This window comes from Girardinichthys multiradiatus, chromosome 15, assembly GCF_021462225.1.
Source record: "Girardinichthys multiradiatus isolate DD_20200921_A chromosome 15, DD_fGirMul_XY1, whole genome shotgun sequence".
NCBI classification, from domain to species: domain Eukaryota; kingdom Metazoa; phylum Chordata; class Actinopteri; order Cyprinodontiformes; family Goodeidae; genus Girardinichthys; species Girardinichthys multiradiatus.
The window spans coordinates 30,823,960-30,968,138 of NC_061808.1; the positions used below are offsets into that span (position 1 = coordinate 30,823,960).

At 40.8% G+C, this 144,179-nt stretch overlaps 3 protein-coding genes and 1 long non-coding RNA gene across 7 annotated transcripts; 3 read left to right on the forward strand and 1 right to left on the reverse strand.

Annotated features, from left to right (window-relative positions):
• Positions 1–18,482: 18,482 nt before the first annotated feature.
• On the forward strand, positions 18,483–20,408 carry LOC124881896 (splicing factor 3B subunit 6-like). 2 transcript variants are annotated; one of them, XM_047387801.1, is made up of 4 exons: positions 18,483–18,630; positions 19,273–19,391; positions 19,716–19,854; positions 19,993–20,408. In XM_047387801.1, the coding sequence occupies exons 1-4, from the start codon at positions 18,601–18,603 to the stop codon at positions 20,080–20,082; spliced, it is 378 nt and encodes a 125-aa protein (XP_047243757.1). In that variant the 5' UTR covers positions 18,483–18,600; the 3' UTR covers positions 20,083–20,408. The 2 variants fall into 2 exon arrangements, with proteins under 2 accessions (XP_047243757.1, XP_047243758.1); XM_047387802.1 differs by having other exon boundaries at positions 19,719–19,854.
• A 6,076-nt stretch (positions 20,409–26,484) lies between these two features.
• On the reverse strand, positions 26,485–79,093 carry vsnl1a (visinin-like 1a). 2 transcript variants are annotated; one of them, XM_047387799.1, is made up of 4 exons: positions 78,861–79,093; positions 65,919–66,085; positions 31,599–31,814; positions 26,485–28,520 (listed from the first exon to the last, which is right to left on the reverse strand). In XM_047387799.1, exons 2-4 carry the CDS (start codon positions 66,078–66,080, stop codon positions 28,323–28,325), a joined length of 576 nt encoding a protein of 191 aa, XP_047243755.1. In that variant the 5' UTR covers positions 66,081–66,085; positions 78,861–79,093; the 3' UTR covers positions 26,485–28,322. The 2 variants fall into 2 exon arrangements, with proteins under 2 accessions (XP_047243755.1, XP_047243756.1); XM_047387800.1 differs by lacking the exons at positions 65,919–66,085; positions 78,861–79,093 and adding an exon at positions 57,105–57,228.
• Positions 79,094–79,260: 167 nt separating this feature from the next.
• Positions 79,261–91,879, forward strand: LOC124881894. 2 transcript variants are annotated; one of them, XM_047387796.1, is made up of 5 exons: positions 79,261–79,552; positions 82,405–84,983; positions 86,777–86,926; positions 89,272–89,352; positions 90,520–91,879. In XM_047387796.1, exons 2-5 carry the CDS (start codon positions 82,424–82,426, stop codon positions 90,636–90,638), a joined length of 2,910 nt encoding a protein of 969 aa, XP_047243752.1. In that variant the 5' UTR covers positions 79,261–79,552; positions 82,405–82,423; the 3' UTR covers positions 90,639–91,879. The 2 variants fall into 2 exon arrangements, with proteins under 2 accessions (XP_047243752.1, XP_047243754.1); XM_047387798.1 differs by lacking the exons at positions 89,272–89,352; positions 90,520–91,879 and adding an exon at positions 87,022–87,217.
• A 13,203-nt stretch (positions 91,880–105,082) lies between these two features.
• Positions 105,083–106,312, forward strand: LOC124882527. The gene is made up of 3 exons (XR_007041922.1): positions 105,083–105,735; positions 105,815–106,161; positions 106,241–106,312. It is a non-coding gene; the product is annotated as an uncharacterized LOC124882527 (long non-coding RNA).
• The last annotated feature ends 37,867 nt before the right edge of the window (positions 106,313–144,179 follow it).

The following is a 144,179-nucleotide window of genomic DNA, read 5'->3' on the forward strand; positions in this document are numbered from 1 at the left end:
AGTACAGAGATCGCTCTTGTCAAGGTGTTCAATGAAATCCGTATAAATGCAGACTGTGGAAGAACCACAGTGCTGGTATTATTGGACCTTAGTGCAGCATTCGACACTGTTGATCACTCCATTTTATTAGAGCGCCTGGAAAACTGGGTCGGCCTTTCTGGTACAGCACTCAACTGGTTTAAATCCTACTTGAAGGAAAGGGACTTTTTTGTGTCAGTAGGTAACTTTACATTGGAGCGCACAAAAATCACATGTGGCGTTCCCCAAGGGTCCATATTAGGGCCCCTCCTATTCAATATCTACATGCTCCCCCTAACTCAGATTTTAATAAACAACAACGTAAGTTATCATAACTATGCAGACGACACACGTTATGATGTCACCAGATGACCATGAACCCATTCATCCCAAAGGGATTAATAAAGTATTTTTAAAGTTCTGTATATACAGGTCCTTCTCAAAATATTAGCATATTGTGATAAAGTTAATTATTTTCCATAATGTAATGATGAAAATTTAACATTCATATATTTTAGATTCATTGCACACTAACTGAAATATTTCAGGTCTTTTATTGTCTTAATACGGATGATTTTGGCATACAGCTCATGAAAACCCAAAATTCCTATCTCACAAAATTAGCATATTTCATCCGACCAATAAAAGAAAAGTGTTTTTAATACAAAAAACGTCAACCTTCAAATAATCATGTACAGTTATGCACTCAATACTTGGTCGGGAATCCTTTTGCAGAAATGACTGCTTCAATGCGGCGTGGCATGGAGGCAATCGGCCTGTGGCACTGCTGAGGTCTTATGGAGGCCCAGGATGCTTCGATAGCAGCCTTTAGCTCATCCAGAGTGTTGGGTCTTGAGTCTCTCAACGTTCTCTTCACAATATCCCACAGATTCTCTATGGGGTTCAGGTCAGGAGAGTTGGCAGGCCAATTGAGCACAGTGATACCATGGTCAGTAAACCATTTACCAGTGGTTTTGGCACTTTGAGCAGGTGCCAGGTCGTGCTGAAAAATGAAATCTTCATCTCCATAAAGCTTTTCAGCAGATGGAAGCAGGAAGTGCTCCAAAATCTCCTGATAGCTAGCTGCATTGACCCTGCCCTTGATAAAACACAGTGGACCAACACCAGCAGCTGACACGGCACCCCAGACCATCACTGACTGTGGGTACTTGACACTGGACTTCTGGCATTTTGGCATTTCCTTCTCCCCAGTCTTCCTCCAGACTCTGGCACCTTGATTTCCGAATGACATGCAGAATTTGCTTTCATCCGAAAAAAGTACTTTGGACCACTGAGCAACAGTCCAGTGCTGCTTCTCTGTAGCCCAGGTCTGGGGAATGCGGCACCTGTAGCCCATTTCCTGCACACCCCTGTGCACGGTGGCTCTGGATGTTTCTACTCCAGACTCAGTCCACTGCTTCCGCAGGTCCCCCAAGGTCTGGAATCGGCCCTTCTCCACAATCTTCCTCAGGGTCCGGTCACCTCTTCTCGTTGTGCAGCATTTTCTGCCACACTTTTTCCTTCCCACAGACTTCCCACTGAGGTGCCTTGATACAGCACTCTGGGAACAGCCTATCCGTTCAGAAATGTCTTTCTGTGTCTTACCCTCTTGCTTGAGGGTGTCAACAGTGGCCTTCTGGACAGCAGTCAGGTCGGCTGTCTTACCCATGATTGGGGTTTTGAGTGATGAACCAGGCTGGGAGTTTTAAAGGCCTCAGGAATCTTTTGCAGGTGTTTAGAGTTAACTCGTTGATTCAGATGATTAGGTTCATAGCTCGTTTAGAGACCCTTTTAATGATATGCTAATTTTGTGAGATAGGAATTTTGGGTTTTCATGAGCTGTATGCCAAAATCATCCGTATTAAGACAATAAAAGACCTGAAATATTTCAGTTAGTGTGCAATGAATCTAAAATATATGAATGTTAAATTTTCATCATTACATTATGGAAAATAATTAACTTTATCACAATATGCTAATATTTTGAGAAGGACCTGTAAATAAAGTTCTGTGAACAACAGATGGTGTAATCCAGGACATGTAACTGTGAAGTGTCAGCTCTGCAGTCCAGATATTTAACTGTTGGAAGTAAGTTTTCGTCCATATTATTTACCCAGAGAGTTCACCAGTGTTATTTTGGCAACAGTTTACGTTCCGCCTTCCGCTGTTGCTGACACTGCATGTGATGCCATCATCTCAGTTGTTGCTAAGCTACAGACACAAAACTCCAATGCGTTTGTGGAAATATCTGGTGATTTTAACCATGCTTCACTCTCTGCTACACTTCCAACACTTCAGTTTATCAGCTGCTCTACCAGAAAAAAACAAAATGTTGGATTTCTTTTGTGAAGATGTCAAGGACTCATACATCTCTACAGCAAGACCTCCTCTAGGCAAATCACAATCTTGTTTTTCTCTGCTCGAAATATAAGCCCCTTGTTCAGAGGCAACCTGTAATAAAACGATCTTTGATTTCTCCAGTGCATGGATCAAAGACTACCTGACAAAAAGACCACAGTTTGTGAGACTGAAGGGTTGTGTGTCTAACCAGGTAGTCAGGAGCACCACAGGGGACTGTACTCTTACCATTCCTCTTCACTCTGTACACCTCAGACTTCCAGTACAAGACAGACTCCTGTCATCTGCAGAAATACTCGGATGATTCTGCGGTCGTGGGGTGGATCAGAGATGGACAAGAAGATGAGTACAGGGAGCTGGTGGACCGCTTTGTGGCATGGTGTGGAAACAATCATCTCATTTTGAACGTGACTAAAACAAAGGAGATGATTGTAGATTTTAAGAGAAACAGGAATAAGTCAAAAACTATTTCCATCATTGGAGAAGAAGTGAAGGTGGTGGAGGAGTATAAATACCTCGGTGTTCACCTGGACAACAGACTAGAGTGGAGATGCAACTGTGAAGCTGTCTACAAGAAGGGACAGAGCATACTGTACTTCTTGAGGAAGCTTAGGTCCTTTGGTGTTTGCAGCAAGATGATGCATACCTTCTATAAGTCTGTTGTGGAAAGTGTGATCTCTTCTACCATCATCTGCTGGGGAAGCAGCATCAGAGCCAGGGACTTAAAAAAGCTCAACAAGCTGATAAAAAAGGCTGGCTCTGTTCTGGGGACTCCTGGAGATCATTGTATAAAGAAGGATTCTTCATAAATATTCTTCATGAGACTGTTGTACCACAACAAAGTGTCTTCAGTCAGAGGCTTCTCCAGATCTACTGTAAGACAGACCACTACAGGAGATCCTTCCAGCCCACAGCCATCAGGATCTACAACGACTCTTTGAAGAAACCTGCATAATATGAGCTACAATATTTAAATTCCCTTTGGGATTAAGAAATTATTTTTGAATTTGAATTGAATTTTAGACCCAGTTTAAGAACCACAGGTACAGTTCAGCCTAAATTGAAAGCTGTCTAGAAATAAAACAGGTAGTAAAATTAACCTTTTTTAAATTTCTGACTGAGTGTTCATTCAGGAAAGGTCAATACATTCTCCTCAAGACAGGAGAGAATATGTTCTTTAACCTGAGATTGTCAGGACATTTCAAATTTCACAAGACCTGGTTGCAGAATTCTCAGGAAGACCTCATAAGTCCCTCCAACTGCACTATTTGCATGTTATAGTTGTTGGACACCACACAAGAACGAACTTTTACCCAGATGATGTCTCAAGAAGTGAATGAGGTCATTTTGTTCCTGCAGCCCTGGGACAGTGAACACATTTCTCTGTTCTTGTGGATTATGCATAGGCCTAAAATCAAAAAACCAAATACTGACGGGTCAAATGTTCAAATAAATATGTGATTTGGCAAATCAAAGATAACTTATACCAAATCAATAAATCAAAGTGGAAACTGTAATAATTGAGAAAATGGTGGAGAGAAAAACTGATTTTTTAAGACTGCATCAGAACCCTGAATATTGACTGAAATGATGGGTGGTTGAGTTATCAGACCAGACAACTGCCCATAGAGTTTATTTTATTAGATTAAATCACAACACAGGGAGTAGTGCAGCCATGTCGTCAGGGACACAAAACATGCTACAAAAGAATCTTTTTACATGGTTGCCATTTCTCCGATTTGGTATCCTCACAGCAGTAACAAGGTTTGTGGTTAGAAACATCATCAGGCCTAAGATGTTCATGTAAAGAAGTTCAGATTGGACACTTTACGGGAGACAATCCACACTGCTGAAGGGACGTAGATGGACTAGCATGATAAATCTTTGTTGCAGGACTGTATGTCAAATCTGCTTCATTCTTCTGTGTTCCCACAAAACAAATATATAAATTCTTAAATATATACCGGGGCCAGGCAAAGTTATTCATGTCACCGTTAGGAGGCACTACTTCACTGAACTTCTATGTGTGCAATGTGTGAAACAAAGGGAGTAAAAAACATACAAAAATCTGACTGATTGGTAAAACTTTCAGGGACTGAAAAGGGCAAATTGTATAAACCTACTAAACACAAGGCTTTACGTATTGGGCTGTCCTCCTGCGGTAACAGTATGTGATGGGACGCCACCTACTGCTAACGTCATTGCTTTAACGCTCATTACAAACATGCAACAGCACAAAAGCCTCATCTCAGGGCGACTTTAATGCTCAAACACTCTAAATTCCTTGTAGCGATATGCAACCTATGAGCCAAAATGAAAAAATGGAATCAATAAGAAAATAAATGTGTTTAGGATTTTCCTATTTTAACTCCAGCCCGTTCATTCGTATTGGAATCCTAATTCAAAACTCGCTCACCTTCATTGGGTTTGGATCAAATATCTGCGAATTTTGCTCTTTTTATGGTGCTTCCAAAACGACCAAGTCCTCGTCACTCAGCATTGGCTACCTTGTAATGAGACAGTGTGTTTAAATGCACATCGGGCAGGTATTTAGGTCTTAGCAACATATAGCACAGCTAATCCACAAGGAAACATGCTCCCACAGTTAAAGCAATCCAAAGAAAAGGTCTCATCTGATCACCGAGCTTCCAACCCATATAAGAAAACTCGTAGGAGGCGGATTTATTTTATCTCTCCACTGAGAGAAAAACTGTTTTCCCTCAAGAGTCACCACGTTGCGTTGATAAGGCTTTCTGTTCTCAAACACCGGATGAAAATTAGACTTTTAAGGCAGAACCTAAAGGCATGCAAATGAACAACATTGACTGTAGTTACGGACAGTACAGGTTCATTTCAGGGGGAAAACTTTGACGAAAGCTAAACCATCTCTTCTCGAGCTAATATTTGACAAGATGGATGAAGTTTTTTACTGGAAGAAGGTACATTGTTGTAGGAATTTGGTTCGCTTGACAGTATCGTGAAACACACACAGCTAGTATCGGTAAACTTGGAACAATAAATAGAGTAGCGGCAAATTCAACGTAGCACATCACTGATGCGCAAGCTCCGGTAGAATGAAACTGAATGGAAAATACTTTGCACTTCACATTTTGGCAGTTGATCTATAAATAATTTTGATATATATTCATATTTATATTTCTTTATATATATACTTACAGGTCCTTCTCAAAAAATTAGCATATTGTGATAAAGTTCATTATTTTCCATAATGTCATGATGAAAATTTAACATTCATATATTTTAGATTCATTGCACACTAACTGAAATATTTCAGGTCTTTTATTGTCTTAATACGGATGATTTTGGCATACAGCTCATGAAAACCCAAAATTCCTATCTCACAAAATTAGCATATCATTAAAAGGGTCTCTAAACGAGCTATGAACCTAATCATCTGAATCAACGAGTTAACTCTAAACACCTGCAAAAGATTCCTGAGGCCTTTAAAACTCCCAGCCTGGTTCATCACTCAAAACCCCAATCATGGGTAAGACTGCCGACCTGACTGCTGTCCAGAAGGCCACTATTGACACCCTCAAGCAAGAGGGTAAGACACAGAAAGAAATTTCTGAACGAATAGGCTGTTCCCAGAGTGCTGTATCAAGGCACCTCAGTGGGAAGTCTGTGGGAAGGAAAAAGTGTGGCAGAAAACGCTGCACAACGAGAAGAGGTGACCGGACCCTGAGGAAGATTGTGGAGAAGGGCCGATTCCAGACCTTGGGGGACCTGCGGAAGCAGTGGACTGAGTCTGGAGTAGAAACATCCAGAGCCACCGTGCACAGGCGTGTGCAGGAAATGGGCTACAGGTGCCGCATTCCCCAGACCTGGGCTACAGAGAAGCAGCACTGGACTGTTGCTCAGTGGTCCAAAGTACTTTTTTCGGATGAAAGCAAATTCTGCATGTCATTTGGAAATCAAGGTGCCAGAGTCTGGAGGAAGACTGGGGAGAAGGAAATGCCAAAATGCCAGAAGTCCAGTGTCAAGTACCCACAGTCAGTGATGGTCTGGGGTGCCGTGTCAGCTGCTGGTGTTGGTCCACTGTGTTTTATCAAGGGCAGGGTCAATGCAGCTAGCTATCAGGAGATTTTGGAGCACTTCATGCTTCCATCTGCTGAAAAGCTTTATGGAGACGAAGATTTCATTTTTCAGCATGACCTGGCACCTGCTCACAGTGCCAAAACCACTGGTAAATGGTTTACTGACCATGGTATCACTGTGCTCAATTGGCCTGCCAACTCTCCTGACCTGAACCCCATAGAGAATCTGTGGGATATTGTGAAGAGAACGTCGAGAGACTCAAAACCCAACACTCTGGATGAGCTAAAGGCTGCTATCGAAGCATCCTGGGCCTCCATAAGACCTCAGCAGTGCCACAGGCTGATTGCCTCCATGCCACGCCGCATTGAAGCAGTCATTTCTGCAAAAGGATTCCCGACCAAGTATTGAGTGCATAACTGTACATGATTATTTGAAGGTTGACGTTTTTTGTATTAAAAACACTTTTCTTTTTGTTTATTGTTTAGGATTTCGTAAATATATTAGTGAGTACATATTCTGCAGAATTCCTGTGTTGAATTGCACACCTGTTTACACTGCAGAGGTGTACAGCCTCTGTCCCTTTTAATGTTTTATAACAACTTCCAGATTGTTCATGGAACAAAGTGTAAATCCAAGCTCCAGCACAGTCTCGTTCCAGTTAAATTACATTAAGGTCTGCATTGATCTCTGAGGGTAAATTTGTCTTTCCTTTCCCATAAGCCTTTATTTATGGAGGCCAGACAAGCAGCAGCAAGAGTCTGGCGGAACTATTTAGTCACAGGCCAAATGATCCTGACACATCCCACTTCATCCATCCAGGTTTTTTGTTTTCTCTTTTTATTCAGGCTATCTGAGCTGACTGATGCTGCTCTCGGACGGCTTGTGCAAACAAATCCGGTTCGGGTGTTTCAGCCTTCATCAAGAAAACCGAACAAGAGGGGGACAATCTTTTTTTATCTGTTTTGTTGGTACTTCCAGAAAAAGATATTATTAGGTAATACACTGCCTGGCCAAAAAGAAAGTCGCCACCTGGATTTAACTAAGCAAATAGGTACGTGCCTCCCATTGGATATTTACTGCTTGGGCGAAAATGTTTCAGCTGGCAACAAGTTATTTAACCCCAACTGGTGCAATGAGTTGCTTCTCATTTATTAAACAACCATGTCGAAAGACACATCCTGTGGTTGTGGAAAAGATGTAAGTTTGTTTCAGAAGGGTCAAATCATTGGCATCAAGGAGAGAAAACATCTAAGGAGATTGCAGAAACTACTAAAACTGTCCAATGCATTATTAACTGGAAGGATAGTGGGGACCCATCGTCTTCGAGGAAGAAATGTGGTTAGAAAAAAAATCCTGAATGATCATGATCAGCGATCACTTAAACGTTTCGTGAAATCAAATCAAAGAAAAACAACAGTAAAACCCCGGCTCATGTTTAATAGTGAAAGTAAGAGCATTTTCTACACGCACAATGCGAAGAGAAATCAAGGGACTGGGACTGAACAGCTGTGTAGCTTTAAGAAAACCACTAATCAGTGAGGCTAACTGGAAAAAAAGGCTTCAATTTGCTAGGGAGCATAAAGATTGGACTCTGGAGCAATGGAAGAAGGTCATATGGTCTGATGAGTCCAGATTTACCTGTTCCAGAGTGATGGGCGCATCAGGGTAAGAAGAGAGGCAGGTGAAGCGATGCACCCATCATGCCTAGTGCCTACTGTACCAGCCTGTGGGGACAGTGCTATGATCTGGGGATGCTGCAGGTGGTCAGTTCTGGGTTCAGCAACAGTATGTGTTCAAAGAAGGAGGTCAGCTGACTACCTGAATATACTGAATGACCAGGTTATTACATCAATGGATATTTTCTTCCCTGATGGTACAGGCATATTCCAAGATGACAATGCCAGGATTAATCGGGCTTGAATTGTGAAAGAGTGGTTCAGGGAGCATGAGACATCATTCTCACACATGGATTGACCACCACAGAGTCCAGACTTTAACCCTATCGAGAATCTTTGGGATATGCTGGAGAAGGCCTTGTGCAGTGGTCAGACTCTACCATCATCAATGCAAGATCTTGGTGAAAAGTTAATGCAACACTGGGTGGAAATAAATCTTGTGACATTGCAGAAGCTTAATGAAACAATGCCACAGTGAATGCATGCTGTAATTAAAGCTAAAAGAGGTCCAACAAAATATGTGTGATGAGTGTGTGACCTTTATTTTTTGGTGGCGACTTTTTTTTTTTTGGCCAGGCAGTGTATATACTGTATTTAGTATCAGGTTATACAAAATATAGGTGAAGGAATCACTGAGAAAAAGCTTGATACTAGATTTTTATTTTATCCTTCTCCAAATGTCAAGCTGCCCTGCTTGTTCTGACATTTGCCAGAATAAATAGTGAGCTAATGACCTGAATTTCAAATCCTTGAATTCGATTTAGAAAAAAACAACTTTTTGCCATTTCCACAACCTAAATGGATCTTTTACCTTAAAATATTTTAGTTCTGATGAAGGAAGTCCAAATTGTTTTTGTCCTATCTAAAACCATGAGAGGTTACAGTTTTTTTTTTTTGCTGTAGCCTACATAACACTTGGGAGAGGTCTGTCCCCCTCCAGATTTCTTCTTCAAATTATTATTTCATTTTTTAATTGACCAAAGCTATCCAAACCAACCTGGCCCTATTAAGCACCCCCCTAAACCTATCAACTGGTTGTGCTACTCTTGGTGGCACAACCAACTGACATCCAGTCTGCGATAACTGGAAATGAATCTTTTAAATCACTGTGAAGAATTTTTTACCCACTCTGTGCAGAATTCAACCACACTGGAGGGTTTTCTAGAATAAACAGCATGTTCAAGGACATGCCGAAGGTTCTCAATAGGATCTAAGTCCAGACTTTCACTAGACCATCTTCGAAACCTTCCTTTTGTTTTTGCTTCAGCTATTCAGAGGCAAACTTGCTGGTGTTCTTTGGATTACTGTCCTGCTACAAAATGTGTTTGAGCTTAAGGTCATGAACTCATGGCTGGACATTCTCCTTCAGATCCTTCTGCTCGAGAGCAGAATGCTCCAGGTTCCAAGTAGCACAAGACCATCATTCTACCACCACAATGTTTGACTTGCAGTGTAATATTCTTCAGTCTAGGTTCAGTCTAAGCTGTCGAAGTTTTATATCAAGCAACACAATGCACACCTTCCAAAATGTTCCCATTTTGTCTTATCAGTTGGTTGATGATCTGAAATGGAATATTGGAAAATATTGTTTTGCATTTTCGTTTATAGTTGTGAGACCTGCTAAACAAAGAATGAAGAACTGAGTTTATGCTTAAACAACCTTGTTAAGGGCACCATGCTGTCCCTGCCACAGAATGACTAAGATCTGTTTGATTAACACAATCCCCCCACCTCACATCCTCCAGTGAGCCCAGCATTGGTATTCATAACCAAGAGTTTAGGACACACTGTCTTTGTTTCGGTTGCTGGGCAGATAAACTTGCTGCTTTTTGACTAAATTGTAAATGGATCCTAGGGACTGCCCCTTGGAGAAGAAGAGGTATTCCTGCATTTTGCATACACTCTGGTGTTTGGTTTTTCTCTTAAGGGCAACGATCTAGGACTGCAGGCAGCAGATTTAGGATCGGTAATTTGGTCAGAGACTGTATAACACAAAACAGTTAAGAGTGACAAAACAGCAAAATCAGAGGAAATAAATCTTCCACTGGGGCAAATGTTTTTTCATTGCACAAAAAAGGCAGGTGAGGTAAATGTCGAAGTGATGCTTGTTAAAGGTTACAACTAACATTTCAGTAACCTTTAGCAAAAGCTTCCTAAACATTGCCTAACAGTCCCTGCAAAATTAGCTGTAACCCCTACACGTGTAGCAGACATAGAGAATGAGGAACGTCCAGGCACTCTGGCTTGAATGTTTTATGTCACCTAAGAAGAAAATTTAGAATATGTAAGAAAACTTTATGACAGTCAAAGAACATCTGCTTCCCAATGTTTAACTAATCTTCAGTGAACATTTATAGAACAATCTATGAATGTTCAATTCGTAGCTTGGTACCCAGTTTACATTTTTTCATTTAATAAGCTGTATAATTTGTTTTGCAGCATACCTTTCTTAGTGGTTTAATGGCCTTTTAATTGGTAATGACAGTTTTCTTCAGGTGTAGTTTCTCTGCCAAATCTGCATCTGAAAGTTGAGTTAAACACTTGAGCTGGCTTAGTGCAGCTTAACGGCTTCCAGGGATGAGTGTGTGGGTTGTGATCTGAGTGAGGAGGGCATATTTCCCGCTCTGTTTCAGTTTGGGAACTGGGTTTAACTGGATTACTGTTATCTAAGAACCAGAAGAGTTATTTGTGACTCTGAAAGCAATGAGTTATGTTCACCCTCGCTGTGGCTCTTGACTCTCATTTATACATATTTGTAGGGAACTTGCCACCCACTGGCAAATATAAGGTACTTTTCTGATTGTATTATGTTGTTAAGTATCAGATCAATCAGTTATGTAATGGTACACTTAGCATTTCCTGGACATTGTAAGGTCATTGTGTTGACAACTTGATGACAACTGGTTTACCAAGAATGGAAGTCAGCTCCTCTGAGTCTGAGCCCAAAGTTCTCAACTGGAACAAAGGCTAAACACATGCTCTAGGTTGGGGTTAAGTCTTTCCCTTCAGCAGAGGGATTTTCGGTGTCTTGGGGTCTAGTTGCAATGTGAGGATAGGATGGAATGGAATCGGTGCCTTATCTGCAGAAAGGTGTTTCTTGAACTGGCATGTTGTGGTGAATAAGGAGCTGAGCTGAAGAGGAAAGCTCTTGATTTGTGGTCCATCTAATGGCCATGAGACATACAGTAGATCATGACCAAAAGATCAAGATCCCGTACACAAGCAGATGGATGGATGGATGGATGGATGGATGGATGGATGGATGGATGGATGGATGGATGGATGGATATAGTTTTGCTCAGTGACTAGGCTGACTACGATTAGCTAGACACACCGATATTAATGTGTTTCCCAGCATCTAGGATTTTCACGCACCATAGCAGATGTTCCATAACATGAGCTCTACATAATTGTGTACCTGATCTAATGATGCAACACATCAGAAGTAAACAGTTTGTTGCAATCACTACCTTTAATTAGCATGGCAGCCATGTTTGATTTTCAAATCAGAGCTGATAACAAGCCTCCAACTTTCCAAGTCAGAACGTCGACACCAGAGGGTGTTCTAGTTAATTTTGCACAAGGAACAAATGGAACGCCCACTATATTCATCTAGACTAACCTCTTAAGCTCACAATTCATGGCTACTTAACATGAATTGCTAGATAAAATGAATTCTTGAGTTTAAAATGTTTGCATTCAAGCCCCTTTCACCACATATTGGGCCTTTTTTATATGCAGGAGGAGTATGATCGACTTTTTAAAGAGTTGAGTGTTAAGAACTTGAGGACTGTGCTTGAATTTCAGAATGTCTTGATCATGTGGCTAAAGCATTTATTGTTTATTTGTAAGCAAATGTGATGTTAATTTATAGACAGGAAACACTTTGCACTGAAAAAACACAGATTTTTATAGGCAAAAGACATTAAAAACAATATATCATTTTCCCTCCACTTCATATTTCTACCGTGGAGGCGACGTGCTGCAGCCTTTTGCTAATATTGTCAGATGAAATGCAGTCCATTAGCAGAAATACATTGCTATACATGACAGGGCGAGCTGTCTGTGCCATGATTGTTTACACTGTTTCCTCAAAAGCACTCCATAGTTGCTGCTTTATTGAGCAGAATGCAGGGTTATAATCCATCGCAGGGACACATTTACAGTGTCTGTCTGCATCAACTCTTACATATACTCGCAATGACAAGCCAAAAAGCGACAGAAACTGAGCCAGCACAAATCTGTAGCCACGACTGCTTCCAAGCCTGTAGGGTCTGCACAAATAGAACACACACACACACACACACACACACACACACACACACACACACACACACACACACACACACACACAGCTGAAGGCTGCACAGGATTGCTGCTGAAAGGCAAGAATCTGAACACTCTGTATTGATTATAGAAGAACACAATATTTGTAAGGTGCAAAGTTAATGTAGAATCAAGACTGTCCCTACTGCTGTTTCAATACTTCAGAGAGACAAACTGAATACACTTTGGACTACATAGCTCTCTACTTATGGTGTGAGGGAGGAATTTGCTATGTTTACAGCGTACACAGGGAAGAGGTCTCTCAGACTGGAAAATATGTGTTAATTACTGAGCACTTCAGTGTTAGAGGTTGTAGATGAGATGGCTACAAAATGGGCTACATAGGTGAATAAGAACACACAAATGCAGTCACAGACAGAGAAACAGGGAGAATTATACCGAAAAAAAGGGTAAAAACAAAGAAGGACCCTAGAGACCAGAAGGCTGGATTTATCACATTGAATAGCTTTGAACCCTCTGTGCTCTGTGACCTCTGTAAAAGGCCTCCCTGTAGGGCTGAGAAGGTGTGATTCAACTATTCAGCAAAGTTCATGGCCTCACTTCTGCCGTGTGAGTGCATTCAGATGGACAAGGTTTAGGGTCCATTCTGAGGGGAAGTCATATTCTGAGCGACCATATAGAACCATTACCACAATTGATTCTCTATCATGACTAAACAGAGAAGTAAGCCGTCAGTCTCACAGAGCAGGCTTGGAATCCCAGGGTGCCGTGGGGGTGGCAGCAAGAATGATTTTTAGGTGGTTAAAAGTTTAGGCCAAGTTGTCAGCCATCATCCATCCATGAGGGGCACCGACTCCTTGTCTGTCTGACCTCTCCGCTTAGGTCCGTGGAGGCTACCAACAGTAAGAATAAACTATAAAATTACAACAAAAGGTTATGGCTAACAATATCTAGAAATCAATCAACAAATGCCACACTACTAAAAACAAAATAGCCCCCCTTACAGTTTTTGTTCCATTTTGCTTTTTTGTCACACTTAAATGTGTCAGATATTCAAACTAACTTTAATATAAGGTGAGTAAATACAAAAAGCTGTTTCCTGAATGATGATTTCATATATTAAGGTAAGAACATTTCTGGTTCAGTTTCTCTAGCCACACCCAGGCCTGATTACCACCAGACCTGTAGGGTCAAGAAATCACTTAAGTATAACTTGTTTGACAACATGAAGTAGGCTAAAAGATCTCAAAAAGCAAAAAACCATGCCCTGATCTAAAGAAATTCATGAACAGATGTAAAGCAAAGCCAGTGAAGGGGTTACAAAAGCATTTGGGACAGCAATTATCCACAAATGGAGAAAGCATGGAGCAGTGGTGACTTTCCCAGGAGTGGCCGGCCCTCCAAAATTGCTCCAGGAGCACATGGGTGAGTCATCCTGGAGGTCACAAAAGAACCCAAAACTTCTATAGCACCGCAGGCCTCACTCACATCAGTTAAGGTTAGAGCTCATGCCTTTTTGAGAGATATGCACTATGTTACACCTGGTGTAAAACTAATTTCATACCAGCATTTAAACATGAGGGTGGTAGAGGTATTGCCTGGTGTTGTGTTAATGGTTCCGGACCTGGACGACTTGCAGTAATGGATGGAACCAGGACTTCAGGACTTCTGCTCTCTTGAAGAACGTCCTTAAAGAAAAGACGGCCACACCGCTGACATCGCTTCTCTGCTTCAGTTAAACACTTCACAATCCTGTGGTGTATCACTATCACTGTCACATGACCAAACAAATACCACATGGCCAACCCCCTCCACTCCTCCTCCCAAAACACATAGACAAACAGCTAAAAGATGGAAGTAAACATCATCTGTTAATACCAGCCCAGTTTTATTTATGGGGCCGATAGCGATATGCATGCGCATCGTTAGAGGTTTTGTCATTAGCCGCAGATTTAATTGAGACTATTAAAAGTCAGAGGCAAAATGAATTTAACTTCGGTTGATAATTGTGCTCATAGTCTGTGGTTGAATAAGCTAGTTTGCGCTTTTCTTCCAGTTCCGCAGATCCTGAAGCTCCAGGATAGGTTCGGGTGGAACAGCTGTCATTAATTCTCAAAGCCTCCAAGCGCACAGGCACACCGTGGTTCCCGAACATGCAGCAGTTGGTATCGGGCTGCCCATTGCAGCAGCTGTGGAGGGTGGATGTGTGAGGGGCAATCAGGAGTTACCCAGAGACAGGTCAGTGTCTCTGGGACTGGCTGCTGAACGGGAGCTCTTAGGGAGGCTCTGTTGTAATTAGTTTCTTCTAACCGCCTCATAACTCTGAGGAGGAAGCAGTGTCTCATCTCCTCTGTTCTGTGCGCACTCTGTCATGTCAGTGGCCGGTCAGTGTGAGAACATTTGTTTTTCAGCCCCAGTTCGTGACCCCTTTGTTACTACTTTTGAGTATAATCAAGCCTTCCTGTGGTCAGAGGTTACTCCCCTCTGCTGTGGTGCTTAGGGCGTGCAGGGGTTGTCACGCTGTGTCATTACACATGATCCAGCTGCTGAGTTGTTTCATTTTATATCTATGATCCAACTGAGAATTTGAGGACCAGCTCTGGTCATTGTTAGACCGTTACAGTTTGTAACCTTCATCGTCACTGTTCACAGCAGCAGGTCTGTCATCTCAACCTCTCCCTGACCAGAGATTATTTCTCCTCTGTTCAGTTGCGCAGGGTGCCTCTGAGTTCGGTGGCTGAGTTTGAAATTGTTCTGTGCAAGCTTTTTGTTTGTGGTCTGGACGGACTCAGTGAGGCATAGTCTACATCCTGCTTCACCTTTAATCCACTAGCGATATCCATAAAGGGCAAAACAAACGTTTAGCTGCTCCCAGAGGAACTTATTTTAGCTATCACAGCTTTAGTCCACACAGCCGTTACCTAACGATCGCTAGCCAAAACCACATCAGGCGCGTGCCCAACGGTTTTCTCTCTCTTTTTTTCCCCCTCCTGGGTGACCCGGAAATACCATTAAAAGTTAATTAAACGTCCTTCTTTTTTAGGTTAGGTAAATGATTGAATTCAGTAACGTAAGATAATACTTTTACCAAAATAAATTCGTTTGGCAATAAGTATACATTAATTCATAAAACCCATATTTAAGAAATATCTTCTTAAAGTCTTCAATCTGTTGCAATTAATGTGAACTAATTTTTTTAAGACAATGTGGTCTTACTTTTTATTAATTAATAAATAAAAACCAATACTATAGGGTATAATCACGCTCAATCATTTAAAAAAATACTATTTGTTGTCAAAAGTGAAATGATTCTTCCAGATCTGGCAAATATAAGTGAGAGTACTTAAAACTTTATAAACAACTGACTCAATAAAATAAAAAATAAAAAAATAGGGCTTAATATTAAGCTTTGTCAATCTCCATTTGTCAGTTTATAATGTTTAGATGCCGGATAGATGCTAATAGAAAATAGAAAAATAATTCTATCTCTGACAGATACACTGTGAGCCGCCTAAGAATAGTTACTAATTGACCTGTGACGTTTTTAACGTAACATAAATTGATTCAGAGGTCAGAGGTGCTAGACAGCCTTTCAAGGCCAGGGGTAGGGCTAGTGAATATGATTAGTATTGTGTGTGGCCTCCACGTGTCTGTATGACCTCCCTACAACGCCTGGGCATGCTCCTGATGAGACGGCGGATGGTCTCCTGAGGGATCTCCTCCCAAACCTGGACTAAAGCATCCACCAACTCCTGGACAGTCTGTGGTGCAACGTGACGTTGGTGGATGGAGCGAGACATGATGTTCCAGATGTGCTCAATCGGATTCAGGTCTGGAGAACGGGCGGGCCAGTCCATAGCTTCAATGTCTTCATCTTGCAGGAACTGCTGACACACTCCAGCCACATGAGGTCTAGCATTGTCCTGCATTAGGAGGAACCCAGGGCCAACCGCACCAGCATATGGTCTCACAAGGGGTCTGAGGATCTCATCTCGGTACCTAATGGCAGTCAGGCTACCTCTGGCGAGCACATGGAGGACCATGTGGCCCACCAAAGAAATACCACCCCACACCATTACTGACCCACTGCCAAACCGGTCATGCTGAAGGATGTTTCAGGCAGCAGATCGCTCTCCACGGTGTCTCCAGACTCTGTCACGTCTGTCACATGTGCTCAGTGTGAACCTGCTTTCATCTGTGAAGAGCACAGGGCGCCAGTGGCGAATTTGCCAATCCTGGTGTTCTCTGGCAAATACCAAGCGTCCTGCACGGTGTTGGGCTGTGAGCACAACCCCCATTTGTGGACGTCGGTCCCTCATACCATCCTCATGGAGTCGGTTTCTAACCATTTCTGCAGACACATGCACATTTGTGGCCTGCTGGAGGTCATTTTGCAGGGCTCTGGCAGTGCTCCTCCTGTTCCTCCTTGCACAAAGGCGGAGGTAGTGGTCCTGCTGCTGGGTTGTTGCCCTCCTACGACCTCCTCCACGTCTCCTGGTGTACTGGCCTGTCTCCTGGTAGCGCCTCCAGGCTCTGGACACTACGCTGACAGACACAGCAAACCTTCTTGCCACAGCTCGCATTGATGTGCCATCCTGGATGAGCTGCACTACCTGAGCAACTTGTGTGGGTTGTAGAGTCCGTCTCATGCTACCACGAGTGTGAAAGCACCACCAACATTCAAAAGTGACCAAAACATCAGCCAGAAAGCATAGGTACTGAGAAGTGGTCTGTGGTCCCCACCTGCAGAACCACTCCTTTATTGAGTGTCTTGCTAATCACCAAAGATTTCCTCCTGTTGTCTATTCCATTTGTACAACATCATGTGAAATTGATTGTCAATCAGTGTTGCTTCCTATGTAGGATATATATATGTGTGTGTGTGTGTGTGTGTGTCTCAATTATGTACTAATTACATAATAGAACAAGTAATTAATTACACCATCAACCATTAAATGTTTACATAGTGTTTCATATGCCCAGAAAGCACCATGAACTAATATAAACTGGCTTATTGATTAGAATCTAACGTCTGAGGGGTTATCATCTATAGATTAAAAAACAAAATATTAAATGACATACTAAACATACTAAAAATAAATTAAATAGTTCCATGGTGCACTGCAACACAGGTACTATCAAATAATGCAAAAGTGTAATTAGCTAAAAAAGAAGGCTGGCTCTGCTCTGAGGACTCCTCTGGAACCTCTGGAGATCATTGCGCAAAGAAGGATTTTTCATTAAATGAGGAACATTATGGAGAACCCTGACTATCCTCTTCATCAGACTGTTGTTCAACAACAGAGTTTCTTCGGTCAGAAGCTTCTTCAGATCTGCTGTAGGACAGACCGCTACAGGAGATCTTCCTGCCCACAGCCATCAGCTCTTTGAAGAAACCTGCATAATATGAGCAACATTTAATTACCCATTGGGTGAATAAAGTATTTTTGAATTAAATTGAGTTGAATTGAATGATTATATATTATATTATATATATTATAGATTATATTATAGATTATTTTATAGATTATCATATATATTTAACATGTGCTGCCAACGTTTTTCTAAATATGAATCCCATTTATTTAAACTGTGATATTTATACATAATTATTTACCTACTTTATTCATTTTTAGGTTGTGACACTTTTGGCCCTCCTGAGGTGTGGTTGAGATCTAAAATTTCAGTAGTAAGAACGAAATAACTTAAAAAATAAACTAAATTTAATAATAGTTTGAGACTGGTAAAATAATATCACGCACAGATTCCGTGTGCTGCCAAGTATGGAAGTAAATCGTTACCATATTTCAAATGAAAAAGCATTTCTGAAAATGCTTTTTCATTTGAAATATGCCAAAACGTTGGCAGCACATGTTAAATATATATGATAATCTATAAAATAATATATATAATATAATATATTATTTCTGAAAATGCTTTTTCATTTGAAATATGGTAACGATTTGCTTCATAGCCAAGAGATGTGCGGTGGTTTTGTTCATTCATTCATGCACCGCAGGGAGGCAGCACTGCGTTGCTTGCCTGTAAGTTTGGAACCGGAAGTTTGACACCGGACGTTTGTCACAAGCTAGCGACTATTGCCATTTCGACAAGGATAGGAGACCCCGACAAGGATAGGAGACCCCAGGAGACTCCGTGCTTGTTGTTTATCAACGTTTTTTATCCCAATTAAACCGTCACTATGGCTATGCAAGCAGCGAAACGCGCCAATGTAAGTTAAAAGTTATGGACTAGTGTAAATATTAGCCGGAATTGTTTCAAGTTTAACATCCGCTTTACGCTAGCTTAGCAGTTAGCACGCTAACTAGTGCGACAGAGAAGGGCCACAAAGTCTGTATTTGAAGTTCCCTCAGTGTTTTTATTCTTGTCGCATTGACGGTAAAGTCTGTTATGCTGTTTTAGTGTCTGAGATGATGTATTTCTCCACTATATGAGGCGAAGCTTGGTCTCAGACATGGACGCTAAGTATTAGCATATGGGGTCTATCTGCTTATCTACATACAAAGAAAAAAAGTTCTAGCATGAAGCCCAAATTACACGTGGTTCGCAGTGATTAGCATTGAATTGGCATTTTTGTGCTTTTATAAGCGGATTAAATGCTTTACAATACTAAGACCACGTTGAACAGTTTGGTCTGCCATTTCTAAATATTTAAGGATTTGCAAAATATCTGCTCAAAATTGATGCAAAGTCATTAAACAGTGAAATATCCATTTACTCAAGTGCTAAATCAGGGGCATCAACTACGGTGCTATGTCGAAATTATGGATTTCCATGAATACATGGTAGCTAGATATTCTTTGTTGTGTTGTATCCTCTGTGATTGGTCATGATTTGGTTTTTCTCACTGCAGATCCGATTACCGCCTGAGGTGAACAGAATCCTGTACATCAGAAATCTTCCTTATAAGATTACAGCTGAGGAGATGTATGATATCTTTGGGAAATATGGACCAATACGACAAATCCAAACGTAAGTTCAGTTTGAGACACTTTTCGTATGTTATGTTGTTTGAGGAAAGGAGCAGCTAAGTTCTAATCAAACTGGCATGTTTGTAAGGCACATAGAAGCTAAACATGCCCACTTGCTTTACTTGTAAGACGTTTACTTCTGCAAATACAAGTCTATCGGTTTTCTTATGAGACAAAGTCACTGGTTTAAACCAAGGCATTCTCAGCTTCTGATTAATAAGAACTCAAACCATTTATATGTTACACTTTGCTTGAAACAGTTATGAAACTGCTCGGTTTGTTCAGGTGCTCACTATTCGCATTTTATGGGGTTTTTTCTTCTCAGAAGGAATACACCTGAAACAAGAGGAACAGCTTATGTTGTGTATGAAGACATCTTCGATGCCAAGAATGCCTGTGACCACCTGTCAGGCTTCAATGTCTGCAACCGTTACCTCGTGGTTCGCTACTACAATGCAAACAGAGTACGTATCAGCAGCACTGGACACATGCTATCACAATCTGGTTCCCAAGCAAAGCCAAATATGTAACTTGTTCTAGAAAAATATCATCTGCTGCATTGATTCCAATGAAATGTGGTTTTCTGCGTTGTTGTTTTGCAGGCATTCCAGAAAATGGACACAAAGAAGAAAGAGGAGCAACTGAAGCTTTTAAAAGAGAAATATGGGATCAACACAGACCCTCCAAAGTAGTGTCTCTGCGGCTCTCAACTTTTATTTTCATTCTTTGTATAAAAAAAACCTGTTGATTTGTTTATGCTTATGATGAGTTATTGATACCATTGTTGAAAATGTCATTTTACACATTTTTTATTTTGTGAGTCAGCCTGGACTCCCAATCTTTGAATTGAAGCTGGAGAGAGGGAGAGTGATGTTCTATGTGGTCAAACCTTTCAAAGACTTTTCAGGTGTAAACTGTTTTGTTTTGACCCATCCTATTCAGCTGTAAACTGGACTGAACATAACCCCCTCATGGAAATTAAAACCCTCTTGTAAAATAAATGCTCCTATTTCTAAAAGCTTGCTTCCATGTTTTCTACTCTTTTCATATAGTGATGTAAAAGTGTTGCCCTCTGTGTACACCTGGGAGGTCAATGGGTTCTGCATTTATGTGTGTGTGTGTTCCTGTCTTGGCATCACAGTGAGAACCATTTTCCTGATTTCACCATCAAATTGAGGACCGTTTGTACCGAAGTGAGGACATTTTGCTGGTTCTCAGGACCTATTTTGCTAACAGTTAGGTTTAGGACTAAGGTGTGAATTGAGTTTAGGTTAAGGTTAGGGTTAAGCATGCACTGCTAATGGTGAGGTTTAGGGTTATTGTCAGGGTTAGGGCATAGAAAGGGTTGAAAATTACTGAAAATCAATGGGAGGCAACACATGGTCCTCACTACATATAGCAAAACAAGAGTGTGTGTGTGTAAGAACACACACTACAATGTGGAACCAGAGGGACTCTGCTATCAAGTCATGGGTAAACATTTTCTCCGAAATGTTTCTCTATGTAGAGTTGCTTCATTTCTGTCACATCTGTGAGTTTAAATCATAAAATGAATCATAAAAATCATAAAATGAAAACTATATTTTAATGGGGGTTTCTTTTACATGTGCACTAAGAAATCAGTTCATTTTGAAAGTGTCAAAATACACAAGGATGCCTGTGAAAAATAGGCGTTTTCTCAGACTAGATGTCATTTTTAATATGTCTGATAATTATAAAAATGATTGTAGAGCAGACATCATACATGGATTATTAAATGTTTTTAATCCCATGTTGCCTCTTAGCCTCAACTGTGAAGATTTATTGAACATCCTGTTAATGATGGTAATTATGTATAACAGTACAATGTCCTGGTCTGCTGTCGACAACACGAAGAGTTTGAGACTAAAGTCAAGAACTGATGAGCAGACGTTCTCCATGATTTTCTACTAGAGCAGAAGTTGTGGTTCCATGAATTCTGGCACGTCTAGGTTTTGAAGCAGCAAAGCAGTCCCAGAACATCAAGGTACCGTCACCGTGTTTGACATACTGAGTTCTTCTTAATTTTACTGCAGGATGCATACCTTGCAAAGAGATCCACTTTTATAGCATCAGTTCGAAATATTTTTCCAAATATCTGGGGGATCATTAAGTTCCCTTTTTCAGCAAATGTGAGATGAACCTTTGTGTTCTTTTTGTTGGTTTTGGCCTTGGAACTCCGGGTGCTATTATTTAGTCTTTCTTGATGTTGATTCATGAACGTTGGCCATAACAGGAAAATTAGACCAGCAGTACTTTGGATATTGTTCTGGATTCTTTCGTGACCTCCTGGATGACAGAAGCACTCTTGGAGTAATTTTGGTAGGTGGGACACTGCTGGGAAGGTTAACTTTTTCTCATTGATTTTTGAATTTCTGTAGTCTGGCAATGATGCGTTGCCATTTAGGGTCTTTTAGTCTACTTCCTGTTGTTGGGTGGCTTGTTTTCAAATGAATATATTTTTTTTCTCCTTGTGTCTTGCGGTAATCACACTGGGAGTGGATAGGGAAGTCGAACTCAGCTGTCCAGAACATGTGGTTAATCAAGGTTATTTGGTGATTTCACAAAGGGGTAGTTGCTTTGTCCAAATCAGGATAGGTTGTTGTGAGAATTTATTTTCCTTGAATAAATGGAATAATTATTCCAACAGTTTTATGTTTACTCAGGTGTCACAAATTAGTTAGTGGGTTCAAATGCTTTTTTCATACTACTGTAGACAATATTAGCACCTCAGATTTGCAGGTAAAACCTTCCTTTAAAATTTTTATATTAAGTTCACAATTGAATTGAGACCCGGTTTTGCTGGTTGCTGTTTAGGTGATCTGCCTCTTGGGTTTACTTGATGGCAAGATGCATCATCATCCTAAAAAAAAGATCTCATCTTCACCAAACCTACTTTGGATTGATGGAATGAGTAAAGTCTCAAAAATGTCCATGTCCCATTGTGCGTTTTCTATAAAGGTAATGACATCCTCCATTCTCCTTTACCTGACACGTGTCTGGCATCATAAATGGACTTCGACAAACTTTTACAGAAATTGGCAGTTTTGGAGATGAAAATCCATTGACTAGAAGTGAATGTGGAGGTGAATAAGGGGTACAACAATGATTCAACTCTGCCTGTGATCCCAAACAGTGACAGCCAGCTCAACAACTCAGCAGGCAATCAGAACACTGAGAATAAACCTACCGGCAGACCCCTCTGGCATATTTTAGGGGCATGCCCAAAGAATCAAGGTGGACGACTCACTGGAAGATCTCAGCAATTAAATAAATTAGAATGGCCATACCAATCCTATAAGCATAGCATGAATATTTTCCAACACCTCCTAAGTCCAAAACAAACTTTTTCAGTGATTTTAATAAGCTTTTATCTGTGATTTGTGTTGATTATGACTGTTTAATTATTGTGGGAGACTTGAACATTCACATGGACAATCCTGAAGACAGAAGTGCAATAGATCTATGTGACACTCTTAGAAAGTTTGGTTTGGCTCAACATGTTAAACAGCAAACGCACAAACAGGGACATATTTTGGACTTGATCATCACTAAAGGTCTAAACATTTCCAAGGTGTCTGTAACTGATGTTGCTCTATCTGACCACTTTTCTGTTATTTTTGAAAGCATCATCTGCAATGACTCAGTTTGCCAAAGAGACATAAGAAAACGCATCTTTAAGGACGGTGCTACTGAAACCTTTAACCAGATTTACTCTTCTACCTCTACTTTGCCCTGTAACACTGTAGATGAGCTGGTAGATAACTTTCATTCTAAAATCTCAGACATCATTGATTCAATTGCTCCAATTAAAGTGAAAGTCGTTTCTGGGAAGAAAATGTCTCCGTGGAGAAGTGCTCCACCAGTCAGAAGTGAACAAAAGGAGTGTCGAAAAGCTGAACGCAGGTGGCGAAAGGCTGGACTCCAGGTTCACTATATGAACTATAAAGAAAGACTATACAGATATAACCTACAACTGAAAAATGCAAGGGAGTACTTCTTTTGATCATCAGGAAAAACATTAACAATGCTCGTACATTATTTGCCACGGTCGACAGGTTAACAAACCCTCCAGTAACTGTAGCATCTAAACTCCACTCTACCAGGGCCTGCAATGAATTTGCTAAATTCTTTACTGAAAAAACCCAAAAGATCAGAGAGGCAGTCAGCACATCCACATCATGGCGCCGACGATGGCAGCCTGGGAGCTTCGCTCTCTGATTCTGATCAACTCCAGTACCAATGTTGTCTCCAACTAGAACTGATTTTGACAAAATTTCCCAATTTCACCAAATAAACTGCAAAATCTTAGAAGAAATTGTACAGCAACTAAGCTCTTCTTCCTGCTGTCTCGATGTTTTATCCACAGCTTTCCTTAAGAAAGCTTTGCCTGTAATAACATCTGATTTAACTCAAATAATAAACACGTCCCTTTTGTCAGGTGTTTTCCCCCAGGCCCTAAAAACAATTATCAAACCTCTATTGAAAAAGAGCAACTTGGACAAGCTGCTACTACAGAACTACAGGCCTATATCAAACCTCCCCTTCATCAGTAAGATTATTGAAAAAGCTGTGTTTCAACAGTTAAACAACTTCCTAACAACGACCAACCACTTGGATGTCTTCTATTCAGGCTTTCTGCTCACCACAGTACAGAGACTGCTCTTGTCAAGGTGTTCAATGACATCCGTATAAATGCAGACTGTGGAAGAACCACAGTGCTGGTATTATTGGACCTTAGTGCAGCATTCGACACTGTTGATCACTCCATTTTATTAGAGCGCCTGGAAAACTGGGTCGGCCTTTCTGGTACAGCACTCAACTGGTTTAAATCCTACTTGAAGGAAAGGGACTTTTTTGTGTCAGTAGGTAACTTTACATCAGAGCGCACAAAAATCACATGTGGCGTTCCCCAAGGGTCCATATTAGGGCCCCTCCTATTCAATATCTACATGCTCCCCCTAACTCAGATTTTAATAAACAACAACGTAAGTTATCATAACTATGCAGACGACACACGTTATGATGTCACCAGATGACCATGAACCCATTCATCCCAAAGGGATTAATAAAGTATTTTTAAAGTTCTGTATATAAATAAAGTTCTGTGAACAACAGATGGTGTAATCCAGGACATGTAACTGTGAAGTGTCAGCTCTGCAGTCCAGATATTTAACTGTTGGAAGTAAGTTTTCGTCCATATTATTTACCCAGAGAGTTCACCAGTGTTATTTTGGCAACAGTTTACGTTCCGCCTTCCGCTGTTGCTGACACTGCATGTGATGCCATCATCTCAGTTGTTGCTAAGCTACAGACACAAAACTCCAATGCGTTTGTGGAAATATCTGGTGATTTTAACCATGCTTCACTCTCTGCTACACTTCCAACACTTCAGTTTGTCAGCTGCTCTACCAGAAAAAACAAAATGTTGGATTTCTTTTGTGAAGATGTCAAGGACTCATACATCTCTACAGCAAGACCTCCTCTAGGCAAATCACAATCTTGTTTTTCTCTGCTCGAAATATAAGCCCCTTGTTCAGAGGCAACCTGTAATAAAACGATCTTTGATTTCTCCAGTGCATGGATCAAAGACTACCTGACAAAAAGACCACAGTTTGTGAGACTGAAGGGTTGTGTGTCTAACCAGGTAGTCAGGAGCACCACAGGGTTCTGTACTCTTACCATTCCTCTTCAGTCTGTACACCTCAGACTTCCAGTACAAGACAGACTCCTGTCATCTGCAGAAATACTCGGATGATTCTGCGGTCGTGGGGTAGATCAGAGATGGACAAGAAGATGAGTACAGGGAGCTGGTGGACCGCTTTGTGGCATGGTGTGGAAACAATCATCTCATTTTGAACGTGACTAAAACAAAGGAGATGATTGTAGATTTTAAGAGAAACAGGAATAAGTCAAAAACTATTTCCATCATTGGAGAAGAAGTGAAGGTGGTGGAGGAGTATAAATACCTCGGTGTTTACCTGGACAACAGACTAGAGTGGAGATGTAACTGTGAAGCTGTCTACAAGAAGGGACAGAGCAGACTGTACTTCTTGAGGAAGCTTAGGTCCTTTGGTGTTTGCAGCAAGATGCTGCATATCTTCTATAAGTCTGTTGTGGAAAGTGTGATCTGTTCTACCATCATCTGCTGGGGAAGCAGCATCAGAGCCAGGGACTTAAAAAAGCTCAACAAGCTGATAAAAAAGGCTGGCTCTGTTCTGGGGACTCCTCTGGAGATCATTGTATAAAGAAGGATTCTTCATAAATATTCTTCATGAGACTGTTGTACCACAACAAAGTGTCTTCAGTCAGAGGCTTCTCCAGATCTACTGTAAGACAGACCACTACAGGAGATCCTTCCTGCCCACAGCCATCAGGATCTACAACAGCTCTTTGAAGAAACCTGCATAATATGAGCTACAATATTTAAATTCCCTTTGGGATTAAGAAATTATTTTTGAATTTGAATTGAATTTTAGACCCAGTTTAAGAACCACAGGTACAGTTCAGCCTAAATTGAAAGCTGTCTAGAAATAAAACAGGTAGTAAAATTAACCTTTTTTAAATTTCTGACTGAGTGTTCATTCAGGAAAGGTCAATACATTCTCCTCAAGACAGGAGAGAATATGTTCTTTAACCTGAGATTGTCAGGACATTTCAAATTTCACAAGACCTGGTTGCAGGATTCTCAGGAAGACCTCATAAGTCCCTCCAACTGCACTATTTGCATGTTATAGTTGTTGGACACCACACAAGAACGAACTTTTACCCAGATGATGTCTCAAGAAGAGAATGAGGTCATTTTGTTCCTGCAGCCCTGGGACAGTGAACACATTTCTCTGTTCTTGTGGATTATGCATAGGCCTAAAATCAAAAAACCAAATACTGACGGGTCAAATGTTCAAATAAATATGTGATTTGGCAAATCAAAGATAACTTATACCAAATCAATAAATCAAAGTGGAAATTGTAATAATTGAGAAAATGGTGGAGAGAAAAACTGATTTTTTAAGACTGCATCAGAACCCTGAATATTGACTGAAATGATGGGTGGTTGAGTTATCAGACCAGACAACTGCCCATAGAGTTTATTTTATTAGATTAAATCACAACACAGGGAGTAGTGCAGCCATGTCGTCAGGGACACAAAACATGCTACAAAAGAATCTTTTTACATGGTTGCCATTTCTCCGATTTGGTATCCTCACAGCAGTAACAAGGTTTGTGGTTAGAAACATCATCAGGCCTAAGATGTTCATGTAAAGAAGTTCAGATTGGACACTTTACGGGAGACAATCCACACTGCTGAAGGGACGTAGATGGACTAGCATGATAAATCTTTGTTGCAGGACTGTATGTCAAATCTGCTTCATTCTTCTGTGTTCCCACAAAACAAATATATAAATTCTTAAATATATACCGGGGCCAGGCAAAGTTATTCATGTCACCGTTAGGAGGCACTACTTCACTGAACTTCTATGTGTGCAATGTGTGAAACAAAGGGAGTAAAAAACATACAAAAATCTGACTGATTGGTAAAACTTTCAGGGACTGAAAAGGGCAAATTGTATAAACCTACTAAACACAAGGCTTTACGTATTGGGCTGTCCTCCTGCGGTAACAGTATGTGATGGGACGCCACCTACTGCTAACATCATTGCTTTAACGCTCATTACAAACATGCAACAGCACAAAAGCCTCATCTCAGGGCGACTTTAATGCTCAAACACTCTAAATTCCTTGTAGCGATATGCAACCTATGAGCCAAAATGAAAAAATGGAATCAATAAGAAAATAAATGTGTTTAGGATTTTCCTATTTTAACTCCAGCCCGTTCATTCGTATTGGAATCCTAATTCAAAACTCGCTCACCTTCATTGGGTTTGGATCAAATATCTGCGAATTTTGCTCTTTTTATGGTGCTTCCAAAACGACCAAGTCCTCGTCACTCAGCATTGGCTACCTTGTAATGAGACAGTGTGTTTAAATGCACATCGGGCAGGTATTTAGGTCTTAGCAACATATAGCACAGCTAATCCACAAGGAAACATGCTCCCACAGTTAAAGCAATCCAAAGAAAAGGTCTCATCTGATCACCGAGCTTCCAACCCATATAAGAAAACTCGTAGGAGGCGGATTTATTTTATCTCTCCACTGAGAGAAAAACTGTTTTCCCTCAAGAGTCACCACGTTGCGTTGATAAGGCTTTCTGTTCTCAAACACCGGATGAAAATTAGACTTTTAAGGCAGAACCTAAAGGCATGCAAATGAACAACATTGACTGTAGTTACGGACAGTACAGGTTCATTTCAGGGGGAAAACTTTGACGAAAGCTAAACCATCTCTTCTCGAGCTAATATTTGACAAGATGGATGAAGTTTTTTACTGGAAGAAGGTACATTGTTGTAGGAATTTGGTTTGCTTGACAGTATCGTGAAACACACACAGCTAGTATCGGTAAACTTGGAACAATAAATAGAGTAGCGGCAAATTCAACGTAGCACATCACTGATGCGCAAGCTCCGGTAGAATGAAACTGAATGGAAAATACTTTGCACTTCACATTTTGGCAGTTGATCTATAAATAATTTTGATATATATTCATATTTATATTTCTTTATATATATACTTATTATTTGTGCAAGTTGTTTGTGTGTAGAGTTGTGTGGATGTGTGTGTTTGCGGTGTGAGTTTGCCCCCGCACACCACTGTATGCTGCGTGTAGATGTTTTTATAGCAAATAACATTCTCATGCACACGAGTGTTTCAAACACAAGAAGCAGATCCATTGAAAGGTAGTCCAAGCATATTTTTTTTTTTTTTTCAGTGGAAATAGCTGCAAACTGAATGGAACATGAAATTCTTTCTGTGCAGTCCGTGGCGGCTGGTGGAGCGCTCTCTGCCGCGTTCACGCCTATTTCTGGAGGTCACACTGCAGCAGTAATACGATGGACGGGTCGCTCTTGGCCGCCTCTTTGAACTCCTCCAGCGTGATCTGGTCGTCGTTGTTCTTATCCATCTTGGAGAAGATCTTGTCCACCCTCTGCTCGGGCGTCAGCCCGTCCTCGTTCATTTTCATCATGATCACAGTGCCAACCATCTTGTAGATTGCCTGCCAGGAGAAAAACAAGAAGGTAGGAGCACTGTGTGGAAAATCCAAACATGCAACACTAGGGCAATTTACAGTAAAGCCAAAATTTATGCCTGCCTGACTTACCATCATGTACCAACATACATATTTATAATTTATTTTTATAAATTGTTGGTTGTCAAAGTAGCTATGAATTGATGCATAGTTGGCATGAAACATTCCATGATTCATGGCCCCATTTTGTACCATTCTGTATCAGGTATCTGCTTGTAACTTAAGTTATCCTGGTCCCCTTGCACAACAATGATCAGATCCCAAAGGTTTCTGGATTTGGAGCTGGAACATGGTTAAGTTGGGTGTCCAGATCCAAGTTCTGACCCCAAGACATAGAGGCACAGAGGCATGTAACAAGGGGAAATCCAGTCAAAAGGTAAGAGCGTATGATTATGACATGGCACAACATGACATGCTTGAGCATCAGTGCCTAGGAATGAATATTGGAAAGAATGTACAAGTCTAACACATTTTTCATCCAAAGACTTGTTTAGTTTCATTACCAAGGAATCCTTCAAGCTCAGAAATAGAGCGCAATCATGTGGTGGATTAAAGGCTCTGACTTTATTTCAGAGATGACTGTGGGCTTGCCTGCAGTGTATACAGGTCCTTCTCAAAATATTAGCATATTGTGATAAAGTTCATTATTTTCCATAATGTCATGATGAAAATTTAACATTAATATATTTTAGATTCATTGCACACTAACTGAAATATTTCAGGTCTTTTATTGTCTTAATACGGATGATTTTGGCATACAGCTCATGAAAACCCAAAATTCCTATCTCACAAAATTAGCATATTTCATCCGACCAATAAAAGAAAAGTGTTTTTAATACAAAAAACGTCAACCTTCAAATAATCATGTACAGTTATGCACTCAATACTTGGTCGGGAATCCTTTTGCAGAAATGACTGCTTCAATGCGGCGTGGCATGGAGGCAATCAGCCTGTGGCACTGCTGAGGTCTTATGGAGGCCCAGGATGCTTCGATAGCGGCCTTTAGCTCATCCAGAGTGTTGGGTCTTGAGTCTCTCAACGTTCTCTTCACAATATCCCACAGATTCTCTATAGGGTTCAAGTCAGGAGAGTTGGCAGGCCAATTGAGCACAGTGATACCATGGTCAGTAAACCATTTACCAGTGGTTTTGGCACTGTGAGCAGGTGCCAGGTCGTGCTGAAAAATGAAATCTTCATCTCCATAAAGCTTTTCAGCAGATGGAAGCATGAAGTGCTCCAAAATCTCCTGATAGCTAGCTGCATTGACCCTGCCCTTGATAAAACACAGTGGACCAACACCAGCAGCTGACACGGCACCCCAGACCATCACTGACTGTGGGTACTTGACACTGGACTTCTGGCATTTTAGCATTTCCTTCTCCCCAGTCTTCCTCCAGACTCTGGCACCTTGATTTCCGAATGACATGCGGAATTTGCTTTCATCCGAAAAAAGTACTTTGGACCACTGAGCAACAGTCCAGTGCTGCTTCTCTGTAGCCCAGGTCAGGCGCTTCTGCTGCTGTTTCTGGTTCAAAAGTGGCTTGACCTGGGGAATGCGGCACCTGTAGCCCATTTCCTGCACACGCCTGTGCACGGTGGCTCTGGATGTTTCTACTCCAGACTCAGTCCACTGCTTCCGCAGGTCCTCCAAGGTCTGGAATCGGCCCTTCTCCACAATCTTCCTCAGGGTCCGGTCACCTCTTCTCGTTGTGCAGCGTTTTCTGCCACACTTTTTCCTTCCCACAGACTTCCCACTGAGGTGCCTTGATACAGCACTCTGGGAACAGCCTATTCATTCAGAAATTTCTTTCTGTGTCTTACCCTCTTGCTTGAGGGTGTCAATAGTGGCCTTCTGGACAGCAGTCAGGTCGGCAGTCTTACCCATGATTGGGGTTTTGAGTGATGAACCAGGCTGGGAGTTTTAAAGGTCTCAGGAATCTTTTGCAGGTGTTTAGAGTTAACTCGTTGATACAGATGATTAGGTTCATAGCTCGTTTAGAGACCCTTTTAATGATATGCTAATTTTGTGAGATAGGAATTTTGGGTTTTCATGAGCTGTATGCCAAAATCATCCGTATTAAGACAATAAAAGACCTGAAATATTTCAGTTAGTGTGCAATGAATCTAAAATATATGAATGTTAAATTTTCATCATGACATTATGGAAAATAATGAACTTTATCACAATATGCTAATATTTTGAGAAGGACCTGTAGTGTTATGCTGCATTCCATTAACCTCAGAATATGGAACTGGGATGTCGGAGTTTATGTCATTTCCGAGTTGTAGTGTCCCAGTTATCCTGCTTGTTTTTGTTCGTATTGCTAGCAACTGTGACAGCAGTCTTACCACAATATCAATGACAATAAATACTGTTCTATGTGGTGTTTCGTGCATATAAACAGTATTGAAACATCTGGTCTTATAAACACTGAAAAGTCGTACGTTACGACTGACTAAATGTTGCGTAAATAATAAAGAACTGCTAAAAATAGTCACAGTAAGAACGTTTTACTACAATTGATGCGAGTAGCAACCATTTTAAATGTGAAAGTCGGGTATGGTCATGTTGCCCCAACCTTCCAACTTGTAATTCCAATTTTGGTGGGCGTTCCAGATGAAACTTCCTACACGGAGGTCGGGAATTCCGACTTTCGAGTACAAATGGGGTGCAGCATCGGGAAATGTACATAAACGGTGTTCGGTTTCATGTGTGTTAATTTATTTCTGTCTTCCTTCATAACAAAGCTACTAATGACAACGTTTTGTTAGTATGTTGTGAAAAAGAACAACTTTCTTTGTTGTTATTTTCTTTTTTCGGGCCAAATTTCATTTGACAAAGTTGCTAAATCTGTCAGTCACCACAAGGGGGAGACTGCAACTCCTCCATTCCAATGATAATTCTGTCTGTGTTGACAGCCTGACAACATAATCGTTTTCGACAGTGACTTTTGCTGCATGATGTGTTACCTTGTTTTCTTTTCAAACTAAACAGAAAACAATTGAACTCTGTTTTAGATGTAGCTGTAGTTTTTGTAGGGATACCTCAATGATCTCCAGCATCTCCACCCGTGTGATTTTGCCGTCTCCGTCCAGGTCGTACATGTTGAAGGCCCAGTTGAGTTTCTGCTCGAAGCTGCCCCGTGATGTGATGGACAGTGCACAAATGAACTCTCTGAAGTCGATGGTGCCGTCACTGTTCTTGTCAAAGGTCCTGAAGGCGTGTTGGGCAAACTTGGATGCATCGCCATAAGGGAAGAACTGGTAGAAAACAGACACAGTTATTTTACAATCGTGTAGAAGGATCTTAGATGTTCTGAACACATTTTGTTTATTGTTTAGGATTTCGTAAATATATTAGTGAGTACATATTCTGCAGAATTCGTGTGTTGAATTGCACATCTGTTTACACTGTAGAGGTTTACAGCCTCTGTCCCTTTTAATGTTTTATAACAACTTCCAGATTGTTCATGGAACAAAGTGTAAATCAAAGCTCCAGCACAGTCTCGTTCCAGTTAAATTACATTAAGGTCTGCATTGATCTCTGAGGGTAAATTTGTCTTTCCTTTCCCATAAGCCTTTATTTATGGAGGCCAGACAAGCAGCAGCAAGAGTCTGGCGGAACTATTTAGTCACAGGCCAAATGATCCTGACACATCCCACTTCATCCATCCAGGTTTTTTGTTTTCTCTTTTTATTCAGGCTATCTGAGCTGACTGATGCTGCTCTCGGACGGCTTGTGCAAACAAATCCGGGTCGGGTGTTTCAGCCTTCATCAAGAAAACCGAACAAGAGGGGGACAATCTTTTTTTATCTGTTTTGTTGGTACTTCCAGAAAAAGATATTATTAGGTAATACACTGCCTGGCCAAAAAGAAAGTCACCACCTGGATTTAACTAAGCAAATAGGTACGTGCCTCCCATTGGATATTTACTGCTTGGGCGAAAATGTTTCAGCTGGCAACAAGTTATTTAACCCCAACTGGTGCAATGAGTTGCTTCTCATTTATTAAACAACCATGTCGAAAGACACATCCTGTGGTTGTGGAAAAGATGTAAGTTTGTTTCAGAAGGGTCAAATCATTGGCATCAAGGAGAGAAAACATCTAAGGAGATTGCAGAAACTACTAAAACTGTCCAATGCATTATTAACTGGAAGGATAGCGGGGACCCATCGTCTTCGAGGAAGAAATGTGGTTAGAAAAAAATCCTGAATGATCATGATCAGCGATCACTTAAACGTTTCGTGAAATCAAATCAAAGAAAAACAACAGTAAAACCCCGGCTCATGTTTAATAGTGAAAGTAAGAGCATTTTCTACACGCACAATGCGAAGAGAAATCAAGGGACTGGGACTGAACAGCTGTGTAGCTTTAAGAAAACCACTAATCAGTGAGGCTAACTGGAAAAAAAGGCTTCAATTTGCTAGGGAGCATAAAGATTGGACTCTGGAGCAATGGAAGAAGGTCACATGGTCTGATGAGTCCAGATTTACCTGTTCCAGAGTGATGGGCGCATCAGGGTAAGAAGAGAGGCAGGTGAAGCGATGCTCCCATCATGCCTAGTGCCTACTGTACCAGCCTGTGGGGACAGTGCTATGATCTGGGGTTGCTGCAGGTGGTCAGTTCTGGGTTCAGCAACAGTATGTGTTCAAAGAAGGAGGTCAGCTGACTACCTGAATATACTGAATGACCAGGTTATTCATTCAATAGATATTTTCTTCCCTGATGGTACAGGCATATTCCAAGATGACAATGCCAGGATTAATCGGGCTTGAATTGTGAAAGAGTGGTTCAGGGAGCATGAGACATCATTCTCACACATGGATTGACCACTACAGAGTCCAGACTTTAACCCTATCGAGAATCTTTGGGATGTGCTGGAGAAGGCCTTGTGCAGTGGTCAGACTCTACCATCATCAATGCAAGATCTTGGTGAAAAGTTAATGCAACACTGAGTGGAAATAAATCTTGTGACATTGCAGAAGCTTAATGAAACAATGCCACAGTGAATGCATGCTGTAATTAAAGCTAAAAGAGGTCCAACAAAATATGTGTGACGAGTGTGTGACCTTTATTTTTTGGTGGCGACTTTTTTTTTTTTGGCCAAGCAGTGTATATACTGTATGTAGTATCAGGTTATACAAAATATAGGTGAAGGAATCACTGAGAAAAAGCTTGATACTAGATTTTTATTTTATCCTTCTCCAAATGTCAAGCTGCCCTGCTTGTTCTGACATTTGCCAGAATAAATAGTGAGCTAATGACCTGAATTTCAAATCCTTGAATTCGATTTAGAAAAAAACAACTTTTTGCCATTTCCACAACCTAAATGGATCTTTTACCTTAAAATATTTTAGTTCTGATGAAGGAAGTCCAAATTGTTTTTGTCCTATCTAAAACCATGAGAGGTTACAGTTTTTTTTTTTTTGCTGTAGCCTACATAACACTTGGGAGAGGTCTGTCCCCCTCCAGATTTCTTCTTCAAATTATTATTTCATTTTTTAATTGACCAAAGCTATCCAAACCAACCTGGCCCTATTAAGCACCCCCCTAAACCTATCAACTGGTTGTGCTACTCTTGGTGGCACAACCAACTGACATCCAGTCTGCGATAACTGGAAATGAATCTTTTAAATCACTGTGAAGAATTTTTTACCCACTCTGTGCAGAATTCAACCACACTGGAGGGTTTTCTAGAATAAACAGCATGTTCAAGGACATGCCGAAGGTTCTCAATAGGATCTAAGTCCAGACATTCACTAGACCATCTTCGAAACCTTCCTTTTGTTTTTGCTTCAGCTATTCAGAGGCAAACTTGCTGGTGTTCTTTGGATTACTGTCCTGCTACAAAATGTGTTTGAGCTTAAGGTCATGAACTCATGGCTGGACATTCTCCTTCAGATCCTTCTGCTCGAGAGCAGAATGCTCCAGGTTCCAAGTAGCACAAGACCATCATTCTACCACCACAATGTTTGACTTGCAGTGTAATATTCTTCAGTCTAGGTTCAGTCTAAGCTGTCGAAGTTTTATATCAAGCAACACAATGCACACCTTCCAAAATGTTCCCATTTTGTCTTATCAGTTGGTTGATGATCTGAAATGGAATATTGGAAAATATTGTTTTGCATTTTCGTTTATAGTTGTGAGACCTGCTAAACAAAGAATGAAGAACTGAGTTTATGCTTAAACAACCTTGTTAAGGGCACCATGCTGTCCCTGCCACAGAATGACTAAGATCTGTTTGATTAACACAATCCCCCCACCTCACATCCTCCAGTGAGCCCAGCATTGGTATTCATAACCAAGAGTTTAGGACACACTGTCTTTGTTTCGGTTGCTGGGCAGATAAACTTGCTGCTTTTTGACTAAATTGTAAATGGATCCTAGGGACTGCCCCTTGGAGAAGAAGAGGTATTCCTGCATTTTGCATACACTCTGGTGTTTGGTTTTTCTCTTAAGGGCAACGATCTAGGACTGCAGGCAGCAGATTTAGGATCGGTAATTTGGTCAGAGACTGTATAACACAAAACAGTTAAGAGTGACAAAACAGCAAAATCAGAGGAAATAAATCTTCCACTGGGGCAAATGTTTTTTCATTGCACAAAAAAGGCAGGTGAGGTAAATGTCGAAGTGATGCTTGTTAAAGGTTACAACTAACATTTCAGTAACCTTTAGCAAAAGCTTTCTAAACATTGCCTAACAGTCCCTGCAAAATTAGCTGTAACCCCTACACGTGTAGCAGACATAGAGAATGAGGAACGTCCAGGCACTCTGGCCTGAATGTTTTATGTCACCTAAGAAGAAAATTTAGAATATGTAAGAAAACTTTATGACAGTCAAAGAACATCTGCTTCCCAATGTTTAACTAATCTTCAGTGAACATTTATAGAACAATCTATGAATGTTCAATTCGTAGCTTGGTACCCAGTTTACATTTTTTCATTTAATAAGCTGTATAATTTGTTTTGCAGCATACCTTTCTTAGTGGTTTAATGGCCTTTTAATTGGTAATGAGAGTTTTCTTCAGTTGTATGGAGCAGGAAGTAACAAAGGGCTGAAGCTCCCAGTGCTGCACATTGCTAATCAGCTCCCTGGAAAAAGCCCTTGAATTTTCCCTTGGTTACAAGAAAAACTAAATTGTCTGTTCAATATGTCTGGTCGATGGTGTAGAAACTAAAGGTGTGCAGCCTTCACTCTTATTAAGGTAAAGCTAATATTCACAAGTTAAAGCAGCATGTCTGTTCAGCGGGCTCTACCCAAGCTAATAATCAATCTAATCAGCTAATCAGCTTTTTATACTTAGGTTATTCTATGAAGAGGTGCAAAAAGATCATATTTTGCACAACATGCATGTTTACCTAATGGTAAACATCATAGGAATCTCACACCAGCCTAAGCTTCTAAATGCAGCAACAGAGACTAGCCATATAAACACCCTTGATTTTACTAGTATATAATGCTGCAATATAAATCGTCTATAAAATTTAGGCCATAGGATATGGATACAGGTTGTTCCATTTTATTGTTTTATATGTTTTATTTGCACATAGTAGATGTTTTGGAAGTGCAGAAATACAGAACGTTTGAGGTAATTTACTGTGATTACAATTCTTCTAAATTAAGACTTTGATCATTTTGAGCCACTATCACTTTTTAACATGATCTCGGTGACATGTAGTCAAACACTGAAATTACTTAGTCATTAAGTTGTTCTGAACCTGTTGTATGAAAGTGTTTTGTTCGCATAAGCAATAGTAAATGGAAGTAGAGTTTATGGGAATTTTCAGCACCGCTGTATAATGTATAATCTAAGAGGGATAAGGACAAACGACATGTAGCAAAAGACTACGCCACACTATGTCCTTCCCTATGCTTGTAGCTGTCTGATCACATAGAGACAAGAAAAGGCAAGGATGACACATCCATCGCTTCTCCCTAAACTAACAACAACCGCATGGACAGATTGTCTGGTGTCCCAACAGGTGGGGTGGGGGCAGAGACGGCATCCTAGCAGACATGTATAAAGGATTGGGGATAAATAACTGGAAACAGTCAGAAGAAAGAACCACAGAGAAAATAGGAGGACAAAGATGAATGGCTTCGACAGTTTAAATCAGCTGCAAAACCACTCATCTGCAATGAGATCCCACCGATTGGAGATGTAACTTGCTACCACCGCAGCAAACCGATCAGACTGCAGCAAGAAGTAAAGTGATGTGAAGAAGGGAAAGACGTGTGGGAGGTCAAAGTGATGAGGAGAGACAGAGGAGCGAGGGCACTAAAGAAATGATGGAGGAGCGGACTAAAAAGAGCATTATGGAGAAAGAATTAGAAGGAACACCGCGGGTCTCTGATCCAAGTAACCCGTTTGCTCTAAAAAGACCAAACTACTTTAAGCAAGAAAGCCCCTTTGGGACTGAGCGGGCCTGCGAGAAGCCGCCAGAATACACAAGACACTTTCCGAATAAATGCAATGTGGCATCCTTCCCACAGCCGCAGTCTTCTGTATGCCCCTACCTCAGTTCATTAAGCCCGCCCGACAAGATGACTGTGGAAAAACAGTGGTAAAGGGAAAAAGGGGGATAAGTGAAAGGGAGAAAGGAAGATGTAAAGGAGCTGAGGCAGGAGAGATGTAGAAGGGATCGGAGGGGGACAAACACTAGATGGCACTCAATTTCCCTTTACCAACTATAACGATGCAGCTGGAGCTGGACTTAACAGCCAGGGATATTAGGTTGTTAACATTTCCAGAAAGTCTCTGCCCTCCACTCATCTGGCCCTTATTTGCTTTCATGGCTGTTTAATATGGTTGTTTGGATCAGGACATCAAAGGACAGACTAAATGCCAGACCGCTTTGTCCACTCTGGGAGAGAACAAGACTGCCAGACGTGTGTGTCATTGAGAGGGTAGCAACCTCCGCACACCTACGACCAGCCCCCCCCCCCCCCCCCCCCCCCCCAAAAAAAAACATACAGCAGTTAATTGGAACATTAAAGCCTTTATAATCAGCCCGCAAGCCGGCACTGGTGCTGATCCAAAAGCCAGAGGGGATCGAGGAAGAAGGGTAAAGACAGAGACACGAACACGGATCACACCTCTTTCAATATACGACGGCAGGTTCATGGATGGGATTACTATTACGGCCTAAAACCTCTTCTCCATCATGACAACAAATGGCTTTGGGCTGATTAAAACATTTCGGCGTAAGGGCTATTCTTTCAGACCATCTCAATAGTTTCTCTGCCAAATCTGCATCTGAAAGTTGAGTTAAACACTTGAGCTGGCTTAGTGCAGCTTAACGGCTTCCAGGGATGAGTGTGTGGGTTGTGATCTGAGTGAGGAGGGCATATTTCCCGCTCTGTTTCAGTTTGGGAACTGGGTTTAACTGGATTACTGTTATCTAAGAACCAGAAGAGTTATTTGTGACTCTGAAAGCAATGAGTTATGTTCACCCTCGCTGTGGCTCTTGACTCTCATTTATACATATTTGTAGGGAACTTGCCACCCACTGGCAAATATAAGGTACTTTTCTGATTGTATTATGTTGTTAAGTATCAGATCAATCAGTTATGTAATGGTACACTTAGCATTTCCTGGACATTGTAAGGTCATTGTGTTGACAACTTGATGACAACTGGTTTACCAAGAATGGAAGTCAGCTCCTCTGAGTCTGAGCCCAAAGTTCTCAACTGGAACAAAGGCTAAACACATGCTCTAGGTTGGGGTTAAGTCTTTCCCTTCAGCAGAGGGATTTCCGGTGTCTTGGGGTCTAGTTGCAATGTGAGGATAGGATGGAATGGAATCGGTGCCTTATCTGCAGAAAGGTGTTTCTTGAACTGGCATGTTGTGGTGAATAAGGAGCTGAGCTGAAGAGGAAAGCTCTTGATTTGTGGTCCATCTAATGGCCATGAGACATACAGTAGATCATGACCAAAAGATCAAGATCCCGTACACAAGCAGATGGATGGATGGATGGATGGATGGATGGATGGATGGATGGATGGATGGATGGATGGATGGATAAGCACCTTAACAATGGAGTAAGTGCAGCAGCTCTCCCCATTTTTCTGACATTTTGTCTGACAAATTTACAAAGTCAGACAAAGTTAATTCTTACTTTCTCAACTAGCAAGCAAAACAAAATAACCAAAAAAAACAAATAGTTGCTCCTTTTTAGTCCCAGTCCTTCAACTCTGCAGTGGTTCGTTCCAACTCAATGTATAAAAGCTGCCTTATTATGTTTTAAAATATCAGAGCAAACTTTGGGTAAATACAGATTTATTTTATTTTTTGCTCTGTTGGTTATTTTCTGAATAATAACCCCATTAATAGAGTTTACAGCTAGGTTTAAGGGGATTTAAAATCATCGATGCAGCAAAGGAAGTGAACCTCTGCCCAGGCCTCTGTTGCAATGAGCAACACTCTTTCAAAGCCAAACTTTTTAGGCCAAAAAGGAACCTAACGAAAGGAGCTGCAGACCGATGCAACCTTTAGCAGCACAACTGGCACACTCTTGCAGGTGGGTAACTATGCACCTGATATGGCAACATTCACTGATTTGCTATACTCTATGAGTAAGCCTCTCCAACATCAAAATGTTTGCATTCTGAGTAATCTTACGGGGTGTTCCATCTACCTACAAAGTTGGAAGTCAAAGCTTTACAGTGTTCCAGTTTCATTTCACAGAACAAGTGTGATCTGCTTATAGTTTTGCTCAGTGACTAGGCTGACTACGATTAGCTAGACACACCGATATTAATGTGTTTCCCAGCATCTAGGATTTTCACGCACCATAGCAGATGTTCCATAACATGAGCTCTACATAATTGTGTACCTGATCTAATGATGCAACACATCAGAAGTAAACAGTTTGTTGCAATCACTACCTTTAATTAGCATGGCAGCCATGTTTGATTTTCAGATCAGAGCTGATAACAAGCCTCCAACTTTCCAAGTCAGAACGTCGACACCAGAGGGTGTTCTAGTTAATTTTGCACAAGGAACAAATGGAACGCCCACTATATTCATCTAGACTAACCTCTTAAGCTCACAATTCATGGCTACTTAACATGAATTGCTAGATAAAATGAATTCTTGAGTTTAAAATGTTTGCATTCAAGCCCCTTTCACCACATATTGCGCCTTTTTTATATGCAGGAGGAGTATGATCGACTTTTTAAAGAGTTGAGTGTTAAGAACTTGAGGACTGTGCTTGAATTTCAGAATGTCTTGATCGTGTGGCTAAAGCATTTATTGTTTATTTGTAAGCAAATGTGATGTTAATTTATAGACAGGAAAATACAAAAAAAGAATAATTTTTAATCCATTAAAATGCTTTTTCTTTATCTTACTTGACAAAGTCAGCAGCTTAACAAGCTGCACGACCACCTGCACACACACTCAAACAGGATGACCTTATATGTGATCATCCATGCAGTCAGTGTCCTTTAATGTCTTTTCTGGACCGCTGCCATGTCAATTCCATGCTTGTTTGGGATCTCCTGATTTAGGCTCACAGACTCTGTCCCTGTCCATGCCGTTCCACCTGCTGGTTTTATGTGCGTGCTGACACACAATCACATAAGAATCACACGCTGTAAGCGCTCTCTCTTCTGTCTTTCTAAACAAAATGGATGGATCAATATCATTTGCCCTGATGGATAAATGGTTCCAGAAGTAGTGGCAAACAGAAAGCGGGTAGTCTACTATTAACTGTTTAGTGACCAGAAAAATATAAATGTTACGCAACAGAAGAACAATGCTCATTTACTATTTAGGCATATCCATAACCAAATACAATATTACGTATTAATATCCTAGACGCTTTTCACATCTTGTCACATTGCAACCACAGACTTTAATGTATTTAATTGGGACTGTATGTGGTAAGTAGCACATGAGGTGGAAGTGGAAGGAAAAGCAATGTATGGTTTCCTATTTCCAATTATGCGCCATTCTAACGCATAATTATTAGTTTGGTGTAAAACAACCTATTTTTGCTCTGGCCGGCTTTTTGCAGCCTCTACAAGGTCCTCTAACAGCACCGTCCATCTTTCCAGCTTCCCTTCTCCTGTGGAAGACGAATTTCCCCACAGCACAATTCTGCCACCACCACGTTTCATTATGGGGATGGTGTGGTCAGGCAGAATTATGTGCAGAGTTAGTTTTCCTCCACACCTTTAATTGAACAATGACTGTCTCCTTGCCGCTTTTCCAGAAAGCCAGATTTGTGGAGTGCACGAGTAATAATCTCCTCCAAAGTAGCTAGTGGGCTTTTGGCTGCTTATCTGGTAAATGCTCTCTTTGCAGTTAAGGTCTTGGTAGGTTTTTTATGTGCCATATTCTTCCCATTTTCAGATTGATGTTCAAATCTCTCCCACTGAAGCTCTTCTTCCTGACCTGTCTGCTGTGTTCCTTGGTCTTCAAGATGCTGTTTGTTCTCTATTGTTCTCTAACAAACCTCTGAGGCCTTCACAGAAAAACTGGATTTATACTGAGATTAAATCATCCACAGATGGACTCTGTTTACCAAGTATTCTTGGGAATTCTGAATGTAATTGCTTTACCTGAACTTTATTCATGAATATCAAAGTGAAAGGGGCTTAACAAAAAACAATGGAAACACTTTGCACTGAAAAAACACAGATTTTTATAGGCAAAAGACATTAAAAACGATATATAATTTTCCCTCCACTTCATATTTCTACCGTGGAGGCGACGTGCTGCAGCCTTTTGCTAATATTGTCAGATGAAATGCAGTCCATTAGCAGAAATACATTGCTATACATGACAGGGCGAGCTGTCTGTGCCATGATTGTTTACACTGTTTCCTCAAAAGCACTCCATAGTTGCTGCTTTATTGAGCAGAATGCAGGGTTATAATCCATCGCAGGGACACATTTACAGTGTCTGTCTGCATCAACTCTTACATATACCCGCAATGACAAGCCAAAAAGCGACAGAAACTGAGCCAGCACAAATCTGTAGCCACAACTGCTTCCAAGCCTGTAGGGTCTGCACAAATAGAACACACACACACACACACACACACACACACACACACACACACACACAGCTGAAGGCTGCACAGGATTGCTGCTGAAAGGCAAGAATCTGAACACTCTGTATTGATTATAGAAGAAAACAATATTTGTAAGGTGCAAAGTTAATGTAGAATCAAGACTGTCCCTACTGCTGTTTCAATACTTCAGAGAGACAAACTGAATACACTTTGGACTACATAGCTCTCTACTTATGGTGTGAGGGAGGAATTTGCTATGTTTACAGCGTACACAGGGAAGAGGTCTCTCAGACTGGAAAATATGTGTTAATTACTGAGCACTTCAGTGTTAGAGGTTGTAGATGAGATGGCTACAAAATGGGCTACATAGGTGAATAAGAACACACAAATGCAGTCACAGACAGAGAAACAGGGAGAATTATACCGAAAAAAAGGGTAAAAACAAAGAAGGACCCTAGAGACCAGAAGGCTGGATTTATCACATTGAATAGCTTTGAACCCTCTGTGCTCTGTGACCTCTGTAAAAGGCCTCCCTGTAGGGCTGAGAAGGTGTGATTCAACTATTCAGCAAAGTTCATGGCCTCACTTCTGCCGTGTGAGTGCATTCAGATGGACAAGGTTTAGGGTCCATTCTGAGGGGAAGTCATATTCTGAGCGACCATATAGAACCATTACCACAATTGATTCTCTATCATGACTAAACAGAGAAGTAAGCCGTCAGTCTCACAGAGCAGGCTTGGAATCCCAGGGTGCCGTGGGGGTGGCAGCAAGAATGATTTTTAGGTGGTTAAAAGTTTAGGCCAAGTTGTCAGCCATCATCCATCCATGAGGGGCACCGACTCCTTGTCTGTCTGACCTCTCCGCTTAGGTCCGTGGAGGCTACCAACAGTAAGAATAAACTATAAAATTACAACAAAAGGTTATGGCTAACAATATCTAGAAATCAATCAACAAATGCCACACTGCTAAAAACAAAATAGCCCCCTTACAGTTTTTGTTCCATTTTGCTTTTTTGTCACACTTAAATGTGTCAGATATTCAAACTAACTTTAATATAAGGTGAGTAAATACAAAAAGCTGTTTCCTGAATGATGATTTCATATACAGGTCCTTCTCAAAATATTAGCATATTGTGATAAAGTTCATTATTTTCCATAATGTCATGATGAAAATTTAACATTCATATATTTTAGATTCATTGCACACTAACTGAAATATTTCAGGTCTTTTATTGTCTTAATACGGATGATTTTGGCATACAGCTCATGAAAACCCAAAATTCCTATCTCACAAAATTAGCATATTTCATCCGACCAATAAAAGAAAAGTGTTTTTAATACAAAAAACGTCAACCTTCAAATAATCATGTACAGTTATGCACTCAATACTTGGTCAGGAATCCTTTTGCAGAAATGACTGCTTCAATGCGGCGTGGCATGGAGGCAATCAGCCTGTGGCACTGCTGAGGTCTTATGGAGGCCCAGGATGCTTCGATAGCGGCCTTTAGCTCATCCAGAGTGTTGGGTCTTGAGTCTCTCAACGTTCTCTTCACAATATCCCACAGATTCTCTATGGGGTTCAGGTCAGGAGAGTTGGCAGGCCAATTGAGCACAGTGATACCATGGTCAGTAAACCATTTACCAGTGGTTTTGGCACTGTGAGCAGGTGCCAGGTCGTGCTGAAAAATGAAATCTTCATCTCCATAAAGCTTTTCAGCAGATGGAAGCATAAAGTGCTCCAAAATCTCCTGATAGCTAGCTGCATTGACCCTGTCCTTGATAAAACACAGTGGACCAACACCAGCAGCTGACACGGCACCCCAGACCATCACTGACTGTGGGTTCTTGACACTGGACTTCTGGCATTTTGGCATTTCCTTCTCCCCAGTCTTCCTCCGGTCTCTGGCACCTTGATTTCCGAATGACATGCAGAATTTGCTTTCATCCGAAAAAAGTACTTTGGACCACTGAGCAACAGTCCAGTGCTGCTTCTCTGTAGCCCAGGTCAGGCGCTTCTGCCGCTGTTTCTGATTCAAAAGTGGCTTGACCTGGGGAATGCGGCACCTGTAGCCCATTTCCTGCACACGCCTGTGCACGGTGGCTCTGGATGTTTCTACTCCAGACTCAGTCCACTGCTTCCACAGGTCCCCCAAGATCTGGAATCGGCCCTTCTCCACAATCTTTCTCAGGGTCCGGTCACCTCTTCTCGTTGTGCAGCGTTTTCTGCCACACTTTTTCCTTCCTACAGACTTCCCACTGAGGTGCCTTAATACAGCACTCTGGGAACAGCCTATTCGTTCAGAAATTTCTTTCTGTGTCTTACCCTCTTGCTTGAGGGTGTCAATAGTGGCCTTCTGGACAGCAGTCAGGTCGGCAGTCTTACCCATGATTGGGGTTTTGAGTGATGAACCAGGCTGGGAGTTTTAAAGGCCTCAGGAATCTTTTGCAGGTGTTTAGAGTTAACTCGTTGATTCAGATGATTAGGTTCATAGCTCGTTTAGAGACCCTTTTAATGATATGCTAATTTTGTGAGATAGGAATTTTGGGTTTTCATGAGCTGTATGCCAAAATCATCCGTATTAAGACAATAAAAGACCTGAAATATTTCAGTTAGTGTGCAATGAATCTAAAATATATGAATGTTAAATTTTCATCAAGACATTATGGAAAATAATGAACTTTATCACAATATGCTAATATTTTGAGAAGGACCTGTATTAAGGTAAGAACATTTCTGGTTCAGTTTCTCTAGCCACACCCAGGCCTGATTACCACCAGACCTGTAGGGTCAAGAAATCACTTAAGTATAACTTGTTTGACAACATGAAGTAGGCTAAAATATCTCAAAAAGCAAAAAACCATGCCCTGATCTAAAGAAATTCATGAACAGATGTAAAGCAAAGCCAGTGAAGGGGTTACAAAAGCATTTGGGACAGCAATTATCCACAAATGGAGAAAGCATGGAGCAGTGGTGACTTTCCCAGGAGTGGCCGGCCCTCCAAAATTGCTCCAGGAGCACATGGGTGAGTCATCCTGGAGGTCACAAAAGAACCCAAAACTTCTATAGCACCGCAGGCCTCACTCACATCAGTTAAGGTTAGAGCTCATGCCTTTTTGAGAGATATGCACTATGTTACACCTGGTGTAAAACTAATTTCATACCAGCATTTAAACATGAGGGTGGTAGAGGTATTGCCTGGTGTTGTGTTAATGGTTCCGGACCTGGACGACTTGCAGTAATGGATGGAACCAGGACTTCAGGACTTCTGCTCTCTTGAAGAACGTCCTTAAAGAAAAGACGGCCACACCGCTGACATCGCTTCTCTGCTTCAGTTAAACACTTCACAATCCTGTGGTGTATCACTATCACTGTCACATGACCAAACAAATACCACATGGCCAACCCCCTCCACTCCTCCTCCCAAAACACATAGACAAACAGCTAAAAGATGGAAGTAAACATCATCTGTTAATACCAGCCCAGTTTTATTTATGGGGCCGATAGCGATATGCATGCGCATCGTTAGAGGTTTTGTCATTAGCCGCAGATTTAATTGAGACTATTAAAAGTGGCGACCTATCTAGGGTGTACCGCGCCTCTTGCCCATAGACTGCTGGAGATAGGCACCAGCTCCCCCGCGACCCACTATGGAATAAGCGGTAGAAAATGACTGACTGACTATTAAAAGTCAGATGCAAAATGAATTTAACTTCGGTTGATAATTGTGTTAAGAAATATGCATCACAAGTGCACATATTACCAATCCCTGTCTATTTATATTATTTTTGTGTGCTTATTTATATATATATATTATATTATTCGGTTATTTTTATATTATATTTTTTGTATTTATTTTGCTGTGCTGGGCGCCCACAAATCTGCTGCGGTCCTCCACACACACACTGGAGCCTCCGTCCCAACCTAATCTCTCAGACCTGGAGCAGATTCCGCACAGCAGCGGTGGATCTGTTCGCCACATGGTGCCAGCTGTGGTTCTCACTAAAACCACGGGAGCATCCATCTTCAGGAGTGGACGCTTTCTGCTCATAGTCTGTGGTTGAATAAGCTAGTTTGCGCTTTTCTTCCAGTTCCGCAGATCCTGAAGCTCCAGGATAGGTTCGGGTGGAACAGCTGTCATTAATTCTCAAAGCCTCCAAGCGCACAGGCACACCGTGGTTCCCGAACATGCAGCAGTTGGTATCGGGCTGCCCATTGCAGCAGCTGTGGAGGGTGGATGTGTGAGGGGCAATCAGGAGTTACCCAGAGACAGGTCAGTGTCTCTGGGACTGGCTGCTGAACGGGAGCTCTTAGGGAGGCTCTGTTGTAATTAGTTTCTTCTAACCGCCTCATAACTCTGAGGAGGAAGCAGTGTCTCATCTCCTCTGTTCTGTGCGCACTCTGTCATGTCAGTGGCCGGTTAGTGTGAGAACATTTGTTTTTCAGCCCCAGTTCGTGACCCCTTTGTTACTACTTTTGAGTATAATCAAGCCTTCCTGTGGTCAGAGGTTACTCCCCTCTGCTGTGGTGCTTAGGGCGTGCAGGGGTTGTCACGCTGTGTCATTACACATGATCCAGCTGCTGAGTTGTTTCATTTTATATCTATGATCCAACTGAGAATTTGAGGACCAGCTCTGGTCATTGTTAGACCGTTACAGTTTGTAACCTTCATCGTCACTGTTCACAGCAGCAGGTCTGTCATCTCAACCTCTCCCTGACCAGAGATTATTTCTCCTCTGTTCAGTTGCGCAGGGTGCCTCTGAGTTCGGTGGCTGAGTTTGAAATTGTTCTGTGCAAGCTTTTTGTTTGTGGTCTGGACGGACTCAGTGAGGCATAGTCTACATCCTGCTTCACCTTTAATCCACTAGCGATATCCATAAAGGGCAAAGCCTATACGAAATAGAACGTTGGTTCTGTACTGGAGCTCCAGATTGTATGAGTATAGGCGCATTCCTTTAACCTCCGGGTCTCACTGGTTCCCAGAAAAAAGCCCTATTTGGGTGGCGACTGTCCATACTCAATAGAATTTATACTCAGTGAGACCAGGGTAGGGTCCACTCAGCAGGTGGATGTGGACGAAACGTTTTTCAGTGCTGCACTCAAGAGATAAACATAATAGGGAAAATGCATAAATACAAACTGTAATGGGTATTTCTTAAAGAGGGAAAAGGAGGAAGGAGGTGTCTGGGATAAAGCTCCCAATGATTCAAGCCCCTAAAAACACCCCTGCAAACATAGAAAAAATGACCAACATCGGCCAATACTAATGTTAATGCTGAAATATCGTGCATCCCTATTAAAAACTCTCCTATGTTGCAGAATTAAGTTATTCTAAAAGAAGAGAGCCCAAATTCCTCCATAGCTATGAAGTGTGATTCATTGCTGGCCATACCCCAGCAATGAATCTTGATGACAGTTGTTGCTGCTAAGGGTGCCACAAGCAGTTATTAGCTATAGGGAGGAATTATGTTTTCACACAGGGGCAGGTTGATTTGGATAGCTTTTTCATGACTTGAAAACTGCATTTTTTTATTTTTATATGACATTAAGATCTGTTTGATAACCTGAAACAAGAAGAGCGAGAACAGAAATAAATCTGTAAGGGGGCAAATACTTTTTTTCAGCACAGTATGTGTGTTTTTTACAGTGTTGTATTTTGCCCTGTAAACCACATGGGCTTTATGTGCTTCTGTCTTCATGACATGATATTTTGTTTTTCAGCTCAGTAGAACCATTTGTTCTGCATCCCTCTCCTGGTGTGCATAAAAACAAGCTTTTGATGGGGTGCTACAGACACACTCATTGGAATGGTCCATGATAACTGCATGTAATACCTCCTACGATTTTGGGAAGGATCTTGCTTTTTCACAGACTTCACGTAGATTGCAGGTTATACTGCAAACACTGATCTGCTGATCAACATACTGATTGATTTTGCAGATTAGACGAACACTGGGAGATTATACAGTGTTCGTTCTGTGCACACCCACGGACTGAACGGTTGTTGCTGTTGTCTTTGCTTTGTGCTACCCATAGTCATTCCACAAACTCTTTTTATACCTTGCAGTTCATATTGCTTACAGGTTTATTACTACCTCCTCAAGGTGAAAGACGGGCGTAATATTAGTAGGTCAATTTCAACACTCCACTCTGTGTTGGAACTTTTCAGTTGATCACGACGCATAATTAACACGTGAAGTTTATGGAACAAAAAGGATGATCTGTGGGAGGTGAAGTAGCTCCTAATAGCTAACATGTCCTCAACAAAAATAAAGAATGTCAAGGTGAGAAATGTGGGAAAAACGTGATTGTTTTTCAAGCAATCACTGCTTTTCAAACTTCCTGTATTAACTAGCTTTGCTGCAGAGCTAGTGCAACCTTGAGCGTAAATAGGAAGTAAATAGTCTTGTTTCAGTAGAGTTGAGTTTTTTTTTCCAGTTCTTGTCTTTGACAGTGCTACAGCTAACACGATTACTGCTGGCATCACTGATTATGTAAAGTACAATTTCTTAGTTGCTTCGTTATTTTTCAAATGTGCATTTCTGTTTAGTGAAGGTGAATAATCCTTCAACCACCACAAGGGACATTACAAAACTGGTGGAGTCCCGATGCAGTCAAACACTAAATTCCACAGCCTTCATCTCAGTATACACAGAGTAAACAGGGACACATCAATCACGACACACATATTTCATGACATGAATTCCACAAAATGAGCATAAATACTTACATTTACACCCATATTAATTAATATACCAACATAAACTGTATTGCCAAAAAGGTCACACCACCAAATCAATGAGTTCAGGTGTTCCAGTCACTTCCATGGCTGCAGGTGCATAAAGTGTGATGTGGAGAAACTTGACTGGACAGCCTAGAGTCCTGACCTCAACCTTCTTTAACACATTTGGGATGAATTAGTCTAACTATGAACACACTCCTAAACCTTGAGAAAGACATTTACAGAATAGTTAAAGTTGCTGTTGCTGGGAAGAGTGGGTCCATCGACACATTGAGCCTTATAGATTAAGAATAGGATGTCATCAAAGTTTAGCTACATGTAAATGTCGACAGACAAATACTGTTGGCAATACAGCTGCCACATTTAGTTTCATGTGGGTGAAAACAAATGTTTAAATTAGATCATTTTAGAATTGCATTTACATATGGGGGACAGATCATGGGGCTTTTGATATGTTGTTGGTGTGTACTCCTGGTATAACGTAGAAAAATATGGTGACAGCAGGGACACGCAAACATTTGCCTGCAGACTCAAAGATGAAACCTTTCAGACGCATGCAGAGATCCGGACAGAATTGAGCTGACATGATTAATGAATATTTGGCAAAGCAATTTGATGAGTCATATGAAATGAAGGCACAACGTGAGTAACATAACGTTGTGTGGGCACCCAGAGAAAAGGAGGCTGCGTGTTGTGTTTTGTCCATCCTGTGGTATTTCCTCACCGTCTCCCTTCCTCACACTCCTACATCTCACCTCTCCCTGCCCTCGCCTCTTTTTTTATCTTTCTCCCGCCTCTCTTTTGGCCCAGGCCTTGCCGCAGGGGGTCACAGGCCCGATATCAGCCTTTTAAAGAAAAGCAGCTTCAAACCTCGCGAGCTGCTGCCGTCTTTATCTGCCAAGCGCTAAAGAGACGAGCTGTTCCGGACACACCACTGGTGAGGAAAGATAAGCAAGCTGGTCGTCTTCTGTTGTTCCACCTGGCTTTGTTTTGCATCACTAAGACAGAGGGTAGCCCTCAGGTCTACCTGCCAAACCTGACAGCCAGCCATGCTTCATTTTCTGCTTGCTGACATCTCTTGGGCTAATTTTCTCTTTCTGATTTAGATCTGTCTGAAACGACAACAAAAAGAAAACAAGCCTTGATGGAGGGTTATGGGGATGTTAATTTTAAATACGAATGTATCTATAAGCATGTTTTCAGACTAAATATAAAGTTGTGCATCAGAAAAAGCAGTTCTACTCTGGATTATTGATCAGAAATTTTCCTATTTGTAAATTTGATGTATTTACTTCTCATGAATGCCTCCATCACTCATTCTCTCTTCTGTGCCCATAACTGCTTTCCTCACCATCCCCATGTGCATGAAATATGCTTGCATACTCAACAGTGCCACCTGCTGGTGAGCTGTCATATTGAGTACGACAGCTCACCAGCAATAACTCACTGTTATTGCTACCAGATGGGTGTTTTGTAACCACAGATAACCGGGGTCAGAGACGGGTCCAGGCCAGATTCCTCTTAAATCTCAAGCAGAATAACCAGAAACTTTTGAGGAGTCAGTGGTAAATCCGATGTTTCGCAGTACCACACCCCGATGTGCAGCAGGGCTGAAAGCATATACTCATTTTTTTGTTTGTTTGTGAGATTACATTGTCTTAGAAAAAGAAGGACGAAGAAAAACACGGATGAATGAGACATTTAGGTAATATAAAAGAGCTACACATAAATATACAACACTTATTCCTCTTAACTGATGTCATCTATAAATGTATTCTTTTAATATCAGTTTCAATAACCAGGGAATTTCAATCAGTACACGCAGCTTTATGCTCCCATCCACAGATTTCATCATAGCCATGAATTTAAGTGTTCAAAAACATGTACAACCTATAACAATAAGGGGCCTTCTTGTGAGAGATGCCATGATATAAAGTGAGATATTCTGATATTGAAAACTAAATCCGTACATCTGTTTCCCCACTTTTTAAATAAAACTCAAGAAATGTATTTTAGTCCAGCTACAGCTGTTCTCTTGCTGCTGGGGCCACTTTTTAACCGAATGTAATTGCTTGGGTAAGGTAAGACTCAGAAAGAGTCAGCGTAAAAGGCGGTGTACAGTATCTGGCATTGTGCTTACATTTTAAAATGCGCTTCCACATTTTGCACATGCTCAAACTAATATAGTATAACATGGGATGCAAAGGCAAACACCTGGCTGACAGTCCTGTGATGCTAGCAAAAACACTGAGCTGAATCACTTATGCAGCCAGCCACCTGCCTGACCAGAGGAAACCGATGTTTAGAATCAGAATCAGAATCAGAAAAGCTTTATTGCCAAGTACGTTTTTGGACATACAAGGAATTTGTTTTGGCGTAGTCAGTGCAATACAATACAAATTAAACAGTATAAACATATCTACAATATAATATAAATATATGTGCACAATTTTAAGTGAGTGAGAGTAAATGTAGAGCAGTATAAGATGCAAGAGCAATACAACAGTGCAGGTGATCATTGTGCAAGTATGGCAGTGCAAGTAAAGCAGGAGTCCAAGCTGAGCGTTAATGTAACGCATAGAGTTACAAGTTACAGGTGTCCTGTCAGCAAAAAAAAAAAGGGGGGGGGGGGGGGGGGGGGTGTCAGTGTGGTTTCCGGGCTTTGTTAACAAGGCTGGTGGCAGATGGGAAAAAACTGTTCTTGTGGCGTGAGGTTTTGGTCCGGATGGACCGCAGCCTCCTGCCAGAGGGGAGAGTTTCAAAGAGTCTGTGACCGGGGTGGGAGGGATCAGCCAGAATCTTCCCTGCCCGCTTCAGGGTCCTGGAGGTGTACAGTTCCTGGAGCGACAGTAGACTGCAGCCAATCACCTTCTCAGCAGACCGAATGACACGCTGCAGCCTGCCCTTATCCTTGGCTGTAGCAGCGGCGTACCAGATGGTGATGGAGGAGGTGAGGATGGACTCAATGATGGCTGTGTAGAAGTGCACCATCATAGTCTTTGGCAGGTTGAATTTCTTCAGCTGCCGCAGGAAGAACATCCTCTGCTGGGCTTTCTTGATGAGGGAGCTGATGTTTGGCTCCCACTTGAGATCCTGGGAGATGATGGTTCCCAGGAAGCGGAAATATTCCACAGTGTCAATTGTGGAGTCACAGAGGGTGATGGGGGCAGGTGGGGCTGGGTTCTGCCTGAAGTTCACAACTATCTCCACTGTCTTTAGAGCGTTGAGCTCAAGGTTGTTCTGGCTGCACCAGTCCAACAGATGGTCCACTTCCCATCTGTACGCGGACTCGTCACCATCAGAGATGAGTCCGATCAGAGTGGTGTCGTCCGCAAACTTCAGAAGCTTGACAGACTGGTGACTGGAGGTGCAGCTATTGGTGTACAGGGAGAAGAGCAGAGGAGAGAGAACACAGCCTTGGGGGGAACTGGTGCTGATGGTCAGGGAGTCAGAGACGTGCTTCCCCAGCCTCACGCGCTGCTTCCTGTCAGACAGGAAGTCAGTGATCCACCTGCAGGTGGAGTCGGGCACACTCAGCTGGGAGAGCTTCTCCTGTAGCAGAACTGGGACGATGGTGTTGAAGGCAGAGCTGAAATCCACAAACAGGATCCTGGCGTAGGTTCCTGTGGAGTCCAGGTGCCGGAAGATGAAGTGAAGGGCTAGGTTGACTGCATCGTCTACAGACCTGTTGGCTCTGTTTAGGTATTTCTATTAACCTAGGCTTAACTGCAAGCTTTCCGAACTGCCATAAAGTGATTAAATTATTTTATTATTATTAAATATAATAAGTAAACAACTACCTATGGTTGGTATTGCTTTCCAACCTATTTTTCTTTTTTTTTCTTGGAAAACACTCCTTAGAAACATATATATTTATGCCATTGAAATGGCAGATATGGACAGATCTGTTGGTACCACTAGTAAAAGTGTGTAGCTTTCCCAAAGATAAATGTTTATTTTATTCCAGTAGCATAATATCCATCCATCCATCCATCCATCCATCCATCTTCTTTCTTAATTTAAGTTATCTATTGATAACTTATTGAGCTAACGCTCTTTGCAGAAATTGCTTGGCCCCCCCCCCCCCCCCCCAATAAAAAGCCTTTACTTTCCTCCACCACGACAACAATTCATTCTGAAGCAAGTTTGTTTAAACCTTCTTCTGGTTGAATATATCCAGAACATCCCTGGTTGTTGTCCTGAGTGCATGTTGTTGAAATGAGCAAAACCAGACGAGCTCCTTTCACTAGGGTGCAGCAGGAATGTCTGGATGATTTACCTGCCTCGCTCAATCCTATGTGTGTAGTAGTACTGCATTTATGTGTGCAAAAATTACCCACAGCTTAAAACCATAATGGATTGGGTGCTAATAGGCAAAGACCTGGATGGCACAGTTGTGTTCTAGTTAAACAAAGTGTATGGACCACATCTTGTGTCTTTTTAATGTGTGTTCTGAATGATGTCTAATGGAGTTTGTTTTTCATTGTGCCTATTTACTGTACAGTGTTGAAAAAGAACACAATGATTCTATCGTGAACAAAGAACAGCTACGTTGTGCAGCTTTGGTGATAATCACATCACAACAGACACCCAGCTGAAAGTAACAAGAGGATGATTAAGAACGTATTTTGCAGGGCAAAGGGGATTTGCGAATGTGTGTGTGTGTGTGTTCCTGTCTTGGCATCACAGTGAGAACCATTTTCCTGATTTCACCATCAAATTGAGGACTGTTTGTACCAAAGTGAGGACATTTTGCTGGTCCTCATGACCTATTTTGCTAACGGTTAGGTTTAGGACTAAGGTATGAATTGACTTTAGGTTAAGGTTAGGGTTAGGCATGCACTGGTAATGGTTAGATTTAGGGTTATTGTCAGGGTTAGGGCATAGAAAGGGTTGAAAATGACTGAAAATCAATGGAAGTCAATGGGAGTCAACACATGGTCCTCACTACATATAGCAAAACAAGAGTATGTGTGTGTGTGTGTGTGCCTGTGTTGTGGCAACGATGGAGAATGGTATCAGAGCTTCAGAGATGACAAAAGCTATTTTTAGAGCATGGCAGCCACAGGCCTACTTGGACAGAGAGGAAAATAGACGGGGGTGGGGAGGCGGGGTGTGGAAATGAGAGACAGGGAATGTAAGAAAGTAACACGGAGAGGCTGAGAATAGTTACAGGGACAAATCATGAAAAGAATGTTTTGAATCGCTCCTTTTTTAATGTCCCATTTGTTATATATCTTTTTTGTTACTAATAAGCAGGTTTGTAATAAATATGTACACTGCTATGCAAAACTCTCCATACCTATTGAACTCTTACAATTATAAACAGCAGTATATTCAAATGGGATTTTATCAGATAGACCAACACAATGCAGCACTTGGAACAGCACATAGACAGACAGACAGATTTCTAGTGTTTTATAATGATAGCGTAACAAATACTTTCTTAAGCTGACATGTTTTTAAGTGATTTGAAGCAGCATTGTAAAATTAAAGACAAAAAACCATTTATATAGGTGTGCTTATTTTGTGTCATATTAAGAATGCAATCTTAGAAAATGAATAACATTAATTGATGTAATTTCGAAGGAATTGATTGAGTTGAAATGATCATCTCTACATGTAATTCTGCTTTAATTCCACAACTCGGAAGTCTGAGTTTGCTTTGAAAGCAAAAACAAACTCCAGACCACCTGATGCCATCCGAGGCTGATAAATCCAATATCCCACAATGCACGCCTCGTTTCTTTTCATTGCATATTCCATTAGTGACACCCAATGCATCAGTAGCTTTAAATATTCACATCAATCCTGCAGTATAGATCTCATTTAGCTCTAAACTGTGTGTCTGGCAATACAGTTAGGGAATAAAAGGATACTTAAGAGTTCTATCTCCGTAAAACTAAACGGATCGCCTAAGGCCCAACTACACCTTCTGCAACATCTGTCCTAATGACGCACACAGAGTTTCCAAATAAGTCCTCTTTCATAATTAATGTTCCATGTCAGTGTGATGCTGCATCTCTGTATTTTCTGTCTGTCCTATGTCTCCTGTGATTAGGCACCATATGTTTCCTCACAGAAACGTGGGCTGTTGTCCAGATGATGTCAGCGTCCCTCTGTCGCTTTATTTACCTTCCAATCACTCTGCCCTGTGATCTGTCAGTCTGTCTGCAGGCCTCAGGGAGTCTCTCACTCGAAGACAGGAGTGCAGAGAGATGGCGCCCACACCTCACTTGTCAACCACAAAAAGCCTTGGGGCAATGTTTGCATCGGGGCAGAATCAATCCATACAACTATATTCAGGTCAGGGTCTGTGTGTGTATCTGTGTGTTTGACTGTGGAATATAACATTTCTCCTTAAAATATAACAAACTGGCAAGGGACAGAGTGTGCAAAGTCTTGAGTTAATCAGTCCTTTGGTTTTACTGGTTATTGGAACAAATGTGTACAGATTTGGGTTTAAGGTATGAAGGTGCGAAACTGTAAACCACAAAAACAAAAATCCAGAGGCAAAATCAAGCAGCGATAGCTTGTCAGGCAGTGCCTTCCTTCCGTTGCAAATAGCTCAAAGGGTAGCTGACGTGTCAGGGAGGAGAAGTGTCACACGGTGTGGCACGAAAACACCAAAGTGTGAATTACTTTGGAAGGTTCACTTCCATTTTTACAGCGCCGTCTGGGCCCAGCTACACCACTAAATATGGGAATTCCCCAGAGGGAAACAGTGGCGGCGATAGGCCACTTTAATGATTTGGAGACTGTGATCAGGAGATACTGTTCCCAGAAAAACGACCAACATGCAAGACATCAGTGCGCCTAACTTTTTGAGCAAACTTGGTAAAATGTAGTTAATTAAGTCTTTAAACCTTTAAATTTAATTTCGAAGGTGAGATTTAGTTAACATCAGAGAAACTAGCAATATCACAGGATTCTCCAAAAGAGGGGAAAACAACCTTTTGTTCTTGAATGCAACTTTGTACCGTCCATCAAGGTCCTAACCAGTAAAAAACCATAAGTGCGGGACGGTCCCAAAACTAAGCGCTGATCCAGCAACATAAAAGACCTCTTTCTGATGGCACAGCTTGCAAAACTGTATTATAGGTTGGGCCAATTATTTTGTTGATCCTACAAATCTGTTTTCCTCCACATTCTTAGGATTTATGACCCTTCACGATGACAATCACAGTGGAGGAAAGAGTCTATTGGCTGCTGCAGCCTTCTGTCTGTCATGTGACCTGGTCTCCATGCTGTGCTCCCCAGACAGCTGCCAGTGTGGGTTAGAGCTGCACAGAAAGCAGCTGAAAAACAAAACAAATTATTAAACTGTATGACGTTCAAAGTAAGGCACTAAGTTAATGAAGCAGAACAACTTTTTCTTAGGTTTTTGTCCGCACCCGATTAACTGGAACTGCACTGTATTATGTTACGAGTGTCTGACTAAATCAGTCGGACACATTGTCCTGTAGAAATTGCATTTGTGCACACCGCCCTTTTGTGTTGGAATGCATAAAATGCATGAGAGACATTATTATTTTGAATTGCTGATAGTATTTATCCTGGTCACTAAGCTCATTAATTAGCAAATCCAAACAGTTTTTCAAACTCGGAACCTAAACAAGGGTTGGTGTGACATCATTCCTAAATCTGAGTTCCAACCTCTAAGGTAAATCGATTGGAGCATTTCATTTGAAAGATTTCTTCTTCTCATATGCAATCATGCTACAATTAATAAAAAAAAAAAAGGTATTTTCCCCTTTTTTAAGATACAGACATCACAAGTTGGATTCTAGCATAAGGTTAAATTAAAGAGGATATTTTAAAATTCTATAAGAAGAACAAAAAACTAACGTATCATTTTCAGCATGCGATGAAACAAAATCATCAAAATCTCATAAAGATTAACGAGGACAAATTCATTCATAGCAGGTCTGCCCTCCATAAGCCATTGATCCAAGAAGCTTTGATAAATGGTGCTTTAGAGCTACGTCCTCCCTTCATCCATCACCTCTGCCTCCATTCTAGTTTGCACCACTATCTGCTCAAATGAGAAATGCACTTTCCCTATTGGTGAGCACAGCATCACCATCATTATTTTTGTAATGGCCCACCTTTTAGGTGATTATACTGGCATATTGAAATGTTCTAAGTGGAAAATTACAGTTGAGTACTGACTTCTGAACCAAGAAATTTGCATTTAAACGTGCTATTTCCATTTAATCGATCAAACTAATGGATGTTTCAACAGCTGATTTTCTAAAGTGTTCATGTTTTTCTTGAACACTTAAGAGTTTAATCGGTGGGGATTCTCACCATACATAAAATAAATGGGATTTTGTTTTAAAGTACTGTGACTTGTGGAACATATGTACCTACTGAAGCCTAAATGTGACATTTTGTTTCACAGCATCAAAGAAAAGCTCTTGGACTCAGGGATATTACTTCCAGTCAACATGCTGCACCTGCTTTTCACCTCTTTACCGTTATCCAAAGCACTGGAGGGGAAAAAAGTGTGGAAACAAACAGAATGACAGTGTCCAACAAAACAAATACGATTAACTGCAGGTAGGCCGCCGGGTGGAGGTAATACTGTGTTTATCACCCTGCCAGAGGAAGCTTCTGGACAAGTGTCACAGGTGGAGGGGCTGAATGAGCGAGGGAGTGTCTTTACACACACCCCAATATTCACACACATTTCTGCATTTGCCATCAATCTGCTCCATTACTCCAGTGCCCCGAATGATTAATAAATAATTTAATCACACTTTCTTCACTTGCTTAGTTTTTCTCACCTCTGCCCCTTTCTCAGCGTCACACACTCTGCCGATGCGATTCCGCCTCCATCGGCCTCCCACAAAACATATGACCCCCCCTCTCATTCTCAACTCCACGCACACAGTCACTCTTCACAGGAACAATCTGTCTCACTGATGTGAGATCGCAGGCAAACATTTTTTTCCCATTTATCAGTTATTTGGATTTAAATAAAGCCCTATCACTGATACGTTGTTGCCTAGAAACACAAATGAGGTGCCATCAAAAAAGAGGATTTACCCCCAAGCCTTTAAGACCCGTTCAGATTTGAACTGTGTCACCACTTTTGTGATTTTTTCACCACTGTTTTTCCTTTGAATAGAATTTAGCAGGATCTCATTTTTGTGGCTTACTTAAAGTGCTTTGCATGATGTTTATAAAGACAATACTGGCTCAGATTGAAACTTTCTGCTGCTGGTTGATGTGTTTTTCTTCTGATTATTTTATCTTTTGTTAATGACCTTAACTTATTGATGATTTTCTTCTACACTGGCACTGAGCTGATGCAAAAACTCAGTTGGCATTTAGCGGAAGTGCACTCGTGACCTCAATGCATAAGCATGTGTTATGTAATGGCACCCCCCTATGGCAATGAAGCATTTTCTTGTGCTACTGATAAAAGATTAATGCTCATTCTTACACCACTATGAGTGCTTTCTTCCTTGGGGCTTCTCATGATGCTCAAACATTAAGCACAAGATGTGAAAATAAATACTGGCTATGAAACTCAAGCTTTACAAAGTATTACTGATAAAATATCGACAACATCTTCAGTGTTACAAAGCATCTTGTTTCTCTGAAAATTGCTATATTTTACCACAATGTTTGCAAATTACAGAAGGCCAAACTCTTCTTTTTTTAAGACGTTTTTCATGGCCTTTATTGTTTTAGTAGGTTGACAGGAAAGGGGGTGAAGACAAGCAGCAAATATGCCTGGACAGGGAGTCGAACCAGGTCACGGGCTGCGTTTGAGGACTGACACCTCTGTAAATGGGTCGCACGTTCTAAACCCCTGCGCCATAGCGTTATGGGATTTGTTTAATGAGAATACCTAGTGGATGCCACATTGTTTGCAAAGCAGTTGCAGCAAATGTGTCAAGGTAATTCATGATATGGTGAAATTGTTGATTGTGTACCAAGCAGACTGTTTCCGCAAAAATGACTTTTGATCAAACATCAAGTAAACACAGTGATTTACCAAACTCTTTGATTCATGCTCATCTTAGAAAGGCAGAGATTTTTAAGGTAATTAACGATTTAGTACAAAACCCTGTTGGTAGCCCAACCATGGATGACTCTGAACTGTACACCTGCTGGTATGAACTTTTCTACACATTTCAGTGTCACACTGACTTCCACTTCAGCCCAGGAAGAGGAGTCAGAGCTTAACAAAAATGCCTTGCTCCAACATGGCGGCCTCTTTCCATGCGGGTCTCAGAGAGGGAACCGGACAGGAGAGGCACGACGTGCAAATGTCTCCTTGCTGACAAACAGACATAACTCTTCAACTTGGATCCAAAAGTTTCTACGATCACGCCGATCACATGCAACAAAGTTAAGTAATGATCTGCTGTTCGAGTATCCAGCATTCATTCATAAGAAGGGTGTAATAAGACAAGTGTTCCTTGATTTTTCTTTTGAGGCCTCCAGAAGCAGCCCTAACCCAAGCGGATTTCCTCCCACGGCCGGAGAACAAGGCATTGAGACCCCAGCATCGCATGCCTTCCTGCATGCATGTCCAGGTAGCGAGAGCTACCCCACTGTAGGAGCCGAACGTGCGATCTTTGTGGTACAGTTCGCCCGACCAACACTTAACAGATCTAATTATTATTTAACAAAATATTAAGATTATATATTAAATAATATAGTCATAATTATAATCACAGCAACCCGATACATGATCTTTGATACCAAGAGTATCACGATACAGCTTTTTACAATGATTAATATCAATAATTAATAGTGGCTATTGTTTACTGAACTTTGTGATTATCCTAATGTTTGAAAGATTCTGAGAATGTCACAATAAAGCTAATATCTATATTTACTAGATGTTACCAAGATGTTGGTAAACTACAATTTATTAAATCTGAAATATACAGCTGCTTTAGAAAACATGAGAATAACAAGGTATGTCATGATATGGTACAATACGAGCTAAATGATCTACGATTCCGATAATATCATGTTTAGGGCTGAAACATTTAATCTGTTTAATTGCGATTAATTGATTATTGAAATAATTGTCAACTAATTTAGTAATCCAATAGTCATTAACTGGAGTATACAGACATTCCATTTGCTAAAAAACAACCCAATCAGAGCAGTATTTAGGCCACAATTGTAAAGAAAATATACATGCTTTTTTGTTTTAGCTTGACCTGGTTCAAATTCTGTAAAATAAATCTCCTGTTGTACCTTTTGCTTTCCGAATATTAATTGAAAAATAGTCATCAGATCGATTAGCAAAATAACCATTAGTTGCAGCCTTAAGCATGATTAATTGATCCCACCATAAAATATACTAATAAGCATATACACGTGCCTTCAAACTGTGGACAGTTAATTTATGAAAAGTCCACATGATTCTTAAGGTTGTTTTAAGACTGTAAATTTAAAATGTCGTGTCATTCAAGGGTTTAGCACCCCTTTAAGTAGCCGTGAGGATGCAAAGCCAGGCCTGGGAAATCTACTTAAAGGGCCTAATATTTTCAATCAAAATAAGAATATCTGGCACAGGCGCATTGATTCTTATTTCATAATTTTGTGTCCAACCTATTACGTTTTTTCTGAGTGTATTTAGGTGTTTTTCATAATAGGTGAGTGTTTGCTTTAAAAAAACTTCCCCTTTACGAGGCTAAGAGTCTATTTAATAATTGTAAATAATGTACTCGTACTCGTCGTCTTCCGCTTTATCCGGGACCGGGTCGCGGGGGCAGCAGACTCAGCAGAGACGCCCAGATGTCCGTCTCCCCAGACACCTCCTCCAGGTCCTCCGGGTGGAGCACAAGGCGTTCCCAGGCCAGCCGAGAGACATAGTCCCTCCAGCGTGTCCTGGGCCGTCCCCTGGGCCTCCTCCCGGTGGGACGTGCCTGGAACACCACCCGAGGAAGGCCTCCAGGAGGCATCCGGTATAGATGCCCGAGCCACCTCAATTGACTCCTCTCGATGTGGAGGAGCAGCGGCTCTACTCCGAGCCCCTCCCGGATGGCCGAGCTCCTCACCCTATCTCTAAGGGAGTGCCCGGCCACCCTACGGAGGAAGCTCATTTCAGCCGCTTGTATCCGGGATCTCGTTCTTTCGGTCATGACCCAAAGTTCATGGACATAGGTGAGGGTAGGAACGTAGACCGACCGGTAAATCGAGAGCTTCGCTTTTCGGCTCAGCTCTCTCCTCATCACAACGGACCAGCACAGTGCCCCCATTACTGTGGCAGCCACACCGATCCATCTGTCGATCTCCCGCTCCATTCTTCCCTCACTCGTGAACAAGACCCCGAGATACTTAAACTCCTCCACTTGAGGCAGGAACTCCTCTCCAACCTGAAGAGGACAAGCCACCCTTTTTAATTGTAAATAATGGTCAAAGTTAAATCTAGGCTACCTTAAACAGCATGCACATTTTCAAAGACATGCCATGCATGCAAATGTACTTTTACACTGTGATTGATTAAATTAAGGCACACAAGATCACAGGTGAGATAATCCTTTTAGCCAGGGGGATTAAATAATGTCCGCATTATTTATATTTGGCAGCACCTTCCGTAACATACCTGTAAACACCTACAGTTTAAATCAATTGTTGGGCACATGTCTTCTCATCTTAATATTTGCCTAATTCCTATATTGTCTTTGTGAATGGGGCTCTCCTTTTGTGAGTGTAAATGAATCACAGAATAAAGTCCCACTGCTTCATCAAAGGTAATAAGATGCGGGGGGATACATATTAGGATTGGCCTCTGATTTCAGACAGATTTCTGCCCAGATATAGGAGGGGCGAATCGGAGCAAGGAGGGGGGGGGGGGGGGGGTCGATTAAAAGCAGTGGTTGTCATGGTGATTCACGTAACCCCCAACCAACACTTCCAAAAACCAGCTGTGCAAAAATACATCATGAAGGTGTTTAATGCTATAATGTGTGAGCAAATACTTCTTCTTGTGACTAATAAAAATACTTTATATCCCACATACTTTGTCTTCTGTTTGTCTCTTGTTATGTACTGTTTTGAGCACACTGTAAGCTCTAAAGGAAACTGATATTATGTATGAAATAGTGTCCCTTATCAGAATGCATCATTTGATTGCACTTGCCATTTGTGTCACAACTGCAAATATTGTTTTGAAAACAGGATAAATTTGAATTTTATGACCTCTAAACCACTCAGAAACACCTATAAGCAAGTTCTGTACCAAACACAAAGAACACCATTGGTAGCACCACAGCAGTAATTGGTTGAACATACATGTCTAAATAGCTCGTAAATCGTTCAGACATCTAGTCTAAAATTGAAAATGTATCTGTTCTAAAGGTGAAAGTTTAGTGGCGATGTAAATAACTAAATACAATCAGCATTTTTTATTATTTGCACTTCACTAGTACCAGTTTGGACCCCTCCTTTCTCATCAGATTTCCAGCAGTTCCTTGGGGCATAGATTCAATATGGTGTTAGAAACGTTCCTCAGAGATTTTGGTCCATACTGACAGGAGATCATGACACAGTTGCAGCAAATTTGTCAGTGGTAGGACCTCCTAAAGGTGGTCCACTGGTTTGAGATTTGGTGACAGCGTAGATTACTGGAGTACAGTGAACTCACTGTCATGTTCAGGAAACCAATTTCAGATGATTGAACCGTTGTAACATGGTGTATTATCCTTCAGGAAGTTGCCACTGTGGTCATAAATGGATGGGCATGGTCAGCAACAATACTCAGCAGGATGTTGTGTTCACATGATATTCAGTGACCCAAACTAAGTGACACAAAGAAAATATCCCTCACACCATCACACCACCACTAATCTGAACTGTTGACAAAGGGCATCATGAATCTAGGTTCTCATTTCGATCACATCACATTCTGACCCTAGCCTCTGAACGTCACAGATAAGATCAAGACTCATTGGACCAGATAACCATTTCCCAATCTGTTAATGTGCACTTTTGGAGAGCCTGTGTGATTTGTAGCCTGTACTTGGCTGATAGGAACTGCTGTTTGTGTAGCCCATCCAGATCAAGGTGTTGAACATTTAGAAACTGTATTCCTTATAGTTTGATTGTAATAAGTTTTTATTTGAGCCTTTCTATCATTTGATCAGTCGGCTCATTCTCCTCTAACGTGACATCAGACAGCCTGTCTGGCACCAGCAACCGTGCTACATTCTTAAATCCACTTGTGTTCCCAATACTGATGCTAGGATTGAACTTAGGCAAGTTGTCTTCACCAAGTTGAAATGTCGAAATACACTGAGTCACAGCCATGTCAATGGCTGATTCGCTGCGTGTGGTAACCAGCAATTGCATAGGTGTATCCTAATCACATTAAAATCCTGCTGATATCTGTCTCTGGGTTTAGTTTAGCAAAAAGCTATATGCAGCGCATAGGGGCACTGGGCTAGAGGGGGCGCCAAAGTGATGGCAGCAAAAATACTTCTAGTCGCCATTTTCTGTATTTAGCAGCCGCTAGTGCATGTGTAAATGATATGATCAATAAAAGAGGCCCATCACAACCCTCTGCTCTTCCATCTCCCCTCCCGTTGCCCTCTACCCCGTACACACACACACACTACAGTGCACTTCAGTGCACGCACCCTCGAGAACGTGCTAGACAACGTGTTGTCATCTGACAACGGCGAAATAAAAGTTGGAGAGGGAGAAAAGAAAGCACTCAAGGGGCACAAAACAGACAACGGAAGAGGGAGTGGTTCAAATAGGATCATTTGTTTAACTAAATGGTGAATCATAAAACAGATAAATTATAGAACTTGGGAGTGATATGCTTGAGTTTAAATGTCTTCACTTGTATGTAACTCTACAGTGCTGGTGTGATGTATCTGTTAGGTCTGATCAGATGCAGCGTCCAATCTAACTGATATCCAACAACGATATCATTTCAAATAAAAATTTCTTGTTGTTTAAGTTCAATGCTGCTTTTTTGTGAAACTCCCAAACACAAAGTTCCTGTCATTCAACTGTGAGGAAGGAGAGAAATAAGAAAAGAAGGGAGACAGACAAGGGAAGGAGACAGACTGGTTTAATTTTAGGTGGAGGTGTAGGAACCAAGAGATTACATTTTAAATATTATTTATATTGAAAAGGTGCATTAGCAAGATGTGTAACATTTAAAGCTATTAAATAATGCTCGTTTGACCGTATGACTTAGAGGAGCACACAGTCAAGGGGTGAAGGAGACGGACAGGAGGTCAGTGATGACATCTGTTATAGAGGAGACCAGTGATGACATCAGGTAGGAATGCTTAAACTAGTGAGGCCACAATAACCTAGATGCCCAGTATGGTTTTGATTTCTGCTGACCACCTATTCACTGTGTCCTTTCAGGCAAATTAGAGTAGACAGACACGGCAGGTCAATCACTGCAGAGGAGAATGTGGAACAAAGAGGTGCAGATGATGATGAAGAGGGAGAGGAACAGAGAGGTACAGAGGAGAGGGCTGGGGCCAGGCCTTACTCAGAAGATCTCACCTAAATAGCCTTCACCACACAAAATGGGAGACTAATTGAGGCAGTACATGGTTGAGAGTGGCCCACAGAAATGTTCTGATGAACATTTTTAAGAAATCCTAAAAATTGAAATTTTCCGGGTATCCTTGAGCTCACGGCATGGTATGATGTCACACTGGCAAAGCATCTTAGAAAGGCTGCCTCAAAAAAAAAAAAAAAAAACACCAGATATTTGTCTTGGGCCACTCAAAATGAATTTTTAGATTTAATATCTGAATGAGCTTTAGGTAAAATTTTTGCTCAGATCAAAGCATCCAAGTACTTGCAGTGGAATTGGACTGCACACCCAATAATTCAAAGTAAGGGCAGGCCTCAGTTATCATATGGGCCTCACAGGGGTGCTGGATTGTCTGGGGTTGGAGTTGGCTAATTGTAAGGGGCAAAGTTACGACAATGACTCTAATATGAGGGGAATAAACAAGGATGTCCAAGCTTTAATACAACAGAGGTGTCCAGAGACTCTGTTCATCTCCTGCTGCAGCCACAGCCTGAAGCTTGTGGAGTTCCTTGTGTGCATCTTAGTTTGGTATGACTTATTGTCAAAGATCAACTTTGCAAGTAAGGAACTCTCTCAATGGACACAGCCATGAGATTAATCGATTCTCTGAAAGAGTTTTTGCTTATGTATAGATAACAGGGCTTTCAGAAGTCTCTTGACATTGCATGCAGGATAGCCATTGAAATGGATGCTTCTCCAGAAATCAAAGAGAGACATTTTAGGAAGCAAAAGAGGTGAGATGACAATTCCAGCACTGGTTGTCATGAAAAGGAACTTCAGTGCTTTCAATCTCATTGATGACACAGTCCTCCAAGAGCTGTCTGACAGGTTTTGCAATCTTTAGTTTGTGTCGGAGAAATTTAAATTCATCCCTAAAATGGAGCAGATGACAAAAGTTGAGCTAGAGGAATCAGTTACCACATATGCCCTGACTACCAATGACGTTTTCAGAGATATTCAAGAAATACAACCAGCAAGATGTCTACTGAACGGTTACAAGGCTGTTGAGTTAAATTTCCTCATACAGGGGGATCTTCATTTGGTGATCCCAAATTTGACAGTAGTCTTCACAGTATTCCTGACCATGCATATCACGGTTGCTTCTGCTGAGAGATCCTTTAATAAACTGAAACTTATCAAAACATACTTTCATATGAGTAATGGGCAATGAATGCTTGACCCAGTTAGCAGTGATCTCTTATGAAAACAGTGTGGCACGGTCTATTTAATTCGATGCCATTCTTGACAAACGAGCGGGTGCAAATGCCCGACATAAAAATTTAGTGTTATCATTCTTACTTTGAGTACAAGCTGTTGTTCAGATGTCATAACTTCCTATTTCCACTATAGATAATGTATTGAGCCCTAGTTGCCGCTGCCGTTATTACATTATTATACATTATTTTTTGTTTATGATTGAGTTCATCACCAGCTGTAATATGTAACATAAAATAAAAGTCTGTAATAAAAGTCTGGCACTTTCTAGGTCCATGAATAAATTAGACTAATACATGTAAACTCTATAAAAAAACATTCTTCCTGCATTGCTAAACTGGGATCAGGACTCTCACTCAGTGTATGCTGAGTTCAGACAAGTTGTGCTCAGAGTTCCCAGCTCCAACGAGCTGTGTTCTCTCTTTCTTTCCCATTTTTCCTTTCCTTGTCTTAATACAAGCCATCTCAGTTGTCCCACTCCAGCTGCTGGCAATCTTCTCGCTATAAAGACCAGTCTGCAACCCCAAGCCTTTCAGTTCAATACACTCTAATCTACTGCTTTTTATCCGCGCTAGAATGGCCTCGGCATGCACTTATCTCTGACGCTCAAACCAGTTTGAGGTTCCTTGAACAACTCTTTGTCTTGACCAGGATTCCTGTCAAATCTGATCTCTCCTCTTCACAAGCTTCAATAAATCTTTGCCCAACTTGCTTTTCTGCCGCAGGGTTTGAAATTGCAACATATATTTGACACTTTTGTGTCGAGCAAACAAAAAAAGTTGACAAAGCGGGTGTGATCGATCGAGTGGAGTGTAAGCGGGAGAGCGAGCGAGTGGAGCCGCACCTTGACATAGAGCTGCTGGAACTCATCCAGGTTTAGTCGGCCGGTGGGGCAGTCCTTCAGGAATCCCTTGTACCACTGCTTCAGCTCATGCTCGTTGAACTCTGTGTTCTTCACCAGGTCCTCCATCACTTCAGGGGTCAGCTTGCTGTTCTGTTTCCCCATTTTTCCTACAAAACAAAAAGGGGAGGCCCCAGGAGAAAAACACACACACACACACACACACACACACACACACACATAGTGTTGAGGTTAGGCATAATTCAAATGTTGCAAAAAACAAAGAGCTACCTGTCCACACTGCTGTACAGGGTTTTTGGGAGAGTGACTCATCAAGGCTGCAACCAGAGATTTTGAGAGAGCGCTAAACAAATGAACTGTGTTATGAGGCCCTGGCAGAATGTCACACATTGTAAATGAGGTCTTCCTGGCTAATAGCATTCAGTTCATTAGGAACTTTCTGGTTCTGTCTTTGAGCAGCTGTTTGTCCTAATTTGTTTGTTTTTGGTTTCATTTTTATACTTAATTTGAAATTGTTCTAACCAGAGCTTTGGCATTATATTCACAGCCCCTTGCAATAATATTCGAACCCCTTGAACACATTTTGATACATTACAACCACAAACTTCAGTGTGCTTTTTTTAGATTGTATATGACAGACAAACAAAAATGTAGCGTAACATAATTGTCCATTTGAAGGAAAATGATATGGTTCGCATACTTTCTTACAAATAAAAATCAGTGGTATGCATTTAATATTCAGTCCCTTGTGACATAAGGCCAATACATACTCCACAAGATCAGGGCAATTTGTTCTCAAGGTGTTGAGGTTGGCTCTGACTATTCATGCTTGATGTGAAACTCAGCTGCAAAAGTCCTAGAAAGTTTGCCCACTGTAGTTAATGTCACACTCGCAACAGACAGCACAACAATACAGTGGTGAGGGGGTGGTTTTCAGATTGATGAAGGAGGAGGAGGAGAGGAAAATGTTTGAAGTGGAAGAGGAAGAAGATTCCTTGTTTGCGATTGCTGAAGAAAACAAGTGAACGCAGGTGGTATGTTCACCCGCTCAATACAACCAGAGTTGAACAAGGCGAATGCAGCGTCGTTTTTTTATATTCCAGGATGTCGGTCAGTCGTTTTGACGACCTAGTTCGTCAGATTATTCCATACATCTGGCATGCACCCACACACAGCATGCCAATCTCTGTCCAAGAGAGATTAGAGGTCACACTTTGAATTTTGGCATTGGGACCCTCTAGCTACAAAATGGGAATAACAACTGTGTGTTCAGATGTTTACAGAGTGACCAAGGCGATCTGGCTGGCCTTGAAGGATGACTTTGTGGATTACCCATCACCAGACCAAATGGTTGACATTGCCCGGGACTTTTGGAGATTGTGGAACTTTCCGAATTGTGTTGGGGCTCTTGATAGAAAACACGTCAAAATCTAAGCTCCACCAAGAGCAGGAAGTTACTATTTTAATTACAAAGGTCAGCACACTATTGTATTGATGGCTGTGTGTGATGCATAATATAGGTTCACGATGGTTGACGTTGGACCCTATGTGAAAGAGAGCGATGCTGGAGTGTTTTAGCAGAGCTCCTTTGGGTCTGCGCTCAAGAGTGGGAAACTTCCTTTGCCACCACCAACATCTCCTTGGTACAACTATTAGGACCCTGCACGTCTTTGTTGGAGATGCTGCATTTCCGCTGCATGCCAACCTGACAGCCCTGTTTAGGTATTTTGCCAATAATGAAATGTAACAATGTACAGAGAAAAATTATTTACATTTATTTCAAATTTTCTGTAATCCATAAATAATAGTTTATGCTAATGTAAAATTAATTCACTGCCAAAAATGCTGCTTTGAAAAAATACTGCTTTATGCTGCCATGTATACTTCAAAATAGACTCCTCTAAAGTCTGACCTGTGACAGGTATACATAGCAGCATAAAGCAGTAATGATTCAAAACAGTATTTTTGGCTATAAACAAATTTTACATTTATTTCGACAACCATGGACTAGTCTAATGTTATATTTTTGCCCAAATTTTATTTTCTATAGTTGCATTGATGGACTAAATTCATGATTTATAAACTCATAAACCCATCACAGCATGTGTGGGCTTTTAGATCTGCTATTTTCATTATTCACCTTTTCATATTTAGTCTGTTGCTCAGTAAGTAGCCAGTAATTTAGTAATGGAATAATTGTTTACTGGAGTATATGGACTGTAAAACTTACCATTTTGCTGAAAGAACAGTGCAGAACAGTAAACAAGCCAAAACTGTCCAATATATAAATATATACATTTATTTTAAGATGAAAAACCTTTGTCTGTAAATATGCTCCATCCAGATGTTCTACCTTCACCTGGGTCATATTCTGTAAAAATTCTCCTGATGAGCTTGTTTTGCTATCCAACAATTAATAAATAATAAGAAAGAATGTTAAACTTATTAACATTTCACCGTAGTAGAAGATAATTCATCTATATTTCTACATTGCTGATGGCCAACGGGGCAGCTTTCTGCTCTGTCTCATGCATCAAGTTTTTTAGCTCCCATTTAAAATCAGACAGCAATTTTGGTGTCAGTTTCCGCATTAAATTGAGCTGCTGCACTTTCTCTTCTTGGACCTTGCAGCTGGACCAGCATTAGAAGTTGGAGATGGAGAAATGCTTAACGTTTTGGTGGAAAGTAGGTCTGACGCTAGAGGTGTTTGTGGTTGTAGTGTAGGTGTGGTTAGCTTTGCAACATCTGACTAAGACTCAAGTACTTAGCTCCCAAGGTCTGCCATGCTGATGGTGTGGCACTGGGAACTGACGCTTGCATGGGATGCAGTCTGGGTCACAGGGGCAGGTGGAAGTCCTTCCTAAGGGTCTCAATCAATTTCCTCAAAAGTAAAATTATGTAAAAATAATATAATCCAAAACCCAAACAAAACTAATTTGAACATATAAAAACCATAGATTCTCAGTGTGCTTCAACTGATAATAAATAACATCTTGTAGACCACATCAGGCTCAGTGATCCAGCCTTTCTAGTGGCAAGTACTTTGAAATTACATAAATGAATAAATACCAACTGCAGTGTTGCAGATACTTTTTATATTACCATTCTACTAAATGCCTGGAGGCCTTTGAAATACACCTGAGGTGGGTCTAGCATTACATTCATTTAAATGGATCTTTTTAGGTTATCAAGCAATGCTTAATGAATTGAAATGTTTTAAAAACGTTTTTACTGCTCTCCATCATTCACTCTCTGATGGATTAGTTCGTGTACCTTAACTTTTTGTTTCATTTTGTCAAACAGACATGTTGGTGTGATCATCAAGCCACTGCAGGAAGGCGTAGATTGCGGGGACTGATTTCTCTCTGCCAGGGTCGCCACTCTTCTTCATGTTCAACCGACGTCTTGGGCTTTTAAAATTTATCATGACGGTATCTCCATCTTTTCTGACAGACCGTCTCCTCTGTACCCAACACTTGTGCTACCTCTTTCCATGAATTATTTGCAATTTGTGTGTCTTTATATGTCTTAGAAGATGCATGGTACAAATTTAAATATTTTCTCACTGCCTCGGCAATCCGATCCTGATAGCTATCCATTACGGTAAAGTTATTTTGTTTAACTGTACGGATTTCCGCTCCCAAAAAAAAGGGGAATGACATTTCCACATTTCCAATTTAACCACACCCATCCATCTTGATCAATCACACAACAGTTGTCGGACACCAGCCCAGATGATGTGTCAAGAACAAGCAGCAAGAACTCCCGAAGGCCAGCTGCGAGAATAAAATGACGTCATCTTGTTCCCGCAGCTGTGGAAGCAAGAACTCATTTCTCTGTTCTTGCGTATTTATTGGCCTTTTTACTTTGGAGAAGCACATTTAGCTGCAATTACAGCTGCAAGTCATTTGGTGTCTTTAACATATGTACCTGACTTTTGTGAAGTGCCTTGAGACGACATGTGTTGTGAATTGGCGCTATATAAATAAACTGAATTGAATTGAACATATTTAACATATTATGTCTTTTAACAGCTTCACACATCTGGAGATGGATACTTCTGCCCATTCCTCGTTACAAGGTCAGTTAGATTGTACAGAAAGAGTCTGTAAACAGAAATGTTTAACTCTTGCAACAGATTCTCAAGTAGATTTTGGTCCCGACTTTGACTGGGCCATTCTAAAACATGAATGTGCTTTGATCTAGACCATTCCATTGTAGCTCTAGCTGTATGTTTACTGTGAGGTTTTCTTCTATGATTTCTTTGTATTTAGCTCCATCCTTCTTCCCATCAACTCCAATCAGCTTCTGAGTCACTGCTGAAAAAAAGCATCCCCACAGCATGACACTGCCACTATTATGTATCACTATGGAGATGGTGTGTTCAGGGTGATGTGCAGTGGTAGGTTTTCTTTAGGTGTAGGCCATAAAGTTAAATTTCGGTCTCATCACACCAGAGCACCTTCTTCCAGATGTATACTGTGTCCCTTACACGGTGTCAGTTAAACAGCAAAAGGGATTCTTATGGCTTTCATTAAACAATTTATTTATTTTATGTTACTCCTCCATTAGGGTAAGTTTGTGGCGTGCATGGCTATTAGTAATTGCATTGATCGTGCACACTCCTCCATTGGCCTTTTGGCTGCTTCTCTGATCCATTGTCTTCTTGCCTAGTCTGTCAGCTTAGGTGGAATGCCATGTTTTGGTAGGTCTCATACTCCACATTCAGATGATGGATTAATCAAATCTGTGAGATGTTCAAACTTCTGGAGTTTGGTTTACAATCAAACCCTGCTCTAATCTTCTCCACAACTTTCTCCTTGATCTGTCAGATGTGTTTCTTGGTCTGCTGTTTGTTCTCTAATGTTCTCTAACAAACCTCTGAGGCCTTCACAGAACAGGGGCATTTATAAAGAGATTAAACTACACACAGGTGGGCTACCGTTCCTAATTATGTGACTTTTAATTGGTTGCACAGGATATTTTTTAGGGGGATCATTGTAAAGGGGGCTAAATACAAATGCACGTGACACGTTTCAGATTTCTATATGTAAAAAAGGTTGAATGACTTACCAATTATGCACTACTTTATGTTGGCCCATCACATTAAATTCCAATAAATATATTAAGTGTTTGGTAGCAAAGCGACAAGTAATGTACAAAATACTTTTATAAACCATGACATGACTAGTTTTAATTTCTCAGTTTTGCCTTAGGCAAGTTACAGCACAAATTTTCCTGTGTGAATAGGACCCATTCAAAGGGAGTAATAACAACCTTTTGAAGTAGTGTGCCCACTGTGAAGTTGTACAAAACCTCAAGTATTTTTCGGTTTATATTCCTTTAATTCCCTCTTCCGCTGCTCGATTGCACGCAGCTGCCTCTGTCCCAATATGCCTAGTGCTCATGCTGCCACTTTTTGACCTTCATTAGTTCATTAACCAACCCCTGATTATCATAAATTTGCAAAATGAGGTTAGAGTTTTGGAACATCCCTGCTCTAACTCTCAGCTGAGATGCTCCTTTAGACCTCTTCAGCGTGAAAAGACCAACATTAAATGTGTGGTGCCAGTTGCTTTCAGTATGCATACTGATAAACAGGTGCACTCATCAAGCATTGGGGCCAAAAGGTTTCACCTTATTTCCTCCCTTATTACCTTTCACCTTTCCTCTGATGTGCATATTCAAGAAAAAATCAACATACTACCTGATTATGTGCTAAATTCCAGGTGTGCCCAGGCTGGAAAAAGGTGGAATGCTCCCTCTCTGTGAGAGAGAGTCTTTGTCTCAAGAGCTAGAGTTCAAGGTTGTTGGTCTTTTTTCCATGAGTGACGGCAGGATGGAGCATGACATAGATAGAAGGGTTGGGGCTTCACCAGTATTAATACTTGTATAAAAAAAGGCATCCATCCCATCCATGCATTTGCTTTACCTGTTTATCCTTGGATCACTTTTGGTGATAAAATTTGGATAATGACAAAAAGACCAAGATTTTGTATACTAAGGCTGGAGTTTTAATCTGTAGAGGACCGGGCTTTAGCGAAAGAAGTCAGTTGAGGAAGTTAGGTTGCCTGATTAGGACCCCTTACTGGAGATGTGCAGGCTTTCTACGTTGCAACACTGACCTTTGATTATAAGGTATGGATCATGCGCTAAGAAAGAGATCCCAGATAAAAGCCTAACTTCCTCCATATTATGGCTGGACTCTCCCTACATGATAATTTCAGAAGCTCCATGATACAGGGGGAGCTTGAAATAAAACGCATGTTTCTCCTTGCTGTAAGAATTCAGTTGAGGCAGTTCTGGCATCTGGGCAGGCTGTTTCCTGGATAGCTGCTGTTAGAGGTTTTCTAGGTATATCCCGATGGAAGGAGAATGTGGGAAGGCCGAAAGCTCACTTGAGATAATATACATCTCCTCTGTCCTCTGAATAGCTCTGGATCTCCCAGAACAGAGAATGTTACTTAAGTAAGGGATGTATTAAACACTTATTACATCCTCACATCAGAGTAAGACAATGAATAAATAGAGGCATTATTTTATGGTTTATTGTGACTTATACAAAATAACAAATTGTTTCAATCAATGTGAACAATGACTTTTTTTTAAATAAACTATACCTGCAGCCCCTTTAGAGATGCTACAACAGCTCACTCAGAAGTTGGCTGCCAAACAGCAAACCTGTTACTGTGAGATATTAATCATTTCACTCCGCCACTTTCAAGGTATCCAGGATCTCTTATTGATCACAAGCTGACTCTGCTTCTCCTACATCACTTGGAAATGCTTTCCGGCTGACTTTTACATCCTGCTTGTCAATTTGTCATACACATGGCTGACAACGTCCAAGTGCTAATCCAAACGCCGCACACCCCACCCCTTTCACAGGTACGGTAAATGGAGGCATGAAATATAACTCTGGTCAAGAAATAAAGTCGGCAGCTTTTCGGGGACAATATATCTCAGAAGCCTCATAAAATTCATATGAATCAGGGGCTTTCAGAAAGACCAATCCACTCATTTTATAGACGATAGTACCAGGTGGGTAACATGTTTAGAGCTATAACTAATGTCACAGCTATCATATATCTCAGTAAGAACTTAGAAGGAAATATTTAGCCTTTGTCTATATATTCTGTTAGAGATCTAGAAACTAACCAACTGATAAGACATTTTTAAGTAACATGTAGTCCACACTGATGTCCCAAAAGGAATTAAATCAACATTTGTGAGTAAATTATTGTTTTAGGGTTAGAATTAGGCTGTAATGGATGGATGGATGGATGGATAATGCACAGATGGATGGATAGAAATCCAACTTCAAAGTACTTCAGTTGAGTTGAAAGTGACCCACGTTCACAGAGAGACTTAAGAATAATTATGTATCAAGTTGAGAAATAATTTATCAAGCCCCATCCATCTACCCATGCATTTGTACATCCATCCTTTGTTGCCTGCAGTATAAATGTGCAATGCTGAAGATAAATTTACATATTACAAATTAATTTGCTGGACGTACAATATGAAATAGAATTGTTATTTAGAAAATGGAAAACATTTAATTAAATTTCACCAGTCAGACGACCTGAGATTTTATAATGAGAAAAACATACCTCTAAGGGGGTGAGAGGATTGGGTCGGAAGTGAAAGCATAAAAAGCACAAAATAGGTGCAGCTGATGTTTAGTGAAAAATGTCACTCCTGCAAATCTAGTTTATTGGGAGTAAATATGATTCTGAATCTGTTACATTTACAGTGAAACCAACTTAAATTTAATTTGATTTTCTTTTAAACAGAACTACAAATATCCTTTTTTTGGAATTCCAAACTGGCATTTATCAAATCCAGTTCACTTTACATAAGCCACTTTTTCCACTGCGGGTCATCTGGTGCATATGGAGGTATCTCAGTCTGTGTATGCTGGTATTTCCTTCGGCAAGACTTGACCTTTTTGAAGAAGACCTTTACGTGGGAATGCAATACTCTGTCTGGCAGTTAAAGCACGGGTTACGCAAGAAAAACACACAAAAGTGCCCAGATTCAAAGAGGAGAAAAAAAAAAAACGCACCTCTAAAAAGAAAGCTTTTTAGTGGTGCGAAAGAAGTTTTGTGTTTGTTTTTTAACCCCTGAGCATCTTAAGTGCATTCAGTTGGTAATAAAAAGGCAGAGGAAGTGGTTCGACTTTCTCATTAATACCTGACCTTGCGATCCATTAGCTGTGGTTCCTGTGTGAAAATCACCTAAACTGGAGCTTGGGGGCTGTGTAAGCAACAAATTCATTCATTTAGTGACCTATTTTTATTTTGATGGCAAATTATTTTGGTCGATTCTTAAATGTCCGCATGAAGGCATAAAAGGCAAACCAGTTTACAGACATGGACACATGTCTTGTTGTTTCCCCAGGTTAAAAAAAATAGATGCCTGAACATCATTGAAAAATTCAAACATTAATTTAAATACATTCCCTCAGTGGGGTAAAAAACATGTTAGGAAATTATAATCATTGAGGACATGGGAAAAGACACGCAGCAATGTCCTAAGGTCAGCAACTGATCCGGGATGGACCAATAGCCTCTACCTCTACTCCACTCACTGCCCCATGTCTTTTAATATGTAATTAGAAACCATAACTTTTCAGCCTTAGAACACTCATTAAATCTCAGTTTGTGCAAAGCCTTATACAATTTAAAAATTTACATGGACTCCATTGGTCCAAACAAAAACTTCACAGGGTATATTCCTTAATAGACCCTTCATGTGACCGCTGTGGGCTGGTCATCAGCATCTTTAGGGCATATGTTCTGGACCTGTTCTAGGCTGACCAATTATTGAAATACCATACTTTGACCGGGGTATTGGGCAGACCAGTCCAGTTAGACCCATTATTGTCTGTACTAGGAATTATTCAAGCAAGTAAAATACCGTGCAGAACAGAGCAATGTGTGATTTATTTTGTTTGCTTTGTTGCTCGAAGGTTCATTCTGCTAAACTGGAAAAAAATGCCTCCATCACACTCACAACTTAACCATGAAATTTTAAAACATTTAGAAGTGAAAAAGATAAGGTTCTCTCTAAAAAATCAGGAAGATCTGTTTAACCAGGTTTGGAAGCCCTTTATTGATTATATTAAGACCAGAACCTGATCACTGTCAGATGCGTACATCAATACCTTGTGCAGAATGCATGGCACCGTGCGATTCTTTAAATACAAGAACATTTCAAATAAAAATCTAGTGGATTTTACCAGTTTCTCAGTTGCAAAACCTAAATTCTTTAAAGGACCTGTGGGGTGAGCGGAAAAAAGGGAGGCATAAAATAGGACAAAGGAAGAAGGAGAAGCTTCTGACCAATAGAGTACCAGTGGAAGATGACCACAACTACTGGCTGATTATTGGTATATCAGTTAAACATGGGAATAATGCAAAACAGCATAAATAATGTTTCCACATTTCTAACATAAACATTCTTTACTATTATCATTTTATTATGAATCTTAAGATATCACACCTACCGTAGTGAGGGCCCAACCACAACTTTAGTAATCACTGATCTAGAGAGATTCTGCATAGAGGATGCTGCTGTTGGCAGGAGGGGGTTGCAGAAACTATTAGTAACAATTGTGGGTCTATGTTCTGACCCTCACCAATGTTCATCAGATATGGATCATGACTAAAATAAATTGATCCCAGATACAAGTGGCTGAAATGTGGATTCAGCCTCTTTGGAGGTTCTCCGGGCATGAGCCACTTGGAGAAGACCCACCAGAGGGACCATATAAGGGAACACCGTGGGATCCCCCAGAATGAGCTAGAATGTGCTGTCAGGGAGAGGGATGTCTGGGGTTCCCTCTTGGACCTGTTACCTCCACGATCCAAACTCGGATAAGCAGAAGAAAATGGATGGATGGATGGATGGATGGATGATGAATGGATGGATGGATATACTGGAGTAGGGGAGGTTAAGGAAATTTACACACCTTTACAAGTGGTGCCAACAGATTTGTCCACATCCGTATCTCCTAACCATTTGAACTGCACTAATGTCAGTGTAGATTATCAGAGCTAAACCACATTGAGTGGAAACTGAAAAACTGGCCTTGGTCTTTATTTGCTGGTCCTAAGCAAACGTCAGTCCTGTAGGGAATGTGACGACTCAATGCTCTCTGACAGGAAGGTGCAAAACCCTACTGTGTTACAAGATGGGCCCGGGATGAAAAAGCAGCTGCTGCGGGATGTGTGCATGTGTCCTGAGAGAGATGCAAAGGAATGACGTAGTTCAGCCTTGCCGTTATGACTCTGTGCATTTGTTTCTACACCTGTGCATAAAGGCTCTTCCCTAAACCAACTGCCAGTAGAAACATTTGCATCTTCTTTTAAGGCTTTGCAAGCACAGCGATCAGATATGGCGAACCTCTAGCAGAACTACGGCATTTTTAGTTGGAGATTTAGACTTCTGATGTGGTGCCATGTGGCATCACGTTCACAATGTCCTCTGAAGAGCTCACGCTGCATCGTAATGCGAGTGATACTCAACACGCTGTTTCTTGTCACTCACTCAACAAACAAGCAGCAGAGACGATTTCACATCTGTGCTGCATCAGCGTGCAAAGGACCCAGCATACCATATTCCATGCTGCCGAGGTGCTACAAGCAATTAGTTTCACTCCTTGAAGAAAACTTCATCTTGGGAAGTTTGACTTAAATTAGCCTTACATACAGTATTTTTTTTTAACCTTTTTTCAGTGAAAAAGTTCTGTGATAAAGTATTCATACCATTACAATGAAACACAGGAATTAGCATATGATAACTCGTGAGGAGCTGCAGAGATCTACAGCTCTGGTGAGAGAATCTGTTTACTATTAGCTGTCCGCTTGACAATTGTGGCTTTTATCGAAGAGTGGCAAGAAGAAAGTTGTTGTTTGCAGTCTGCCACAAGCCATGCAGAAGTGCTCTGATCAGGGATGTTTTGCTTCTGCAAGGCCAAAGAAGCGGGGCAGAGTTGAATGAAAGATGGATGGGGCTAAATACAGGCCATCCTGGAACAAAACCTGTTACAGGCTACAAAAACATATGCAACTAGGGCAGTCCATCCAGCAGGAAAATGACCTAAAGCAAGGGATGGAATGGTTTGGATCACATGTTAGAATGGCTCAGTCAAAGTCCAGACTCAAATCCAAATGAGAACCTGTGGTGACAATTATATGCTACTTTGTGATGGTCTGTTGCATTAAGTTCAAAGGATACGAATACTTTTGGAAAACACGGAAACATTTTAATCAGCACAACAAAGGAAACTTTAAAACATCACCTACATCCACTTTTTTTACTCATAAAGCTAACTGAAGCATCCTTCACACTGATGATATTCATCTTCCACAGGGCTGCTTGTCATTCCCACTTGGTACCTCAGGTCACTTATATTCTTCCAAGCTTCCTACGACCCCTGTCACTTGCCCATCTGCCTTGTTGCCGCCCACCACCACCCTTGTGATGCAATCAACCAGCACTGGGATGAAAATGGCCTGTAAATGTTATATGACTGAACTTTCTGGGCTCTGCATGCAAATGTGATGATGAGTAAATTCCTTTCACATTCCCCAGCGCTCTCTGATGCATTCTCACTATGGGTGTGCGCAGCGGAATAAAGAGTGATGCTAAAGTAATCGGGGGGAGGGGGTGGGGATGTGATCTGAGACAAATGCAGAGGCATGACGCTCCTGTTGAATAACAGAGAACACACCCTGGCCTGGGTGCTTGTTTTCTCAATCCATGCGTTGAGATGTTCTGCGCCACTTACTCACAAGTGCCACAGAAGAGACGAAGGAAACAAAAAAATAACACAGAGACAGCTGGTGCACCATTGGCAAATGCCAGTGGGCTTGCTTTAGGACGAGACGCCGGTATTGGGCCAGGCTTGGACAAGAAGCACTGGGTCACTTTGCAGAGCCTTGCAGTTGCCAATCCCATCACACCACACTGACTCTAAACCTGAGTCATTGGTGATTTAGGTCTTTTGGTTCTTTTGAGACCTGGTTGGAGGGAAAACAGATGGGACGCATCAGGCGACAGGTGCAAGACTGACACCGACATATATGCAGCGTAAAGAGGGGATTTTACAGCCAACAGAGCAGCCGGGCAGTGGGCCATTACATAACACCACCCCTTTTTCCATCATTTGCCAACAGGGGCTGACCTTGAGAGGAGGGAGAGGAGTGTTGGTGAAGAGAGAGGCAACATCAGATGTTAATGCAGCAGTCTAAGATTTAAGTTCAGACAAATTTCATAGGTTTGTGTAAAATCCTGCAGGCCTTGTCTGGAAATTTAGCTCTCCACTGAAGATGGGTTAAGGAGACAACCCATATCCTATGCCCCTCTTTCCCTCTAACACACACCCACACACTCCCACACACACTATTGCAACATCACTGACAAGCCAGCTCCACAACCATATATCACACCCCATTCATTGCCATGTCACGTCAAGCCACCCCACGCAAGTGACAATTATAACCGAGAGAATCCACACATTTATAGCTATCAGGGAGGCTGTATAAAGCAGCAGGCACCTCTATGCTTATTACCTGTTCCCTTTGGATGATGATTCAAAAGCCCTGCTGTGTGCGTGGGCAGCAAGAGCAAAGCAAATAGGACAGGTCTTGCTTGTCTGATGTGTGTATGAAAAATATCATCGGGATTTAATCCCACAGGTAAAATATGGCGGTTTCATTGATGAACGTGGATGCGTCGTTATTTGCAATTTGCGTTTCGTTAATATGTGCTCAATAAATCAGTGAATCACTCAGGAAATTGAAAAGGATGACGCATCGCGTTGCATCATGCGAGCACACATGCAGCACTCAGAGAATAATGTGAGGAGAAACAACATGAAATCTGCATACATACACGAAGCGATCGTGTCCTTACCTTAAAAGGGTGTGAAGAAGTCAACAAGAGAAGTCCGGTGGTCTGACGTCTGGAGTGGTCTCAAAAACCCTCCGAGGACAGAAAAAAAGAAACAAAACAAGCACCTCAGTCGTATGAAATGCTCTGTCCGCGAAACAAGAAGCTTGTAGCTTTGATCTCTTTTTCTTGTTTTCTAATGTTGCTCTTTATTGTATTGTTTGGAAGAGAGTCAGAAAGTAATGGGTGCAGATCCGCAGAAAGATGCTGCTGAACACGAAGTGCTGCTGCTGCTGCACAGATAGGAGGAGACAGACGCTGAGCTTGTGTGTGTTTGGTGTGTGTGTGTGTGTGTGTGTGTGTGTGTGCGTGTTTGGTGTGTGTGTGTTTGGTGTGTGTGTTAACAGCCTGAGAGGCTCCGCACAGCGAGAACAGGCTGTCAACAACACTATACAAGAACTAACAGCAAACTCGCCCTTCCTTTACTCCATATAAATATATTTCCTTAACCTTCATGCGTTGCTTGTACTAGAAACGGGATAAAAGTAATGGCGGACGAGAAGCGCCTTATTGGACCGATTATGATTATTTTTATATAGTTGTTTCTTTAGCAGCCGCAACAGTTTCCCGCCACTGACATCAATGCAGGGAAAATGAACGTTAGCCAGGAAACCTAACTGCGGGTTAGCAACAAGATAAAACTGCGCGTTTAGTGGGTAAGTTATATCAAAGTAAAGCTGCATAACTGCTGAATAAAGAGGATAAAATCATTACTAACTTTAAATACAAACTATTATCACAGTCGGTTATTACGAAAAACATTTAAGCTAGCATGAACCAAGAGTTTCTTTCTATTTTTCACAGCTAAAACAAAGCTTGCTATGATAGCTGCTTCTGAAAATATCCTCTTTTGCTTTTAGCCACAAAAAAACCCCACAGAACAATGAAGCTTGTGGACATCAGTAAGTTGCACTTTAACATAAAATGTGTAGGTCTGTGTCATCATCTGGTGCAATTTTGGGTTAAAATAATGCTTGTTCTCTATTGAGTGACATTAGGAGGTGGGCACAGAAAGTCAGAAATCTTACTCAGGAGCAGCGTTACTTTAAAATATATTTCCTAGTGATGGGACTTATGGTTCTTTAAAGGGAACCACATCTTCAGGATCTGTTCACTTCTAAGCGCCATTGAAATCATCCATTTTTGAAAATGTGTATATTTCAAAGAACAAGCTATTTTATATGAGTTTACATGAGGGGTCAAAGTAATAAAAATTAACTTGAAATTAATTGAAGGTGTGAAATACTGAACATGGTAAAATTGAGTCCCACATATAATTAATTTCAACCCCGATGAAAATTAGAATTCATGAATTCGGAGGTCATTAAAACGAAAACGTTATCAAATTTAACGTTGCCTGTTTTCATTCACTGCCTGGATTTTAGACCCTCCATTTTTACCACTTAAGTTTTATCATTCATTGCGTGCACAGTGTAATTTTTGTTACTTCCGGTAGATCGGAATACGGCAGCAGCCCTGGTGCGACAGCGGAGTTTGTAGTCCGTGACCCACAATTTCCCAAGATTTACCGCGGGTCGATTTAGATTGGTCGAGCTCGGGCAGCAATGGCGGACGATGGTGGCAAAAATTGTGAATAAAAATGTATATACGCGTGTATATACATATATGTGTATACGATTTCTGTGACCCCCAAATAAAGTTTTAGGATGTTTTTTAAGCGAGAATGTGTTTTTTTTTTTACTCAAATATCTACTCGGGTTAATTAAGATTCCACTTAATTTAAAATAAAGAGGTTCGGCATTTCTCAGCGCCAGCTCGTTTCGGCACCTGTCAGCCGACCGAGCAGTGTTCCCACCCTCTTCCGGACAAGGCGCCTGATTCTCGACTCATCGCGTAAAGAGAGACTGAGGTGGACCTGGGCGCTCTTCGCTTGTGACTCCCTGCAGCTCCACCCCGTGTACAAAGATATCACTGCTGTACGATTGAAAATACATGTGAATAGTTATGGACAACAAGTACTCCGCTGTCGCGCCGGGGCTGCTGTCGTATTCCGATCTAACGGAAATAACAACAATTACACTGTGAACACAATGAATGATAAAACTGAAGTGGTAAAAACGGAGGCGCTAAAATCCAGGCAGTGAATGAAAACCGGTAACGTTAACTTTTAATGACTTCCAAATTCACGGATTATAATTTTCACAGGGGCAAAATTAATCACATGCTGGTTTTTAAGGCACTCAATTTATCATGTTCAGTATTTCACACCTTCAATTCATTTCAAGTTAATTTTTGTTACTTTGACCCCACATAATTTAACCCTATATATATATATATATATATATATATATACATAAAACCACAATATGTTCATGCAATGTTCTATATGTATATATTTTCCATAAAATTTAAGTACAAAACATAAATATCAAATACCCATCTAGTTCTTTACTACAAGTGTTGTGTACATTAAAAGCATTTTAAGATAGCAAAATAAAACAAATAGAAGAGAAAAAAGTGCATTTGAGTTGCTTTGGCAGAAATAAAACTGCACCATTAAATATAATTAAGGCAAAGCAGTAATGGTAAACAACACTTGACTGTAAACCAAATAAAGTATGCAAACTTTTTGTTGCGCTACTTACTGTTTCGCCTTGGAGCAAGGAGCAGACTGTGACTGTCCTAAAACATAATTTAAAATTAAATTAAATTGAAAAAATAGCATTATAAGCCAGTAGGAAAACCTTGGATTAAAGGCCTCGCCCAGGGGCACATCAACATATGATACAGAAGGAAGCTGGAATCAAACCAGCAACTTTCCAATTATAGTACGACTTGTCCCCCTGAGTCTTAGTCACCGCAAAACATAAAGCAACAAAAAGAAGCCTCCTGACCATCACAGTAAAATAAAACAGTACCCATGCTGTCAGTTGTAGGGTTTTAGCATGAAATGATCTGGTCTGTACCAGGTTCTACAAAGATTTAATTCGAACCCTGAGTGTACCAATATATTTATCTATCAAACAAGATGTCAAAATTGAATAGTCTTTGTAAACTTTAAGTTAACTTCAAATCCTCTTGATATGTTAGAATTTAAGAAGGATTTGTTTTCTTTCTTAGTTTTTTATCATGACTGCATACTATGTGAGCACAGATAGATAAAACATATTTTCATGATAAAGATGAGTTTTGAAAGCAGATGACAAAGGTCAAGTTTACTTAATTCTGTTCAACTCCATTACTTCAATTTTAAGGCTACACAGCGGGGCAGATAGCACCTTCTTTCTGATTTCCTTATCATAATAGTAAATCATAGGCCATGCATGTTGAGAAAGCGCCTGGGAAAAAAAACTTCGGCATCTGAGAGCTCATGGTCTGGTTTTGGAAAGCATATAAAGAATTATTGGCACATAATAAATGGCATTTAAGTTTGAAAAACTCTTTTTTCTAATAAAGAGAGGTTTTCTTGTAGTTTGATCAACATAAAATTACTGAGTGTTGTCACTCTCAAATGCATTGTTAATACTGTCAATCTGTTTGTGTGTAGGTGTTGTTAGAGGAAGAAAATGGAAAACATCACCCAAGTAGAAATCAGTCCACAACCAGACCTCACTTTACCGCTCTTCCCAAAACGAGCAAGGACAGATTGTGCTGCGACAGAAGACCCCAACGGGAACTGCATTTTCGACTCTACACGGCTTTGGAGATCTCAGGATATAATCGGCAGCCTGTCGTCAAATAACCTGCAGAAGACTGACTGCCTGAGTACTGCAGAATGTGAGCAGTATCACGATGAGAAACCCTGGGGCCTTGCTCCCGCTTCTCATGTGACTTCTGTTCACATGAACGGCGCACATTCAGAATCATATGAAGTGAGTCCTGAGAGAGATGTAATGTCTGTTGTTGCAGAAACAGACGAGCCAAGGGCTGCCGGCAACAACACGCCCAGTTTTCCTAAATTTAAGCAGCTGGAGAAGTCGCCTGAGGATGAAACTCCTGGAAGCTCTGGTGTCTGTCTTCCAGATGATGAGAATCATGGGACTCAGGCTCAAACCCATCCCAGCCTCATCCAGGCATTTACATTCAGTTCAGATCAGGGGGCTGACACAGATCATACTTTTCATCCAGCTGATGTTGTGGAGAGTAATCTGAAGAGAAAGGAGGCTCATTTCAGCGAGATTGGACCTCTGAGGAAAGCAGAAGGAGGGAGCCCCAAATCCTCCCATGCTTTTCTACTCTGCTCAAATGTTGAAGGGGGTCAGAAATCAGATGTTCAAATTTGTGACAATATAGAAACAAAAGGTCAGGTCAACGAGACCGGCATGACTTTCATCGAATTCTCCAAGAGATCAATTCCTTGTTATGAGATAGTGTCACGCAGAAATATCTCTACTGAAAATGTGAGTTTTGAAGACCAGGGTTACATTGGAGCTGATCATTCAGCAAAGATTCCAGCAGCTGCGGGAATCAGTCCAGAGCCTGCTGAAGGAGATAATGAGGCTGACGCTTTCAGTGTAATTGACCCTGTAATCTGGAATGAAATTGACAAGGAGGTTGAACGGCTGCTCTGTAACTCAGACAGCACTGCAGGTGGAGGATTATCTCCATTAGTTGAAGTCTGCATGGTGGGAAAAACTCCTCCGCCTTGTTCTGAAGTCAGAACATCACAGGATTCATCTTCAGACCAGACCAAGCAGCTTCAGGACCAGAGGAGAACACCGCAGTGTGGGGATGAAAATAAGGTCGAACCACAGGCTTGTTCTGCAACAAACAACGAAACGCAAGACCAGACCGACAATGAGGGCAACCCTCAATGGAAATCCAGTCCTGCAAAGGCCCCTCCTGCTGGAGATGATGGATCAGAAGAAATCTGTGATACAGCAGGACCTCAGCTGAAGGAGCAGAGTCTGTCCAGTTTCCTGGCTGCCAGCCTTAACCACATGGAGACACAGGAGCTAGACATTGACAGAGTGGACGAGGCTGCTGGGATAAAACAGCAGCATCTTCCAGAAGAAACAGAAAGTGATAAGCTGAGGAATTTAGAAACAACGAAGTCAGTTAGGGCTGATATCTGTGTGATGGATGTGACGGCTGAAGGAGAGGAACAAACCCAAGAGGTAGATTTTGGAGGAGTAATCAACTCTGGTGAGTGGGAAACTTCAGAGAAACAGGGAGAATCTGAAGAACATGAGCAGAAACAGAGCGAGCTCATAGAGGACATAAGCGAGGAGTCTTCTAGCCAAGATGTTGGTGAATGGGTGGAGAACAGATTGACTTTGTTTAATGGAGAAGATCCAGAACAAAGGCTTGGTTGTTTCCCTCATGATCAACACACACCAGATATTTCCACGCTCTGCACTGTTCCTCCTACCACTGATGCTGTTGTTCCATGCCGGTCTCAAAATGCTCACCAGCGCTCCATATCGCTGAAGCTTAGCTGCTCCACTCCCTGCAACAGTGTGCTCAGGGAGTTTGACACGTTTGAAAAGATCAAACTCTCACCTGATGATGATGATGGTGACAGTGATGATGCTGCAGGCCTGAGCTCCATGCCTGTCCTCATCAGCTTATCCAGACAGCTGCTGAACACACCACAGGAGCAACGAGAACACCATGTGCAAGTGGCAGACAGGGAGATTAATGAGAAGACACATGTAGAGGGGGATGAGAAGGAGAAGGAACGGTCTGGGTGTCACCCTGACAACATGGAGAACGGATTTGTCTCCAGTGATTCCAATTGTAATGAAGTCCCAAATTTGATCTCAGCAGCAGACGTCTCCACGCCCGCACAGCCGGAGAAAGAGCCTAGCTGTGGATCAGCCTGGGATTCCTCTCAGTGCTCGCATAATCAATTAAACCCACAGTCCTCTGCTGTTCTCGCTGAGTCCCGCAGACCCTCTCCTGACCTCAACCATAGCTTTGACTTTGAAATGAAGGAACAGTTCAGCAGGGTCCTACAGGAGCTCAACTTGTTCTTTGATGTCAGTAGAAACGAATTGAGTGACTGCGGGCGATCCTCACCTAAGCCGTGCAACGATCTACCCGAGTCCACGGAGGACAATACCTCTAAACCTATGGAGCATCTCGGCATCCCAGCACCGGGGCACTACGCTTATACATCAACAGGTAGCTTGCTGTAAGACAGGAGTGACGTGACATCTTCTAATAACCCCACCATCGTTTGAAGTGACAAAAACCATGTTTTTGCAGTGATTAGTAATGATTTTATTCTATATCTTTGTACATTATACCACTCCTTGGACCTTCTCACACTTTTGTCATGTTACAAGGACAAACATCAGGATGTCTTATTAGGAGTTTATGCAGTAGACCAACACAGGCAATACACTCATAGTTTATCTTTTTTTTACAAATAGAAATCTGGAAAGCGTGGCGTGCATTTGTATTCAGTCCTTTTAATTTGGATGCCTCTAAATAAAATCCAGTGCAACAATTGTCTTTTAAAGTCACATAATTAGCTAACAGAGTCCACCTGTGGGTAATTAACTGCATCATGAAGAGTAAGGAACACGGCAGGTAGGTCGGGGAGAAAGTTGGGGAGATCTTTAACGCATCGTTAGGTTATAAAACACACCCCAACATCTCAAGACCCGGCTGTCCACCTACACCGACCATTACTGAAGCATTAATCAGATAAGCACCCAAGAGGCCTGTGGTAACTCTGGAGGAGCTGCAGCTCAAGCGGGAGGATCTCTGGTCCAGATGATTTTCAGTTGTGCACACCACAAATGTGGCCATTGTGGAGGAGTGTTGAATAAAAGACACAAGACGTTTCCCCATGTAGGGGAACTGCATGCAAAAGCTTTGTGTGGTGGAAAACTAACACCATCCCCATGATGAAACATGGTGGTGGCAGCATCATTCTGTGGGGATGCTTTTTTTCCTGCAGCAGCAGGGACAGAGAAGCTGGTCATAGATAATGGGAAGAGGGATTGAGCTAAATGTAGGACAATCCTGGAATAAAAACTGTTTCAGACTTGAGGCTGGAGTGGAGGTTCATTTTCCAGCAGGACAAACATACAGCCAGAATACAACACATAGATCAAAGCCTGTTCTGAGCTTGAGCTAAAGAAAAATCTCTCGGTCTCGAGGTGCGCTAAGCTGGTAGAGACACACTTCAGAACACTTCGCTACAAAGGTGGTTCTACAAAGTATTGACACAGAGGTCTGAATACAAATGGACACTTGCCTGATTTCTGTTTGGAAAATATTTTCGAAATAATTTTTCCCTTCCACCTTACAGTTATAAACCCATTTGGATTTCTCCATCACATAAAATCCCAATAAAATATTTAATGTGTGGTTATAACATGACAAAGGTGAAAAGATTCAGTGGCGTGTGAATACTTTTGCAAGGCACTGCAGATGGTTAACGTTTAAACATCCTGTGAAGGCCGATGAATCTATAATTGGTTCCCCCAGAGGACCAGATATAACGGGCTAATACTTCACTAGCAGGTCACTCCTATTTTCAGGTACAAAGAGAAAAGATCAGTTGCTTTTAGTCTTAGAGGTAAGACAAACCAACGGCTTGTGTCTAATATATCATAGAGCAGAAACAGCAGAGAAAGGAGTGTGTGATGGATCTGGATAAAGTGAATAAACACTGTGAGGAAGGTAATTAATGGGGAAACTGTGGTAGTTCTAACAGATTTTAAAATGCACTCATTAAAACATGAGACCATAGCATTTATTTTCTGGAGAAGCCATCTTTAAAATCCAAATCATCTAAGTTCAACTTGGAACAATGTGTAGCTGCTATATAGAGGTTTGGACTTAGTGTGAGGTTTAAAAATCTGTATTTAGATAACATTCTGTGTTAGTAATAATATGAACCATATGGTGATTTTTCATGTTTACTGTGACATAAAGATCAGTTGTTTCATATCCATTTTTAGAGAAAGCTGTTGAAGACCACAGTCTGGTGATGTGTGGAGTTGATCCAGTGGGTTCCTGTCCTGTTATCAGGGGTGATGGCGAGCAGGAGGTGCCCCTTAATGGAAACCTGGGCCAGGAACCATCGATGGACACTGAAGAGAAAAACAGAGGTTCCTACTTAACTTTCTAATTTGGCCATTTTTGTGAAAAAAACAACTCGAGGTGTGCTGCTGCTGCTTCTCACGTGATCCTTCTCACACTGCAGAATGTATCAAGCATACCCCGATGATCTGGGCGGTCCATTTAAGACCCCTCCTCTCTTCCTGACATATCAAAGATGCGTTCAGGGGGAGAGAGATGCACTCCATGACACGTTGAACAGCATGGCCAAACAGGGATGAGATCGAAACCTAGATATTATTGGCTAATAAAAATGTATTTAAACATGTACACGAGTTTCTGACTGAAATGTACTAAATTCATTTTTTTTTTTAAACAGAGAATATTGTCAGCAGAGACTCCCTGTGTTTAAAATCGTTTTTAGTGTCACATGATCTACCATGTTTTAATAAATCTGCAAGTGGACTTAGAAGGTGCTCACACCTTCAAACAGACGGAGCATTTTCTCTCACACGTTCAAATATTCTTTTCTTTGGCTTTAAGAAGCTGCAGCACAACTTCCTGATGAATGCCAGGGTTCCTACATAGTATGGAGATGTGTTGAGTTTAATACTCATAGTGTTTCCCAAGTCTGGATACGCTTGGAAAAAGAAAACGGGATGGAAAAATTCCAGACTGTTTCCTGTCCCATTTACAGGAAGGTGTTTTCATCCGTCTGTCCAGCAATTGTTTTTCCATCCATTTGTACATTATTGTCCATTAATCCATCTATCTGCTTATCCATCATCTCATCCATCTGTTTTTATCCATCCATCATCTATCTGTTCTTTTCTCCATTTGTGAGTCTATCATCCACCCATCTGTTCCTCCCTCCATCTGTCCATCCATCCATCCATCCGTCCATCCATCCATCCATCCATGCATCCTTCCATCCATCCATCCATATCCATCCATCCATCATCCGCCCATCCATCCATCCATCATCCGTCCATCCATCCATCATCCATCCTTCCATCCATCCATCCATCGTCCGCCCATCCATCCATCTCCATCCATCCATATCCATCCATCCATATCCATCCATCCATCATCCGCCCATCCATCCATCCATCATCCGTCCATCCATCCATCATCCATCCTTCCATCCATCCATCCATCGTCCGCCCATCCATCCATCCATCCATATCCATCCATCCATATCCATCCATCCATATCCATCCATCCATCGTCCGCCCATCCATCCATCCATCCATATCCATCCATCCATATCCATCCATCCATCATCCGCCCATCCATCCATCCATCCATCCATATCCATCCATCCATCATCCATCCAACCATCCATCCGTCCATCGTCCACCCATCCATCCATCCATCCTTCCATCCATCCATCATCCGTCCGACAATCCATCCATCCATCCATCCATCATCCATCCATCCATTCATATCCATCCATCCATCGTCCGTCCATCCATCCATCCATCCTTCCATCCATCCATGTCCATCCATCCATTCATATCCATCCATCCATCGTCCATCCATCCATCCATCCATCCTTCCATCCATCCATATCCATCCATCCATCATCTGTCCGACAATCCATCCATCATCCATCCATCATCCATCCATCCATCCATCCATCCATCCTTTCATCCATCCATCTTTCCATCCATCCATCCATCCTTTCATCCATCCATCCATCCATCGTCCGCCTATCATCCATCCATCATCCGTCCGACAATCCATCCATCCATCATCCATCCATCCGTCCATCCATCATCCATCCATCCATCCATCCGTCCATCGTCCGCCCATCCATCCATCCATCCATCATCCATCCATCCATCCAACCATCCATCCGTCCATCGTCCACCCATCCATCCATCCATCCTTCCATCCATCCATCCATCCATCATCCGTCCGACAATCCATCCATCCATCCATCCATCATCCATCCATCCATTCATATCCATCCATCCATCGTCCGTCCATCCATCCATCCATCCTTCCATCCATCCATATCCATCCATCCATTCATATCCATCCATCCATCGTCCATCCATCCATCCATCCTTCCATCCATCCATATCCATCCATCCATCATCTGTCCGACAATCCATCCATCCTTTCATCCATCCATCATCCATCCATCCATCCTTTCATCCATCCATCATCCATCCTTCCATCCATCCATCCATCCTTTCATCCATCCATCCATCCATCATCCATCCATCCATCCTTTCATCCATCATCCATCCATCCATCCTTCCATCCATCCATCCATCCATCCATCATCAGCTGTAGAAATACCTCCCATTGTTCCATAGAGAACCATTTTGAAACCAAAGATGTGCTGGAATGTAACCAGTCCTGACTGTGGTTGTGTTGTTTTCAGAGTCCCAGGAGGCGGAGCAGAAAGTTGAAATTTGGTCTCCATCCTTCATGTGTCTGCCTCACTTGGAACCTTTGAGCCACAGTGAGTTTCACAGCAGATGGCTCTGGGAGAAGGTTGTGGAGATGTTTTAAGCAGGGTTGGGTTATTGAACAATATCCCAAGGTTTAAACATCTCAAGGAGCTCTGATCAATCCATGATGGCAAAACTGCAAACCTACCAAGACATGGGCGTCCACCTAAATCAACTCAGACAAGCAACCAGGAGGCGAGTGGTAAATCTGGAGGAAGGGCAGAGATCCACAGCTCTGGTGTGAGAATCTGTAAATGCCTATTTGTCATGATCTCCATAAATTCAGTCTTTATTGAAGAAGTTGAAAGAAAGCCTTAAGTAGACCAGTTTACAGATCCCCACAAAAGATGTAAGAAACCAAGAAAACATGTGGACTAAACCTTTGTGGTGGCACTAGTGTTGGACATTTTGCCCAGCATGCTAAACGCAATAGGCAGCAGAAAAATAACTGGATGTTGCCCTTAACACAACATTATGAAACAAGATAGTGGCAGCATCATACTGTGGGAATGTGTTTTTTCAACAGGAACATGGAAGCTGGTGTGAGTTGATGGGAATGGATGCATCTAAATACAGGACATTCTTAGTAGCAAGCCAGATAGAGCCAGCAGCAGACTTTCATGTTCCAGTAGGATAACAGCAGTCAGCGCTACAGTGGGATGGTTTAGATTAAAGCATACTCATGTGTTAGAATGGCCCAGTCAAAGTCCAGATCTAAATCCAATTGAGAATCTGTGGCAAGACCTAAAAATTGCTGTTTACAGATGCTCTCCGTCTGTTATGTCTGAGGTTGAGCTAAATTGGGGAAAATTTCCCTAATGCCTCTAAAGTTTGTGATTGTAACATAAAAAAATTAAAACACCTGTTCTTCTACCTTTTCTAATCTCCCCTTTTCTCTCCTCTTCCTCTACTGGTCTTCTTTCTCTCTCTTAATCTGACGGCATCTGGTAAAAGATTTTAAGTATTTAAAATCTTCCCATTTGAAAGTTTTGTCTGTAAAGCTTTTATTACGTCAGTGTGGGAGACAAACTCAGCTCAACAGAATGCAGTTTTTCACACAGTATGTAAAACGTTAAAAGGGACGCGCTGTCTTTAAAAGAACATACAGCCTGGTTGCTCTAAAATGCAGCAGGACTGTTGTCCACAGTGTTAAATGTGTGCACTCCCTTTGTGTGCAGGACCACCAGAGCTACCCAGGAGGCTCGAGCCTTTGAAAACATGCACTCGACCAATCAGGGTTGGACTTTCAAAAAGAGCCAAGACCAAACAGCTCCATCACTTACATCCATACAAATGAATATGGAGACACGGAGACCAGGAGGATGTGTTGGTGTGAATGATGTTCTCAGGGTTTTTCTGGTTGTACTGTTCAACTGGTGAGATGTTGTTGCCTCTGGTTCATTAACCCGTTTTCTTGTTGGTTCTGGTTGGTGCTACTTGAAGTCACTCTGTCAGTAAATGCTGATAGCTGTTTACAGTCCACATTTGCTTGATAAAATCCAATGCATGTTCTATTTATTTATTTATTTATATGTAACATGTAACCATTTCAAGCATTGTTGTAATGTTTATACAGTATTTGTTTACGTGTTTTACACCTTCGTGAGATCGCGTTATTAAGGCAACGTTTCCTTTAATGCAGGCATGTTTAATGTATGCTCTGCTCTAGGTACATGTTCCTGTTATGTGGGGGTGTATTCAGCTGGTTTTCATTAGGGGGAGGAGGTTCTTTGTGTGTTCGGTTATTTTTACCATCTCCTCGAAAAGAAAATACAGTATAGTCAAACATTTTTGTCTCCAGAAATAATTCTCTCTTCTATTTTTTAAAAGATACAGATCTAAATTTCTCAAATTGCTCGGTTTCTTCTGCTTTCTTATACTGTATAAAAGACTGTGATAATCCACACTGTAGAAACATTGTTTAAAGCTAGCTAGGTTTAATGTGTATTACAACTACTTACTGGTTTCCATGCATCTTATAGGCTGTATGCAACTTGTTAGTCACACGTTTATTCAGTTCAAAGCCATAAACTATAATATGCAGCTCTGGAGGAGCTACAGAGGTCCACAGCTCAGGTGGGAGAATCTGTCGACATCATTGCTGTTAGTCGTCCACTCCACAAACGTGACCTGTGTAAAAGAATGGCAGAAATAAGCCGATAGAGCTCCTGTTTACACTTTGCAACAAGAAGTGTTGATGACAAAGTAAACATGTGGAAGAAAGTGCGTCGACTGAATGTAACGTTTTGGTTGACATGCAAATGTGTGGCGAAAAGGTCACACCATAAACACTACTCCCACCCTTAAACATGGTGGTGGCAACATCATACTGTGGGGTCCATTTCTTTGTTAGGGATATGGAAGCTGGTCAGAGTTAAGATGAAAATGGAAAAACCTGGAAAGGGCCTGGATACAAATACACGCCATGCATTTTCACATTTTCCTTGTTTTTTGTAAACCATGTACTATTTTCCTTCTACTTTAAAACAATGCAGTGCTTTGTGCCGGTCTCAAATCCAAATAAAACACATCAACGTTTGTGGTTGTAATCAAGGGGCATGAATACTTTTTAAAGGAGCTGTACTACATCAGTTCCTTTGCCAGCATGGTAAAAGATGATAATCTTAATCTAGTTTGCTTTAAGGGGACATTTAAAGTTTATTTCGTCCTTCCTGGGCTCAATAAAATATTAATTTGGCATCCGACGTCACTAACTACGGCGGAGTATTAGCCTCAGGCTAAAACATTTTTTTTTTTTAAGTTACGAGAATGAAGTTGGAAAATTATAAGAATCAAGTCATAATTTTCATAAGAAATCTTAACAAAAAAGCAGTCTTCCATGCGATAAAGTTAGGAATGTTGAGCATCTTGTGAAGTTATACTTTAGTGTCGGTTTCACAAAGAAGGATATTCTTAATCTTTTAGCACATCAGCATCAAATTATTACCAGTATCAGGACTTTGAAAGGATTGTGTGAACGACTGTGTCTGTTTCAAAGAATGAACATAAGGACCTGGAAGCAATTGCTTGTTTTGTGGAAGAGAAGCTGTCATTACTTTTTCTCGTAATGTTATGACCTTATTCTCGTAATTTCCAAAAATAAATCTCTTAGCCTGGCCCTAATACGCCATAATTAACAAATCAAACATTCACAAAAAAAAAACAAAGCCATTCTCGCTTTAGGCCACCGAAGGCTTGAAACTCACTCGTTTGTTAAATAGTTTAAATTTGTAGTGAAACAGTATGTCTAGCCTCTTTATATCCAAAGTTGAACTTCAAATCTCGCTGCGTTCACTGTACTGTACCTCAAAAGTGGGACACGTGTTTTTTTTTTTTTACTTTTTACACTTCGATAAACAACTATAAAAAGAAATGAGCCTACACAGTTTGTCAATACGTTCAGGTTTTATATTTTGACTAGAATTTATTGTTTTTAACGACACAAAACACATAGACTGAAGATAGGGTGGTGTCGGTGAATGCTGGGAGAAATCATTTTTATTTTTATTTTGGGTCACAAAGACTTTTTCAGTGCTGGACATGCCATCCCAGGCTGGGTGGTATGATTATCATTAGGGTTCACTTTCTTTTTATACCTTTAAAACAGATAATTCCTTATAAATATTAATATCTCTAGGCAGTATTGTGAAAAGTTCATGTTCCATTTTTTTTCTCTAATTGGAACATACCCCATCCTACTTCCTGGTATTTCATCTGTTTGTATTAATTACAGTAATGTTGTAGTTTTAGTAACAGGGGGCAGGGACACACATATGCACTGACAAATTCCACATGGATAATAAAAATAATTTTATTATTTATTTCTCCTCCCATGATATTGTTTGCTACTGCAGAACGTATTTGAGCTACATGTTAGGAAATTAAAAAATACATTGTGTGAACAACAGTTGCAGGCTGAAACCTAGCTGGAGTTTGGTAGGACCAAAGTGCAGATCGGAGGGCAGGAGCCGCATGATGAGTAGTAGAGCTTCTTTAAAAATGATAATGAACTGAAAAACGTACAAAAGAGCAGAACATGGGACACAGGAAGGTATACAGGCATGAAGTACAGGAGAAACTGGTGGAGAACAATGAGACCAGAGAGTATTAATACTAGGGTAGGGAGGAGAATGGACCAATGAACCAAGGGAACTAATCAGGAGGCTGAAGCAGCTGGTGACAGGAAATATGTGGAGCAACTGAAGGAGGGCGAAGATCAGGGAATCCGTGCTTCACGGAGACGTGGCTGTGTGGATTAATACCGGACTCTGCGCTGCAGCTGGCAGGATTCCAGCTCTACAGAGCGGACAGAGACACGGAACTCTCCGGCAAAGTGAAAGGTGGAGGAATCTGTTTTTACCTCAACAGTGGTTGGTGCAACGACGTGACAGTGATTCAGCAGCACTGTTCTCCAGACCTGGAAGCCTTCATCATAAACTGTAAGCCTTTCTATTCCCCCCGTGAGTTCGCTTCGTTCATCCTGGTCGGTGTTTACATCCCGCCGCAAGCTAACGTGCAGGTCGCACAGCGCATGCTCGCCGACCAGATACTGAGTGTGGAGCGGACCAACCCGGACTCCTTAGTAATCGTAGCTGGTGACTTTAACAAAGGTAATCTGACCCTCGAACTCCCCAAATATAGACAGTTTATAAAATGTCCGACCAGAGAGGACAACATTCTGGATCACTGTTACACCACCATCAGAGACGCTTATCACGCCGTCCCACGTGCTGCACTGGGCCAATCCGACCACATCATGGTCCACCTGATTCCTGCATACAGGCAGAAACTAAAACTCTGCAAACCTGTTGTGAGGACGACAAGGAAGTGGAGCAGTGAGGCTGTGGAGAATCTCCAGGCGTGTTTAGGCTGTACAAACTGGGATGTGTTCAGGACTACTACCAACAGTCTGGACGAGTACACAGAGGCCGTGACTTCCTACATCAGCTTCTGTGAGGACAGCTGTGTACCATCATGCACCAGGGTGAGTTACAACAACGACAAACCCTGGTTCACAGCTAAACTCAGAAGGTTAAGACTGGATAAGGAAGAGGCCTTCAGGAGTGGGGACAAAGACATATACAGAGAGGTGAAGTACAAGTTTGGCAAGGCAGTGAAAGAGGCCAAACGACTGTACTCTGAGAAGCTCCAAAACCAGTTCTCAGCCAACGACTCTGCATCTGTCTGGAAAGGGCTCAAGCAAATCACCAACTACAAGCCGAAAGCCCCCCACTCCATCAACGTCCGACGCCTCGCCAACGACCTGAACGAGTTCTACTGCCACTTTGAAAGACAAAGGGACAGTCCTGCAACCATCTCCCACGACGCCCCCCAACAGTTGCAGCCACAATCCACCACCCCCATCTCTCCAACCTCAAGAGGGGCCTTGGCACCTCCAACCCCCACCCTGAAGTTCCCCCCCACCAGCCCCCTACCCACGCCGAGGACGGCTCTTTCCATCCAGGAGAGGGACGTCAACAAACTCTTCAGGAGACAGAACCCCCGGAAAGCTGCTGGACCGGATTCTGTCTCACCAGCCAGCCTGAAGCACTGCGCTGATCAGCTGTCTCCAGTCTTCACAGACATTTTTAACACCTCACTGGAGACATGTCATGTGCCAGCCTGCTTCAAGTCCTCCACCATCGTCCCTGTTCCCAAGAAGCCAAGGACCACAGGGCTTAATGACTTCAGACCCGTCGCCCTGACCTCTGTGGTGATAAAGTCCTTTGAGCGCCTTGTGCTCTCACACCTAAAAGACATCACCGACCCCCTCCTGGACCCCCTGCAGTTTGCCTACAGAGCCAACAGGTCTGTAGATGATGCAGTCAACCTAGCCCTTCACTTCATCTTCCGGCACCTGGACTCCACAGGAACCTACGCCAGGATCCTGTTTGTGGATTTCAGCTCTGCCTTCAACACCATCGTCCCAGTTCTGCTACAGGAGAAGCTCTCCCAGCTGAGTGTGCCCGACTCCACCTGCAGGTGGATCACTGACTTCCTGTCTGACAGGAAGCAGCGCGTGAGGCTGGGGAAGCACGTCTCTGACTCCCTGACCATCAGCACCGGTTCCCCCCAAGGCTGTGTTCTCTCTCCTATGCTCTTCTCCCTGTACACCAACAGCTGCACCTCCAGTCACCAGTCTGTCAAGCTTCTGAAGTTTGCGGACGACACCACCCTGATCGGACTCATCTCTGATGGTGACGAGTCCGCGTACAGATGGGAAGTGGACCATCTGTTGGACTGGTGCAGCCAGAACAACCTTGAGCTCAACGCTCTAAAGACAGTGGAGATGGTTATGGACTTCAGGCAGAACCCAGCACCACCTGCCCCCATCACCCTCTGTGACTCCACAATTGACACTGTGGAATCTTTCCGCTTCCTGGGAACCATCATCTCCCAGGACCTCAAGTGGGAGCCAAACATCAGCTCCCTCATCAAGAAAGCCCAGCAGAGGATGTTCTTCCTGCGGCAGCTGAAGAAATTCAACCTGCCAAAGACTATGATGGTGCACTTCTACACAGCCATCATTGAGTCCATCCTCACCTCCTCCATCACCATCTGGTACGCCGCTGCTACAGCCAAGGATACGGGCAGGCTGCAGCGTGTCATTCGGTCTGCTGAGAAGGTGATTGGCTGCAGTCTACTGTCGCTCCAGGAACTGTACACCTCCAGGACCCTGAAGCGGGCAGGGAAGATTCTGACTGATCCCTCCCACCCCGGTCACAGACTCTTTGAAACTCTCCCCTCTGGCAGGAGGCTGCGGTCCATCCGGACCAAAACCTCACACCACAAGAACAGTTTTTTCCCATCTGCCACCAGCCTTGTTAACAAAGCCCGGAAACCACACTGACACTCCCCCTTTCCCCCCTTTTTTTTTGCTGACAGGACACCTGTAACCTGTAACTCTATGCGTTACATTAACGCTCAGCTTGGACTCCTGCCATACTTGCACAATGATCACCTACAATGTTGTATTGCTCTTGCATCTTATACTGCTCTATACTTACTCTCACTCACTTAAAACTGTGCACATATATTTATATTATATTGTAGATATGTTTATACTGTTTAATTTGTACTGTATTGCACCGACTACGCCAAAACAAATTCCTTGTATGTCCAAAAACGTACTTGGCAATAAAGCTTTTCTGATTCTGATTCTGATTCTAACATAACAGGAATACACATAAACAATGAAATTAACTAAAATAACAGCAACTAAGAAACATAACCAACACGGAGAAAACAGTTCTACCAAAATACCTAACAGAGGAATCCAGGGAGTGACAAATATCTAAACACCAGAATCAATCTAATATGAAACAGAAATAGCAAAGCAGAAACCTAACGCAAGCACATCATGACAGATTGAGTTTAAATCACCTACATTTAAACACAATGTAAACATATGACTGCAGTGCAAACAAACGTCTAACCAGAAAGCAAAGGGGGCAGAGATTTCCCCTTGTGGGTCTGTTCTTAAGTGGTCTTGAAGGTTTTTGTTTGGATGTTACTCAGTGTTTCCTTGTTCTATCCTCTGGTTCTATCCAGTGTTTTATTCTCGACCTTTCCCCTCCATCTCATCTGGCCTTTCACTTTCTGCTTTCTCCCCCCTTAACATGGCAGTAAACAGCTTTTGAATATTTGATCAACGATATTTCAAACAACTGTACCTTAAGAATACAGCGGACACATCCTGAATATTGGAACAATAATTACATCCATTGTTATAGTAATTATGTTTATGGTGGTTCTGACTTCCAGCTGCAAAATCATCGGTTTTACTTGTGCACGACTTCTCTTTTAAAGCATCAAATATCCTTAGTCATCTATCATTTTATCAAAATTTTTAATAAATGAAATACAAAAACATTATGTAGTTATGTGATATTTGCTAAATAATAAGTGCTGGTAAAAGTCTAGCAATGTGAAGTGAAGCTTGTTACGTCGCCTGCTACTAAAGTGGCAGGTAGCAGTTTAATTGGTTCATAACTTAATTAAGAAGAACTAAGAGTAGAGAATAAAACTCAGGAGAATGAGGGGAAAAAAGTTTGGATTGCTAACGGCAAAGCTATTCTCTCATTTAGAATCAGATATATTCACCATGTTTGCCTTTCTATATCAACAGTAAACAGTATCATTGTAAAAAAACAAACAAAAAAAAAAACTAGTGAAACACTAAGAAAGATGCAGTATTATGGCAGAAGTAGGGGCTTATTGAAACTGAATAGTAAAATTCAGCAGGCCATCTGAAGTGAGAGGAAAGCAGAATCACCTTGGAGATGAAAGGCTCAAAGTTCAAGTTCAAAGGCTGCTTCACGCTACATTTCTGCTATAGTCTTCCACTCAGATAAAGCAAATGTGCCTGTTTAGTTTTACTTTTCCTGGCGACCAATTGTAATGTCTACAATTGAACAAAACCAACATAAAAGGAGCCTAATTGGAGGAAATCCTAAAGACAAAACTGATGTGTTACTGTGGGACGGTTAGTGTGAGTCATGGATAAAGCAAGGCCTTTTAATCACCCACTCACGTTACATCGCTTTTTTTCTTTGGTGCATCATTTAAAACTACAATAAAATAGTTTGTGGTTATAACATGACAAAACGTGAAAGGTTTAAGGGCTGTGAATACTTGTGTATTCAGAGATTTACAACCATGGACCTAAAGTGATCTGTAAACCTAACCAGTAAACATCTGAAGGCCAAACTGCGTAACCTGAGCTAATTGTTTCCAGTTTCTTTGTTGCTGTACTGAAGAAAACATGGGAGTTTTAGAAGCTAAAGATATGCCATTCATAATCAGCTCTAAAGCCCTCAAGGCAATCATTACAAAGCCTGAAATTCCTCACATTTGAAGTGGCAAACTTTGCATGAGCAACATTTGTTATTTCATCTGACTGAAGCAAATGACGGAGCTAAGTTTCCGTTCTACAGCGGCACCAACATGAATCAACAGCGCATTATACTTAGTGCCAGGCTCAATGGAAAATGCATGTCACTGTATAAAATAATTATCCTTGTTTGTCTCATTAATACACATTGACAAAAGGGACAATTTCTCTTTTAGCTGATGCAATGAGCTAATAGGAAATGCATCCAGTGTTGCTAAATTAGTCATTATGTTTTGCCTGATAACTCCTCAGACTTGCAGAATTTTATTAACATAGAATTTAGGTTTTCCTCACTATAAAACTAGTATCCATGCATAGCTTATTCATTTGTCCCCTTTTATGTCCAACACTGTTCTAGAGCTCTTTAGAGTTGCTTTCTCTCTCTGTAACATGAAGAACGTTTTAGAAACAGACAACTTCAAAGGCTCAAATAAGACCAGGGATGTTCTCCTTTAAAAAAAACACTAGTTCCCTTACAGAAGTTGTCTTGAATCATTCACACATATTACGGTGCCTTGCAAAAGCAATCCTACCCCTGAACCTCTTCACATTGTCATGTTACCATCAAAACTTCTAAGTGTTTTATTTAGATTGAGGTAAGGCAGTGCCCGATTGTGTTGTGATTATTTTAATTATTATATTATTTAATTTTAAATGAAATATTAATTCTGTCCAGTAAATACTAGCCCAATAAGGTGGTGTTATTAGGGCAATAGTGAAAGGGGTGAGCCTAGCTCTGGCATTACTGAACAGCAAAACTCTGCACACACAATGGAATAAATGTACACAATTTCATAAAATACAAGAATTTATTAACAAAAACAACTCAGTGTCAAACATATTTCAATTAACAAACTCTTTACTATACTCAGTGGTGTGCACAGACATTTTGGGGGGCAAGTGGAAAAAAAAGGCACCTTGTGCGGCACATGGAGCTGTCGGTTGCCTTTGTAGTGTGAGATTCTATTCAGTTCAATTCAATTCACTTCAATTATGCTTTATTCATCCCAAAGGGAAATCAAGTGTTGTTGTAGCTCATATTATGCAGGTTTCTTCCCAAAGTTGTTGTAGATGCTGATAACTGTGGGTAGGAAGGATCTCCTGTAGAGGTCTGTCTTACAGTAGATCTGAAGAAGCCTCAGACTGAAGACACTCTGTTGTTGTAGGACAGTCTCATGAAGAGGATACTCAGGGTTCTCCATAATGTTCTTCCTTTTATGAAGAATCCTTCTTTCCACAATGATCTCCAGAGGTTCTAGAGGAGTCCCCAGAACAGAGCCAGTCTTTTTTATCAGCTTGTTGAGCTTTTTTAACTCCCTGGCTCTGATGCTGCTACCCCAGCAGATGATGGTAGAAGAGATCACACTCTTCATAACAGACTTATAGAAGATATGCAGCATCTTGCTATAAACTCCGAACGTCCTAAGCTTCCTCAAGAAGTACAGTCTGCACTGTCCCTTCTTGTAGATGGCTTCGAGATATTTATACTCCTCCACCACCTCCACTTCGTCTCCCATGATGGAAATAGTGTCTGATGTAGTCTTAAAATCTACTCTGTTAAAATCTACAATCATCTCTATCAGCCATCTAATCATTGTTTTATTCACTTTCAAGATGAGATGTGTTGGGACCCCAGCCATGAGTTACAACATTAAAGACCAGTAAGAATTTTTCTGGAACTTTCAAAATAAATTGCATTAACCTACTTCCAGCACAGCCAGGAACAAGAAGGGAATAACAGCGGACTTCCGGTGACACCAGTGTTGGAATAAAACCTCTGCATGGCAACAAACTGACCTCTTCCACGCAGGTCCCCAGCGGAACTGGAAGGAGAGACACAGCACGCTAATGTCTCTTTGATGGCAAACAGACATAATTCTTCAAACTGGATCCGAAGAGTGTCATACGATGATGCGATCATATGCACCAAGTTAAGTAGGAATGAACTGCTGTTTGTGTATCAGGTATTCATTCATGAACGGGGTAATTAAGGTACAAGCGTGGCTTGACTTTTCTCTCAGAGGTCTACAGAAGCAAACTGTGTTCCAGACAGTTCCCAGCAGAGATCCTGTCTCTACGACGCCGAGTGGAGCAGTTTTCCCGGTCTGAAGGAAGGACAACGGGACCACATCACCGTGGTTACAGCAGTAACATACAGCCACCCCCCCCTTAGCCGCAAGTTAACCCTTTGTTCACTGTGGATGCTTTCTTCAACTTCATCGCCCGGACAACTTTTCCTCAGCACGGTTCACGTAAGAGGTTGTGTTTTGGGCAGAGAGAAGTAGTTTAGAATGAAATAATATTAACAATGTTCATTTTATGACGTTTGGTTTTGTTGTGTTGAAAACTCAGCCATCTTAGTGCTAGCAGATTATCTGCTCAGCACATGAGCTCAGTTTATGTGTTCTGTGTTTGTGTTTTTTTTTTAAAGCTATGACAAACTTTATTTAAGTGGTGATTTTAATAACAAAAGATCGGCCATAACGCGCCGTCCACGCTTATGGAGTTTTAAACGAAAATTCAACATGGAAAACTCATCATTACCTCCAGCTTCGTCTGATTACTCCTCCATGCGGCATGCTCCACCAATGAGCGTCAAGTCCGCATTTCTCCCCGGCCAATCATCCTTCAAGGCTTCACTTTAAAAGATCTTCGTCCATGGAACCCTCCATTCTTCAGCTGAACTTTAACCCACCTCCAACCCATCTCCACCGTTTGGCTTCCAAACTCCTTCCAAATCTCCTCAGGCCTCCACTCCACCACCAGGATCGGATCCCGGGGGAAGACATCTTTAAATCTAACCCTAAGATGTTCTTTCAAGGACATGTCATTCTCAGATTTCACGTCTTCCACTGGGGTCCGAGCGCCAAAGATATAAACATTCACTAATAAAACTTTCTAATTACATCCCTGTCTTCTCTTTGTGAGTCTTTCCAGGTTGAAATGCATTTCAACCCTTTTATTAACGGTATTTTAAAGGTATATGTGTTTGATTCTGATGATAAGCTATAAGCTTCTTTTGTTAGCTTTAACAGCTAAGAACACGTGCTTGCCTGCTAAGATCATTTACCCAAAAAGGTTGTTAGTTTTCAATCTAGGAAATAATATTTCTCTAAATATTATTTTTCTAAACTTGATAACCAAGTAAACACCATTAAGCCCCATTTATCCAGAAACGTTTGGTTCTTATTCAGAATAATATTTCCTTAAATATGATTTTAATATTTCCATAATAATGTTTCCATAAATATTATTTCAATAAATAAATGCAGCTAATTAAACACACTAAGCCCCATTTTTCAAAGATTTGGTTCTTATTCAAAATAATATTTCCTTAAATATTATTTTACTATTTCCTTATTAATATTTCTTTAAATATTATTTGAATAAATAAAGGCAGTTAATTAAACACTGTTGAGAATTGGTCATCCAGAATGTTGGTTTTATTCAGAAAATCATTCTTTAAATTATTCTTTTATTAAAATAATATTTTATCTGATCTTGCATTATGAATGGTTGTTAAAAGGTATACCAATTATTTCCTAAGTTAGTTCCAAGAATTGAGATAATCCTTGGTTCTCAAACATAAATAACATTGCATGTTAATATTGCATCACTCCGGTCATGGTTCAACCATCTTTAATCAACTTGTTTATATTGTACATAGCCAATTAGTCTTCCTTATTCTTTAATTCTTCTTGGTAGTTTAGTTGTTTTAGCATAGTAAAGAGTTTGTTGATTGAAATATGTTTGACTTTGAGTTGACTTATTTTTGTTAATAAATTCTTGTATTTTAAGAAATATTATTTCATAAAATATTTAAGTGTTAATATTAAATAATATATTCATCTTTATAATCACAACAGATGATTGTTTCTACACCATGCCACAAAGCGGTCCACCAGCTCCCTGTACCTCAGCTTCTTGTACTCAACTTCATCTCTGATCCACCCCACGACTGCAGAATCATCAGAATATTTCTGCAGGTGACAGGAGTCTGTCTTGTACTGAAAGTCTGAGGTGTACATAGTGAAAAGGAATGGTGAGAGTACAGTCCCCTGTGGTGCTCCTATGCTGTCCAGATGACAGTGGGTTTGTTGAAGCAGGTGTATGATGACACCTTCAACTCCAACTCCATAGCGATAAGCAAACTGAAGGGGGTCCAAATGGTTTGCTGACTCAGGTGGGCCAACAGGAGTCTCTCTAGGACCTTCATGATGTGAGATGTCAGGGCAACAGGTCTATGGTCATTAAGGAATGATGGGTGAGTTTTCTTTGGTACCGGAACAAGAGCCATCAGGATGATCGGGGCATGTCGGAAGGGGAAGATTGGGTCAAAAATTGGCATACAAATCCTGCTGTGTGAACCAGGCATTAGTCCTTAAGTGAGAGTTCCTAAAGTGAATAAATGTTAAAAGTAGTGAGGAGGACTTTTAATAAGCTTAATAATTGTCTTAAGCAGAGAAGATGACGGAAAGATTGAGAGAAAGGAGAGATATTCCCCGGACAATTAGCAACAGTGAATTAATAAAACGCTACTGGCTTGATCGTGCAAAGGTCCACCCCCTAGACAGTCAAAAAAAATAATAATCTATCTATATCTATCTATATCTATCTATCTATCTATCTATCTATCTATCTATCTATCTATCTATCTATCTATCTATCTATTTATCTATCTATCTATCTATCTATCTATCTATCTATCTATCTATCTATCTATCTATCTATCTATCTATCTATCTATCTATCTATCTATCTATCTATCTATCTATCTATCTATCTATCTATCTATCTATCTATCTATCTATCTATCTATCTATCTATCTATCTATCTATCTATCTATCTATCTATCTATCTATATCTATCTATCTATCTATCTATCTATCTATCTATCTATCTATCTATCTATCTATCTATCTATTTATCTATCTATCTATCTATCTATCTATCTATCTATCTATCTATCTATCTATCTATCTATCTATCTATCTATCTATCTATCTATCTATCTATCTATCTATCTATCTATCTATCTATCTATCTATCTATCTATCTATCTATCTATCTATCTATCTATCTATCTATCTATCTATCTATCTATCTATCTATCTATCTATCTATCTATCTATCTATCTATCTATCTATCTATCTATCTATCTATCTATCTATCTATCTATCTATCTATCTATCTGTAGGAAAATGACCAACATGACAAGTAAACATAATAATAAGCAAATCAAAATAATGGTGAGCATGTAAATAAGCTACATTCAAACATTTTGATGCTGTGTGACAATTATGCATATGTTTTCTGAGTTTTATCATCATGATTTACACATTTCTTAATCCTATCTAAATTCTATGATCAGTTACTTTCTCTCTATAGATTACAAGGAGCACATTTGTTACAACCAATCATAGCTCTTGGAAGACAGCATCACACCTAGCAACGTGGTCAACCACACCTCCTCACTAATATAGGAATTTCTGTCATCTCCTCGCTCCGAGTTGCTCTCAGCAGAGAACTGACTCCTAAGCTAGGAGTCCTTGGCAGGATTTTTTAGGCTAAGGTAGGAGCTCTCTGAGAGGACTCTGAGAATGTTGGAGAATATGGGCGCAGTTGTTTTCTTTTGGTTGATTAATAAATCTTGAAACACAGTTGAACACAACTGAAGAATTCACCAGAAGATGGCCCTTACGGTCCAAAAGGTTCTGATGCCTCAAAAAGAGCCTGAGATATATTGATGAGACATGTTACTCTTAGCCTTGCATCTTGTTGTGTTGACTCAGTGCACCGGACTAGGTCCCTTGACCTGCGGTTCTGAACGTCTCATTCCTTAACTATGTGGACAGAGAGAAAATGTCCACAACATTTGTTTGACCCAGCATCAAAGTTGTCTTTCTAGGGAAGCACTGGCTGTTGTCATCTTCACACAGATGTTGGAGGTTCGGGAGTTCCTCTTCTTGGATTTAGGATTGTAAGCGGTTTGAAAAATAATTTTAGATTTTGGTGAGTAAAACAACACAGTCAAATTTTAACTAAATGTATCTAACAGTAGGTCCTTCTGGACATGCTTTTTTATGTCCCACTGTCTCCTGCCTCCATTTCCAGCATCAATAATCATTGACTTCTGTGTACATAACCATCAAATGCAAACATGATTGAGGTTCATAAAATAGCTTTAGCACGAATTGCTGTGATGTTTGGAGATTTCAGTTGCTTAAGACAGTAGAAATCCAATTTCTTCTTCGCCCCAATGGCACTAGCCGTTAGCTTCAGGATCTTGACTTATGGTGAATAAAGTTGCCAAGAGAGTTATCTACTCCGTCTCAGAGCAGTAAGATATAATATGCTTATAACCTTTGAAGAAATCCTTACTCCAAAAAACATGAACTATCCCTTTAAGCCAGCTGCAGCAGAGTGCACCTTTTTAAAGCAAATAAGAGTAGAATCTAATCTAGCAGTTTCACTCACTCCCACACGTTAGATGACCAAGCCTCACTATTTCCTGCCCTTTTCAAATCAATAGCAATCACAGGGGCACAGTAGCAGAAATAGATGATCGACTCACACTAACAATACACCCTCTGCTGCAGTTCAGTGCTGAACTGTGGAACCATGAAAGTGAGCAGAACTAAATGTTGTGACTGTAAAATATTAGGCTGTCGCTGCCATCACGCTACGCTGACTTTCTACAGTGGTCCATTTGTGAATCCCCAAAATATATGCGAGTGCTGCCTCACGCAGGTCTGCCCGGACTGTTATCTCGGCTTTGGCGCTGAGCAGTATGAAAAAGAGCAGGCCACGAGACAGGACAATAAGAGGATTTCACAGTCTGGTGTTATGTCACAGCACTGTTTTTCTTTTTTTTTTTTTCTAACCCTGAACAGCTCTAATTAAACTGGCAATGACTGGACAGCAGACCTGTCTGAAGGGAAACAAACAGAAACGTTGGTTGAGTAAACGGGATCCGAGCCGAGTCATGACAGCAGCTAAAGAGACCCTGGTGATGGAGGTGGGATGCTCTGCAGACAAGCTGTCCTGAGCTTTTAGTAATGGTTTGTGGTTTTGGGGTGTGTTTTGGATTAAATAGTGTCTCATAATGCAACCAATTTCAAACCGCTTGATTGATGTTGGAGAATAATTTTATTAATACCATATGCTTTGAACCCTAATGGTGTTCTTCTGTGTAATTTATAAACACTTTGTCATGATCCTGATGCTGTTCCAGGTTTGTTTGTCATGTTTTCCCCTCCCATCCTGGAGGGCAGAGCCGTTCCTCCTCCACTAAAGCTCATCATGTCATATCCACCCACGGTGGTTGTGTGCAGGCTGGGTGCAGGCTGTGTTTTTGTGCTGTGTTTCTTTCCTTCTACTCGGGGTGTGACTGGCAGGTGCTTCTGCGCAGCTGTTGCTCATCAGGGAGCAATCAACCTGGGCTTTAAGAGGAGTGGAGAACCAGAGGGAGGCGTCTGCTCGTTGTCTCACATAGCGTGGTAAACAGCTAGACCTCTGCTGCTCTGCGGTTATTTCAACTGATTACTGACTTTTTGTGTTTTCTCCTCTGGCTCTTAGGAAGATGTTTTTTGACGGAGATTCTGTGGTCTTTTGTGCCTCCAGTTAATTCTTGCCATGTTCTTCTGAGGATCAAGGTAATTCATGCCTCGATGTCTCAGCTGTGAGCCTCCACGCTGCCTCCTCCCCGGACCCAGGGTTCTAGAGTTCACCTGCTTCTGAAAACCTTCCACCTGCCTGTCCACCCTCCCACAGAAATACCCCCTTTTATGGAAAGGATCAAAAACAAGGAAACACTGAGTCTGAAGAACCTGGAAACACTTTCCCTTCAGCTGCACCCATCTGCCAACCTCAACCATCGTGGAACAGCATTATTCCTCCCAGGTTTAGCTGAGAGTTCTGCCTTCGTAAGTCAAAACCAAAGAAACTGTTTAGTATTTTTGCCATCTATGCAGGACTTCTCTAAGCCTCTCTTTTCTCCCTCAGTGAGACCTCAATCCTGTTGCTGATATAGTCCTGGTTCCAGAGCACATCTACTCCTGTAAAACCTAATAAATTGTTTAAACGTTGCCTTGGTTCACTCGTGGTTGCGTTATTCAGAGTCTGGTAAAACCCATTATGGCACGTTGTTCATTAGGTTGCTGCGTAAGAAGACCAGAGGAACTCTCACTTATTGCCAGATTGTCCATATATGGTTGTGTTAATCTACCTCACTTTATTATTTTATCCCTTGTTAAAAAATGCTTCCTCTGCATTCTATTAGTCTCTCTTACCTATAGTTTATCTGGTCTTTCCTCTATAGAACCTGCTTCACCCTCTGGCTACTTCCTGGTTTGAGCCACAGTTTTACTGTGTTTTATCTTAACCAGCCCACCTGTTCACCCTCCATATATACATCACCTGGAGTGACACCTAAGGTAGTTGCAAGCCATCATCTCCTTGGTTTGTTGCATTCATTTTATTTTATTCTTTTTACACTTTTGTCTTTCTCTCTTACTCTTCTGGTTTATGATCACCAAGCCATTTTACACTTTGGACATTACCATAAGTCAATTTTGAAATTTACATCTAAGGATAAAGCATTAAACTCATTACCATCCCCCTCCAACATACCAGTTTATCTGCATCACACACCCTTCAGCTGTCTGTGAAGAAAGCGTTTGTTTAGACAGCGAAAATGAGGTGCTGTTCTGGTGAGGATTAAGGCTTTCCTGAGGTCTTCTAAAAGAAACCTCAAATCTTGTTGGAGTAAATGTTCTTCCTTGCCCTGGTTTCAGCCAGTTGTTCCTGGAGCATCGGTGGACCATGCTCACCTGCTGGTAGCAGCTTCTTTTCTCCGTCTTGTCTTCGTGACTCAAGCTTGGCATGGAGCTCAGTAATCTTTCTCTGCTGAGTCGGACCTCGCCTACAGTCATGGATGAGGTGATTGTCCACCTGGTTCTTATTAATGCTAGAACTCTAGTGAGCAAGATGTTTATTCTAAATGAGTTTTTTTTACTTCATGAGAGTTGGATTTTGTTTCTGAGGGAGACATGTCTTCGAGCTGGTGAGTTCACCCTGTCCTCAGAACTTCTTCCTCCTGATTGTAGATTCTTCAGCTTCCCTCGAACTGCAGGTAAAGGTGGAGGAGTCACTGTCGTGTTCTGATCCTGTTTTTAGTGTCAGCAGATTCCAGCTCGAGCTTCAGCTTGTGGAAATAATGTGAATCCCCAGTGCTCTGCGTGTTGATCTACAGGCTAAATTTAATAACGATAAGTACTTTGCGGACTTATTGTCATCTTTTTTGAATTATGATCAGATTATTACTGTTTCAGATTTTAACATTCATGTGTGTTGTGAGACAACAATACAACTCTCACTGAAGTTTTGTTTTTTTTAAGAGTCATAGATGGTGATGGGTGTAGGATATGGCAGGAAGGATGTCCTGCAGTCATCTGTATGCAGCAGATCAAAAGAAGCCTCTGACTGAATACATTCTGGGGTTGTGTTAGTCTTTGTAAGAAGATCAGGACCTAAGCTGTCTTAAGTACAGTTTGCTCAATCAGATGATTGTTTCCACACAATGCTATAAAGCGGTCCAGCAGCTCTCTGTACTCAGCTTCTTGTCCATCTTTGACAAAGTCAATGACTGCAGAGTCATTTGAATATTTCTCCAGATGCTAGGACTCTGACTTGTACTAGAAGTCTGGGGAGTACAGAGTGAAAAAGAATGGTTTGATTTCAGTCTCTTGTGGTGCTCCTGTGCTGGTGACCAAGTGATTGTACAAGTAACCCTTCAGTCTCACAAGCTGTGGTCTGTGATCCAGCTTTGATCACGTATCTTCTTCACCTGACTTTAGTGCAAGGCTTTGTACAGATGACAGTGGGTTTGTTTAAGCAGGTGTAGGACGGCATCTTAAACTTTAGCTCCTCAGCGATAAACAAACAGCACTGGGTCCTGAAAGGTTCTTTTTGCCTACTCCGGCCTGCCAACAGGAGCCTCCTCAGGACCTTCATGATGTGGGATGTGGACAACAGGTTTATAATGACTGAGGAATGATCTTTAATACTGGAAAAGGGCAAAATGTCTTCCAAAGGACTGAGACCTTCTCCTGGGTCAGGTCAAAGTTGAACAGTTGCTGCAGAATCCCACAAAGTTGGTTCACACAGGTCTTCAAGACTCAGGGGCTGAAATCACCTGGACCTGCAGCCTCACTCTGATTCAACTTTTCCAGCAGCCTCTTCACCTGACTTCTAGATACGGACAGGCAAAAGAGCGATATATCCTTCTGCGGTTGTTCCAGTTGGACATAAACAAAGGGCATGTGGCTGGTTAACCTACAGAGTTATAACATAACAGAGCTTATGCTTGGTTTAATGCTTTTTATCATAGGTTATCACAGGACAGCTTCTGCTGTACTCAAAATCATCATTTGTGTTCGTAACGTCAAGTGTTGCTGTGGGCATCAGTGAAAGCTGCAGCAGAGTGATGAGGCTCGTGGTTATTTTAGTGAAGCTGAGTCCAGATGAGTGTGTGGTGCCTGAATCAGGGCCAGGGCCTATCAGCTAAAAGAACGTAGGTGGAAACATTTAGTAATGTTCCAAATTAATAACAAAATCTCTCATAATTCCATTATGGTACTTCATTACTTACATGCTTAAAGTACCATTTTAATCCTCCCACACTCTGAACGCTGGCCTTTTGTATCCCAGCTGTCTCCAGAGCTCAGATTTTATACTAAATACAACACTTTGCAGTTCAGACATGTACAATATTTTAAAAGAAAATACACATGCATGCTGTTTTAGATTACAATCTGGAACAATTCAAGAGAGAGTTCAGGTTTTGGATAGACATCCAGGCAGTGCAGAGTCATTACAAATTTTATAACTTGTTCATCCTTGGCTGATTATAAAAGAAGAAATTCAGAGTGCGCATTCACACCGTCACTGAGCTGACGTGAAATGAGGGGTTGTCGTGCACCCAATGACTAATCGCTCTCTGCCTCTCAGCTAACCCTGCAGGCATGAAGGGAAAGGGCGTTAATCTGCAGAGGACTAGCTGGGGAATTGGTCCCCTTTGGGGACTGTGCTTTGGTTTGTTCATCAGGGTGAAAACAGACACTGTTTTAAGGAGTTGCTTCTATTAAATATTAAAAGTCAAGTCCAATGTTAAACATCAAGGGCATGAACCAGGGAGTTCATCTATTATAGAATGACTCCTGCTGAAATGTGATGCTTTAAATAGTATGAGGTTAGCCTTTTCTTCTGAAACTTGACCCCACATTACAACTGGAAATGTGCAGAAGAGAAAATGGATGCTTTTTCTGAGTGGATATGACTGCTGTCGAATTTCCACAACAGCATTATGCAATATTTCATATCTGCCACTTCAATGAGGCAATCAAATAATGCTTATTCTGTTGTGGGGCTGTCGCTTCGTTCACTGGTGATGTTAAGTATTGAAGAAGAAGGCTGCAGTCAAAAATAGACGACACATCAGTAACTTCTCTGTTTCTGATCAGTTGCAGGATTTGTTTCTCAGCAGACAGTGCTGATGCCTTGTTTTGTCAAGCTATCTTTGAAAGGGCTAGACACTGACCTAATAGGGATGCTAGACACACACCTCATGTCCGGTAAATTATATTTATACTTTTTCCTCATGAGTTGGCTAAAACCTTTCAAGCCAGAACCTCCTACAAACCCAAGGTTGTTTTTAGATACTTTGGGAATGACATGCGCTTTTACGTGGTAGTAATTAACACATAAAGTTCCCAATTAATAGTGTGTTTGCACTGATTTTCTGAGTTTCTGAGTTTAGGTGTGTTGAGAGGACCCAAATTCGGAAAGGAACCAGAAAAGATGCAGAAACAGCGTGTTTATTAAAAACTAAACTTACAAAAAGCAGGACCAGAAAGCAAAAGCTCCACCTTGATGGTGTTATAGCAGAAATGGGAAAAAACAGTTGGACTTAGCAGACTGACTGGACTCTGGATAAATATATAGTGGGGTGAGTGATTACTTGGATGAAAAGCATTTACCATTAATAATGAAGCTAATGACTGGCTGAACAGAAACTATGACATAGATGACATAGAAATGATCACCAAACCGAACATAACCCAACACAGAGCACAACACTACGAAACTACAGAGATTATCACAAAGAGGAGTGACAGCAGAACAGGAACTAGAGTAACAAAATGAAGCGGGAATGGGGTCTACAAAGAGAAACAGAAAGCATGTAAAGGTGTATATATGGAGAGGAGGGTGTCTAGATAACCATCAGGGTTATCTCTGCCTTTTGCAGATGATGTGGTTCTGTTGGCGTCTTTAAGTCAAGGCCTGGTGCTGTTCGCGACTGAATCTAAGACCCTGGTTCTCCATCTGACAAAGACGGTTTCCCTACTTCAGTATGTGCTTAAGTCTGTTCACAAGCTTCGAGAGGATGGAGATAGATACGGATGAATAGATAATGGTCTCACCTGCTGTGCCTTGCTCGGTTTGTCATGGTGAAGAAAGCTGTGAGCCAAAAAGCAAAGCTCTTGATTTACTGGTCAATCTGTATCCCTTCCCTCACCTGTGGTCATGAGATGTTAATGACAACCAAAAGAACACAACACCAAATACAAGCAGCTTCCCTGTAGGATGGCCTAGCTCAGCCTTAAAGATATGTTTAGAAGCTATGCCATCTAGGACAAGCTCATCACAAAGCCTCTACTCCACATTCATAGTCAGTTGAGGTGGCTTGGGGAGCTGAAGAATGCCTTTTGGAAATGTGTCTGGATGACATTTATGGAGGTCCTGCAGGCACATTCTACTCAGACAAAACTTAAATAATTACTTGTCACCAATACCCCCCTCACACAATGTCTGTCTGCATTGCAACAGTAATAAATATTCATTTATCTTTACATGCAGAATGATTATCTGATTAATTTAGCCTTTATTTATTTCACCACTTAAGGGCATTGACAGACTGCATATAGAACATTGAACCTTTATCGGAAGATCATCAAGTTGTGAGTTCACAAAAAAATCAACATACCCTGTCCTGACGCAGTCAAACTCTGAATTTCTACACCCTTCATCCCAACACACATGCAAAATACAAAACAATAATGCATCAAAAGCAACAAACATGCTTAATCATTGTAACAGGATTTTAGGTTCCACAAAAATGTGCTTCATTACCTCACCACTTCTAGATACATGCCTGGCAAGATAAGACATAGTGTGACAGCAGTGGAGACACAGACGTAAGCCAAACACTATATGTCTGTTCCGGAGAGCAGAATGCATTTCAGACAACAATTCGGACGACAGATTGGACTAGAAATTTAAATTGAGGCTGACTACTAGAGGTGAAAGTAAATTATGCTCCTGTGGAATCCTTGGTCCTTCAGTATTTACACTAATTTGCTTAATAGCTTTCATAACCTGTGGTAGAGAGCAATTTGTTCAAAGAATCAAATAAAGAAAAGAAATACTCATTTGAAAAAGCTGAAATGATGTCTTTTTTTTAATCTCCTTTATTTTCTCACTGACAAGCCTAAACAAATACCAGTTACCATAATGTATACATTGGCTTTAAATGATGGAATTGAGCTTAGAAGTTTGGATTTTAGTGTATATGATTAGATACAGTAAATGATCATACACTAAATTCAAAGCTAAATCCAACACTGTCACACCATTAGAGGTGCTGAGGTAACACAATTAAGGACCGCTATGCTCAGCAGCACGGCAGTATTGATTTTGATCAGTAATGTTTGATTTGTTCAGAGCTGCTCCACACATTATCTGTTGCTCTGTTTTAATTTGTTTTGCTGAGGGATTTAGAGTCAGCGTTCCTTCTGGTACTTAATGAGGTGTATTTATTTTAGCTGTGGAGCCAAGGGAGGCTGACGGTGTTGTCACTGAAACTGTTTATTGCACATTGATCCAACAGACGAATTCTCATTCCACACCAGCCCGTGATTTAACGCTCCCCCTCACAGCGCCGATCATTGGTCTTCATGGTGGGCGGCGGTCTTGGCCAAACCGAGCTCTACGCCAAAGCCCCCCGGGCCTTTATAAATGTACGGATGATGGATATACACCGGTCAGTCGCAACATGAAATCAGAAGGCAGGTTAAGTGAATAACATTGATTATCCCGTTACAACAGCATCTGTTAATGTGTGGGGGAAAACAAGCACTGTGAAGCCAGCTTGATAAGTGAAAGAAAGGAAGATTAGGCAGCCATGAGCATCATTTGAGTATCACTTGATGCAAACTCTGCCATGATAAAAGATTTTGAGGGTTTTCATTTAGTTATTACTATGTGTCTATGTTTTTTTAAACTGTTATTTTATTTTAAAAGAACACAACACAGAAAGTGTTTGTCTGCAGTACAAAAACATTTAAGGGTCACACTTAGGGCTGAAAGATGAGATCCTCAGGTGAGGGTGGATACTAGCTGGGTATTTTTAAAGCTAATCCTACAATAAGCTAATTGATAATAGCTATTGCTAACAAGCTAATACCCGAATTTTAAACAGGCAAAAGCAGCTTTTGACATGTTAATGTAGCTCTGATCACAAAAACATCATGGCTTTTTTAGGAGAACGCTATTTTATGAACATTTAAACCATGTTAAAGTTTTTCAATTTTCTGATTTTTCAGATACAAAATTGAGCAGCCTTACTAGATGTTTTGTGCCAACTATTGGCAAATATGTAACCCACTCCAATAAATAATATCTACGTGCAGAAGGTCACACCTGGAAGGAAATCAACAGTGATAACTGGGATAAAAAGTAAATAGAAATATGTGTTAATACTAAGTTTTTAGAAAATAATACACAATCTAACTAAATATTACATGGGGTTTGAATATTTTTATGCTTATTTATATGACTACACCGAAAATACTGAAATACAATAAGAAAAAAGTGACAAGTGATGATTTAATTAAATGAGTAGAAAATATTTTGTTTACATATACAAAATAGAAAGCAAGATCAAAATGGCAGTTTATGAGTATGAGAGTATGATTTGGCAGATTAGAGCCCAGGTTTGCATTGGTAGCTTATTTACATAGATGCTTATGATTATTTAAACAAGAAAAGGAGGTAGCCGGCGTGTCAGCAATAATCTCCTTCTTTCTAGTGTGAATATTTGCCACCAACACCCTGTAATATTTTTGTTTTGTAAGGCAAGGCAAGTTTATTTGTACAACAAATTTCAGCAAAAAGACAATTCAAAGTACTTTACATGATGACAAAAGACATTTAAAAACAAGTAAATTGCAGTGGCCTGATAAAGGAGAGTAAAGAAAAGTTTGACCACAGATTGATATTAATGACCTCAACCTTTTTGTAAAATTGTAAGACTAAACAAACCCCTTGCAGGAAAATTTTAATTTTTAACCCATTCATTGATGCACTTGGTGCTTTTTGGTCCATTTATGCACCAGAATATCAAATGTTTCTCCCAGGGGAGGAGGTAATTCCTAAGAACCCTTTTGGCCAATTACAAGTTTGGGTAATGGGGGAATATTGTAAACCGCATTACTCAGACAGCTCATCTGACTAAAAACACTTTACTTGTTCTATTCTCAGTTTGGCTTGAGTGAGCTTCCTACCTCCATATGGTAAACGGCCTGCATTGTATAGCGCTTTATCAAGTCTGAGGACTCAATGTCTAAGAACACACTACAGTCTGTCATCTACCCATTAATACACACATTCACACATGACAGTGGTAAGCTACATTGTAGCCACAGCTGCCATGGGGCAGACTGACAGAAGTGAGGCTGCCGTACAAAGGCGCCACCAGGTGCTCTGACCACCATCACCAGGCAAGGCGGGTGAAGTATTTTTCCCAAGGACACAAAGACAACGATGGACGGAACAGGGATTGGAACCAGCAATCCACCAGCTACAGTCCGAACCCCTACCAGCTGAGCCACCGACACCCCATTCCTATGGAAAACAATCATACACGTCTTTGTAAATCATCTTCCAATGGTTTAAAGGTTCATAAAAATTGTGATTTCATAAACCACTTTTTAGGCACTAGTAGCCTTTATTGACAGTTACCAGACAGAAAATGGGCAGAGTGAGAAGGGGGGGAAAACATGCAGCAAAGGTTTAAGGTCGGGAACCAAACGTGAGACAACTGCATCGAGGACTATAACCTCTATATATGGGCCGTCCGCTCTACTGCTACACCATGCAACTGCAGTTTTTTCAAGTCTGTAGAGCTTAATTTTGGTTAAACCGTTGGCTTCCGCCTCCGTTGCCAACTGGTCTGTAAGATTTATTTATTAAAGGTAAGCTATAAAAGTTAACCCAAGTCCTACTTTGAAAATTCTAAACTATACCTTAAACACTAGGAAACAGCGCTTCACTAGAATCCTTACTGCCTGAATTTATTTAAAGTTTGTGTCAACTTTGTCAGTTTAAATAGAGGACAAACAATAGATTTAAATGTTGGTATTTATTATGTAAAGCTAGAAAAACTAAACCCTTATTTAGACGCCAAAGTGCTTCCAATACCAATCTTGGTATGTGTGGAATATGCATTAGGGCTGCAATAAGACTGGAAGCGGTTTGAGGTGCAGTCTGGACTATAATCTAAAAGATTGTGTCAAATGTCACCAATGTGTTTGGTTGTTTCAACACTGCATAAATTAATAAAATAACCTTCACTTTTGTCCTACATGGGAAAGTCATTGTTACCTAGATTCACTGGAACATTTTCTTGACAGGTGATCCACAAAGTCACCTTCTACCTCCTTTTTAATTAAGCTAGCAGCTTTTGTTCTGAAAGGGAATTATTTCTTTTTAAACAACAAACCACACCTCCTAGCTTTCAAGACTGCAAAAATAACCAAAATGGCACCAGTTTATCTAGCCTATTTGTTTTTCTCTGGGAAGAGCTTCTTTACATAGATTTTTATTTTTTTATCTGGAAGGGATCAGTCACTATTTTGCTGGAGTTTGTAGGATTTTTAAATGGACACTGAAGGTTTACGTTTTAGACTTGATCACAGCACAGAAGAACCCAACTTTCTTGGCATAAAAATAAACAAAAAAGACAAATATTTATCTACCTCTCTTTACTCCAAACCTACAAATCAGGATAAATTAATGGCGGATGTTTTCACCACTTGGAAATGGTTAAGCCAGCTCACTAGACTAAAATGAATTAGTGACATTCCAGAGCAATGCAATTACAGTAAAGGAGATGTTGCAAAAATTAAATGAAGGAAAACAAACCATCAAATCTTAAAATCAAATCTTGTGTTTTTGCACAATCTTCACACCAACAATGAAGAATATTATAGGAATCATTTTAAACATTCACAACCACCAGTGATGACTGACAAGAGAGGTAAAAACAGTAGGAATTGTACAGGACCCCTAAAACCTCAGCAACAATCTTGATAACTCACAACCTACAAGGTAATTTCAAGCATGGATTCCCTTGTATGCAGATTGGTCAGGCTGTTTATCTTTAATGAGTGATTGGCTCATTTAAATTTTTGCTGTTACACCCTTCTTTATACAAATACAAACTGGTGTTTTGTAACGATCCTGATAAAGGTGCTGGTCCGATAATTGGGTTGGTTTCTCAGTACTTCAAGTGCTGCAGAAGTCTTCACCTCACCCAAGTCATTGTTACCCACATGTTTACAGTCACTTACAATATGTCAATTCAAAGATCAAATTAGTGAAGTCGCTGTTGGCTCCTCTTGGACTAACTTTTAGCCAAATAACAAATCCCTATTTCATCAAAGTTACAGTAAAACAGGATAGAGGACTTTGAAGATCTCTTAGCTGTTGTGTGACAGTTTCAAAGTAACATCACAGGGATCTGCTCGTGCCTCTGCATGCTGACGTGAAAAGAGGGGCATGAAAACACTGTCCCAGTTTCTTAAGAATACACAAAAGCATTTTTTGAAAAGAAAATATGAAGGGTTTATTTTCAAAGTGCCCAACCACTTCTGAGCATCTGGTAGGTACTTGGAAGTACTGCGACAGAACGGGTCCTGATCCCTTTAGGGATCTTGTGGAGTTGATGCTTCAAAGTCTCTGATTGGTTTTATTGTTCTAGCTGCTTAATATCCAACATCACAAGCTCTTCCAAAGAAACCATCACTTGATTCTCGAGGGCCACCATGATTCAGTCAGTGCACTTATGAATGGACTTGGTTCTGAAGGTCTTGAAGTAACCTTTTATTTTAGGGTCATAGTGGAAGCACTTAGCTGAGATATTACACTAATACCCAAAAGTCTAAGCAGCTTGACCCAATCTGTGCAGTCAGCAGTGTAGTGATAACACAGAACATCAAGGTATCTACACCTGTCATTTAGACACTGAGCCTGCTGGATAATTTCCTGGAATTTTGCATGTTTTTATAAATTATTTGAAAGTAGACAGCTTTTGCTTTTCAGTGACATTTAGTAACTCATTTAAAAACAACCATTTATTAGACCTGCCTAAGTAAAGCAAACATTTCTGAGGAAAGAGTTCACATTCCTGTTGCGTAGTATACACCAAAACCTTTTCTAATCCAAAAACATTTTAAATATTCACCCCCAATAACTGCTATGGTATGCCTACCTTTTAAGAAGGAAAACATGCGAATCCTTTTTATATTTTGTTTCCACAGATACTTCTTAAAAATGTGACTTCTTAGTTTTATTAAAATATTCTGTTTAATTTATGTTTTAGTAGGAAAAAAAATCACACCAAAATTGTTTTTGGGATTTTTTAAAATCATACTTTCTTAGTTCCCAATTATTGCCCATGTGGTTAAAAGTTTGGACTCTGCTGGTGTAGGTGGTTTAAGATTTTATTTCCTTATTGTTGTGGCCTCATACAGAAGGCACAGAAAGTGATTCAATGTGTTCCTAGCAAGCCTGTACAGATATGAAGGGAAATTTGTCTTTTTATTATTCAATCAAACAAAAAGTAATTACAACCAAAAAATATTTAAAACTTTATACACATTTTATATGAATGTCAAACTTTTGGTTTTGAAGCTCCCTTTTTTTTTTGGTTGAACTCAATGAATTTTATGTGCTGAGAAGATGAACATCCTGTCCATTGTGGTCTTGTAGTAGGATTCCTCCCAATCCATAGCTGGTGGCCTCAGCACTTACTGTTGTTTGCTTGCCAACATCATATAAGGCTAGTATAGGGGGCCTCTGTTAACAGCAGTTTGAACTTTTGAAGGCCTCTTCTTGTGCAGGACCCCACAGCCATGCTCTGTCTGTGAGGAGTAGATCATTAAGTGGGTGTGGGGTATCGCCCAGGTTAGGCAGGAACTGGCCCAAATAATGAACCATGCCCATGATGCGTTTGAGCTCAGTCATATTGTGTGGTAGTTCCATGTTCCTGATAGTGTCCACCTTTTCAGTATCAGGTCTGATGCCATGATTGTCGACAATGTGGCCTAAAAACCAAACTTGAGCCTGTCTGAATTGCACTTTTCCTCATCTGGCTTCAGGTCAGCAGTTTTATGTTTGTAGCACCTTTTTTAAGCGTTGGTCATGCACCTCTGGAGTGTCCCCATAGACAATTATGTCGTCCATAAATGCGACTCTGTTGCTGTCAAAGTTGTCAATGAAAATACCTCCCAAATGGTGTTATGAAGGTGGTGAGCTTGGCACTGTCTTTGTCCAACATAATTTGCCAAAACCCTGTAGCAGCAGTGAGAACACGCTTGAGCCAGCCAACTTGGGGAGAATGTCATCCTGAGTGGGATCATTGGGCACACCAGTCTGTTGGTTGATTTATTTCCTCAAAAATGCCACACTTAACCATTCGTTCCAGCTCCTTTTTCACTTTTGGGAGTAAAGGAACAAAGACACAGCGGGCTGTATTCACTGAATTTGGCACTGCTCCCCTTTTCAGTTTTATCTTTACTTGGGTGGTTCTCAAAAGCCCCACACTCTGTGTGTTAGAGACACCCTCCACTCTGATTGAGACCCATTGCCACTGACACGTCTCTGCCAAATAGGTTGTTAACTGCTGGGCCATCAACAACATGTATGTCGAAGCAATATTCAGTTCCTTTGTAATATCTTGACATTGTAAACTTGCCTTTGTTTTTAAGCCTGCCTCCAGGACAATACAGAATTGTCTGTGAGTATTGCTACTAGGGCTTTGTTTTTAACAACTCAAATGTTTGTTGAGAAATGACTGTGGCGTCTGCTCCACAGTGGCGGATGCTGGTCTTTCAAGGAGGGGAAGCTCAATTTCAAGATTGCTGATTCGCTCATTTCGCTGTCAATCAAAAAGGGATTCAGCCTCAGAGAGATCATCCAATCATCATGCAGAAACTGAGCGTCCGGGCCGGCCGAGGCCAGCCCACTGCCCCATAGACCCCCAGAGACGCTGAGCATCTGATGGGCAGGACAAAGCCCAGCATTTTTCCCTGCTTCCCTGTTTAAAGCACTGTGAAGCTGCGGGAATGAGTGAGAGGAAAGCCGCGTCATTACCAGTGATAAGAAGCTGATTCTGAACAAAAGTTGAGTGCGTTGTAGCGCATATTTAGTCAATGACATGTACACACAACAGTATATATTTGATCACTTATTTTTTGACATTTTAGGGGAAGCTTATGGAGCTAAATTGGGGCCATAAAGTTTGTTCAAACGAAAAATATTTGAACCTGAAAAATAAAAGTTTGTACAGAAGAAAAAAAATTGAACCAGAAAAATAAAAGTTTGTTCAAAAGAAAAACATTTGAACCTGAACAATTATTTTGAACCTCCCCCCAAAAAATTTGAAAACAAAAATGTGAAACTGGAAAAAAACAAGTTAAAAACTACTTTTCAGATTCAAGTTTTTTTTTTGAACTTGCAGATTTTTTTTCCGGCTTCAAACTTTTGGCCCTGTTTTGGCGTGGGGGGCAGGGCCTCAGATCACGGGGTGCGGAATCATGACTGACAGCTCAACACAGCAGCTGAACAACATGTTCCCAGCTGTTGCATTCAGGGACCGTGGGAACTGAAAATATCTGTAATACATCATCGATATTCTATATATATGTGATTGGTTTTGAAAGATAGCATGCTACACCGATAGAAGCAGCTTACGTGAATAAACGACGCACATCTCAGAGGAGAAAATATGATCTTGACAGATTTACACAGCGTTTTAAGTCCTTGTTGGAGATTTCCCATGCTCTCAACATCAAGCAAAAGAACCGCCAGACTAAGCGGCAGAAATGAAACCAGATGCAAAACGAGCCGGTATTTTCCAAATATCCTTGCATAATTAAGCCTGGACTTGTTTTCACCGGGACTGGACTCGGGTTTCGGTTTCTGGTGCATTTTTCATTAAAACGTGTTTGGTCTCCATTTAGTGAAGTGACTCACAGCCAGGGGAAAACTGGCATACGGGCCAACCGGGATTTGCAGTTCAAATGTAAAATGTATCTATCACTTTGTCAAAGAGAAACCATGACATCATAGTAAGCAACAATGTGGGAGGAGGGTAGAAACATGCAAGAAATGGTTTGGATCAAGGACACATTTGGTCTCTGACAGACAAATAGTTAAGTTTGTTAGCTCCATTAGAGTGCATTAGAAGGCGTCTCACCTTGGCTTGATAATTGGCACCAGCCACATTCATCCCACAGATGGATAAGCTTGGGAAATACCCAGATAAAACCCACATCACCACATAGTGAATCAATTGAACTCCTGCTGTGCTCATTGGACCAATTGTTTTTCACTTGATGAATCGTGTTTTTACATTGAGGTGCTGCACAGATCAATCAGATGGAGAGGACTGTGTCGAAAGTTTGAATTGTTACAATTTTAAGTGATAAATTAGCAGGTATGTTTACTTGCTAGGTGAAAGAAGCAGAGCTGTTATCCTGCTCACATCTGGATTTACGGTTTTCTTTTCAGCCAATAGCAGAAACATGGGATGACAGTGCTGAAGGATTCAAGGCTACGTTTCTGCGACTTTGTTTTATGGTCTGCTGTTCTGCCTACATTCTCTCTCTTCCTGTCTCCGTTGTTCACCAGCTGTAGTTGTCTTTCATCTCCCCAACATCAGCATCAATTTTTCATTGCCATAAGTCACCAGCCACCAACCTGTCAGGAGCATCAAGGCACATTATGCAAAGGAAATCATGTCAGCACGTTCTTAAAAGCAGCGAAACGTGTTCTTTGCAACAGCCTGAGTTCCTACTTTGTGTCTCTAAGCATAAGTTAAAGCAGTGTGAATATAAATGAGCACCATGACTAAGCATTAAACTCCAGTCAGTGTTAAGCAACCAGCTGTTGCTATTATGTGGCTAAATAAATCCACCTCACTCTGCGGTCCAGATACATGGCGTGACAGAGGAAGTGAAAAGAGAAGAATTTTCATGTCAGGTCCAAAGAAAAACTGGCCGTAATTCATGTTCAGCAGGTCGAAGAAGAGCTGATTGCCATGGTAACAGGCCATGTGCCACACCACCTCCTATCTCAAGCCTTCTCACTCCATTCTTTCCTGCTCGCCTCCCACAGCCATCACTCATGAGAGGGAGATGACACCGGTGTCTTCTGGCTGTCACTGCTCTTATCTGCCTGCTACATACTGAACATTTAACTCAAGCCACCCACCAGTCATCACACCCTCTCATTAACGGACCCCCTGAGTCTTTGTCTCCTTGCATCCATCTTTCACATGCTATCTGTCCTGGTATGACACGCTTTCAGCAAAAACAAACTACATGTTGCAATGGGAAACAGAAGAGATGTTTGATGCTTGTTTCTGTGCTGAACTCCTCTCTGTGGTTTGTACAGTGCCTTGCAAAAGTGTTCATAAAAAGTTTTCCATATCTTTTGACATTACAACCACTACTGTACTTCATCAGTATTTCCTGTGATAGACCAACACTATGAGTATGTTGGGACCCACGGCCATGAGTTACAAAGTGAAAGGCCAGTACAGACTTTCCTGGAACTTTCTAAATAAATTGTATTAACTTACTTCCGGCACAACTTAGGAATTGGGGGTAACAGCGGACTTCCCATGATGCTACTGCCTGTATAAGCCGCCCACTCCTCCCACAAGACTTTCTCTTCCATGCCAGTGATCATCAGGATAGGAGGGGAAACAAGCGCGCTAATGTCTCTTTGCTGGCAAACAGACATAAACTCTTCAACTGGATCCAAGGGTGTCATAAGATCATGCGATCATATGCACAAGATAAGAAGAAATGAATCACTGTCTGCGTATCCGGTGATTTTCAGTTATGAACATCAAGGTACAAGCATTGCTTGACTGTTCTCTCTGAGATCTGCAGAAGCAAACTGTTTCCAGAGAGTTCCCAGTACGACGCCGAGTGCAGCAGTTTCCCAAGGAAGGACAATGGAGGCCGCATCACCGTGGTAACGTGCAGTTTGGTGGGCCCGACAAAGCGGCCACACCTTCAAACCCCTCCGCAGCTAAGGAGGTTAGCTGTAGCTAACCATTGTTCACTGTGGATGCTTTCTTCAAACTTCGTCGTCGCCCGGACAACTCCTCAGCACGGTTCATACGAGGTTAGGTTTTGGGCAGAGAGATAGAAGTATTAGAGAAATATTAATGATTGAAACGTTTTTCATTTTATGAAGTTTGGTTTTGTTTGTGTTGAACTCTGCTATCTTGGTGCTAGCAGAATATCTGCAGCACACGTGCCCTGTTTGTGTTCTAAGTTTGTGTGTTTTTAAAGTTAAGACAAACTTTAAAGGGATGATTTTAAACACAGAAAATCGGCCATAACGCGCCGTCCGCGCTTATGCGTTTTAACCCTTTTATTGATGGTATTTTTAAAGGTGCGTGTTTGATTCTGCTGCTAAGCTATCAGCCTCCTTTGTTAGCTTCAACTGCTAACAGCTTAGGACATGTGCTTGCTGCCAAATAATATTTACCCAGAAAGGTTGGTAGTTTTCAATCCAGTAAGTAATGTGTCCCTAACATCATTTTACTAAATTTGATAACTAAGTAAACACCATTAAGCCCCATTTCTCCAGAAAGATTTGGCTCCAAATTATCAAAAATATTCCCTTAATAATATTTCTTTAAATGTTATTTTAATAAATAAAGGCAGCTAATGAGACACTGTTGAGAATTAGTCATCCAGAAGGTTGGTTTTATTCAGCAGATTATTATTTAAAACATTACTTTATTAAAATAATATTTTATCTAATCTTGCATTGTGAATGGTTGTCTAAAGGTTTGCTGATTATTGCCTAAGTTGGTTCCAAGACTAACTTAACTTCATTTCCAAATTCTTCAAGATAATCCTTGGTTCCCAAACATAAATAACATTGCATGGTAATGTTGCATCACTCATTTGGTCATGATTTTCAATCATCTTTAATCAACTTGTTTATATTGTACATAGTCCATGAGTCTTCGTTATTCTTTAATTCTGCTTGGTAGTTTAGTTGGATTGTTTTAGAATAGTAAAGAGTTTGTTGATTGAAATATGTTTGACTTTGAGTTGACTTATTTTTGTTAATAAATTCTTGTATTTTAAGAAATTGTGTGAATTCATTCCATGTGTGTGCAGAGTTGTGTTGTTCAATAATGCCAGAGCTTGGCTCACACCTTTCTATTTTGTCCTAATACCATCGCCTTACTGGGCTGGTATTCACAGGACAACCCTTAACAGACCGAAATATTATTTGATAAAATATTAAAATATTAATATCAAATATTAAATAATATTCTCAGAATAATAATCATAACAAGGAGTATAACTGTGAGGTAGAAGAAAAAAATTAAAAGATTTTCAAAATTATTTACAAATAAAATTCTCAAAAGAGTGCCATGCTTTTTGGACTCAGTGTCACTACTCTGATATCCTGAAATAAAAGTGAGTGCAAAAAGTTCAGTCAGTCAGTCAGTCATTTTCTACTGCTTATTCCATAGTGGGTCACGGGGGAGCTGGTGTCTATCTGCAGCAGTCTATAGGCAAGAGGCAGGGTACACTCTGGACATGTCACCAGTCCATCACAGGGCAACACACAGACAACCATGCACACACTCATTCATACACCTAAGGGCAATTTAGAGAGACCAATTAACCTAACAGGCATGTTTTTGGACTGTGGGAGGAAGCCAGAGTACCCGGTGAGAACCCATGCATGCACAGGGAGAACATGCAAACCCCATGCAGAAACACCCCAGGCTGGGAATTGAACCCAGGACCTTCTTGCTGCAAGGCAACAGTGCTACCAACTGCACCACCATGCAGCCCAGTATAAAAAGTTGCCTTACCTGATTAATATCAGTATAAATACAACTGTTCTGTGGAAGCCTCAGGGATTTGTTAGAAAGCATCAGTGCAATGGAGGTTTTTGATATGGGCCATATGGACAGTCACCCAGGGTGTCATCAAAAGGGCAGATAAAAACATTACTAGATTAAAGATTACAACTTTTCCCTGTGTTGCATCTTGAAGAAGTTTTCCTTTGCTTTTTTGCATGTGCAATTAATCAGAAGGAGCTCGTTCAGAGCCCCTTTTATACAAAAACCACCACTGTTACTGAACAAACTGCCGACATTGATTAAACCAACATCCAAATACAGAAAGGGTACACCACTACTGCACATCTACCAAGACACAACCATTCATCTTAACAGGCAGGGTGAGCAAGGACAGTACTAATCAGTAAGATCATGGAGTAAACCTTTCATTCATTCCCAAATAGAGTATCATGAAATGGCGAGCTACGCTCTCTTTAAGTTCGTCATTTGAAAAACTGCATCTTTCAATTCAAAGTTGTCAAAATTCATAGCCTTGAAAAGTAACATTTCTTTCTTAGATACAGTCTGCTCCACTGTTTGCAGTGTGAGAATAGGTGTCTGCTTCATGCATTCTCTATGTTACTCTCCAGAGATTTAATAACAGCTCAAATACATAAGATGCAGCAATAAATGAATAATGTCTTCTGTTAATCTCTGCATATAACTAAACTTCAGAGACCCTTCATGTTACTTAAGAGTTGCTGAGTATGACCAGGGAAGAAAGAATCGGAAAAAGTGAAGAGAACAAAAAAAAGTGTATAGCCGGCACATACTGTATGTATACAGCTTTAAGCTCCAGTTGAACTTCCTCCAAGACCCAATGAAAGTTTAATGAAGTTCTGCTGCAGCACAGAAATGCTCAGTCCCAGGAGTGTTGGAGATAAGGACTGGCTGGAGCCTGCCTCAGGGTTTATGTTTCAACTGCCGCTTAGCTACACAGAAGAGTCTGGTCACTCAGTTTAAAGTGTCTCTCCTTCAGGGCTTTACTCTGCTGGGGGTCCATAGATGAAGATGGATGTCATGTTGGATCTTATGTCTATTCTGAGGGAACGGCAGAGCTTGTCAGATAAAATGTTAAATGACAAAGAGATGGAGGATGGTATGCTGTTAACCTATTTTCTGAACAGTTTTGTGAAATGGTAAAATGGTGGTAAGTTTAAACAGATGGTGGACAAAGAGACAGGAAGAGATTAGATTTTTAAGAAGTGTTAAGTAGTTGTTCCCGGGATCTTACGCTATAGCTTGTTTTAGGATAGGTTTATAGTTGGTATGAGGTATTAGTGCCATTTTTACTTGTAGTTTGTTTGCAAACCTGAGTTGTGCTTTGCAGTTGTTTTTGGAGCAAAGATGGCTTTTAATGCTGTCTTTTAGACCTGTAGAATGGGAAAAGTTGAGGCTCATTTGGAAGACGACAACAAGAAGCATCCATGTTTTCACGGTCCCAGACTCTGCCCTCTAGAGTCTGGGAAGCTTTAAGGGAAGAATATTCTGTGTACATGGACCGCAACTGTTTTCACCATCCAGCAAAGGAAAGATTAAGCCCCCAGAGAGTATTACCGACACCAGAGAGCCGCTTACATCCAAGGACGTAATGCACAGAGGAGGACCATGCTTTTAAATCATTATTAGAATACAGTCTTGTGTTGGAAGGCCGAGAAATGCCTTCAACCAGAACTCATGTTAAGAACAGGTTCAGGGAACAACGTAGGTTTGGTCAGCAGGACCGGGGTCTACTGAGTACCAACCAAAGTCCAAGTCGCCGGACCATTTCCTGTCGAACAGACGACCTTACCATCACGTGAGGCCCAAAGGTAAGCCTGATGGTAAAGATCGGTGCCAACATGCAGAAAGGACCCTGAAGAGAGAGACGGAGGATGCCTTCTGCAAGATTTTAACAAAAGCAGTGCGCCAGGCGTGCGCCCAACCTCCACCATCATTAGAGGCAGCTGACCGTGCACTAGGTGTGGACCCAGTCTCCACAGCCACCAGAGTCTACCTGATTGGATGGGGAGACAAACCTGGGAAACTCCTTGAGACCTCGCCAGGAGAAACACCACGAACCATTTTTCTAAAGTTCTTCAGTAAACAGAACCAAAATTAACATGCACATCGCCTATACTGTCTGACTATTATAGGAGGACGTGTCAAACTGAGTTTTCATTTTGAAACAGGATCAGAGATCACCCTGATGTGCCTCGACTTTGTTTGAGGAGGTGAGTAGAGCCATGCTCTCCCTTAGTAAACCATTTTAGGTCAAGGTTTGTAATGTAATCATAACCAGCCACACCCAAGACCGATCGTGCATCACTAGTCGGGTGGAGCTGGACATCACAAGACATGATTCTGGTGCTTCCCATCTATATGTGCACATTAAACACAGAGCCTTTCCTTGGTGGCCAAGGGAGCCCAAAGAACCTCTCAGGCCCTTGTCAGAGCCAGACATGGGTACCTTTGTTACAGAGCTGCACCCAGCCACCCAGAAAACTCCTCCCCGCTGTCATGCATAATTTCTTTGGTCTTTAAAGAACACAGGTGTGAAAACTTACAACCCCAAAGTGGTGGAATGTGTACACCTGAAAATCACGTTCATACCAGAAAGTGCTTCTAGCACTTTGGCTGGAAAAATCATTAACCAGTAGAGAGCTGTATGACCACTTGTGCCTAGAAGATCTCCTTTTAACTGAAGCACAACGTAGCCACAAAATCCTTCCAGCAGACTGGCTCTGCTCTCTCATTAAGGAAACGGGAGTGTGCACCTTCAGTGTGCAGATTGGCATAAAACAGCTCTCAGTATTCAGCATTCAGCCGTGTCCCAACAGACCAAAGGGGTTCACATTATCCTACGCCCATTACTCTCTGGTAGGGGGCCATAGGAGCTGCAAAGCCACACTCCACACCCTCCAACAGATGGCGTACTGGCCTCCAATGTCTCACGACACTCAGGTCTACATCCAAGGGTGCTTAACCTGCTGCCAGTTCCGGCCATCCCAGCCACTCAGTCAACCTCCGCTTCAGCGAAGGGTGTTACACTACGTTGGTTCCACCTTCAGACCAACTGGGTCGAACCAGCACCAAAATTAGCAGGAGGTAACACATTTCTCCTAACTGTGACATGCAGCATCATTAAGTGGGTTGGATGCTTGTCAGGACCAGATGACACCGTCGTCCCACCTGCTGCTCTTTTGATAACTTTATTTATTTTCTTATGTATTTTGGGTCTTATTTTAAGCCAGTCTCTAACAAATGATTATAGACACCCCTTTTTTCCAAGAATAAAACACTGTATTAGCTCTGTTCATTCGCTTCGTAGGCTGATATGAAGATTTCTGTTTCCATGATCATCTCTGTTTATTAGTTACCTCCCTGAGTTACCTTCTCCACCAGCTGCTCCTGATTTTCTCCCTGGTTACCTCCTCGAGTTCATTGGTTCATTTTCCTACCTTTCTTGGCTTTTATACCCTTTGGTTCTCATTTTTCTTCTCCGGATCCTCTGCTGACATCCCTATTCCCATGTCTCTGTGTTTTTCCCTGTTATCCTGCATGTATTCCCTGCCGTAGTGTCTGAGTTCCATTATGATATTAAATAACCTTTTGACTCACCATGCGGCTTGCGTCCTCCTGTTTGCGCTTTGGTCCTGGCCACCTCAATTCATCATGACAGCATGGGGGCATTTTTAACTGTATCTCTTCCCTGTGACAGACAAACTGATGTTACGCCAACAGAGTCAAATAGAGCCTAAGTGGGAGAAGATAGTTTTGTTTTTGTCTGTATTAATCAATACACTTTTAGAATACTGCGACTGGCGACCTGTCCAGGGTGTGCCTCGCATCCCGCCCATAGACTGCTGGAGATAGGCACCAGCTTTCAACCCACTATGGAAGAAGCGGTTGAAAATGACTGACTGACTGTCTTTTAGAATATTGTGTTTTTGCTGATGACTCCGTTTTCTTTTCTCTAAAAATGGACACAAAGAATGTTGCCCAAAGCCTTGAACTACTGTATATTTATTCAGCAAAGAGCCAATCAATCTGTTTTAGGTCCTATTCCTCTCTGGGGTTACTTTTACATGGGTAGAAAAACAAATGATTTTCCCTGTCCAGAGCAAATGTATAAACTTTACTTATGTATAAATAATGCAACCGCACATTTTTTACCGTAGTCTACTTGAAAGACAAAAACACTCAAGATTTTGATTCTTCAATAGTTGTTGCTCAAAGTTAAATACAACCAAAAGAAAAAACATGTTTTTTTAAACAGTGAAGCAAATTTATGTTCTATAGACACAATTATATTAGGCAGTGTGTTTTTGAGAAGTGTACTGAAATGCTCTGTGGTGACTATGGTTCAGTGTCAGTTGTCTTGTAGTGGGAAAGTTGTGGGTTTAACTCCCCTGCCACCTGCTGAGGTGTCCTTGGACAAAGCATTTAAGTCAGTCTACTGATCTAATCATATGTGTATTTTTGTGAGTGCAGCTTTACAGATGATGTTGTTCTGTTGGCATCTTCTGGCCTTGACCTTCAGCATGAACTGGAGCAGCACACAGCCAAGTGTTGAGGGCAGGATAAGAGTCAACTAGAGCACATCTCAGGCCATGGTTCTCAAACATAAAAAAGGTGGACTGCTTTCTCTAGGTTGGGGGTGAATCTCTGCCTCAAATGGCGCATTTCAAATATGTTGGTTTCTTGTACTCGAGTGATGGTAGACTGGAGGTGATATGTGTCATGATCTGCCAGTGTTAGGGTTTTGAGTTTTGTTTATTTCCTTCTCAGTCAGGTGTTTTCTGTTCATCCAGGTCATTAGATTACTTGTGTTAGTTGTTACTTCCTAGATTCTTGTGTTTCATGTGTTTGTTTATATTTTCTTAAAGGTCTGTTTTTCCCTTGGTTTTGTTATTTAGTCTTGTTTTCTGCTGAGTTCCTCATGCCCCTGCTTTCCCTCTGCTCATTAATTTAATTAGACACATTCCCCTTAGTCTCCCTGCAGCCTGTTCCACACCTGTGTCATGTTTCCCCTGATTACCTGTCTCCCTGTTTCATTGGTTCGTACTCGTCTTCCCTCAATATATTAGCTTCCTGGTTTTCATTGTTCCTCGCTGGTTCCTCCAGTTTACATTCGTGCTGTTACCTGGCTCCATGTCCATATCCTTGTTATGGCTTACCTAAGTAAGTTATTATTATTATTACATAATCTCTTCAACTCACCATGTGGCTTCCTAGTGTTCGTCTGCACTTTGGTCCAAGCAAACCTCAACATAATATGACAATATGGGTTTGTCTGACATAAATCAGGGGCTGCTGCGGTTTGTTGTGGTGATAAAAGAGCTAAACCAAAAGGTGAAGCCTCCTGAATAGGCTCAACATCCTGGATAGGCTCAGCATTGGAAACATGCCTTGATGTGCCTTTTGACGTTTTTAGGTACATCCCACTGGGAGGATATCGCAGGGCAGACCTGGAACTTCCTACAGGGACTATGTATCCCTTCTGGCCTGGGAATGCCTTGGGAATCCCCAGAATTAGCTGGAGAGTATATTTACTGGGGACAGGGATCTCCTCAAGCTGTTACCCCTGCAAGCTGATCTAGGATAAGCAAAGGACTAAGGATGGATGGATGTGAACTCTATTAATACAAAGTTTTGTTGTTGCATCCTATTAAAAAATTCACATAAATAGTGACATATATTGTTATCAACATATGGTGTTAATTATATTTATTCGGGTCAATGATGATTAGCAAAATCAAACTAGTTTTCCAAGTGGAACACAGTTAACATCTTTTCCAGATCTGATATCTGACCTTGGAGGTTCATGAAGAGCAGCAACATTCCTGTGTTCACTTACTCTGTGTTCCCTTCATTGCACTCCTTTCTGTTGCTTTGCATGGTCTTCATTTTTTATGGATCCAGCTCTTTACTTGTTTTGTTCTCTTTCTTGTTTTTCACACCGTTTGGATTTATATTGGATTTTCTCTCCTTGGACCCATGATTGTCTGCCACCTCTAGACTTCTGTTAGTCTATGGCTGTTTTCATCTACTGTAAATCCTCCTGTACATTTAGTGACAGTGTGGATCTGTCACAATGCATCTCAGGCGCCAATATTGCCCTCAAAGAGTTTGTGGTAATCTTTTGTAAACTGTTGACTTATTTACATTTTTTCTGATAGTTTGTTAATTTTTGCTTCCCACTCCAGGGAAGTTCACCGCTGTTCCATGCTTTCCCCATTTGTGGATGATGGCTCTCCCTGTGGTTTGCCTCAGCCTCAAAGCCTTAAAAAATGTGTTTGTAATCCTTTAAAGTCTAATTTGTTTGCTTCTTCACATAATGCCAAGTTGGTTCAGATAGCATATTTTCCTTTAATGAATGAAATCATTTGAAAACTGAATTTTGTGTTTACACTGGTTATATTTGTCTGTTATTAAAATTTCACGATCTGAATTTGAGAACAATGCTGTTATTTAATGTTCTTACATAAGCCTTGCAGTTTTCAGTGGAGCAGACTGAATTTAAATGTGCCCAGGTTCATACAAATGGGAGAAATGTATTTTCCCATCACTTACCTCACTGATTGAGGAAACTCAATACAAATATGTACACACAAACTTCCAGACCCCATATGTTATGTATGTAGAGATGCCAGTGCAGGGCTATTATGTCCCCATAGCAAATTTTAAGTCAACAGGTGTTCACACTGCATGTGAAGATTTCTGACAGTTGGATGGGTTAGCCTAATTCCTACCGTCTGTTTTACGCTCAAAGCATGAAATCCCTGTAGTCCATGTTCACACATTTTCTGGCAGAAGGTGATCTTTCGCCAGCCAACATTTCATCTGATCTTGCAGTGCTGTGGGTGGCACTTTGCTAGTCTCCTAGCCTTAGCATCTTTACTTTTACAGTGCAAAAAGAAAATGTAGAGGGCAGTCGACAGAATTCAGGATGGTATGACTCTTCATCACTTAGCAGAAATGCATTTCATGCATGTCCAAGTTAGACACAACTGACAGAGATTTTCACACGAAGATACATACAGAAAATGCATGCTGCTCTGTGTGATTTCTCCTGACACATGCATAGTGAACAAATTAGTTCTGTTGTGTTTGGGAATATACCTAATCTGCATAAAATGTGACTAAATGAGTCTGATTATGTCACACTCTTTTATATCATAAATGTACCAGGAATGTTTAAACAATCTAAAATTTGTAGGTAATTTGTTTGCTTCAGTTCATGTCCATTGATTTGCATCTTCACGTTCTGGCCAAAATTGCGTTTAACGGACAGTTTAGTTTATGGGGAATATTCATGAGTAGTGACTATCCTACCTCCAGCAAAACAGCAGCGAGAAAAGTCCCCGTTTGGAGAATCAGAGAAATATTCTCATAGAAAAGCCAAGCAAGAAAAAGAGAAAGGAGGAGGGAATGGCCTGGTCTACACACACACACATATATACAGTGCCTTGCGAAAGTACTCGGCCCCCTTGAACTGGTCAACCTCTTGCCACATTTCAGCCTTCAAACATAAAGATATAAAATTAAACATTTTTGTGAAGAATCAACAAGTGGGACACAATCGTGAAGTGGAATGAAATTTATTGGATGTGTCAAACTTTTTTAACAAATAAAAAACTGAAAAGTGGGGCATCCAATATTATTCGGCCCTCTTGCGTTAATACTTTGTAGCGCCACCCTTTGCTGCAATTACAGCTGCAAGTCGCTTGGGGTTTGTCTCTATCAGTTTTGCACATCGAGAGACTGAAATTCTTGTCCATTCTTCTTGCAAAACAGCTGGAGCTCAGTGAGGTTGGATGGAGAGCGTTCATGAACAGCAGTCTTCAGCTCTTTCCACAGATTCTCAATTGGATTCAGGTCTGGACTTTGACTTGGCCATTCCAACACCTGGATACGGTTATTTGTGAACCATTCCTTTGTAGATTTGGCTTTATGTTTTGGATCATTGTCTTGTTGGAAGATAAATCTCCGTCCCAGTCTCAGGTCTCCTGCAGACTCCAACAGGTTTTCTTCCAGAATGGTCCTGTATTTGGCCCCGTCCATCTTTCCATCAATTTTGACCATCTTCCCTGTCCCTGCTGACGAAAAGCAGGCCCAAACCATGATGCTGCCACCACCATGTTTGACAGTGGGGATGGTGTGATGAGCTGTGTTGCTTTTATGCCAAACATATCGTTTTGTATTGTGGCCAAACAGTTTGATTTTGGTTTCATCTGACCAGAGCACCTTCTTCCACATGTTTCGTGTGTCTCCCAGCTGGCTTGTGGCAAACTTTAAACGAGACTTTTTATGGATATCTTTGAGAGATGGCTTTCTTCTTGCCACTCTTCCATAAAGGCCAGATTTGTGCAGTGTACGACTGATTGTTGTCCTATGGACAGACTCTCCCACCTCAGCTGTAGATCTCTGCAGTTCATCCAGAGTGATCATGGGCCTCTTGGCTGCATCTCTGATCAGTCTTCTCCTTGTTCGAGATGAAAGTTTAGAGGGACGCCGGGTCTTGGTAGATTTGCAGTAGTCTGATACTCCTTCCATTTCAATATGATTGCTTGCACAGTGCTCCTTGGGATGTTTAAAGCTTGGGAAATCTTTTTATATCCAAATCCAGCTTTAAACCTCTCCACAACAGTATCTCAGACCTGCCTGGTGTGTTCCTTGGTCTTCATGATGCTCTCTGCGCTTTGAACAGAACCCTGAGACTATCACAGAGCAGGTGCATTTATACGGAGACTTGATTACACACAGGTGGATTCTATTTATCATCATCAGTCATTTGGGACAACATTGGATCATTCAGAGATCCTCACTAAACTTCTGGAGTGAGTTTGCTGCACTGAAAGTAAAGGGGCCGAATAATATTGCACGCCCCACTTTTCAGTTTTTTATTTGTTAAAAAAGTTTGACAAATCCAATAAATGTCATTCCACTTCACGATTGTGTCCCACTTGTTGTTGATTCTTCACAAAAAATTTGAATTTTATATCTTTATGTTTGAAGCCTGAAATGTGGCAAGAGGTTGAAAAGTTCAAGGGGGCCGAGTACTTTCACAAGGCACTGTATATATATATATATATATATATATATATGTGTGTGTGTGTATACATATATGAGTATATATATATACACATATATATATGAGTATATGTGTATATATATATATATATACACATATATGTATATATATATATATATATATATATATATATATATATATATATACACATATATACACATATATATATATATACACATATATATATGTGTATATATATATGTGTGCATATGTGTATATATATATATACACATATACACATATATATATATATATATATATATATATATGTATATATGTGTACGGTGCCTTGTGAAAGTACTCGGCCCCCTTGAACTGGTCAACCTCTTGCCACATTTCAGGCTTTCAGGCTCCTGCAACATCCCTTTCCAATACATCCCCCCCAATTAGAAAACCCCTGAGCCATATTTTTTAAGTTCTGACCAGGCTGTGTTCCGGATAATTTTCCCAGTAGATTGTTATATACGAGCAAATCATATATATTGCATATACAATAATACAAACATGATTTGATTTTCATTCATTTATTTTTTATTTTCTATTTATTTATTTATTTGTTATGGTTTCACGCAGATTACTCTAAAATTACGGTAACATTATTAGCGGTACAGCACACTACACTGACGTATGGAGGCGGGGCTTCAAGACATAACTCCAGCTGTCAGTGGTTCAATGGAAACAACAGTTTTTGTGCAGAGTAGGGTGGAGTGGAGCCCACAGCATGGGTTCTGAAAACCAGCTCTGCTCAGACTCAAGAAAAGTTAAAAAACAAATGTATTGTCAGAAACCTTAAAAAAGCAGAACTGTCTAATTATCTGCTCAAGAAGTGAACATTCACCTGAAAATGTAGAAGTCAACAAAAAAACTGTTTTAAAAGAGTAAAAAGAACAGCAGATACTTTCAAAATAAAGAACTGCTTTCTGATCTACTGAGATAGGTACATGTAATCTGAAAACTGATGAAGAAGATGCAGTGAATAGAAAAATCAGCAACAAATTCAGAAAAGTACAAACAGACTTGTGAGCTGACTTGCTGACGTAGCAAAACTGTCACCTTAAAATCGGAGAAGAAGATTAAATGTCAGTGATCTGCAGTGTAACTTTACTTTAGGCTGAAACTTGATCCAAAAGCTGAGCTGTTATATCAACTGGACCACCTGCTGAAACATGCTTTAAAAGCTAAAGATGGAAATAAAACATTTCAAGAAATTTTAGCAAAACAAAAGTATTCATTTCAACTGATGTGCTGAAATAGCAAAGCTGAAATCTGCGAAAGAAAAACTCCCAACTAATCTGCAAAACTAACTGGACTGTCAGTGGTGTAAAAATCACCTGAAAGATTGGAAGAGGAAACCTTTTATAAAATAAATATCTTGAAGACATAGATCAAATGAATTTGCAAGCACACTGGCTGAATTATTAGATGTAGTTGAACAAGTGAACAGAATTTTCAGTAAGTGAACCTGAGAGACAATAGTGTTAAAAGTAGTTTGTGGTAATGTTAAAAGTGATGCAATCTCAGTGCTTTGCAACTGGTAGAATTATAAAAGAAAGGCTGTCTGTTTAAGAGATCTCACTTTCAGAAACAACATAATCTAGTGCTGCAGAGCAAGAAATAGGATCTGAAATAGAACATTCTTAGATGGGATGTGTTGTTTTCTGATGTTCTAATAGCAACAGCATCCTGTCGTACAGATTACTGACCGGTAGCAGGACAGCCAGAGATATGACCTGAGTCAATTATTTTATAGATTAAAATCTGTAGTCATTAAACAACTTCAGCAAAAATAAAGGTAAATAGTTCACATTAATTGTATCTGTCTATTCATTATATTTATAAATGCAACATTTAGTATTTTTCCAAGTTAACACCTGTGGAAATCCGAACTTAAGTTACAGTAGTCAAATTCTACAGTCCATGGTCCTTTTTACACATATTTGCTTTTTTTCAGCCTTAAAGAAAATGTATCCATTTATAACTTCTTTTTTATTCCTTGGAAAGTACATCCCTCGTTTTCAACAGTGCAGAGCATGCACTATTGCATACAATAAATTTTAACAAGAGTTAACAGTAAACAAAATCATTATAAAACACTTCAAATCACTAAGATTAAAGGGAATGCAAGACACTAAAATCATTGAAATCTTGCGTGATGAGGCAGATCTTGCTGGTTTTCTATGCATTTTGAGCTTAAAAAGTTATGAAAGGGTAAAATAATTAATATTTTGGGAAAGTAGAGCTGATGTATGTAGCTTTCATAGCATAGCTTTTCTGATAGTGACCAGCTAGTCTTTCAAAGGACAGGACTGTTCAACTTATTTGTAGAGTAATATGAATAGGCAAAGAATTGATTTGATACTAAGACATGCTTTTGTCAGTCTTTAAATCTCTCTGGTGTGGCTCTTGATGTTGCATCCTCCTCTTCTTGTGTTGAAAAATAATAATCGTTGTCAAAACAATGAAATTATGCATTATGGTGAGAGCAATGTGTTACAATTTTGTGGTATTAAATTATTACAGTAATATTTACTGTAATGACCAGAGAAAATTCTTTAAATTTTATATTTAAATTTTGTCGTCTCTGTACCCTGATATTTCAGATTATAAAAACAGCATTTTATTTAGACCACCACTTGAATCTAGGCACTATGCAACTATTGTTGCTAATATTTATGTTAGCTAACATCTTAAGGTAAAAGATACACATCCTTAAATGTGGAATGTCTACAGTCCTCTGTGCTCAAGTTAATAGCCTACATTTAAAAATAAAAAATAAAAAAATAAAAAATATATATATATATGTAATATGTATATGTAAGGACTATGATTATTGATTAATTAATATTTATCAAAAATTATAATTCGAAATCATATTTCAGGAAAATAATTTCTTAACTAGAAATCATTCCCTACGTATAGTAATCAAAAATATGTCCTCTGGTGTTGTGGTTATGGGCTCAAAGCCCTTAATAATTACAATTAGTTATTTATCATTAATAATTGATCATTACTAACCAAAACCACTAAATGTCACTGTTTATTCAACCGCTTCACCGAAAGTATGGGAACTATGATCTTATTTTGACAGATAAATCACTCTTGCATGAAATAAACAAAAACACTTTTCTTAAATATATACATATGTGAAGATTTATTGAAGCCATATAGCCCTGATATTCCACCATTCTGGTCCAAAAACCTTCACCTAACTAACAATCACTATTCTACAGAAAGGGTATAAATATGACTACCTAACAATTATAATAAAAGAAAATATATGTGCATTGAGTGTCTATGAAGATCAAACCAGCAGTTTATGGAAAAAATTTGCAATTTGGGTTAACTCGGAAAGAAAAACCCTCCTGGTGTGCTGATGTCTCGATTGCGGTGATCAGCTGGTATATGGTGGGCTGTGGCCTTAACCACTAGCAGCTGATTTCCCCGAATCTCGAACAAAGAGTCATAAACTTTAAGGCAGGAACTCGGTGGAAAAACTCCAGTGCTTAAACTGGAACAAAGGAGTAGTCAGACGAGGCCCAGACTGCAGTAGCTTTGAATGGAAATCTTTTAAAAGTCCAACTTCTAACTCCTGGTTGATTTAGGATCAGCCGGGCAAAAACATGAACACGCACCCTGCTGATCGCATCTACTCTGCGTGATTCAACACACTTAAAACACTTCAATCAGTATTGCATACAACAAGTTGATACCTTGGATTAACTACTGGTGATTCTAAATCACATTAACTATGCCTCACTCTGCCCAGACCTCTAAACACACCTATCCAATTTAATGTAAAAAAGAACAAAATTACTTTGACATTGTTTTCTTCTCCCCACAGGTTGAGGTAGAGTCAGGTCTGAAGGGAAACGGGGCGGGGGATGCTATCCTGATCAACTCAAAAGAAAAACGGTAAACTTTTCATCCGTCCAAAGTGGGGAAAACATGAAGACCCGTTTTAGTCGACTGAATCACAAGGGGAAACTCATCTCCTTGGAAATATAACCTGCGCCGGGTGTCGGCGTGGTCTTTGATCGGTATATGATATTCTTACCTTCTCGTATCAGACAGATTTCCAGCTTTCAAGCTCTTCCAGGAATGGCCACGTGGAGCAAAAGTTCACCTGTGAGCTTTTGTCTCTCCAGATATGCGCCTTGGATGCGTCGTCCCGTGAGACACACTGGAAATGACAACGAAAGTTTATTTTCTGCAGGTTTCATAATCCTGGGTGATGTCAGAGCGGCGACGTCTGTTGAGCTGCGCATGTTGAACTGCGCAGCCTAGTCTGTCTGTCCGATCAAAATGGATGACCCCAACATATATATATATGTCTCACATTGTAATATGATTTACACATAAAGATATTACACGTGAGGAATTTTTGACTTTTAACTTAAACCGTATGGTAATATAAACAAATGCATATTGCAAATGCTTTTTTTCGAACAGTGCTTGTAACACGGCTACCATTTAAATATACGTACGTTATCAGTAACACACCAATTTCGTTGCTAATGCTTTTTTACTGAACAGTGCACAATTCCAATGTCTCCTAACGACTGATATACACTGCAGCCTACCAGGTCAAAAGTCATTGATCGCCTTCTTCATCTTCTTCCTGCGCATTGAAACCATCAAAGTCCTGTTCTTCAGTGTCCGAATTGAACAGCCTCAGGATCTCGTCACTCACTTCAGCCTCTTCGTTGACGCTCTCACTTGAGCGCACCCGGTCCCCTCACGCAGCAGTCCAGCCTTTCGAAACCCGTTGGTGAATTTCCATGTTGATCAGGGTGAATATGAATGACTGATTTACAATACTGGTAATTGAATTGTGAAAGTGCTCTTGATTTATCGCACAAGTTCATTGGACCTCTTTGAACTACTCATCAATTTCATTGGTCTGCTGTTACCAGGCAAAATGTTTTTGCTGGCATGAAAAAAAACATGCATTAGCCGCACCGTTGTATAGGCCGCAGTGTTCAAAGTGTGGGGAAAAAGTAGCGGCTTATAATCCGGAATTTACGGTAAATATAGATCTATATATATATGTATCACACTCTTGCAGCCAAAAACTGGGATGAGCTACTTCCAGTCCAAAACATTTGGCAACCTTTCTGCAGAGACTTGTTTTAGGTTTCAGTTGTGGTGAATTTGGAAGAATTCTGACCCAATTATTTATGTAAAGTGTTTTGAAAAAAAAAGGGCTGAGGATGTTTGAGCAGATTAGTAATGTGCCTGGTTTGGAGCAGGTTGGTAGAGTGGTAAGGCTAAGTAGGTAATGCCCCTTATCCACTAGCTCGCACGGCTCCACTCCACTTCACTTCATTTCACTTCACTCGGCCTCACTCTACTCTGCACAAAAACTGTTGTGTTTCCATTGACCCACTGACGGCTGGAATTATGTCTTGAAGCCCCGCCTCCATCCGTCAGTGTAGTGTGCTGTATCGCTACTATTGTTGCTGTATTTGTAAAGTGATCTGCATGAAACAATAAAAACATAAATAAACAAAAATCAAATAATGTTTGTATTTTTGTATGTGCAGTATATATGTTTTGTTTGTGCATAACATAATCCACTGGCATCATTATCTTGAACACAGCCCGGCCAGAACCTTTGTCTCAGCCATGGCAATAACAAGGACAATGACTTTAAGTGCAAAACCACAGACTTTAGACAGCGCTGAAGTTAGTTTTACGTTGGATATTGGATATTCATGCTCAGCGGATTCAGTGGGGTCTTCTTAATGTTTCACACGATGCAGGCAGTCTGATTACGGACCCACTGCACCCCTTTCTGCCCATATTCTTGATGCAGTTTTATCCATCCATTGTCTATACCTGCATGTCATTGCAGGGTATGTGGGGGGCTGGCGCCTATCTCCAGCAGTCATTAGGAGAGAGGCAAGGCAGACACACAGGATGAACAATCATGCATTAACACACTCATACCGAAACCAATTAACCAAATAGTCATGTTTTTGGACAGAGGCGTTACCCAGAGAGAACCCACTCATGCAAGAGGGGAACATGCAAACTCCATTTAGAAAGACCCCAGCCCAGGTGGTCAAACCCAGGACCTTCTTTCTGCAAGGCAACAGTGCTACCAACTGTGTCACCTCGCAGCCTTTGATGCAGTTCCAATAAACTCTTGTTTATTTTCCTTTTATTTAGCAATAAAACAGCAAGAAAGACAGGCTAGCTTGCTACGATGTGCACATGTTGGTGGGAGGCACCTGTGCTGCAATGGCATTTCATCAAACTAAACAAGCATCTGTCAGTAGCACAAATTGCCCTTTTTCTAACAGGATGAAGTGGAGGGCAAATATATCATTCTGAGGTACACTTATAAATGCATCATGATCAACATGCCTGAAGCCTGTGTCATCTTCTCACCACAGCAGCATGTCCACAAATGCAGTGTGTTCACTGTTTCAGCATTTCCTCATATCCTTTCTCCAAAGGCTACTGAACAAAAATAAAACAATACGTTTATAAGAATTCTGCAGTTCTCCACATTCAAATCTGCGTCACCCAATATTACCCCATAAAAGCCATCTGGGGGTGTTTCTTTTGTGAAGGACATTACATTAGATTCCAATAAAAATTCAGCATAATAGAGATTCATGACCTTTTCTCACAATAAAAGTTAGATTTTATACATACCGCCCCCGCCCCCACCCGAAAAAAAAGAAATGAGCTAAATTTAGTTTAAAAAAGAAAATAACAATAATCCTAGATAGATTTTACTCTTTAAAATATATCACTTTGCACCACATGCAACACAGTCACAAACATGAGAATCCTAAATTGTATACCTCAACACTGCTACAGGCAGGAATGAAAGTGGAAATGTGCATTAGGAGTCTATAAGAAGAGGCAACCAGTTCTCAGATATTATTTAAGGGGAACCTTTTGTCTCACAGCGTCTCCCTCCCTGCTGATAAGGCACCAGAGCTGTACACCAGGTATAAGATTGCGAAATGAAGAAGCTCTCAGGGCATCAATACAGCTGCTCCCTGCTCAGGTTACTGAAGCTGGAACTGAAGGCAGTGGAGGAACAAATCTGATACTCTTCAATACTCTTAGTTCTAAAGCAGATGTTCTCAGAGAGAGTAGCATCACAGTGAATACTTTCTTTAAATTTGATTTTTTTTTTTTGCAAATATATTTAATCATTTTGAATTTGATGCTTGCAACACGTTCTAAAAGAGCTGCAATAGGGGCATGTTTAGGATCTTCGTTGTCATGACAAACGAGCAATGGCACATCCACTCACCAGGCCAAAATAAAGAAAAAATGCAGGTCTTTTAAAATGGAATGGCTGTTGGAGTATGTACAAACAGAAGGAAAAGAGGTGAAACTCAGTGAGATTTTTTCTTTTTCAAGTGAGAAAAGGCTGTTTTGCAAAATATGCAACAAAGCTAAGGTAGCAAGTGCGTTTTCATGACGGAAAAGTGTGGCCTGAATGGAAACTGGACTATCTCAAGCATCACATTCAACAGAACAGCCATTCAAGTACTGTTTGACTCATATGAAGATGGGAATGGGGATCAGTACGTTATTAAAGGTGAGCGCTATGGAGAGAAAGGAGAGCGATTGAGAAACGAGGAAACAGCTGTCACTCAGAAATAAAGCAAATAAAGCAATGGAGGAAGTTAAAGTTTCAAATTGACAATATTCTACATGGCATCAAAAGGCTGGTGGTTCATCCAAAATCCATCCAAAATCACATCTCTAAAGTATGTGGGTTTACTAGAAAGCTGGTGAAGCAAAAAATATGCTTTTGAATTTGTGAACTCAATCCCGCAGAATGAGCCTATGTGCAATGTTAAAACAGGAGAAACTGCTCATGATATTGTGCAGGCAAACACTCACTTTTACTCCAATCATGGACTGGACTTGCAGAAAGTGGTGATGCTGACCTCAAAAAGGCTTCAAAAGTACAACGGGGTTGCAGTTTTATTAAAGCATTACAACATTGTGTGGCCCATATAGAAGTCCTGGCAAAGATTGTCAATGGGAATACACTGTTATTCGGCCTCTAAGTGAGGTGCAATGGCTGTCGCAGCACCAAGCTCTGAGTGCTGTTCTGAGGAACGGCCCTGTGCTTTAAGAATACTGCAAGAGAGAATCCATTGATAACAGAGATCCAGTGGCAAATTACTTCTACAAAGGGCTGTTTCTCACAGCTCTGGGAGATGTTTTAGCAGAGCTGGCACAGCTAATAAAAAAGGCTGGCTCTGTTCTGGGGACTCCTCTGAAACCTCTGGAGATCATTGTGCAAAGAAGGATTTTTTATAAAATGAATAACATTATGGAGAACCCTGAGCATCCTCTTCATGAGACTGTCCTACAACAACAGAGTGTCTTCAGTCAGAGGCTTCTTCAGATCTGCTGTAAGACGGAGCGCTACAGGAGATCCTTCCTGCCCACAGTCATCAGCATCTACAACGGCTCTTTGAAGAAAACTTCAACAACATTTAATTTCCCTTTGGGATTTATAGAGTATTTTTGAATTGAATTCAATTGACTACCAATTTCGGTCAAATCTTCATTTAGAAACCATTCTTTGTTATTAGTACAAGCCTCACATTTGTTTTTTCACATCATCGATTAGTATTTCTTATAACAGAACTTTATTCTGCATATCTTAACATTGTTATGTAAGTATGATTCATGCTGTTCTAAGAAACACTTTTGTACTTCATGCATAAATGTTTTTCTTTAACACAAATTGCTGTAAACAAAGTATAGTTGTGAACGGTATGTTTTATTCTTGCATCTTTTATGGTAATTTGGTCCCATTTCGTGCCCACACGTTCATCACGATCTGCTAAGCATTCATGGTATGGTAACCTTGAGTGCAATCACCATGGTATCACAATGTTACAGTGTTTAGGAGTATTTATAAAAATTAAGATAATTAAAATAACATTATTTAATTTCTTTTAACAATAAAACCTAAAACATTGCTTTATTACAATAATAATCTGACTTTTATTTATTTTTACATGGACTAAAGCAAAATTATAGAATAAATACCTGCTACATTTTGTTGTTTTTAGTGCTTATTTCAAAAATAATTATTCCTTTTTCCTGTTGTGCTATTTATTGAGTTCCCCTACCTTATACCTCTTAAAGCTCTTTTAGTATTCATACCTTGACTTCCAGCTGAATGGCAGTGTGCAGAAACATATGGGTGAGGAAAACTCTAGTCAATCTAGGACCTTTTCTGACATCTCATTAAAAAGGACTAAACTGCATCAATGAACGTTTTGTAATAAAGGGAAATTGTAATAAAGGAGATTTTAAAGGAGATTGTACAGCCATGAAAGATTACAACAACATTTTACATATAAAACAAACTGTACAACTCCTTTTATGACATGTAATACATACTAAACATAGCATGTGTTTTTACATAGTATTTTTAGTATGTAAACATAGAATACCTCATCGTCGCAGTTGGGTGCATTGGCATTAGCTAGCACACCGCAAAGACCCTGAATTGTGCCAGTGACAATAACATATCTGCCACTATGTACTTAAATAATCTGATCATATAGAAAAGGGATTGATTTATGTAGAAGAATGAATTTGCCTCTGGCCTTACTGGGGAAAGAGGAATGGTAGACTTGGGCTACCCAGCCCTTTTTCAGTTTTAAATGCTCCAAGTTTTTCAGATGGGTCTCCTATAAAAATATAACTTTGACTCCCAGCTGATCAAGGTGGTGCAGTACTTTACCCCGTTTGACAGGATTGTTGAGTGCCTTACAGTTAAAGCTGACAAACTGAAGGTCGTGTCCTATCAGAGGTGGAGACATAGCACACTGTTACTTAAAAAAGTAATGAATGATCTGTGTACTTAGTTGATAAAAGAAACAGATGGAAACAAGCAAGAGAGACTTGGAGGCACTAAACGAAAGAACATGTGAACATAGTAAACACACAGAACATTTTGCAGAAGCCTCCCCCCAACCGCGATGCGTGAAACCCAATTTCCAAAATGCAAAAAAAAAAATGTAAACTGACCTTCAAAGGACCTAAGCTAGGTCTATAAGACAAATAAAAACAAAGCCCTACATATTTAATGTGAAAGTGACAAGGCTTGGTGCACCTTAATAATAATATTTTAAGCAGAATGAAATACACCTAAAAAAAAAGGGAAATAAGTAAATCAAAACTATGGGATCACCAAAGGACATTATAATAACAATACCAATAATAATAATAGTATTAACAATCAGAGCCACATTGCCAGGAAAAGGAAAAATGTAACTAATCACCTGTCTTCCAGCATTGTAAGATGTCATGGTATTACTTAGAAAAATCCTCTAATATGGATACAAAACTGACCATAGCGGTAAAACAGAAGCAAGATAAAAGATTAGCTGTCAAACAGTTCAGAACAAAATAACAGCACTACAAAAATCCCAACAATCCCCATATATAAATGCAACAGGCAGTCCTAAACATTTAGACAGTTTGTGGTGGTAAATAGAATGCTCATGTATAAGTTGAATTATATATTATTGTCCAAAGATTTTATTTTACAAACTATTTTTATTGGTTGTATGTCTGATCCCTGCTTGGGTCCATTAGATTTTATGAAATAAGAAACATTATGACCTTGGACCAAAGGAAATAACGGAGTAGATTTTAGTTAATGGAGAGACATAATCACATTTGCTTATAGTAGGCTGTGAATATATGATTAAAAATGACTTTCAATGATCAGATCAAGGTAAATTCAACCTGGTGCATGGTCAGTATGAAATATAGTGAATTTGCCTAAAGCTGCTCCCAGTTCTAATGCACCCGAAGTACTGTATGTACCCCACTGATACTGGATGATGCACGTTCTACAAATACCAAGGACCATTTACACATTTTATAGCAAAGTTTGCTCATTTGGATAAATTAAAATGCCAATAATTTCTCACGTTTCTTCAGAAGCATAGATAAAACATTCGGCTTAATGCAGAACAGAATTCAGAGGACAGAGGAAGTTGTTAACATTGCCTATAGATGAATCATTATGAGAGATGAATATCAGCTCCCTTTCAGTGTAACTGTGGAGGAGGAGATCAACTACATACATTCTGTAGCAAGTATGAAACCCTGAACTTGAATGACAATGAAAACATTTCTAATATGAAAATGAAAGGATGCAAGTTGTTTACAACTAACAGGTGAAACAGAAAGGAAGGAGAAGTTGGCTTTTATATTGATACAGCTTCAAGTGTGTCTAAAGCAATGAATTTGAAGGTCTAATTATTGAAATTGATGTAGCATGCAAAGTGTTTCTCCCTGATTATTTCTTTATTATTATTTTTATTGATATTATTCTCCATGATTATTAATATAATATTAATATAAGAGTAATGAAGCTACACTACAGGTCAAAAGTTTCAGAATGCCTTTTTCATTTACTGCTTTTCTTTATGTATACATTGTATGTAGATTCTCACTGAAGGCATCAAAACAGTGAATGAACACAAATAAAAAATTGTTAAAAAACCTTTAAATGTGTTGTATTTTAGTTTCCTAAAAGTAAAGTAGCCGCCCTTTGGCCA

Excerpts from the sequence above, each read along its gene's own strand:
- LOC124881894 (XM_047387796.1), top strand. The coding sequence starts at position 82,424 with ATGGAAAACATCACCCAAGTAGAAATCAGTCCACAACCAGACCTCACT. Across the intron at positions 86,927-89,271 it reads CACTGAAGAGAAAAACAGAG|AGTCCCAGGAGGCGGAGCAG; the intron begins GTTCCTACTTAA and ends TGTTGTTTTCAG. Across the intron at positions 89,353-90,519 it reads CTTGGAACCTTTGAGCCACA|GACCACCAGAGCTACCCAGG; the intron begins GTGAGTTTCACA and ends CTTTGTGTGCAG.
- vsnl1a (XM_047387799.1), bottom strand. The coding sequence starts at position 66,080 with ATGGGGAAACAGAACAGCAAGCTGACCCCTGAAGTGATGGAGGACCTG. Across the intron at positions 31,815-65,918 it reads TCCAGCAGCTCTATGTCAAG|TTCTTCCCTTATGGCGATGC; the intron begins GTGCGGCTCCAC and ends GTTTTCTACCAG. Across the intron at positions 28,521-31,598 it reads AGATGCTGGAGATCATTGAG|GCAATCTACAAGATGGTTGG; the intron begins GTATCCCTACAA and ends TTCTCCTGGCAG.
- LOC124881896 (XM_047387801.1), top strand. The coding sequence starts at position 18,601 with ATGGCTATGCAAGCAGCGAAACGCGCCAAT. Across the intron at positions 19,392-19,715 it reads CCAATACGACAAATCCAAAC|AAGGAATACACCTGAAACAA; the intron begins GTAAGTTCAGTT and ends TTTTCTTCTCAG. Across the intron at positions 19,855-19,992 it reads GCTACTACAATGCAAACAGA|GCATTCCAGAAAATGGACAC; the intron begins GTACGTATCAGC and ends GTTGTTTTGCAG.